The sequence below is a fragment of the Labeo rohita genome, chromosome 17 (genome assembly GCF_022985175.1).
Source record: "Labeo rohita strain BAU-BD-2019 chromosome 17, IGBB_LRoh.1.0, whole genome shotgun sequence".
In the NCBI taxonomy this organism is placed as follows: domain Eukaryota; kingdom Metazoa; phylum Chordata; class Actinopteri; order Cypriniformes; family Cyprinidae; genus Labeo; species Labeo rohita.
Window position 1 is genome coordinate 24,546,568 of NC_066885.1, and position 144,179 is coordinate 24,690,746.

Below are 144,179 nucleotides of genomic sequence, written 5' to 3' on the forward strand. Positions count from 1 at the left end.
GCTGTTTTCTGATCTTGGCTGGTTTCATTTGGTCTCCTCACCTGCAACTCAAGTTTAAAAAAATGCCCCAACTCTAAAACTAACCAGCGGATTGGCCTAAAACCAAACTGTTGGTCTTAAGCTTGACAAGCCTAAGCTTGTTTAAGATGGTTTTGTTCAGCAGGGTGTAAGGCTCATTAATTTGGTGTAAGTCCATGAGATGTACCGCTAATAAAAGGATTATATCTGAAACAGCAGAAATGAAATATATTCTGAGGCTAATGGCAGGAATCTAGTCACATAAGTGTAACCAGTCGTGTAGCTATTATAGCATAGAGTATGCAAATGTGAATGAGGATCCGGATGTACTGAAGCAGAACTTGTCTATTATTGTATTAAAGTGGTTCTGGATATTATTAACTGGGAGAGACTGAAGGAGAGCCTTTGATATCAGACCTCTTAAGGGTGTCTGCAGTTAAACACAGCAGTCTGGAAAACAACAGCAGGTGTCTGTGGTAACCGATAAGACAGACAAGGCACAGACTCCATATTATCTCTAATTAGTCTCTAAGTAACTCAAGTAAACTTTACTATCAGACATTCACAGGTCAGAAGCAGGAGCTGGAGAAGAACTCAGAGTGACCTTAACATGGTACAATTACATAAATAGCATCACTACACCCTTTGTCATACTTGACGTTTCTGAAAATGGATGCGGAGGAATGTCAGAAATCATCCCTTGGTATTTGTCTTGATTCTCTGCCTAAGATAACAGTGAATGACCTCGTCCTCCACTCTCAGCACACACTCTGAGATTACAGTGATGGGAAGATGTACTCAGTTTTCCAGCGGTCCTCCTCTGGGAGTTTCCTCCTCTCTGGAGTATCTTTGTTTTATCTAATCAGAGCTACTTTATTTAGCTGGTTTGGTTACACATTGTTTGTGTATTTGTCGAATCACTGTTTGTTTAAGTTCAAGTGGAAAACGAATGCTTTTGGTCACTTGAACGGGTGACGTAACCACAAGAAGTCACAGGAGAAGACTGAGGCAAATATCATGTGGATTTAAAGCTTATTTACTTTCTAGCATCTGACGGGAAAATACAAGTCATTAATAAGCTGATTACATAAGGAGGGAATTTTTAGAGAATGTTTTGGTTACAATGGTTTGGTTTGAATGTGTGTTGTGGATATTAGTTGCAATAGGCAGTTCTTGTTCGTCTGTTTGTAATTCACCTGCTTAATTAGTGTTCCTTCTATTCAATGGATTAGTAGCTAGTAGTTTTTCAGGGCCGATACCGATACTGATTATTGCAGATCGATCAGACTGATAACCGATATTCTGAACTGAAGTATGTGAACCTGAACCACAAAACCAGTCATAAGGGTCAATTTTTTGAAATTGAGATTTATACATCGGATAGGACAATATTTGGCCGAGATACAACTATTTGAAAATCTGAACTTTGAGGGTGCAAAAAAATATAAATATCGAAAAAAATTGCCTTTAAAGTTGTCCAAATGAAGGCATATTACTGATCAAAAGTTAAGTTTTGATATATTTACAGTAGGAAATTTACCAAATATCTTCATGGAACATGATCTTTAATTAATATCCTAAGGATTTTTGGCATAAAAGAAAAATTGATAATTTTGACCCATGCAATGTATTTTTCAGTATTGCTACAAATATACCCGTGCTACTCATGACTGCATGGTTTTGTGGTCCAGCCAAGGTCAAATATATGTCTGGTAAAAAAATGAAAATTAATGTCATAATTAAGAATAACAAGGGGTCTGACAAAAACGTACTTTAAATGCTTTTAAATTACTTTTAAATTGGTTTTAAAAATAACTTTAAAAATTACCATAAAATGCTTAATATTGATTATATGTCATTAAACGGTCGACTGATACTACTGTGTGCTTATTCCTTAAGTTATTTTTAAACTGTATATATAAATTACCTTTTGAATATGAACTCCCAGTGAAAAAACAAATAAAATGTAAAAATGTTTTAAAAAAAAAGTTTTAAAAATGAAATAGAACAGCATTTTTATCTATGGTTGATCTGCCACTATGGTGCTGAATTTAAAAGCTGTTGTAAACCATTTCACTTCTGTAATGTAAAGTATTTTAATAAAATAAAATAAAATAAAAATGTTGGGCCACTAATGTATGACAAGAAAGTATGCTTGTGCTATCTTTTTATTTTATTTTTAACAATGAAATCTGCTCAATTTGAAGGGTTAAAAATACTTTTTGGACCCAGTGCATTAATGCTTAAATGCATGAATATTTCACCAATCATTATTACATATTTGGGTCTTTAACATCCCAGATGGATGTCTAACTGCTGTGGTAGTGTAAAGCTCTCCTTATATTTTAATAACAACAATAAAAGAATAAAATTCACCACATCCACCATCAAATGACTGCAGTAAAGTCATTCAAGCCAGTTAAATTTGGGCTGATCTTACTCTTTTGTTTTACAAACAATTGCACTTATTGAGTCATCAGATATTTCATTATTTTTGCACTGGAAAACTTAAAGGAATACTTACACTGTTACATAACTCAGGTCGCTAGTGACGCTATACAGGCTTTTTTTTTTTACGAGAAATTAATTTAAAAAACAGACATTCTCTCTTTTTTTGTTATATTGTTTATAATGAATAGACTGAGGATTACTAAGAAGTTTGATGTTTAACTTTAAAAAATGAAGAACGGAGAGGGTAGTCAATGATGCCCTGGATCGCTAAAGACCTGAGGTATGCATAGTTTAAGGCAGGGGTGCCCAAACTTGGTCCTGGAGGGCTGGTGTCCATTAGAGTTTAGCTCCAACCTGAATTAGACACACCTTTAACACACACGCTTACTAGGCATACTAGAAACTTCCTGGCAGGTGTGTTGAGGCAAGTTGGAACTAAACTCTGCAGGACACTGGCCCTCCAGGTCTGAGTTTGGGCACCCCAGGTTTAAGGGTTAAAGAGGTCATCAGATGCCCATTTTCCACAAGCTGATATGATTCTTTAGGGTCTTAATTAAAAGTCTAAGATGCTTTGGTTAAAATTCCTCAATAGTAGTGTAAATAACACCTTTTTTTTACCTTGCCAAAATCAGCTCTGCAAAAATCATCCTGTTCTGGTGGAGGTTGCTTTAAATATTAATGAGCTCTGCTCACCCCGTCCCTCTCTTCTCTCTGTGGAGTGACAAGCCTGTTTACTTTAGCCACATTTAGCCGCATTTAGTGCCAAACTCATAAAAAAAAGAGTCACAAAAAACCCTTATACTCACAATATAAGCTGGATCACAAATGATTCGTGCGAACATAGACAGATATATGTAGATCGGGAGGCGCATTCCCTTCACAAACAAACGTAATCCACTGCATCTTCAGCGGCTCAGATGTCGGGAGTCGACCACTATGTTCATTATTACATCCAACAACACAACACCTCAATCGCTCAATCAGAGATATTCTTGTCTAATTTACATCCCTGCTCTGGCATCGAAACAACGGAGGTTGGACTGTTACAGCTGATTCAAGGCGGGGCTGAGGTAAGACGCTCATGTCAATCAACGATCGTGGGAGCGGCCTCTGTCGGTGTGACGGTCGATTTGAAAAAGGTGATATTATTTTTACAGATTAATTAAAAACCACTGCATGGATTTTTATCATTATAGGGTGGATGTGTACATAAACTGCCAACACACATTAATGTTCAAAACAACATGTAAAAGTGAACTTTGCATCCGATGACCCCTTTAAATGGTATCCCTATGAAAACTGCATAGGTTTTTTCCCACACATTTTATTCAAAGTAAAATGTCTAAAATGACGATCTTGGGAAACTCATTCTAGCAACTACTAGTTCTCATTTTGCCCTTTTCCACGTCAGACTTCGTCTAAAAGCTCCCTTCAGTGATAACTAAGAATAATATTGCTTTTTACAGTTGATGCAACTTTTCTTTCTTCTTTTTTCTCATATGGGATATGAGATCACTTCCACAATGTTTCAAAATGAACCTGCCCAGAGACGCATTTCGTCAAAACAGCATGTGAACACCCACACAAGAATCCTGAAACTTGACATATTTAAACCAAAGAGAGCAATAACAGACCCATTCCTCAAACACACAGCCTCCAGAGGCACATTTGTCTCCCTGGCAAAGGACAAACACTTAGTGTACAGTCTTTAGGTTTGGGTCAGAAGAAAATCACAGATCATATCTGTAATTTTACCTTTAAAGTATATAACCCAGTAGAAAAAAAAAAAAAAAAAAAAAAAAAAAGTTTTACCCAAAACAGATTCACTCTCTGTGTGAAAGCAATTTCATGCTCTGAAAATACATTAAATAAAAATTTAAATTAAAGTATTAAAAAAAAGGATCATTTTGAGAGTTTATAAGTTGCAATATGTGAGATATAAACTCACAAGAGAAATTTACATTTTTATACACACACATACATATTTATAGTGAAATATAAATGATAAATCGTTTTTTATTAGTCACATTTTTATTTAAATTTATTTGTTTGTTTTACTCTTGACATGGAAACCATCTTTCATAGGACATACACATTGGGATATATAAAAATATTTCTTTCAAACTGTAAAATCTCCGTGAACTAAATAAAGCAAGTGATTTTCCCTGCAATATAATTTGTGTGCTCAAAATGAAGGTTACGACTTACACGCTTATAATTTTGCCTGGCGTAGAATGAAGGGTTTTGCAGTATTCAAGGAATGGTTTCAGTTTTAAGAAGGAAGCAGTGATTGATTTAAAGGTCATGTCAGCAAGTACGCTGTCATTTACATCATTATATAACAAACCACAACCACAGCGATCGTAAATGACAAGATTAACAATTTGTACATGCGTATATATGCACATACATGTGAGTTCATGCATGTACCGTATAAAAAATGATGCATAAAACTGTCCAGCCCTGTTAAACTGACAGTCATGCCTAGGGAAATGCATCACTCATTGCCCTTTACTGCCCTACTTTTAGCCAAATATTGCTATCATGCAGTGCAGGGGGAAATGCATTCACACATGTGCATTTGCTCAAAAAAAGATCAATTGATGTAGATATTACACTTTTGCACGCAATACAATACATTTGCACGTGGAACCAGTAACCCAGCCCTGCGGTCTCTGGGGTCAGCTGCTGCTTTTTTCCCCAAAATTTTTGGCATACGGATGACTCCACTGTTCTCTTGCCAACTGTCCGTGGCCTGTAGAACAGATAGCAGGCTAAAACACGGACAGCTGGCCTCTTGTAGAACCTCGCACCCTTGATGCCTGGCGCTCTGTGGTTTTGGTCAAAGAGGCTGGTGTAATTCTCCAGCAGGGCAGGGCAGATGGAGACAGCGTTCATGCCAATCCACAGCAGCTGAGAGTCTGAAAATCCTGTCGCCTTTGGCCAGAGAAGAGTGTAGTCTTTTTTTTTTTCTTTCTCTCATTCACTTTATTGCTTTTTCTTTTTGCGTTTCTGCTCCCACATAAACCTTCTAGTCCCCATGAAATCAAAATTGAAGTTTTATGGCATTTGGTATGAATATGTTAGCCTTAAGGTTATCTATAAGATAGTGTGCTTCAAAACAATGGCAAAATCCGCATTTACAGGATATAAGCATTCAAAACTTACAGTCTCTAACTTCAATCCAGACACACAATAGCAGGTCCTTTAAACTTGATTGGTTGCTTTGAAACTAAACCCACCCCTAAACCAGACAGCTATTGGGCCACTGAGCACAGACTTTCCGCATAAGTAATTTCATTTGTAAATTTGTGATTTATCCAACCCAAAACTTTTACAGAAAAGTAACTTTATTGGTTACATTTAGAATATATATTTGACGTCAAAAGTTAACATACACCATGCAGAATCTGCAAAATGTAAATTTTTTTTTTACCAAAATGGATTTTGAGATCCATCTTTTCACAAACGAGGACAACTAAGAGACTCATATGCAACTATTACAGAAGGTTCAAATGCTCACTGATGCTCCAGAAGGAAACACAATGCATTAAGGCGGTGAAAACTTTTTGAATTTGAAGATCAGGGCAAATGTAACTTTTTTGGTCTTCTGGGAAACATGCAAGTATATTCTGTAGCTTCTGAAGGGCTGTACTAAATGAAAAAAAAAAAAAGATATTTAGACAAAAAAAGAAAAAATGTACACATTGTCATCCTGTTCAAAAGTTTTCACCCTCAGCTCTTAATGCATTGTGTTTCCTTCTGGAGCATCAGTGAGCGTTTGAACCTTATGTAATAGTTGCATATGAGTCCCTGAGTTGTCCTCAATGTGTTCAAATACACAAAAATGCCAAAAAACAAAAAAAAAAAAAACAAAGAATTTGTGGGACCTGAAGGATTTTTTGAAGAACAGCAGCCAGTTTGACTGTTCAGGACAAACAAGGGACTCATAAACAACTATCACTAAACAAAAAAACACAGCTGTGGATCATTCAGATAACAACAAAGTATTACAAATCAAGAGTATGTAAACTTTTGAACGGGGTCATTTCTATAAATTCAACTATTATTTTCTCTTATGTAAACATCTTTTATGTTAAATATCTTATACTGGTCAGTATTAAACAAAAAATAACATGCATTTTGTATGATCCCTCGTATTTTGGTCAAATAATTAACATTTTGCAGATTCTGTAAGGTGTATGTAAACTTTTGACCTCAACTGTATTCCTCTCAAAAACCTTACAGGCAAATAATGTGATAGGTTGCAGACCAGGTGGGCAGATAGAAAAATATAGTTTAACCAACAACTGATTGTTAGTCTTTATTATGGGAAAATAGTAAATAGTATCCAAAACACAAAAACACTCAGAAAACTATTTCAACAGAACACAACATCACATATCTTCCACATCTTACATCAAGCTCCACCATTTCCGTCCTCCACAATGTTCTTTCTGTGTTTGTCCCTGTTAACCAGCAACTGGAAAACAACAGTAATGTTGACAATAATCACGACAGGCTAATAGCCTATGTAGTTAGATCATGTCAATTTCTAAACTTACTGTTGTCCCTCTTTGGATTTTTTTGCCACAACCGTGATTGAGTGTTTCAGCCGGGCCTTTCTGGAATGAAATTGTTTATATGTTGTTTATAATTATAATAATATATACACTCTTTGCTAGCCTTGACTCAGCATAGCTATTGAACAGTTCCACTCTTATTGCCTAGGAAAAGATACACATCATACCTCATAACACCCACACTGACCTTTTTTTTTTTAATCACTATTGGTAGAGATACTACTAGAGAAACCACTTGTCCCCATATAACAGCAAAGGACCAGGTGTTAATTTCTGTGAAATAATATGGAAGAATAAAACTGGGGAGAGAGAAAGCCTTGAAATTATAAAACATACATAGATATGTTCTCTAATAGCTCTGTCAAAAATCATAAGGCCTGCTATATTTGAGTTCAGTAATATTAAAGAAGACCTACTATGCCCCTTTTATAATATGTGATATAAGTCTCAGTCGTCCCCAGAATTTGTCTGTGAAGTTCTAGCTCAAAATACCCCACAGATCATTTATTATATCATTTTGAAAATGCCTATTTTGAGTGGAAGCAGAAACACGCTGTTTCTGTGCATGTCTCTTTAAATGCAAATGAGCTGCTGCTCCCCACCCCCTTTTCCAAAACAGGGCTGTGCCTGTACAGCTCATACCTCGGATACTCTGCCAAAAAAAATCTGTTTGGTTTTGATTATCATGTATATCGTGCTGAAATTATGTGTTTTAAAGTCATATCTCTTTAAACGTCTGATATAAGGTTTTCTGAGAGCACACATCCGAATTGAACGCACAGAAAGCGGCTCTCACACAGCATGTGAGTACTAAACTAAGTTCTCTTATATGTCTTATTGCGCTAAAACTGTCAGATACACACAAGTTTATGTTAAAAAAACACAGGAGTTATAAAAACGGTCGGTTGTGTTTTTGAAGGTAAACAGCTGGGAAAGAAATAGCATGTTTATATTAGATCTGTGTGACAGCAGCGTAATATACAGTAAATAAATCAATAAATCCACTGCTCTCGTCTCCTCTAAGGCTGTGACTCTAAATAGTGTTCTGTGCTCATCTGTGCAGTCAACGACAGAATATTTAGCATGCTTTGCTCGAACTTTTGCCATGGTGTTTTTACTGATATTCTTATACTAAGTATTAGAGCTTCGTTGCCATAATGAGCGTTGCATCTTTCCCCATTAAAAACTAGACGAGTCTTGGGTATTCTATAGTCTGTGGTGGAAATGTGCAGATTAACCCCTAAATGCATGACTGTTTCACCAATCATTATTACATATTCGGGTCTTTAGTGACCCGGACCTAGTGTAGTTGACCTACACTACCCTCCAAAAGTTTGGAAACGCCCTAGAAAAGTGGGGTTTTGGACAATATTGGCATGAATTCTTTTTAATTTGTGATAATTCTGCACTGATAAGGGACAACACAAACTATGAAAACATATTTTATTATATAAACAGTTTATACATAGAAAAAACACATTTTCGATTCATCAGAATATCCACTATTAGCAACTATTACAGGTCTGCATATTCTGGGCCTAAATTCATTGTATTCTAAACTTAATTGGCGATCGATTGTTGAAGCTATTAAGGTGTGCTGACCCAAAAATCTTTTAAAAACCTGGGCCAAGTTTAAACCAGTAACCAGGCATCAAAGGGGCATGTCTGACTTTGACATGTATATATTACCATTATTATGTAATCACAATGAAAATTATTATTGCTGGTCTTCAGTGATAATGTCAAGTTACTTAATGTATTTGCACCAAAAAAAGATAAGGATTTATGCTGATCGACCAAAACCACACTTTGCCAGGGGTGTTTCCAAACTTTTGGAGGGCAGTGTATATATCCAGCATGGATGGATCTCTAACTTTTTCAATTTAAGAACAATTACAGAAGAATCAAATAAATAAAAAATAAAAATTTTAGCATTTTTCTCCATATAATGGACTGATATGGTGCCCCAATTTTGAACTTTCAAAATGCAGTTTAAATGCGGCTTTAAACGATCCTAAATGCAGTTGTAAATGATCCCAGCCAAGAAAGAAGGGTCTTATCTAGCGTAAAGATCAGTTATTTTAATAAAAATAATACAATTTATATGCTTTTTAATGCCATACGCTCGTCTTGTCTTACTCTGGCTGGACTGTTTTTGTTCCGGTTCATGACACTTAAGGTATGTCGAAAAACTCCCATCTCATGTTCTCCCTCAGCAAGAGAACATGAAAACATGATAGAAAGGCAAGACGAGCATTTGAGATTAAAAAAGTATTTAAATTGTATGTTTTTAATGAAAATAACCGATCGTTTCGCTAGATAAGAACCTGCTTCCTTGGCTGGGATCGTTTACAACCGCATTTGGGATCGTTTGAAGCCGCATTTAAATTGCATTTTGGAAGTTCAAAATCAGGGGACCATATCAGTCCATTATGTGGAGAAAAATCCTGAAATGTTTTCCTCAAAAATCATAATTTCTTTACGACTGAAGAAAGAAAGACATGAACATCTTGGATGAGTGAGTACATTATCTGTGAATCTTTTCGTTTGTTTTGGAAGTGGACTTATAGGTTGTCCTTTCTCACATTTTCTGGGTTGATAGATGCACCGGAGATCCACTTATGGCACTTACACACGGAAAAAGTCCGGTTTTCATGATATGCCACCTTTAAAATTACAGCTTTATTACAGTTTTGGTGTAATTTCCATGTGCTTGAAATATGAGACATGACAAGAAAATAAGGAAGGAAAATCGAAACAAATATCACTTGTGTTGTCATTTCTAATCAAGCTGGAAGTTTGTCAAATTATGCAAGAAATGTGAAATGCGTTAGCAAATATTGATAATGTAATTTCCACCACAAAAAGCTGTTATTTAAAATGTGTTTGGAATTTTAATGACTTTAAAAAAAGATGACAGAATACTTCCTTTACCCAAAAGGAATTCCCACTAAAATTACAATGACAAATGTGTTTTGTAAAAGACAGTAAAGCGTAAATTTCTTTTTGCTCTTTTTATGATGCTATTCATAAAGCAGAAATGAAATACCGTATTTCTTTTCTTTCTTTGCCTTTATCTAATTCCACTAATAGGGACTTTAAGAGATTTCAAAATGAAACAGTGGAGGAGGAATAGGATTGAGAAATGCTGCGACCCGGATTCAAACTCATATCCCCTAACTCGATGTCAAAGCACTAGGCCATGGCTTCTACAGCACACGCTGTTTCTAAACCTGATGAATGTGCTCACAGACACACATGGAAACCACAAACACATACACACTTATCACATCTCCACCACACAATTTTCTCTTCTAATCTCATATGCCACAACACAGAGAACAGGAAGAGGAAAACGATAGTTTTGGAAAGAAAAGCTTTGCACCACACAATGCATGAGATGAGGTCAGCGCCGGGGTTGCTGTGACAAAATATCTGTCATCAGGACCAAATCTAATCTCCTGATGTGTTGTGAAAGAGGAGAGATGAGCCAATTAATTGAATGCCATTTCCTCTGTCAGCAGCATCAGTGCTGCTGGGTTTTGAGGACTGGCTTTGTACACTTTGTTCTAGCAAGCACGTGAGGACAAAGACATGTGATTAAAGATGGGTCCCTAGCGCCCCCTGCTGATCAGCAGCAACATATGCATATAAATACAGCAGAGCTCACAATCCTTTTTGTGATATAAGAAAGCTGAAATCATATCTTAGATGCAAATTGCATCATTCCTGCTCTGTCGTTTAAGACTTTTTCATTTATTTTCCTGTGTAGGCCTAATGCAATATATAAAGCATTTTGCTGCTATCTGGTGACAGTCAGAATAACACCTATTTATTTTGAAGCCTTTTTCAGATGCATCATGATAGGAGCATTTTTGTACAGCTTGCAGATGTTGTTAATAGCCTTATATCATCTATAAGGTTTTTTTAGTCTTGATTACACAGTGGTGGCCAAAAGTATTTGAACACTAGTATTTTCACCAGCTAAAAAATGGTTTTATGTCAGTTATATCTATCTTTTGCTGTAGTGTGTCAGTAGGAAATATCGGTTTACATTTCCAAACATTCATTTTGTCATTAGTTGTAGTAATCCAGTGAGATTTTTGTTTGATTTATGAGTCTGACAACAGTCAGTGCTCCACACAGAGATCTGATCTCATAACCATCCAGTCTGTCTGGATTGACATGAAGAAACAAAACAAACTGAGACAGACTAAATCCACAAGAACTGTGGCAACGTCTTCAAGATGCTTCAGGAAACCTACTGTTAAACGTTTTAGGCACTTGTGTAAAAATGCTGTAAAATGAGGATGCAGTCAAAAATAATGTCCTAAATAGATTTTCTTTATAAATTAACTTATATTCACTTAATTAAATCAATATTTGGTGTGACTATCCTTTGCATTTAAAGCAGCTTTTGCCCTAGGTACACATGCGCATAGTTTTATAGTTTTAGGTAGCTTTGCAGGCAGGTTTCTTGAAGCATCTTGGAGACGTTGCCACAGTTCTTCTGGATTTAGTCTCAGTTTGTTCTGTTTCTTCATGTCACTCCAAACAGACTGGATGATGATGAGATTAGATCAGTGTGGAGCACTGGCTGTTCTCAGACTCATTGTGCAAACATAAACCTCACTCGGTTATTACAATTAATGGCAAAATGAATGTTTGGAAATGTAGAATGATACTTCCTACTGACACACTACAGCAAAAGGTGGAAATAACTGACCTAACTAACCACCACTGTAAGAACTTTTGTGCACAAATGCTGTCTACTAAGCTTAGAAATGCCACTGAAAATGAGAAAAATCTGGATAAGATGCCTTCACGGTAAATTCCATTGTTTTATATGTCATCTAAAATTTGGTATAGTTTGTAATAATATTCCATTCTAGGCCAATTTATTATTTAATTTAATTTAATTTAATTTTTTATATTTTTTAGTTTTTAAGTTTTTTATATTTTCTATGCAAATTAGTGCATATAAATGTTATGCATAAATTATGTTAATGTGTAGTTCTAAAAACATATGCTCTCATAATCAAATTATGCCACTGAAAATCAATTCCAATGGGCAAATATTGCAAAAATTAATTTCTGACACTGCCTTTTACAGTTAGGTAACCTTTTTATTGATGCACCCTAATCACATTTTAAATACAACTGTTTAAAAAATAAATTACTATCAGTTACCATTAGTTATATTTTATATTATATATTTGTGACCCTGGACCACAAAACCAGTCGTAAGTCGCACGGGTATATTCGTAGCAATAGCCAAAAATTTGGCTATTAGGATATTAAGTAAAGATCATGTTCCATGAAAATATTTGGTCAACTTCTTACCTTAAATATATCAAAACTTAATTTTTGATTAGTAATATGCATTGCTAAAAACTTCATTTGGACAACTTTAAAGGTGATTTTCTCAAATTTTGTTTTTTGCATCCTCAGATTCCAGATATTCAAATAGTTGTACTTTGGACAAATATTGACGTATCCTAACAAACCATACATCAATGAAAGGCGTATTTGTTATTTATTATAAATCTTAATTAAAAAAAAAAAGACTCTCATGACTGTTTTTGTGGTCTAGGGTCACATTTGTCAATACTCGTTTGATAAGACACAAATCAGCACAAAATCTTTCAGCACACATAATTTAATATTTGAGATTTAATTAAACAGCATCACAAAACTGTTAAAATTTCACTACAGCCTAAAGCTATATACGATATAATTTGCATAAAGATACCAAATAACACTAAATAAGCAGATTTAAGGGTCAGCAACAAGCCACAGACAGATTAGTGGACAATGTTACTTCTGCATTAAGTGGCTTTCAGACGAACAGACAATAATGTGACTGTCATTTCCCATTTTATAAGACGATCAGATGTCTTCTCATTTGATCTGCACAAGTGTTTGTCTGTTTTGATGTTCTGTACCAATAAATCTTAGTGTCCATTATTCAAGCACTTCTGTTTCTGGATTTCTGCCTGTTTCTTTCACTAGCATTTCTAGTGGAAAGTCATATTACACCTGATCCATGCAGAGATTTAATTTGTGTACTTGAGTGCGTGTGCCTCTACACAGCAAATTGAATGAAAGTGGACCCAGGTTTACAGTCACGTCCGTGGAGTGAAGACAATGGCTATATTATTTGTGGACCGTGTTTGGCTGTAATTAAGTCGGTAATAAAAAGAACACAAGAAAAGACGGCGCTTGATCGGGCCACACGCCTTAATTGATTTCTTCTGTTTCTCTAGCAGTTGCCTGCTGTGCTAGAGCAAGGACCCTGGGAGAAGGCCAGCTGGGGCTCTGCCGAGAGCAGAGCTAGCGAGAGCGAGGAAGATCGAGAGACAGAGTACAAGAATCCCGAAACCTTCTACTGCTTGTTAGAGGCTTTAAGTCCTGGGTATAGACAGACTGCAGCAAATTAACATTAGGCTACAACTTCACATCATGACATGATAACTGCCTCAGCATACTGACATTGCTACAGTCGAAGTCAGGACCCCGAAAACACACATATTTACGAGTAAATACGTAGGCACACACACAAATCAGCAGTACGGAGTTGCTTTGTTGTGAGTCTCCACAGAGGGTAAGTCGAAGGCTGCCATTGGCTGAGGCCGGTCATGTGATTGCAGATTACAGCTCGAGGCAGAGCTCAGTTTGTAAGGTTTTCATATGGTGTAAATCAGCTGCTCACCACAGCATTCCACTCTGCCTTCACTAACAACAACCACCAAACATGATGAGGTGCCGTACCGTGCCGTGCCAAAACCAGCGCTCATGAAATCCCACTCACCTCCCCCAAAATCTTCTCCACCAAAATGACATTATTAACGCCTTGTCACGTGTCAAGCCTCATCTAAGTAGTCAGGAGGGTATGTAGTCACATATTTATTTGCTTAGATTCATAGGTCTCCCTCTTTTGGGCCTAATGAGTGGGTTATACGATATATCACGGTTGTCTCCCTAAAGACGATCTTGTTTATTCATGACCTGTTTCTGTATTTCACATCTATTTACCAGTGTGAGTTTATATTTTTTGAACAGAGAATTGAATGGAGGAACTTGAGATCTGATTGGATTGTTGGTTGAATTTTGTTATAGCAAAATGTATGCATTTTAAATTTAATACACCAGACATGGACAAATGGCAGTAATAATAGAGAAATAACAGTTTCATTTTGTGGTATTACGAAACATTTATGTCAGTGAGGTAGCTTTCAGTGTTTTTAAAAAAATATTTAAATACAGAAAGTGTATGCAGAATATACAGAAAATATTTAAATAATTTTGACAAAAATAATGATGAATTTGGAAAAAAAATTAAATGTGTAATGTATGTAATATCAAGTCTTTTGCTGTTTAAAATGTTTTCATACACTGAAAATATTTTAATAAATTTGTAAAATGTTTAATAAAAAAAAAAAATATATATATACACACACTAAAAATATTCTAATAAATTTGACAAAAAATAATGATGAATAATACAAATTGAATGTGCAATGTATGTAATATCAAGTCCATTTTTTTATACACTGAAAATATTTTAATAAATTTGTAAAATGTTAAATTAATAATAAAAAAATACACACACACACACTGAAAATATTTTAATAAATTTGACAAAAAATAATGATGAATAATAGAAATGGAATAATATCAAGTCCTTTGCTGTTTAAAATGTTTTTATACACTGAAAATAATTTAATAAATTTGTAAAATGTTAAATTAAGAATAATAATTATATATATAAACACACATATACACAGAAAATATTTTAATAAATTTGATAAAAAATAATGATGAATAATAGAAATGGAATGTCTTTTGCTGTTTAGAATGTTTTTAAATTAATTTTAATTATAATTTAAATATAATTTTATATAATATATAATATAAAATATTATATATTATATATATTTATTTAAATATTTTCATTACACATCCCATTTCTATCATTCATCACTATTTTTATATTTGTAAATATTTTCTGCATGTGTGTGATGTAATGTCAAGTCCTTTGCCGTTTAAAATGTTTTTTAATTAAAAAAAGGCACAGGACTTGATATTACATCACACACACACACACACACACACACACACACAGAAAATATTTACAAATATAAAAATAGTGATGAATGATAGAAATGGAATGTGTAATGTACGTAATATCAAGTCATTTGCCATTTTAAATGGTTTTTTTTTTTAATTGATAAAAAAATACACACACACACACACACACACACACACACACAGAGACACACACAAACACAAACTCAATATTTAAATAAATATGACACAAATAATGATGAATAATAGAAATAAATGGATGTCAAATATGAATAAATGCTCTTATTTTGCCTGAGATTAATTAATGGCCAGTTTATTTACATGTGATATTTTTGCTCGAGGTTTCATAATTTTAGTGTCTTTTGCTGGTCTAAGTGTCTATTGCTCATGTTTTTCGCATGTTGACTCATTCAATGCGTAAAAATGCTGGAACATGTGCCACCCACAACGACTTCTGAAAAGCAGTGTTTCACGTTTCCCTCAGCCCAAACTTAGAAGAGGCTAAATCTTTGTAGTTGTGTATGCAGGGAAAGTATAATTATAAACTGGCTTTCGAGACTTTGAGCTTATTCCAAGGCTAGAGAACAAATAAATAAAACAGGATTTGGACTTCAGTTTATAAAAATCTGGTTTAGTGACTGTCAACCAGTGTTTAGACTACTGGCTCAGAACTTAAACAGACTTAGAAACTACCACATTTCTTTATTATGTATCAGAAGACGCTTCAGGCTGAAAGACAGCTTTTGTATAAGCTTTTGGTAGTCATTAAAAATGTCTTCACTAGCTTCACAAAATGACCTCTCCATTAGGCTTTTCACACTTATTAACCCAGAGTCACTTTTAAGCCTTGGCTAATGTAATCCTACAGGGTTTCTTGTTCCTTGTATCACATTTGACACCTTGAAAGTGGTTAAAAAAAGTGCTACAAATGTTAATGAAACAAGGTTAACAGTGGCCTCAACCTGGGATTAATAAAATATGTTAACTCACAGTTAAGATGAATGTGAAAAACCTAGTTAATAATGACAGTGTTGGACAATAAATATTCTTCGTGAAGTGATTTATTCAGGTGGAACAAGGTCAGCATAAATTTCCACTCTCATCCAAGTTAGTTGATTCTGGATATTGCTGGCTTGTTGACCAGCTAAACTTATCTGATAAAGCTGACTGACCAAGAAAGTCTTGCTAGTTAAGATGTTGTAGTTAAGGGACCTACTGGAGAGACTAGCATTCAAAACATAATCTATAACTATATTAATTTTTTCAACATTGACTGCGTCCAAAACTGTCTGAACAGGCACTGTTTCTTTGCAACAGTTAATAAAATATGTGCTATAAAGTATGTATGTATGAAATATGAATGAAATCCATGAATTCTGGCCTCATACTAAAGAATCCATCAGATACACACTTTCTGACGTAAGTAGTAGTCATCCAGTTACTTTTTTTTAATGATTACTTTAAATTCGGACATACTCTTTTCATATACTTTCTTTGCCTATTATATTGTACAGACGATATACGTTTCTAACTATTGCCTGACAAGTAAGAGATTTTTCAGTATTCTCCCTGCTGAAAAAACAGCTAAAACCAACCTAAGCTGGTTGGCTGGTTTTAGCTGGTCATCCAGCCTGTTCTTAGCTGGTCAGCAGGCTGGTTTTAGACAGGTTTTGGCCACTTTCTTAGCTGGTCAGGCTGTGAGACCAGCTAAAACCAACTACTTCCATCTTAAACCAGCTAAGACCAGCCAACCAGCTGATTTTAGCTGATTTTTTCAGCAGGCTACATTTACACTACTGCGTTTTTGTTTTAAAATGCATAACTTTTAGTACGAAAAAGTCCTCAGGCCCATGTTTTAAAATTAAAATGATCCTCGTCTACACTGCTTTTCAGAAACAATCTCCATCCATACTACACAACCGAAAATGCAAGTCACATAACCATTAATAATGAGCATGCTGTTATTGTTCACACAGTTGTCAAGGATAAACACACAGCGAAAGTGGGCTGCCACACCATCGTTTTCAAAAGTCTCCATTTTGGTCCGTTTACACTGACACGCAACTCCAGAGTTTGCAAACTAAGGCTACGTTTACACCAGTGTGTTTTTGTTTTAAAACACATAACTTTTACTACAGTTATGCCTGTCTTTTACTCTACTCCAGCGTTTTTGACCGTCCAAAACCAAGTATTCAGTTTTGGTCAGTTTACACTGAAATGCAACCCTTACATTGCGGTACGAATATTTGCCAAAGTTCAGATTTTTCAACTTGCACGAATTGCACGTCAAACGCCCGAAACACTTAATTCGTCTATGTCTGTCGCACCTTTGCATTGACTTAACATGTAAATCACTTGTGCTTAACGCTTCATTCGCGTCTGGTGTGAACGCACCATTAGAGTTTTCAAATTTAAAAACCTATATTTATACTAGTGGGTTTTTGCTTTAAAATTCATCAATTTTGCTATGGTTACACCTGTTGTTTACACTACTCTGGCATTTTCAACCCTTGAAAATAGAGACTTTCGTAAACACCGCAGCCCCTGTTTTAGAACCTGTTTACATTAGTGCGTTTTCGTTTTAAAACGACATTTTAAAATGAAAGCGATCCTTGTCTACACTGGTGTTTTCACTGCATTTCAGAAACGATTTTCCAGCCACAACTGTAAATGCAAGTCACATGACCATTCATAATGAGCATGATGTTATTGTTTACACGGTCCTCAATGATATGCAGAGCAAATGCGGGCAGCCAAGCCATCGTTTTCGAAAGTCTTTGTTTTGGTCAGTTTACACTGAAACGCAACCCTTAGAGTTTTCAAACTAAAGCCAGGTTTATACTAGCGCATTTTCGCTTTAAAACGCATAACTTTTGCTATGGTTACACCTGTTGTTTACACTACTTTGGCGTTTTCAACCCTCGAAAACAGAGACTTTAGAAAACACTGCAGACCCTGTTTTAGGACCTGTTTACGCCAGTGCATTTTTGTTTTAAAAAAACATTTTAAAATGAAAATGATCCTCGTCTACACTGGCGTTTTCACTGCTTTTCAGAAACGATCTCCGTTCACACTAGACAACCAAAAACGCACATAACCATTAATTAAATCAGCATGTTGTTATTGTTTACACGGTCATCATGGATAAACACACAGCGAAAGTGGGCAGCCACGCCATCGTTTTCAAAAATCTCAGTTTTGGTCCGTTTACACTGACACGCAACTCCGGAGTTTGCAAACGAAGGCTACGTTTACACTAGTGTGTTTTCATTTTAAAAAGCATAACTTTTGCTACAGTTACGCCTGTCTTTTACAATACTCCAGTGTTTTCGACCCTCGAAAACAGAGACTTTAAAAAAACGCTGTAGACCCCATTTTAATTTGAAAACACTGGGGTTGTGTTTCAGGCCCTGTTTACACTAGTGCATTTTCATTTTAAAACAGCATTTAAAATAAAAACGACGTCTCCACTGACGTTTTCAGAAACATTTCAGAAACAATAGACTAGACACTAGACAACCGAAAACGCATGTCACATGACCATTTATAATGAGCATGATGTCATTGTTTACACCAGTAGTGCTCAGCCCTGTTCCTGAAGATCTACCTTCCTGCAGAGTTCAGCTCCATCCCTGATCAAACACCCCTGAACCAACTAATTAGGATCTGAAGTAGCATTTGAAAATTACAGACAGGTGTGTTTGATCAGGGTTGGAACTAAACTCTGCAGGAAGGCAGATCTCCAGGAACAGGGTTGGGCACCCCTAGTATACACGGTTGTCAAGCATACGCAAAGCGCATGTGGGGGACCACACCATCGTCTTTAAAAGTCTTCATTTTGTTTCAGTTTACACTGAAACGCAACCCTTAGAGTTTTCAAATTAAAGCTACGTTTACACTAGTGTGTTTTCGCTTTAAAACGCATCACTTTTGCTACAGTTACGCCTGTTGTTTACACTACTCCGGCGGTTTCAACCCTTAAAAACAGAGACTTTTGTAAACGCTGCAAACCCTGTTTTAGGACCTGTTCACACTAGTACATTTTCGTTTTAAAACGACATTTTAAAATTAAAGTGATCCTTGCCTACACTGGTGTTTTCGGTTGTGTAGTGTGGACGGAGATAGTTTCTGAAACACAGTGAAAACGGCAGTGTAGACGAGGATCACTTTTATTTTAAAATGCGCTAGTGTAAACCGGTTCTTGTCTGCAGCGTTATCGAAAGTCTCCATTTTCCAAGCAGTGTAAACGAAAGACGTAACCGTAGCAAAAGTTACGGGTTTTAAAACAAAAACGCACTAGTGTAAACATAGCCTACATCTAATGTTCTCTGTGTATTGAGAAATAACTATGTTTGCCTAGTTGAAAAACAAAACAAAGCAATGCAAAACAACATTAAAATGAACTTGGTCTAACCTGAGGAAAAGCTGGTCTTTGATTAGAAGACAATTTACACAAGTTCATGAAAATGCTGTTTCTTCAGACAAAACACCTACTGAGGAAAGACTATGTTGAAAAAACAAAGCAAAGCAACACAAAACTAAACAAAAAACAACTTAAGCTAAACAAAAAAAACAAAACACAGGTTTAATTTTGAAAAAGAACCATATCAGACTCTTTAAGTTTGCTTTTCTAACACCAAAACATCTTCCTACCCACACCCTAGCAACACGGCCCAGCCAAATCTCACCACCAGCAAAAAAAAAAAAAGACTGGGCTCTTTGGACTCCAATATTGTGCTAGAACCTTTTCACATTTTCTTCTAGTTAATCTATTCTAGAGAGGAATGTTCTGTAATGCTTGTTTACATCTTCGTTTCAAACTCAGACTGAGAGCAACAGTTGTTTATTTGTTTCACTTCGCCTCTAGTGGGTCCAAAGTAGTACAGCAATGGTTCGGTCATTTGAAGTAGGCGGGGAAACGCGAGTGATGCTGCCCATACAGACCCCCTTCCCCTCCCTCTCTCTCTCTTTCTCTCTCTCTCTCTCTCTCCAGCCCCTTGGCCCGAGTCTCCGCTCCAGAGTAAGGATCCCGCTTTGTTGGGAAGGTGTTCCTAAACACGCGGGTGAATCTGAACGCGATCACTCACACCGCCCCGTGGAACGCGGCTGCATAAAAATATGTGCACTGTCTCTTTAAGATCCCTTCGCTGGTCCGCTTCGTATTGATCAATCCACCATTTTCCAGCGCACAGCACTCAGCGGCGGCGGCGGCGGAGAGAGAAAGCCCTACCTGGAGACGCCAGGCAGGACCGGGGGCAGTCATGGCAGCCAACATGTACCGGGTCGGAGGTAAGAGATCACGTTCGGTAAAAAAATGTCGTGCCCTTTTTTTGTGTGTCGCTCTCGCTCATGCTTTTTCGCAACAAGGCTTAGCAGTTTTAGGTTTGTCCTTCCTCTTTTATTTTTTAAAGTACTGTAGGACTAGAGTGAGAGGATGAGGATGGTGATAGCGAACAGCGAGATGAAGAGCAACACTCTCGTTTCGGGACCCCGAGAATGTTTTTACTACAAACTGGCGCAACATTTATTGCCGTTAGCATGATGTAGCGCGTGCGAGTGTCATTGAGTGTTAGTAACAAGCGGGCAACTCTGAAATTTACACAGGAGAGACGCGTTTCAGCTTTTAAAGTTAAAGTTTGAGCAGCACGCCTCACTTAAGACGCTCTGACGGATCGGAAACACTCTGTGTTGATGGGAGAGGATGGGACGGTGTCAAATCTTTGTTTTGCATTTGACTTTTTATAGATATTGGATGCAATAGATGGAGGGAGAAAGTTTTGGCACATAGACGTAAAGCCAGTAGATTGAGTCCAGTGCTCATGGAGAAGCTTTAGTGCATGAAAGGATGACAAATAGACCGCGTTGTGTCAAAGAATGAACTTAACTGAGATTATATTCTCAAATTGGTCTATTTTCATAAAGAAGGAAGATGCCAATAATGCACTGCTGTTATTATAAATATGGGTCACATTTAAAAGGGGTTCACAATTATCTGTAATTACATGAATTATCTATTATGACTGAAGCTAAGGTACCCAGGCTATTTAAAGGAACAGTTTGCTTTCACATAAAAACCGTGCCATTTACTCACCTTCGTGATGTTTTAAACCTTTATGTGACTTACTTTCTTTCCACAGAACACAAAAGGAGACGTTAAGCTGAATGACAGCCTCAGTCTCCATTCACCTTCATTGTTTTTTTTCCATACAGTGAAAGTACGTGGTGACTGAGGCGGTCATTCTGCCTCCTTTTGTGTTCTACGGAAGAAAAAAAGTCGTAGTTTCATTTTTGGGATATCTATCCCTTCCATTGATTGCGTTTGGCTCAGGAACTGATTCCCTGTTGGTATCAATTATCCATTAGGAGCCCGGCTATGCTGATTTAGGGAGAACGAATGTGTGCTTACAGTGTCCAATGTGTAATTATTGGTATAATGAGAGTATTTGGCTTCGGAAGTTAACTCTCGAGACAGGGGAGCTGATGAACTTGGTCTAACCTGAAGAAAAGCAGAGCTTTTATTAAGAGCGATACGAGTGAATTTACACTCATTCTGCTTCACGAATCCGTTCAGCAGTCCCTCAGATTTATGTTTTCTGTGTGGATGTTTCTGTTTACACATTTTCCTGATGCATGACGTATACTGTATACAGTATTCAAACGTTTATATAGAATATGTGACCCTGGAGCACAAAACCAGTCATAAGTGTAAATTTTTCGAAATTGAGATTTATACATAATCTTAAAGCTGAATAAATAAGCTTTGCGTTAATGTATGGCTTGTTAGGATATGATAATATTTGGCCCAGATACAACTATTTGAAAATCTGGAATCTGAGGGTGCAAAAAAATCAAAATATTGAGAAAATCGTGTTTGAAGTTGTCCAAATGAAGTTGTTAGCAATGCATACTACTAATCAAAAATTACGTTTTAATATACTTACCGTAGGAAATTTACAAAATATCTAGATAGAACATGATCTTTACTTAATATCCTGATGATTTTTGGCATAAAAGAAAAATCGATAAATTTGACCCATCCAATGTATTTTTGGCTATTGCTACAAATATACCCGTGCAACATAAGACTGGTTTTGTGGTCCAGGGTCACATATAGAACGTGAACATGTAGTATACAAGGTACTTTTCATTTGCAGTTTTTGCAACTGAAGTAATATCTAAAGGTTTACCATCTCTTAAAGGAATAGTTCACCCAGAAACAAAAATTCTGTCATTATCTGCTCACCCTCATGTTGTTCCAAACCTAAAAGACTTTTGTTGGAGATGATTTGTAATATTCTCTCATCATTTCTGTCCATCCATTGAAAGTCCATGCAACCAAAATTTTGATGCTTCAAAAAGTTCATAAAGGCATTGTAAAAGTAATCCAAATGAATCAAGCGGTTTAATCAAAGCCTTCTGAAGAGACACAATTGCTTTATATAATGAACAAATGTAATAAAAACATTTTATATAGAAACATTGATTAGTGCATGTACACACATCACATAACACTGCTTGTCAAACAAGAACTGACCTCATTTGGATGACATGGGGTGAGTAAATGATGATGTAATTTTCCTTTTCCCATAAACTGTTCCATTAGAATGTTCTTATTGTTCAAAATTTAAATGTTTACATAATTAAACTAGATCGTGTGACAACAATACCTCGGTTTCAAATTAAATAGTGCATTAAAAAATACAGTACTGGGTCTGTACTGCTCAGTATGCAGTGCACTGTATTCTAAACGGTCTGCCGTTCTCACTGGATATCCTGTACAGAGATGAATCACAGATTTGTGAATGCGTTCGTTCGGGACTTTAAGATCGTTGCGTAAATATCTGTTACTCTGTTACACGCTCCTCCCCGTGTTTGCAACATCTTTGGCTGCTGAGGCTGAAAATGGCCCTAGGCGCTCCATCCAGCAGAAAGTCTCCAAGGGCCTCCATACCTCTGGCTACTGCATCACCTGATACATATCGACATCTCCTGCGCTCTCTCTCCATTTCTCTTTTTCTCTCGTTGCTCCAGCGTGGACCGAAAGAAGCACATTGACCAACCTCGGATTGGAACGAAGCCCGTTTTGCACTATTTTACACCTCCGTTTTCAGACCTCTGCTGTGCACCCCACGCTTAGCGCAGCCGTACTAATAGCTGATTGCTGAAATGCGCCATAACTATCATTTGGATCTCGTTAAAGCAGCCCAGACACCTTCCCGCGTCGAAGCGTTCAGAACTCTCCCGATACCTGCAATACAATCATCGTTTTCCTTTGAGTGGATTTTAGGGTATTGAATTTGGAAGCAAAGCCATAATGGTTAAAACAATGCCCTGTGAGGGAGAAACAAAGCCTTAGCATTGCTTTCCTCCTTTGTCCTCCCTCACACTTGATGGAGAAGGTAGTCGGCCTGAATTCTCTCTCATTGAGCTAACGGCTTTTCTCTGGCTCTCTTTTCTTCTCCCAGAAGGGAGGCTTCTCCTAGACTCCAGCGTAGAATAAATGTGCCAAGAAAATCAGAGGGAAAAAAAAAAATTCAAAACAGACCACCATGAACAGCCACAGAAATGATGGAAATGGGCTGAATCGCATTGCGATTGGTGGCATTGAACTCGGCCGGGCCCGGGTTGAGCGTGGAGCCATGAATGAGAAATGTGAGCCAATGGGCAGGACACAGTGAGCAGAGATAGACGGTTGTTTGGGAAGCTTTGCCAGGTGTTCGCTATCTCTAATATGTGTCCGATCCGTGCGGGTGTTCGCCTGTGGTTGGTCATGGGAGTACTTGATGTATGATGCCACAAAGCGAGTGGATTTCAGATTTCTCTGTTTGGTGCAGTAGCCGTAGCCTATTATGTAGTACAGTTTGAAAATGCATTTTGTTCCCCATCCACCTTAGGGAAAGTGTGGTTGCTTTAAAGTTTAGTTTTGTGCAAAAGTGAGTCTAGTGGAATCTTCTGTAAACCACTGGCCAGGAATCTGTGCCTGCAGAATTTCACATTAACGATCAATGATGTGAAAAACACTTGAGAAAATGCAATTCATAAAGCAGTGATTTGCTGTTTTATGATGAGCCTTTTTTTTTTTTTTTGAATTTTTAAATTTAAAGTTATTTGTTATTTTTGGAGTGCAGAATGTTGGGGTGATGCAACTGTTCTGATATGATAATGAGGATAAAAGTGTAATTAAAACAATGAAATTTAAATTCATGGGGCCCAACCAACAAGAATATGTTATTTTAGACAGGCACTTAAAGGATTAGTTCTCTCCTGATTTAAAATTTCCTGATAATTTACTCACCACCATGTCATCCTAAATGTTCATGTCTGTCTTTTTTTTCAGTTGAAAAGCAATTAAGGGTTTTTCTCCATATAGTGGATGTCAGTTGGAATCAGTGGGTTAAAGGTCCAAATTTCTCAGTTTCAATGCAGATTTAAAAGGCTCTACATGATCCCAGTTAAGTAATAAGGCTCTTATCTAGCAAAACATAAAGTGTGTCTTTTTTAACCACAAATGCTCATCTTGCACTTGCACATCTACAACTTCACGTGTTAAGTAATCACGCTGCAAAGGTCTCGTGTGGTTAGTTCTTCATCTGTGCACATTTGGTTCCAAAAGGTAGGGTAGGGTGAGAAATTTAACTATTACTGAAAGTTCAAATGCTCACTGATGCTTCAGAAGGAAAAATTATGAATTGAGAGCCAGGGGTGAAAACTTTTGAACAGAATAAAGATGATACATTTTTCTTATTTTGCCTAAATGTCATATTTATTTTATTTAGTGCTGCCCTTCAGAAGCTACAGAAGATACTTACATGTTTCCCAGAAGACAAAATAAGTTAAATTTACCCTGATCTTCAAATTCAAAACGTTTTCACCCCCCGGCTCTTAACGCATTATTTTTTCTTCTGAAGCATCAGTGAGTGTTTGAACCTTCTGTAATAGTTGCATATGAGTCCCTCAGTTGTCCTCAGTGTGAAAAGATGAATCTCAAAATCATACAGTCAATGTTAGAAAGGGTTCAAATGCACAAAAATGCTGGAAAACCAAAGAATTTGTAGGACCTGAAGGAATTTTATGAAGATCGGTGGGCAGTTTAACTGTTCAGGACAAACAAGGGACTCATGAACAACTATCACTACACCAAAAACCCCCCCCCAAAAAAACAAAGTTGTGGATCTTTCGGTTAACAACACAGGATTAAGAATCAGGAGTGTAAACTTTTAAACCGGTCTTTTTTTTTTTTTTTTTTTTTTTTTTTTTTTTTTTTTTTTTTTTTATTCAACTTTTTTTATTCTTGTTAAATATCTTATTCAGGTCAGTACTGAATAAAAACATGCATTTTGTATGATTCCGCTTATTTTTGTAAATTCCTCTTATATTGGTAAAATAATTAACGTTTTGCAGAGGTGTATGTAAACTTTTGACCTCAGCTGTGCATTGATAATCGGTTCCATAAAAGTCCACAGTGCAGGATACAAGAAAAAAGTTTCTAGATTCTTCCTGGGCCTGGTCATTCGCTGTTCTGAGTATACAAAACACAACAACAGGGATTGTAGATCTGTAATAGTTAAATACAGGTAATGATGGCATTACAGAAACTGCAAGTTGCCTTTGCCGAGCAAAGCATCAGTCCAGGCTGCTCTGAGCGCTACTGAGTCCTGAAGCACCTCCCCAGGAGCGGTTATCTCTCTAGTACAGTTGTGTGATTGACAGTTAAAACAGCAACATTATCATTTATTCAATAGTTCCTCAGCTGGCAGAGACTCTTTAATGAGATGAGTGGAATGGTGTTGTTTCTGAGAAAATGCTCAGAGGATTAGCTAACTAACCAGTTTCTGCCATTACTTTTGCGGTAGTCTTATTTTATGATAAAGTGTTTAAATCGTATTGATTTTTCAAAATTGATTTGACCCTTGATCCATTAGCACTAAAAAATGCCTGCAAGCATTTGCGTTCTTGGCAAATTAATTCTAGAGTTTTCATTCATTGCTCATTATGCTTTTTTTTTTTTGCTTTGACAGTGTTTGCACCTGTGTCGTACTCCATGACCTTACTAAGCTCAATACCATGTAATTTCTGTCCTAATGACTGAGGCGACCAGTGATACATTTTAGGTTTCTATTTTTGTAATGTTCCGCTAGGATGTTCCACTAACAGTGAAATGTAATTGGTCCAAATCACGCCAGTCAAAATTGATCCCATTTACTTTCTACTGCACATTCCTGGTCATGCTATTTCAAAGAAATACAGTGTTGCTGTGGTTTTGAAATAACTTTGATCCTTGGCTGTCATCAGCTTTTTGGGTTATTGGTTGTTGTTAACCAAATAATACAAATCTTGCCAGAAGTTAATGTGGTCATTTAATCCCTGTTAATATAATAAAGATGATATCAGTATTGGCCGATCAATTTGATAAATAGGCTCTGAGACTCCATACTTCTTGAAATGCTGTCACATGTGAACTTGACCTTCAGCTTGTTCCAGTGAAGGGGAAAAAACAAAAAAAAACAAAAGTTGGTGCCAGCTGTATTTCACGCTTATTCAAGTCTGGCTTCATTGTGGAATGGAGGACCAGTTTTTACAGTCCGGTCAATTACCCATGAATAAAATAAAGTATCAAAAACAAGTATTTTATTACTGAATATCCCTTTTAAATGAAAGTAAATGGTTTGATGCTGGTTTTAATCATCAAATATGCTGTGATTTTTGTCGCTTCATTCTGCTTTTTTGCTTTTGGCGTGGACGGAAAAATGACTTGCTACTGAATACTTGTCACATTGTGGATGTTGTGTCAGGATCTTTGTGTACAGTATATGTAGGTGGGACAATTACAGACCCTGCAATTTAATGCACAAAGCCTTGTTCTCTTTTCTTTAGAGTAGTTTGGTCTAAACAACCATAGAGACATAAACACAAACATCACTGCAGAAATCCATAGCTTTTATAGTCTGGTGACTAGTTAAGTGCTTTTGGGGGAAAAAAAAAAAATTCTGAAATCCCTTTTATACTAAAGTTGCTGGTGCTGGTCCTGGAGCCAGTACTCAGCCAGGGAATCTTTGATTATTGGTCTAACTGGTCCAAAAACTTTAAAATCAACAAGTTGCTGGGTTGCTTGAAAAACTAGTCCACTAAATGATGCCATCGTCCATTGCTGATAGCTGACAAACATCATGATGTTGATCCGGCATCGTGATTCCTCCTCCACCACCCCTCCATCAACCCACTGAATCCAAATACCATGTTTGAAAAGGAAATGATGTGTACTACCGAACCCCTAAAGAAAATAAATTTGAGATGGGAGGAAAAAAAAAAATTATATAGTTGGGTAATTATACTGTATAAATTGTGGGCATCAGTAAACCCCTATTAATATGCATTGAAATCGCTTTTTACTTTCACTTTCGAGATTAGTTATTAGCGATCACACATACTCTGTTTATACTACGGAGCGCAGCCATCTCTCTTTACTTTATGTGGTAAGTGAAACTTTATGTAGTGTAATGTAACAGGCTACCACTAACAAGCGGTTAACCGTGTCCATTTTAGTGGCTCCATAGAACACGTTTTTAATTTTCTGTGCCTTTCCGAATATGGAATCACGCTTCGAGCACATCCCTAACCCCCCCCGATGTCCTTGTTCATCACAATGTTTCACTGTACACGTTGTCTGACGTCATTTTGGTAGACGTCGCCCAACCCTAGTAGGATATATTTTTTTTTACTTGTATATCACTTGTGATGGGATGTTTAAAAAAACAGGCCAAAATTGGCAGAAATGTCTGCCTAAATGAGTATGGCGTATCCTAGTTTCCAGTGTAGCTTTACAGGATGCTTCTTAGAAACTTCTTAAGTTATGCTGAATGACACAGTCACCATGTTTTAGACAAAATTGGTGCTTTTATGCAACTTCAGGTCTGAAATGGTTTAATCTTGTCATTTCTAGGTAAAATGGAAAATGTCTACATTTTATATACCGGTCAAACGTTTTGGGTCAGTAAGACGCTGGGAATTAAATTAATATTTTATTTAGCAAGGACACAAGTGCAGGGATTAAAGGAGAAGTCTACTTCCAGAACAAAAATGCGGAGATAATTTACTCACCCCCTTGTCATCCAAGATGTTCATGTCTTTCTTTCTTCAGTCGTAAAGAAATTGTTTCTTGTGGAAAACATTTCAAGATTTTCTCCATATGGTGGACTTCTATGATGCCCATGAGTTTTAACTTCTAAAATGCAGCTTCAAAGGGCTCTAAATGTACGGTTTATATACTTTTTAACCTCAAATGCTGGTCTTGTCTAGCTTTGCGATGCGCATATGTAATCTGTGTAGTCCGGGTCAATACGATTAGAGTATGACGACAAACTCCCATCTCATGTTGTCCTCCAACTTCAAAGTCGTCGTACATCGCTGTTTTGCCTTTTTTTTTTGTTTTTTTTTGTTTTTTTTTGTAAAGGTTGTTTGACCCTCCTTTGCACGTTCACTGGGTCAGTATTTCTGCAGTGATGTAGGATGAATCTGTCAGCTAGATTGCATAGAGACCATGCATGAGATCAGTGCAGGTCAGGGTCAAAAAATGAACAGGGTGTTGAATATCAAAGGCAAAAATATCACCAAAATGAACATAAATACCCCCCAAAATAAAGATACGGGGCACAAACACTTCTTGCACAATTAAACTTTGGATCTGACTGTCATGATAAAAGAAAGAGGAATTTGAAAATGAATGAAATTGCAGCATTACAGTTAGATCTGCTCACAATATGGGAATAGGAAAGCTGTTATTAAAACATTAGAAAAAAAAATCTTAAAGGGATAGTTCACTCAAAAATGAAAATTCTGTCATTAATTACTCACCCTCATGTGGTTCCAAACCCGTAAGACCTTTGTTAATTTTTGGAACACAAATTAAGTTATTTTTGATGAAATCCGAGAGCTTTCTGACCCTGTATAGACAGCAACTACCACATTCAAGGCCCAGAAGTCAGTAAGGACATTGTTCAAATAGTACATGTGACATCAGTGGTTCAACCGCAGTTTTATGAAGCTTTGACAATACTTTTTGTGCACAAAGAAAACAAAAATAGCGACTTTTTAACAATTTCTTCTCTTCCATGTCAGTCTTTGACACGCGTTCACAGGAGTACCACGTGCTGTGTCTTGTTTGCAAGCAAATGAATACTGTTGTGATCACATGTCTGACACGGAAGAGAAGAAATTGTGAATAAAATTGTTATATTGTTTTCTGTGCACACAAAAAGTATTCGTGTAGCTTCATAACATTACGGTTGAACCACTGATGTCACATGGACTATTTTATGTCAACTTCACTAATATCAGACCAATCCCTACTCTACACTGCAAATTATTTAGAGTATAATATGATCTTTGTCTTTCAGTTCCTGGTTTAAAACCAGCAGATTTAGGTGTCCGTTCCGGCCCACCACTGTTTGTTCCTAGGTGGAAAGACAAGCAGTGGTTCCGTGTTGTTGGAGAAGGTGTTGTATAACCCGAATCCCTGAGCCGGAGGCAGAGAGCAAGAATAACCTAAGAGCTGCACTAATGCTGTGTATGTGTTTGGCGCATAAGCTTGAATTAACTGCTATTGCCATAGTAACGGATGTCTCGTGGGTCCCGGTCTGATTGTCCTAAGACAGGGATTGAATGGCCTCTGTGCACTCTGAGGACCTGTGCAGGCTGGGGCTGGGCCACAGAGATCTCTGAGTCCAACTCAGGGCAGCCCACACTTCCTGAAGTCCGGCCTGATTGCATATGTGCTTGCGTGCTTTTAGGTCTTTGATTTAATTCATTTATACAAGTATATTACATTTTTCATGTTCATGGTCATCCCTGGTTCTGAGACTTTTTTTTCTTAAATGACTGTTGGCTTGTTTGTTGTATCTCTCGCTCTTTGTCTGTCTCTCTTCACTCAACTTCCTCTGGCCTGGTTCGACTCCCTGCACTTAACTCTCTCTCTCTCAGTCTCTTTCTGTCTGTCTTTCTTTCACCCTCAGTCTCAGTAAGGCTCGGCAACATGCACGGATTGGATCACAGGAAATTTGACTGCACTGTGATGTCACAGGCTGTGTGGCGTGCTGATTGGTGGGGGGATGGGGGCACAGCAATCGCTGTGGGCACAGGCAGCCGGAGATGGCAGGAGGGTTGGCAAAAGCTGTGAGAGACAGTGGTGATGCCTCCAGGTCTTCTGCAAGCTCCTCTCCGTTCTCTTCCAGGTTCCATGTCTGAGGTTCTGACTCCATGTCGGGTTTTGCTCCGGACCGGGAGGCCTCTGGTAGAACTTGTACTCATTAAATAAGCAGCAGAGAGGTGTGGTCCTAGTCTTACGCATACACACTGTTACATACAGTCAGACGCACATGGCTGAATGAATCTCAGATGGAGGGGAAGATTCAGGACTGTGAATGTCTGGGGTTTGCAACCTTTTTTTGGTCACAGACCAATTTTTTTTAGGTCCCAAAGTTCTCGAGATCCCAAAGCCTTAGTTATGTCACCGAATTCAGCTGTACATTGGATCTCACAGGCACCAAATGACAATCGCAAGAAAAACAGTGCATTTTACTATGAAGTTAAATTCATCACTTATAACTTGCAATTTTGTAGCATCTTGATTAAAAAAACAAGACTTGTTCATTTTCTTTATTGCTTGTTGGAAGTTGAAGATGTGAATGTCATCTAAACTGTTGCTGGGGAAATATGATGATCCCTTTTCAATAGACGTCCTTTTTAAATATATGGGCAGTTTATATGTAATATCTGCAAAGTAGAATAAAATAGTTAGAATCCAGAGTGAAACAGGGAACAAAATATTCTCCTAAATTTTCCACAGAACCCATAGCACTCCAGTTTGAAAACCTGTTACAGGAAATTTGGTCGTAAGATCACAGAGTCTTACTTTGCTCAAGTTGCTGTGTTTTTAGGTCACTTGGTTTGTGACGCTATGTGTTTACCGGTTTGATTTTGCGTCCATGAATGCCTATATGTCACATAACATTTTAAGTGCAGGAGAAGCTACAAATCAGATTTATGCTATTTAATATATGCACTACAGTTCAAGTGCTGAGTTAAGATTTTTTTTTAAAGAATTCTCTTATACTCACCAAGGCTGCATTTATTTAATGTTTAGTATTATTGTAAAATATTTAGAGAAAAAATTGGATGAACAGAAGGTTCAGAATAACTTCACTTATTTAAAAAGAAAATCTTTTATAACATTTGAAATATCTTTGCTGTCACTTTTGATCAGTTGAATGCAATGTTGATGAATAAAACAGTTACTCTCTTTCAACCATTTGAACGATAGTTTAATATCGAGAGTCTAGTCTTAACAATAAAAAATATGCATTAAAGAGAGAGTTCACCTAAAAAATGAAAATTACCCCATGGTTTACTCAACCTCCTGCCATCCTAGATGTATATGACTTTCTTCTTTCAGAAGAATAGACCAATTTGGAGTAGACGTCACAGTCTTGTTACATGCAGCTATGTGCATTTTGGTGGCAGAAAAACACTGGTAACAAGTGGAGGGAAATGGGAAAAATCCACAAAATAAGAGATAGAATGTAATGTTGTGCCTTTGGATGTCAAAATCAGACGCTGTTTGATGCTAAATGCAGACGGTTAAACATGCAGACTAATTAATGAAACCTGCTATGATTACTCTACTTTTAAAGCATAAATTTGATTTAAACAATTTGTCTAAATACTATTCACATATGCAGTTCATAGGGAACACATTATATTAGCTCTACAGTTACAGCATGAAATGCTATTTAAACCTATAACATTTTACATTTACCTATTTTATCTCAATTCTGACTTTTAGTTTTTTTGCAAATGCAAGTTGATATCTCATATTTCAGACTTTATAACTCCATTTAACTCAACAATAGTGAGTTTGTTCTTTCCAAGGGGGGAAAAAAAGCCTGAAATGTGGGATATAAACTCAAAAGAAAAATTTTTTCTTGTCAGAATTGTGAGATATAATGTTGGAATTGTGAGAATAAATTCAGAATTTTACAATATAAACTGTACCGATTTCTTTTTTTTTTTTTTTTTTTTTTTTTTTTTTTTTTTAAGCTTATGTCCCTTTCTTGTGAACAAACATACGACAGTTAGCAGAAACTGGAGATTGCAGTTTATGAAGTTTTAAATATGCATATTTTTCTTACACAACCTTTATTAACGCCCAGAACCGTATGAAATACTTTTTATGATGGATGGATGTACTTTATTGGGCTTCAAAATCTCAACAGCCATTCACTGCTATTATAAAGCTCGGAAGAGCCAGGACATTTTTTTTTAAATATAAATTGTTTTTGTCTGAAAGAAGAAAGTCATATACACTTAGGATCTCCTGATGGTGAGTAAATCATGGGGTAATTTTAATTTTTGGGTGAACTTTTCCTTTAAAAATCTCAAGCAAAAAAATTAAAATAAAGTATCACATCATCTCTCTTCATCATCTTTGTATTCACTTATTGTCTGTTGAAGTAGACCTGCTGTGTATTCTATGATATTAAATAAATCTGCCTGAAAGTCTGAGCAACGTGCTACAGACCACATGTTTGCAGAACAGCCAGCATGCACTTTTTGGTAGAAGGAAAAAAAAACAAACAGGAACATACTGCCTCCCAGACTTTCCAAGACAGCATTAGATCATCTAGACTGTGTAGAGAATGTACCAAAGCCACTTCCTGTCCCTTTACAGCCAGTGGTGCCTTTGGACTGAGCTTATTTGAACTGGACATGTTCATGGCCAGCACTGCGTCTGCTTCAGGCCTGCCGGTATAAAGTGACAGGTGATAAAGGCTATCAGTTACATGTAAATCTAAGTTTCATCTTAATCAGCTATGGCTACGTGGAGTAGTTGCATGTCGATTGTTTGGTTTCTTTTTCTGTGGTATTAAGTCACGAACCCAGCATGAAATGTCATTGGTCTAAAAATCCTACTAACATTAATTGTCAGATATATTCAAATTGGATTATATTAATTGACTGATTATATTACCTTGAATTTTAATTAAAGGAGACCTACTATATTTCTTTTTACAATATGATATATATGTCTCAGATGTACCAAGAATGTGTCTGTTAAGTTTCAGCTCAAAATACCCCACAGATAATTTATTATATCATTTCGAAAATGCGTATATTGAGTGGAAGCAGAAACGTTTTCGTGCATGTCTCTTTAAATGCAAATGAGCTGCTGCTCCCCACCCCCTTTTCAAGAATAGAGCTGTGCCTTTGCAGCTCATACCTCAGATCTGTTTGGCTTTGGTTTAGAGATTGACAGATATATCGATTTACCAATATTTTCCCGATATTTACCATAATCTGTTATCGGTTTGGTAATATCGGATTCACCGCTAAAAGCTGTTTTGAGATTTACTGGCAGGATTAATAATTTATTGATGAGCGATCGCAGTTTGAGTATAGTTCTGTGTAAACAGCGCTGTCAGAATTTAGAACGACAAAATATTCTGATATAACATACCAGTTTAGAAATGCAATAAAATACGTTTTGTTTGGTATATTCCAATATTTCAGAGAATATTATTCAGTGAATTAACATTATCCATTGAGCTATTCTTCACTCTTTATATTCAATTCAATTAAAATTTATTTGTATAGCGCTTTTCACGATACATATGGTTTTAACGTTTACAATATATGTAGTAGTAGTTTTACTAGTGTTTACTATGTCAAATATATATATATATATATATATATATATATATATACATATACATATACATATACATATATATATATATATATATATATATATATATATATATATATGTATGTGTATATATGTGTATATATGTGTATATATGTGTATATATATGTATATATATGTATATATGTATGTGTGTATATATGTATGTGTGTGTGTATATGTATGTATGTAATATAAATATAAATATAATTTTTTTTTATTGTAAAATCAAAGTGAAGTGTGGACTTACTTTGCTAAGTCATTTGTTTACTTATATATAACAGTAAATAAATATTGGTTATCGGGCACATAAACATGCAAATAATCGCTATCAGTTATAAAAAAATCAATATCAATCACTACTTTGGTTATCATGTCCATCGAGCTGAAATCATGCAATTTAGAGCCTTATCAGTTTAAACTTCTCATATAGGATTTTCTGAGCGCATGCATCCAAATCACGCACACAGCATGTGAGTATTAAAATAAGATCTCTTTCATGTCTTATTCCGCTTAAACGGTTAAATACACACAAGTTTATGTTAAACACAGGAGTTACACAAACGGTTTTGTCTGTGAAGACAAATTTCTGGGAAAGAAATTGCATGTTTATATTAGATCTATGTGTCAGCAGCATAATATACAGTAAATAAATCAATAAAAATTAAAAACAAAATGACGGCGCGGAAATCTAACTGGATCACTTTTTTTCACAAGCTTGGAGAGAAAGGCTTACAAAAAATGTACTGGGTTGTTTTCACATTTTCTGCATTGGTAGATGCACTGGGGACCCGATTATAGCACTTAAACATGGAAAAAGTCAGATTTTCATGATATATCACTTTTATTGTTGTGGTTTTAATGCAGTATTTTTGTCTCTTTTTTTATATAGAGCATATCACATTTGTAAAACTTGATATTTTGTGACACAACATCTGTTTAAAGGGATAGTTCTCCCAAAAATAGCAGTTCTGTCATCATTTACTCATCCTAATGTTGTTCCAAACCTGTATGCAGTTCTTTATTCTTCTAAACACTTGTTATATTGAAAAATGATGGCAGTTAAACTCTTTCAGTTCCCATTGACTTCCATTGTATAGACAAGAGATATAATGGAAGTCAATGGGAACCGAAACCGTTTGGTTGTCAACATTCTTCATAATATCTTGTTTTGTGTTAAGCAAAACCGTACAGAGTGAGTAAATGATGACAGAATTTTCATTTTTGAGTGGACTGTCTGTTTAAGATGCTGTTTTCAAGCTGTGGCAAAGTAGTTCACTTGTGTGATCTGATTTATTAAGCTGCTGATATGGGCATTACATATTCAAATCTGACTCTGATGGTCATCTCATCTCTTTATTCTCCTTAAAAGTGGCAAAAATTCAAAAAAGGGCTGTAGGACGGTGCTGTATTTCAAAACCAAAGTATATAATTCCCGAAGTATAGTTCTGTCTTGTTTTTTTGCCCTTTAAAATCTCAGAAAAATCATCCATTTTGATGTATTAGTAAACAGACTTCTCTCTGAAACAGGAACTGTAGGCTCACATGGCCGTGTTACCAAACACTGAGTTTGCAAACGTGTTTTTGCCAGACTTGATGTTCTGGTCCCCCTGCCCCCACCCCACCAAACCATGGGATTACTGTGGTAGCGTGTGTGTATGTGTATGCCGTCTGCTGTACGTGGGGTGTAATCTGCCAGAGGTCCTGGCGCGCACAGGGTTAAGACCAGGCACCCCACCAAGCCTGAGGCCTGCGGGGGACGTCCCACAGAGCCGTAAGCCTGCACAGAGCCCACACGCCCTGGAGCAAGGCCAACAGCACACGCACAGAACACAAACACACACAAATACATCGGGAAAGGAGGGCTGACACAAGAAAGAAAGAACTGAGAGAATTGGTAGGAGGGTCAATGGCAGAAGTGGGGCTGTGATAAAAGAATCTTTTGAAAATATAGTTTAAAACACACATGATATGTGCTTTAGTCATTTCAAATGTGCATTTGAAATGCATTCTTTATTTATTTATTTATTTTTGAATACATTTTTTATCATAGTGTTCAATGGTGTGTTTTACCCAAGATAGTCCCTGATACTGGCATGCCGTTTGGTGCCAGTCAAAAGTGGACGCTGAAGGTTATGTATGAGGTTGAGTTACAAACGCCATAGCTTTTCACAGTGTCGACGCATTTGTTTTGAAGTGTTGTTGTTGGGGAACTCGCCAAAAGGCAGCGGCGCTCCTGTCATGTATCCCGGCGGAGAATGCTCTGTTTAGTCTCTGAAACAGTCCGGTAAGCCTCAGCAGGTGTGGGAGCGTGACAGGAGATGCTGCCTGTCGCTGACAGACTGTAGGTGTGCGAACACTAACTCTTGTTTCATTCTCTCCTCACAGATTATGTTTATTTCGAAAACTCCTCCAGTAATCCACTGCTGATCAGGCGAATAGAGGAACTTAACAAGGTGAGTGACAAACAAGTGTGTGTTTTGCTAAAAGCCAATCAAACACTACAAGACTGAAGCAGGTCACCCTTATGTCTTTGACAAAAAGCCCGGTTTGTATCCAAGTCACAGCATTCTTGTAGTATACACGCTTGTGAGCAAATATGAGCAAATAGCAATGCAATTTCAAGAGTGGAAAAATCCATGTTTTTGTTAAAATGCTCCTATTATACTATTTCGAATTTTGCTTTTCATGCAATGTGTAATGTAGCTGTATGTGAATGCAAACGATCTGCAACGTTGTAAAGCCCAAAATGCACAATAAATAAAGTTATCGTCTCCCAAAAGAAAGAATCATCACTCGAGTCGAGCATAAGCAAGTCGTTAGTAATTTGGAGCCCACTTCTGTGACGGTTACACATAACGGTGTAACACATTTGCATCATGCTTTGCTATACATTGGCTGGCTGGGAACAACTTGACGCGCCCTCAAACATGTCATTTTATGACGACTGCTTCTCTAATCTCGGGGAGTTCAATGCGGGATTCACAAAACACTTGCTCTTGAAAGATGACTCCGTACCCATTTTATTTGAATCAGCTGGCTCCATTGAATCACAACCTGTAAGTATGATAAATAATAGATGTTTATATTTTCTATCAAGCGTTTAAAATACAAAACTATGTCAGTGGGCGTATCGTTTCTGATATGCGCTGTATGTGGTAGACCAATCACAACAGACTGGGCCATCTGACCAATCAGAGCAGGGTAGGCTCATGGAAAGGAGGGGTTTAGAGACTGAATCTTTAAAATGCTTCGAACAAATCGTTTGAGAATTGCTGAGAATGAGGTAATGTAAATTCATATTTTGAGAAAACTAAAGCATTGATTGACCTTGCGTGCATGTAAACTTGTTGTAGGAGACTCGCAAAACAATATTAGAAACCTTAACAGCATAATAAGGGCACTTTAAATATAAATATTAGATGATTATAACTATAGCTTGAACTTAAATTTCAAAAACTTCGAAATTAAAGCCAAATAGAAATATTTCAAATAAAAATGACAAAAACTAATATTAGAAATGTTGTTTTGATAAATAATTGTTAAAATACTGGAAGAAAACCCTGAAATTAAAGTTAAATAGAAACATTTCATATAGAAATGGCAAAAAAGGACAATTAAAAAAGTGTCGTTTTGATAAATAATGGTTAAAATACTGAAAAAAAACTGAAATTAAAGCCAAATAAAAATATTTCAAATAAAAATGAACCCAAAAAAGAAAATTTGAAATGTTGTTTTGTTGAATAATTGTTGAAATACAGAAAAAAAAATGAAATTGAAGCTAAATAGAGAAAGAAAAAAAATGAAATTTAAAAATGTTGTTTTGATAGATAAATGTTCTTGAAATGCTGAAAAAAAAAAAAAGCTTGTAAAAATTTCAAAAAATGAAAATTTGAAATGTTTTGATAAATAAATGTTCTTGAAATACTGAAAAAAAAAAAAAAAAAAAAAAAAAAAAGCTTGTAAAAATTTCAAAAAATGAAAATTAGAAATGTTTTGATAAATAAATGTTGTTAAAATTCTGGAAAAAAAAAAACCCTGGGAAAAAAAAGACCGAAAATGAAAATTAGAAATGTTGATTTGATAAATAATTTTTTAAATAAATAAAAATGACAAACAAAATGAAGTTGAGAAATGTTGTTTTGATAAATAAATGTTCTTGAAATACTGAAAAAAAAAAAAAATGAAGGGACAAAATGAAAATCAAAATTAGTTGATTTGATAAATTTTGAAATACTGGGAAAAAAGTGAAATTAAAGCTAAATTGAAATCTTTTAAATAAATGACAAAATTCAAAATTGCTGAAAATAAAAAAAAAAGTATGTAAAAATAAAATGTAATTATAAATGCTAATAAATACTGAAAAAGTATATAAATAATTGTTAAATAACACTGTCACTGACAAGTCATTTGGTAGATTTATGCCCCCCCCCCCTTTTTTCTTTCTACTAATTCAGCTGATTCAGTTTGCAACTTCAACTCACTTATTTTTATCACTCTTTCATGGTGCTTTTTGACTTTTTTGAAACTTTACAGCCTTAGTCCTTATTCACTTTTATTATATTGAGAAATAGTGGCCAGAATGTTCACCTTTTGTGTTCCAAGGAATAAAATCATACTGGTTTGGAATTACATGAGTGTGAGTTGTAAGGTCCACCCAATTGGCCCAAAGAAGGAATCCAGTGGTGGTTAAAGGTTTCCTACACGTTCAGTCTTTTCAGTGCACAGAGTAATTTAGTTTCAATTAAATTCTAATCAGACTTAATTTTATGATGACCTCAAATTTAGGTTAGAATGTCAACTAAGAAGATCAAAGTGTCGGAGGTTCTTCAAATCTTACAGAGTAAATGAAACATTTTTTTTTTCATTTTTGAACAAACGATCCCTTTAAATATGCACAGGGTGATAAGCTTCAGTTTTGTAGTGAGTGCTTGGCAAAAACCCACACCTATATGACTGACAAATCTTTTTTTTTTGTACTGTTCACACTTGTAAGCCTTTAACATCCTCTAGCATCACACTGCACCCCCCCCCCGCCTGCCCTCCTCATCTTCTCTCCATGACGAGACCCTCTCAAATCACCCAGGAAGTGCAGAGGTGTTTAGGTCATGGTTAAGATTTGATCCTCGATTTGCATATTGAGGCTTCCCCAAGAGCTGATTGGTCTAGAAGCTGTTGCTGTGACAACTCTGTTTCCGCTTACAGACGGCGAATGGGAACGTGGAAGCCAAAGTGGTGTGTTTCTACCGACGCAGAGACATCTCTACAACGCTCATCGCCCTCGCTGATAAACATGCACGTGAGTTGCTGTCAGAGACTACTTTACCCACAATGCTCTGAGCTGACTTTGAGCTGAAATGGAGGGCGAGATGGGACTACAAATGACATCATATTGAGATCAATGGAATTTATGTTGATAACAATGATAAACTCGATGTGGATTAATCTAACAGCACACTGTCAGTGCATGTCGTCTAACATGAAGTCTGAGCCTGTGTGTCTCTGAAAATTAGTGGTGTGGTTTTGTATACTACACGAACTCAAATACACAGCGCTTACGGTGTTTTCGGCATCTGCCGTCTCAATATAGGAGTTTACGTGATCTTCATCTCCAGAGCTGTTCTTAGAGTCACTTCACAAGCTTTTCACCGTTTCATTTGAGAAAAACCACCGTAAAACACACACTGAAACTGAAACTGAAAGATCTTCGGGACAAACTAAATGATCGGTTTTACGTGAAGAAAGCATGACAGAAATATATGTGAGCCTGGACCACAAATCCAGTCCTAAGTGGCATGAATATATTAGTAGCAATAGCCAAAAATACATTGTATGGGTCAAAATTATAGATTTTTCTTTTATGCCAAAAATCATTAGGATATTATGTAAAGATCTTGTTCCATGAAGATTTTTTTGTAAATTTCCTACTGTAAATATATGAAAGCTTAATTTTTGATTAGTAATATGCATTGCTAAGAACCTCATTTGGACAACTTTAAAGGTGATTTTCTCTATTTTTAAATGGTTGTATCTTAGCCAAATATCGTCCTATCCTAACAAACCATAAATCAATGGAAAGCTTATTTATTCAGCTTTCATAAATCTCAATTTTAAAAAAATTGACTCTTAATGACTGGTTTTGTGGTACAGGGTCACATATTACCGTATACTAGATCTATTTCTCAAAGTAATAATCTTTTTTTTATTATTATTTAATTATTTTTTTAGGAATATCATATAACCAAGCATGTCATTTTGACAAAAATGCAATATTTTGTTGTAAATTAATTGTTTGATTTTCATTTGATTTATTTTTTTTAAAACATTATTTAAATTACCTCATTTCATTATTAGATTTTTGATTCTAAATTTGCATTAAATTGTAACAGAATTCAGAAAAAATTAAAGCGAGAAATCTTTTTCATGGATGAATTGTTAACAATACAAGCTATAAAATGCATATACAAAATAGATGAATTTTCTTATGCTGACTTGAACATTTATCTAAAATTCACTCAAAAATAGAAAGTGTTGTTTGTGGCTTGCTGTTCTGCTACCTGCATAAACGGCTACCTTCTACAGATGCATCCTAACTGAAATGGAACCTCATAACATCAAATGTGATTTTGGACAAAATAGGGTATTACAGCACCTTATTAGGCAGCATAATTTTGCTGCTTACTTTTTGGAGCCTTTTGTGTTGGGAGTGTTCCTAGGCAGCTGTCTTCCAGTTTGTTTGCAGTCCACAATGGCCACCCACAATCGGCTCACCAAACCTGAAATTTGTTTCCGGAGACATCCGCCCGGTGTCTGTTATCACACAGAGCTAGAATGAAGTTCCTTTTCAATATTAGAGGGATAGTCCACCCAAAAATGAAAATTATCCCATGATTACTCACCCTGATGCCATCCTAGGTGTGTATGACTTTTTCTTTATTAAGGTTTATAATGGCAGTGAATGATTTTGAAGCCTAAAAAACTGCATTAATCCATCATAAAAAAGTACTGCACATGGTTCCGGGGGGTTAATAAAGGCCTTCTGAAGTGAATCGATTTGTTTGTGTAAGAAAAATATCCATAAATGACATAGGTGTAGCATAAGCTCTGGTGAGATAACTAGTCTTCACTTGGATTATTTTGAAAACTTCTGTCATTTTTCTTATTTTGTACTTGACTGGTGTGGTGTTTTTTCTCTCTTACCTGCGCTTCTGCATGTCACTGTGATCACCTACGTCATCCGCTGGAACGCCACTCTCTCGTGAACACGCATACGACAGTTAGCAAAAGCTAGAGATTACTGTTTTTAAAGTTTTAAATGTGGATATTTTTCTTACACAAACAAATCGGCATTTATTAACCCTCAGAGCTGTGTGCACTACTTTTTATGATGGATGGATGCAGATTTTTTTTTTTTTTTTTTTTATTAACACCCATTCAGTGCCATTATAAAGCTTGGAAGAGCCAGGGCATTTTTAAATATAACTCCGATTGTATTTGTCTGAAAAAAGAAAGTCATGTACAGTTGAGGTTAGAAGTTTACATAAACCTTGCAGAATCTGTAAAATCTTAACTATTTTACCAAAATATGAGGGATCACATCATGTTTTTATTTAGTACTGACCTGAATGAGATATTTAACATTAAAGATGTTTACATCTAGAGACAAGAGAAGAAAATAGTTAAATTTATACAAATTACATGGTTCAAAAGTTTACATCCCCTTGATTCTTAATACTGTGTTGTTACCTGAATGATCCACAGGTTTTTTTGTTTTTTGTTTAGTAACTATGATTTTGAGATCCATCTTTTTACACTGAGGACAACTGAGGGACTCATATGCAACTATTACAGAAGGTTCAAATGTTTACTGATGCTTCAGAAGGAAAGACGATGCATTAAGAGCCGGGGGGTGAAAACTTTTTGAATTTGAAGATCAGGGTAAATATAACTTATTTTGTCTTCTGGGAAACATGATAGTATCTTCTGTAGATTCTGAAGGGCAGAACTAAATAAAGAAAAGAAAAGAAAAAAAAAAAAAATATTTGGGCAAAATAAGAAAAAGGTACCAAACATCATTGTTCAAAAGTTTACACCCCCCGGCTCTAATGCATTGTTCCTTCTGGAGCATCAGTGAGCATTTGAACCTTATGTAATAGTTGCATATGAGTCCCTCAGTTGTCCTCAGTGTGAAAAGATTGATCTCAAAATCATACAGTCATTGTTGTAAAGGGTTCAAATACACAAAAATGCTGGAAAACCAAAGAATTTGTGGGATCTGAAGGATTTTTCTGAGGAACAGCAGGCAGTTTGACTGTTCAGGACAAACAAGGGACTCATGAACAACTAAACTAATCACTAAACAAAAAAACACAGCTGTGGATCATTCAGTTAACAACACAGTATTAAGAATCAAGAGGATGTAAACTTTTGAACAGAGTCATTTTTATAAATTCAACTATTATTTTCTCTTTAGGAATATATGTAAACATCTTTTATGTGAAATATCTCATTCAGGTCAGTACTAAATAAACAACAGCATGTGTTTTGTATGATCTTTCTTATTTTGGTAAAATAATTAACATTTTGTAGACTCCGTAAGGTGTATGTAATCTTTTGACCTCAACTGTACACCTAGGCTGGCTTGAGGGTGAGTATTTCATGGGGTAATTATCATTTTTGGGTGGACTATTCCTTTAAGTTTCAGGCACCTTGTAGTGAAGGATACATTTGCTTCTTTAAAAACATGATTGACCATTCACACACATTTGAATTTTGTGTTACATATTTCTGAGTGAAACAACATTCATTACAAAGTAATTAAAGTGGTTAGAATTTGATCTGGTAAATAAAACCAGTGATGTTTATTAAATAGGGACAGTTTTATCTTTTTTTTTTTTTTTTTTAAAGACTTTAAAATCCAACAAATATTGTTAATTAACAGCATATGATTTTCACAATGACATCAAACAGATGACCGCACAAAATAGTCTTTATAGAGTCTTCATTTAAGTCTTTATAGGCATATTACCACGCACAATTTGGAAGGTCTGTGTGTGTGTGGATGTCGTTGTATGCTAAGTTATTTTGATAGCAAGCTGGTTTTGATCACAATCTTATGTTTGCTTCTCTACATCAGCTCATTATCAGAACACCACCGCTGTGCTGACTGTGCACATTTCTTCGATTCAGTCTAGAGAGTCTTTTTTTAATCTTAATTTTTAAACACATTTGTTGACATTTTCCCATTCGGATTCATTGTGCAGAACAAATTTCATGCTTTCGTTTTTGGCTCTTTGGTTTAATGGAATAATGCACCTAAAAATTCTAATTTTGTGATTTGCCCGCCTTCATATCGTTCTAGACTTGTATGCTCCGTCTTTCTTGCGTAAAACAGATATTCAGATATTTAGCAGAATGTTCTTGCTGCTCAATGCAAAAAAGCATATATGTGATCCTGGACCACAAAACCAGTCATAAGGGTCAATTTTTTTTTTTTTTTACATTGAGATTCATACATCATCTAATATCTGAATAGGCTTTGCTTCAATGTGTTTGTTAGGACAGGACAATATTGGGCCAAGATACAACTCTTTGAAAATCTGGAATCTGAGGGTGCAAAAAAATCAAAATATTGAGAAAATCGCTTTTAAAGTTGTCCAAATGAAGTTCTTAGCAATGCATTACTAATCAAAAATTAAGTTTTGATATATTTATGGTAGGAAATTTACAAAATATCTTCATGGAACATGATCTTTATTTAATATCCTAACAATTTGAAAGAAAATTTGATAATTTTGACCCATACAATGTATTTTTGGCTATTGCTACAAATATACCCGTGCTACTTGTGACTGATTTTGTGGTCCAGGGTCACATATATGAAACTGAATGATGCAGCTCTACATCCCTGGCTCCCATTCGCTTTCTTTATAAGAAAAAGAGCAGCTTAGTCGTTTTTCAAAATACATGAGGGTGAGTAAATGATCGAGAATTTCCATTTTGCAGTGAACTAATCCTTTAAATCTTGTTAGAGGTTCAGGCAAAAAGCTGCAAGATATTTGTGCCATCCATTATGTAATGTTCAAATGAGTGACAGCCCTTAAAACGCCCTCCTCTCTTGAATGAACTGTAGTTGTGAGTCTTTTAGAAGAGAATCTGTTCCTGCTGTGAGCAGAACCTTCCTCCAAAATGGCTGCTGTAGAGATTTATCAGCAGAGGGCTATCTGAGAGGTTTGTAAGTACGGGGTTAGACACGGTGCTTGTGCGTATAAAAGAGATTTCGGCTTCGGTCCGCAACACACAAGTCTGATTCGGAGACCGTGAAGCCTATTTGTTCATGTGGACCACACAGATGCAGTCAAGAGGAACTCTCTCTCTCTGTGTGTGTGTGTGTGTGTGTGTGTGTGTGTGTGCGCGCATTATGGACCTCTCCTCTATGCCAGCAGCCTCTCCGTGGACCTTCAGACATTTGCAATATGTGAAAAATTCATGGCAGGAATGGTTGTTCACCACATGGGTGTGGGCTACATCCTGTCTCTGCCTTTGGAAAAGGGTAAGGGAGTTGAAGAATGAGTGGAAGAGCGTCAGGAAAAAGAAAAGTCACCAAGTGGAAGGAGAATGAGGGAGAGGCATAGCCAATGAGAAGGAAGACACTAGTTCAGTGTTGGCTGGAGGTGGCCTTATGTGCCTTCATGAACGAGCTAGAGGCAGCGCCTCGGCCCATTGTGCATTATTAGTGCTGCTTGCAAGCATCACTTTTGCTGTTGCACATATTTAGGGTTGAGGTTTTGTTTAAATACCCAATTATGTGCTTTAAAGAAATATTTAACCCCAAATTAAAAAGGGTATAATTTCCCTTTAGTAAGATTCATTCATTTTTTGTGATTCATGGATTAATTTTATTCATGAATGGATTAATTTAGTCCACATTTTCTTTTTTATACGTTTTGCTTATTTTTATTCTCTATTTTCTTTTTTCCTTTCTTCCTTCCCTCATATATTTATTATTTTTCTTTTTTAATATATTTTTATGTTTCTTTCTTTCTTTCTCTATTTTTCTTTTTGGTAAATTATTTATTCTCTTTATTATGTATTTATATTTTAGTTATTTGTAATTTATGTAATTTCCTTTTTATTTTTATTTTCTATTTTTATACATTTATTGTATTTTCTTTTTTGTAATTTCTTTTTTTCTTCCTTTCTTCCTTCCTTCCTTCCTTCCTTCCTTCCTTCCTTCCTTCCTTCCTTTCTTTCTTTCTTTCTTTCTTTCTTTCTTTCTTTCTTTCTTTCTTTCCTACTTTTTTTTTTTGGCAATTTATTTATTGTTATCTATCTATCTGTTTATCTATCTGTCTATCTTCCTTTTTATCTAATTTTTTTGGTAAATTTATTGTTATTTTTCTTCTTTATCTTTTTGATTTTTTTTTTTTTTTTTTTTTTTTTTTTTTGTAATTTATTTATTCTGTTCTTTTTCCTTTTCCTTTTCTTTTTATGTTCTTTTTTTCTTTTTTCTTTCTTTCTTTCTTTCTTTTCTTTCTCTTTCTTTCTTTCTTCCTTTTTATCTATTTAAAAAATATTGGTAATTTATTTTTAAATTAAAAATTATTATGGTAATTCTTTTTTTTTTCTTTTATTTCTTTTTCTTTCTTTACCTTCCTTTTCATCTACTTTTTTGTAATTTATTCTGTTATTTTTCTTTCTTTCTTTTAATGTTTTTTTGTAATTTATTTATGTTCTTTTTCTTTTGCTTTTAATTCTTTTGTTTGTTTGTTTGTTTGTTTCTTTATTTCTTTCCTTTTTATCTATTCCTTTTTTCATTTTCTTCATTTATTTTTCTTCCTTTTTATCCCCATTGATTTTTCTTTTCCTTATGGTTTTTTTTTTTGGCAATTTATTTATTTTTCTTTTGATGTATTTTTCTGATAATTATGTATTATCTTTTTTATATATTATTTTTATTTTAGTTCATTTTAATTTCTTATCTTTTTTTCTTAATTTTCCCTCCTTTTTATCTTTTTTCATTTTCTTCTTTTTCTTACCTTTTTCTTTTTTTGTAATTTATTTTTTCTCTTTTTATTATTGTTTATTCTCTTTATTATATATTATTTATATTTTAGTTCTTTGTAATTTCTTATTAAGTTCATTTTTCTTTTTTCTTTATTTCTTTTACAAGTTCTGCATGGACAAGTAAAACTCCAGAAATTGTAGAAGTCTACTTTCCGGGTGCTCTTTGACCCTTGCTATAACCCAGCAGAGCTTGTGGTGTGTAAACTTGACTTGAGCGTTGGAGGAGTCAGCAGCGTGCGGGTGCTGTGACTCACAGATGAAATATTTTGCTCTCTGTGATGCTGGCTCCGCCTCGCTGGGCCCTGAGAGCATGAGGCAGCGAGGCGCCATGTGTGCCGAGAGAGAGACCTGGCCCTGCTGTGAACTACTCACTGGAATCACCTCACTCGTCGGCCTCAGCCGCTCCACTTGTTTGTGCTTTCTGCTCGACCTCTCGGTGCTGAGCGCAACAGCTTTGAGTCACGGCTGTCAGAGTGAGCTGTGTTTGTGTGTTTTTACATTTCTTCCTGAATTGGAAGGGCAACATAAACAAACAGCGATCGGAAAAAGGCACCGGAATTCGTCTCCGTATCTTCTCATGTCCTTATCAACAGAAAGGTTGCGCGTGGTGTGGGTTTATATGAACGCAAGGGTCGTACAAAGCGAAAGTGTGTGTATTTGTGGCCAAAGCTTTTTGGATGGAGGCTTTAGAGTGTGGTTATGGAGGCGGTACCTGTTGTATTTAGTGTGTGTGTGTGCATGTGAGAGATGAATGAATGAAAAATAGTCTCTGACCTCCAGATATGAGACAGGTCAGTATGGGCTTTTGTATAGATCTTTGTTAAAAATAAAGTTCATCCACTCTTTCCTAATATTAGAATCAGAAGGAAAGCAATGCAAGGACAGTGTTTTTCCACAACTTGGCACTGCACAGCATCTTGTTGTCTATCGTTTGGTTTCTGCACAGACCTGTGTTCACCTCTCGTTATTTACATTACATGTGTGAATCGGTGGGCGGGGCTAAACAGGCAGTGATGTAGAGGCAGCGTTGATCATCTGGCGGTGTTTAGCCACACTATTACATCATAAAGTAGCACAATCAACAGCCGGTCGTTTTGGCAGATTGGCTTCAATATAAGCTGTTTTTACACTAATGAGAGAGTTTTAAATTTTGAAACATTTCTATAGTACAATGACTTCATGTATGTCAAAAGATCAAGGGAATTTTGATTTTCTGTTTGAATAACTGTTTTCTGTTTTAATATAGTTTTAATAAGTTTTTATTGCTGTGATGGGAAAGCTTTAGTGTCACATGATCCTTCAGAAATAATTTTAATAGGGTAATTTGCTTCTCAAGAAACATTTACTATTATTATCAATGTTAAAACCAGTTGTGCAGCTTAAAATATTTATTTATTTATTTATTTATTTATTTGGGATGGAATAGAAAGCTAAAAACAACAGCGTTTATTTTAACGAAAAAAAGTAAAATTATAAATTGTATACTCTGTGTGTTTGTGTAAACAATATTACTTTATACTAAACAATATTACATTAACTACTTATTGCAACACATTCTCACTCCTAACTTGTCACATTGATGCTTGGCCAGGACCCTTTGGCGTCACTTTTTGACACACAGGGTACCCCTTTAGCGTAAATTTTTGCTGACGCAAAAGGTATTGGGAATTTTATCGTCATGATTAAAGTGTGTATCAGGTAATAATATTGCCATTATTGCATATATGTTGGGGTGTGATTTTTTTTTTTTTTTTTTTTCTCCCCCAAATGTAAACAGTCACAACAATTTAATTTACGTCACACTGTTTACACCTTTATAAGTACGTAACCCAGCCCCTGCCCCTAAACCTAACCATTTGTCAATATAAAACGATTAATTTGTAAGAGAAATACCATCAATCACCATCTCCATCCACCATAAAGCTCAGATCCTGTGTGCAATCTCTGCACTTTTTATATTTGAACGAGATGATGGCGCGGGATCATTTTCAGCTATTAAAACCTTGTTTTACTCTCTTCTTTGCATAAATGTATCGTATGGCTTCAGAAGTCTTTGAAATGCAACATGACTTGTTTGTAATACTTTTATACTGCTTTGTATGGTCAGTTTGTGCAATAAATACCTATGACTGTACTTTTATTTGCCCGTTAAATGTTTAATATTGTTTAGAAGTGGGAAGATTTAGGGTAGGGGAGGGTTTAGGTGTTCCAATAAAAGTATAAATTTATATTAAATCATTTATATTTTTACAAATGCATGTAAATCATTAAATTAAGGCAAACAACTGAAATCAGTGGAGGACCCTGCACATAGAAAAGTGATGCTAAAAGGAGACCCTGTGCATTAAAAAAATTACGCTAAAAGGGGTACCTTGAGCATCAAAAAGTGATTAACTGTCAATATGAGAGTGAGAACATGTTGCATGTTGTGGTCTGCACAGCCATTTAGTAATAATACTGATTAATGTCTCACATGCAATCTCAATTTGGACATTGCGAAAAAGTACTGCAAAAGTACTGACTTGCAATTTAGTGAATGTGGGTTTTAGGTTCAAATTGTAACTTGTTGGTCTTTTTGGCTAATACTGTATATAAAAGAATCAGAAGAATCATTATTTGTTGGACAGTTATCTAAAAATAAATTCAGGTGACTTGTTGTTACAACTTAAATGCATGGCCGCAAGTTAAAAATTCAAATTGGTCAATGTAATTAAACCTTGCTAACATTATTTTAATATGCTATGTTGACATAATATTGTTGATTGTTTAGCTCAATGCTGTGTGTAATTTAAACTTGTGGAAGAAAATTTTAAATGTAAAAGAACGTTATGGTTTTTCTGTAATTGATGTAAGTTGCAGTAACTTTGTTTTTGTTTTGACAACTTTGATTTGGCAGTGGATTTCTACATCCCACATGCTTTTCATAGGACTGTATAGTGAGTAAATGTTGACATTAGATATTATTTATCTGTTTTTAGTAAAGGGAAAGACATTTTAGTGTTTAATGTTATATTTAACAGCTTGTGGTTAAGTTGTGGGCGGTATGAGAGTATACACTACACTGACCATATGAGCAATGACTGTGCTCATGCCAATGCCAACTAATATTTTACTTGTTCATTAAATGTACATGCTAAATAAGTTCCACTGACCATGTGCTATGCTAACCATTCATTTTAGTTTAAACAGATAAGATTAATTGGTTCAAGGAGTTTTTGGAATAATCAGATTGTTTGTTTCTATGCTACAAATTATATTTCTCTAACTCAATTTTATGGTTAAACACAATTTACTTACAGGGGTCATTGGATGCTCATTTTACACAAGTTGATATGATTCTTTGGGGTCTTAATGAGAAGTCTATAATATACTTTGGTTAAAAATTCTGCTAAAATCATCCCATTCTGAGGGAGTGTTCCTTTAAATGCAAATGAGCTCTGCTCGCCCCGCCCCTCTCTTCTCTCTGTGGAGTGACGAGCTTGTTTACTTTAGCCGCATTTAGCCCGTTTAACCGCAAAACTTGCTAACTAGCATGTTATTAGGAAAGGTGATTGCAGAGATTCATAAAAAAAAAACCCCTTATACTCACTTCTGCTGTAAGTGAAGCTGGATCACGAATGATTAGCGCGAACATAGACGCATTTATGTTGATCGGGAGGCGCATTCTCTTCACAAACAAACGTAATCTACTGCATCTTCAGCAGCTCAGATGTCGGGAGTAAATGACGACCACTGTTCATTATTACATCCAGCAACACAACACCTCAATCGCTCAATCGGAGATATTCTTGTCTAACTTGCATCTCTGCTCCGGCATTAAAACGGAGGTCGGACTGTTACAACTGATCTGAGGTAAGACGCTCATGTCAATCAACTATCATGGGAGCGGCCTCTGTCAGTGTGACGGCACACCGACAGGCATCTGAGAATGGCTCGAATTTGAAAAAGGGGATATTATTTTTACAGATTATTTAAAAACCACTGCATGGATTTTTATCATTATAGGGTAGATTTGTACATACACTGCCAACACACATTAATGTTCAAACAACATGTAAAAGTGAACTTTGCATCCGATGAACCCTTTAAACGTTGTCATAACAAAGATTGCAAAAGAGATCCAACCCTTGTGTGAATAATTTTTTCAGAGAGTAACTTATTACTCTCTGAAAAAGTTCACTTATTTTGTGTGTTACTGTACCCTCAGCGGCGATAACGCATTTGAAATATGTGACCCTGGACCACAAAACCAAACATAAGAGCCAATTTTTTAAATTTCAGTTGATGTATGGTATGTTAGGATAGGACATTATTTGGCCGAGATACAACTATTTGAAAAATCTAGATCTGAGGGTGCAAAAATCTCAAAATATTGAGAAAATCACCTTTAAAAGGTGTCCGAATTAAGTTCTTAGCAATGCATATAACTAATTGAAAAGTATGTTTTGATATATTTACTGTAGGAAATGTACAAAATATCTTCATGGAACATGATCTTTACTTAATATCCTAATGATTTTTGGCATAAAAGAGAAAAAAATCATTTTGACCCATACAATGTATTTTTGCCTATTGCTACAAATATACCCGTGCTACCTAAGACTGCTTTTGTGATCCAGGGTCGCATATGTTACAGTAGAATCTCATCTTTCTCTTACATCAGATTCACTTCAGACTGCAGCTTCACATCTCTTGTTAAAATTTCTTTTGCTATGCTGGTAGATTGAGAGTGCTGCAGTGCCACGGCTGAATAGTGGTGCAGAAAACACTGTCAGAGAGTTTTAATACAGCGTTCTCTCTACATTAGTGCAAGGATCCAAACGTTGAAGAACAATTAACACAATCTAAAGTTCAGAGCATCAAGTATTTTTTGTAAACGAAGCAGAATGGGATAAGAACACTTTCTAGATTCCCAACCCAACTCTCGGTTTTATTTGTGCTTAGATTCTTTTCTCCCCACGGTTTGTGCTGTGAACATGAAAACGTGAATCGTTTGGTTTGTTGAGGAGAGATGTGATATTACTTTTTGGATGTACAACAACAACAACAAAAAAGAGTCTGGCACATGATAAAACCATTAAAAAATCTCACAGAGTCATAACTAGAGACCAGAATATCATTTCGACTTGGACCAAAAATCAACCACCCACAACACCCTACCCTCATACTGAATTTTGCATGGGCAAGCATTACCATTTTGCACAGAAAATGTGTAAATCTAGTTTTTACTGCTCTTTAACCTCTAATAAGAACTTACAAATCTTCTCATTTAAACTTCAGTAGGCGAATGCAGACATTCAAGAACCGCTAACTGAACCAAACACCTTAAATCGTTCGAAAACGAAGGCGTTGTGAATAAAAACGATTGTGGATTCTCAGCCCAACCTCCTCTTCTTTTCTTCCCCTCCACCTGGTAAGGCGATTCATTCATCAATAATTGATAATTGGTTAAGACAGGTGAAATGGAGAGGTAATTTGTTGAGTATAGGCAGGGTGCAGAGCCAGATGATTGGCTTTTTTTTTCCTCTCTCTTTCTCAGAACTATAACTGGAGTTTACTGAGTTCAGCTCCTCCGTTCTCGACGGCTCTCAAGGACGCGGCAGGCTGCTCGTAGCCACAGGGCTGTTCCTCTCTCTCTTGTTCTCTATTTTTCGCGTCATCTTATCCCATTCACTCTCTTTGTTTCAGGCTCTGTCTCTATCCCTCGCTCGGCGTGTATCTCAGCAGGGGTTGTCGATACTCCACGCGCAGCTGTAATAGAACGGTTACTGATGTGCAGCGCTTGTAAAGTGACCACCGTAGTTTCAGATTTCTTCATAGCAAGATAAAAGCGGATAGCTTGTGACAGGTAGAAAGCAGCGGTGTACATGTGTGCTGAATGTCGGTGAGGAAGAGGAGGGAACGCTTATTGATTTCAGACAAACGTCTTTATTTTTTTTGCAATTGAAAATCCCTTGATTCTTTTTGTTCTGCTGCCTTTCCTTCCATCTCCATGTTTCTCCATCTGTCTCTCTCTCTTTCGCTAATGAAACTCCAAATGAATTGAAGCACGCTCGCTGGTTTCTCTCCCTCCCTCCCGACTCTCTCCCACTTATCATTCTCCGCCGCACTCTGCCTCCATACAGCACATATATGTGGGGTTTGTCAAGAGAGACGTCTTCTTTCTCTGTACATCCCCGGTAATCTTTTGAAGAGAGGGGTGATAATGTGTTTGCGTAAACCCAATTAAGAGAAGGCGTCTGTGTCGTCTTGCTCTCTTTTGGTTGTTGCAGTCATTTTCACGTTTGCACACATTGCGTTTGATTAGTCTCTGTTTGAAGATGCGGGTTTAGGTTGGATGGAGGGCTGTCACAAACTCATCGACTAGTACAAACTCAACCTCGCTTTGAACTTTTTAAGGCCTGTGGAGATGGTGTAATTCCCTGATTAGTATCTTTTTAGCACTTGTAGAAATGTTGAAGATTTAACCCTGTGAAGCCGAACGTGAAATAAAGTAGTCCGAATAACACACACGCACGTTATTTATTATTGCTAATTTATATGCAAATTATATCTCAAGGATTGTGTTTAAGGGATAGTTCAGCCAAATATGAAAGTTCTGTCATTAATTACTCACCCTCATGTCGTTCCAAAGACCTTCGTTCATCTTCGTAACACAAATTAGGATATTTTTGACAAAATCTCAGGGCTTTCTGATCCCACACGCATATGTCGTGGTACTCTTGTGAAAGCGCATCGAAGACAGGCATGGAAGAGGAAAAATGGTTGAATAAATGTGTTATTTTAGTTTTATTTGCATACAAAATGTGTTCAGGTAACTTCATAAAATTAGGGTTAAACCACTGATGTCACATGGATTATTTTAATGATGTCCTTACTACCTTTCTAGGCCTTGAACGTGTCAGTTGCATTGCTGTCTATGCAGGGTCAGAAAGCTCTTAGATTTCATCAAATAATCTTAATTTGTGTTCTGAAGATGAACAAAGGTGAAGTATCCCTTTAAAGTGAAGTATCCCTTTAAAGGAGAAGTCCACTTCCAGAACAACAATTTACATATAATGTACTCGCCCTCTTGTCATCCAAAATGTTCATGTCTTTCTTTCTTCAGTCATAAAGAAATTGTTTTTTAGGAAAACATTTCAGGATTTTTCTCCATTATAATGGACTGATATGGTGCCCCGAATTTGAACTTGGAATATGCAGTTTAAATGCGGCTTCAAACGATCCCAAATGCAGTTGTAAACTATCCCAGCTGAGGAAGAAGGGTCTTATCTAGCGAAACGGTTGGTTATTTTAATAAAAATAATACAATTTATATACTTTTTAATGTCAAACGCTCGTCTCGTCTCTGAACTCTGTGTATTCTAGCTTGAAAAACTCAGACCGTATTTTCTCCCTCTCCCTAACCCTAACTTCAAAAACCATTTGACATTAAAAAGTATATAAATTGTATTATCTTTATTAAAATATCCAATCGTTTTGCTAGATAAGACCCTTCTTTCTTGGCTGGGATCATTTACAACCTGCATTTGGGATCGTTTGAAGCCAAATTTAAACTGCATTTTGGAAGTTCAAAAGCAGGGCAACATATCAGTCCATTATATGGAGAAAAATCCTGAAATGTTTTCCTCAAAAAAAGTTTCTTTGCGACTGAAGAAAGAAAGACATGAACATCTTGGATGCCAAGGGGGTGAGTACATTATATGTGAATCTTTGTTTTGGAAGTGGACTTCTCATTTAAGAAAAATATGAACTATCAAACAGATGATAAAAAAAGCATGTAGTGTATTACATGATTCTCAACTCATGGGTCAGGGTCCACTAGGGGGCCTCAGCTAACATATAAGTGGACTCAAAATGATTTAATACGACAAAACAAGCATTAAAAAAGGCATAACCACAAAAAAAAGAGATTTCATGTTTTCATTTTCCTTTCCTTTCCCAAGGATCCCACTGTCTTAATGTGATTTGTAGACCTCAAAGTCATGTAAATTAGTCAATATTAGGCATTTTGATAAACAATTTTATGGTAATGCCAAGCTCTAACGTGTTATCAGTAAAATCTCTGTCCATTAAATCATGAAGTCATTGGTTAACAAGAGTGAGAACGCTAAAGAACGTTCAGCTCTTGCAGTGTCTTTCCTTCGAATTTAAAAAGTCAAAAAAACTTGTGAACCACTGTTCTAGATTACATAATTTTCAAAACTCATAACTTTAGTATACAAGAACTCCATTAAACACTTTGCTTTTCATTTCTTTTTGGAAAAAGCTTGCTGTGATTACTAAGTGGATTTTAGTGTGTTGCTAACTTGCTATGCAGTGTTTTGACGTTCTATGGCTGTATTTAGATAGGACCGTGTAGATCGACAGGAAGTGAAGTGGGTGAGACAGAGGGGAATGGGATTGGAAAAGGACCACAAGCCGGGATTCAAACTCGGGACGCCCGAAGTGCAGTGCCGCTGCATGTCGGCGCACTGCCCACGAGGCCATCAGCTCCAACTGCTTTGTGGTTTTTAGGTTTATCTTTGATAACCTGCATTTAATGTGATCAAGTGAGATCTGAGCGTGATCCAATCACATAAAGCACAACTTCATGCCAGGTGTGAAGTTGCCTAAGATATGGGTCATTCTATAAATAGGGGTACATTTTGAATTTGACAATGTGAAGAAAAAGGTTTTCCTGTTTCCCAAAAACCCAAACATGACCTTACATAGCTGCTTTGAAACAGTCTGTATTGTATAAAGTGCTATATAAATAAAGGTTATCTATAGGAATATATGCATAAAATAACATCTATGTTTTAGTGTTTTGGGCCTATATATGAAGAGTTCAGATGCAAAAGCCCCTAAATCCATCTGACGTTTTTCTTTAAAATTAGCATTTCTTTCTGGCTGCTTTGTGTAGGTTTCTATGTAAGTACTGGTACCTCTGATTAAGCTGAGGCTGGAATTTAGCAAGTTTGAAGTAAAAGTATTTGATGGACGTATACTATGTGTCAGGAGAATTCACTCAGTATCATCTCATTTTTGACCGAGATGGCTTTTAGCTGGTTTTGCATCTGAACTCTTCATATATACACTATAGGGAAGCCTAGAACTACTGAGCATATGGTATGTTTACAAATATATTTTCATAAACAAAACATAAGTTTTAGTTAAATTGTCTTAATTGTCAGCAATAATACTTGTGTAACACTTGACAGTCAATTAATCCACTCTTGACACAGGTTTGCTAGTTTAACCAATATTAGGGCAAAGAGAGAGGACATAACTTCTAGTGTTTCATCCATGTGCTTCTAGAGGAAATGTTGTCATACTGTGCAAATTATGCGAGAATGGAACAAACCATTCCTTTTTGGGGGTGGGGGTGTTCTAGTGGGTAACTTAGTTGACAATGGTTTTTCGGGTACAAATAAAAGAAGTTATATCACAATAAACACATTATTTTTGAAGCGCACACCCAAACGTGGCTTTTTCCACATATAGTAGTGTGATTGGGAAAATATAATTGTGAACTAGAAGCTAGAAATTATAGAATGACCCATACCTTGATCTCGCGATATGACTGATATGGTTCCACCTTGTTTACATAGGTTTTTCTCCTCAACAAGTCTTGTGGTTTGGGGCGTCGTTCATGAGACAAACGGTGCGGTGTAAGTTACACACTGAAGTGCAAAACTTTTAGTTAGATTCTAATCTGTGACCTTTAGTATGATCAACAGTAATTCTGATAGACTTATGGCTTATTCACATGGAAGGCATTGTTGTGTTTAAAATTGCAAGGTGTAGGGCAAAGAAATGGAAAATTAAAAACATTAAAGCACATTTTTTAACAGTTGAACTTTTAACTGTGTCCTGCACAAGACACTGCAAAAGACACAAGTGCAATTGTACTACTGGTTTTTCAAATTTCATTTGAAATTTTAATTGGAATATGTTCTGACTGGATGCATGATTATGTATATATACACTATTGCATTACATCATGACATACAGTCAGTTCCATATATATATTTGGACAATGACACAATTTTCATAATTTCGGCTCTGTATGCCACTAGAATAGATTTAAAACGAAACAATCAAGATGAAGTTGCTTTAAGCTTTAATTGAAGTTGTTCAAAAATATATCATTAAAATAAGGAATTACAACCATTTTTATACACAGACCCCCCATTTTTTCAGGGGCTCAAAAGTAATTGGACAAATATTTGTAGTCATAAATAAAATGTTCATATTTAATGTTTTGTTGAATCCTTTGCAGGCAATGGCTGCCTTAAGTCTGGAACTCATGGACATCACCAGAGACTGGGTTTCCTAATTTGTGTTGCTTTACTGCAGCTGACTTCAATTGTTGTTTGTTTGTGGGTCTATCTGGCTTTAGTTTTGTCTTCAGCAAGTGAAATGCATGCTTAATCAAGTTGAAATCAGAAGATTGACTTGGCCATTGCAAAATATTCCACTGTTTTACCTTCAAAAACTCCTGGATTGCTTTTCCTGTATTTTTTGGATCATTGTCCACTTGTACTGTGAAGCACCACCCAAAAAACTTCGCTCCATTTAACTGAATCTGGGCAGACAGTATATCCCTGTACACTTCAGAATTCATCCGGCTGCTTCTGTCTTCTGTCACGTCATCAATAAACACCAGTGCCACTGGAAGTGCCACTGGAAGCCATGCATGCTCATGCCATCACACTGCTCCACCATCTATCACAGATGATGTTGTATGCTTTGGATCATGAGCTGTTCCAAGCCGCCTTCATACTTTTTTCTTGCCGTCATTCTGGTACAGGTTGATCTTAATTTCAGTCATCCAAAGAATGCTTTTCCAGAAGTGGTCTAGCTTTTTTAGATGTTTTATGGCAAAGTCTAATCTGGCTTTGTTTGCACCTTGTGGTGAACCCTCTTTATTTGCTCTTAGTTCGTCTCGTCTTGATTGTAGACTTTGACAGTGACACACCTACCTCCGGGAATTGGTGGATTGATTTTTCTTCACCATGGAGAGGATCATCCAATCATCCACCACTGTTTATGTTGCTGAGCTCAACAATGTGAATTTTTTTTTTTTTTTTTTTTTTTTTTTCTTTCTTTCTTTCTCTGAATGTATCAAAAAATGAAGGAATAGCCCACAACTGTCCATGAAAAAGCTTTTGGGTTCCTTGAATTACTTATGGTCCCTTGAAAAGAGGGGGAGGTACATATTAAAGAGATGTTATTCCTTAACCTTTTCTCCAATTTAGATGATAATGCCCTTAAAGGAGGAGTTCACTTCCAGAACAACAATTCACATATAATGTACTCATCCAAGATGTTCATGTCTTTCTTTTTTTTAGTCATAAAGAAATTGTTTTTTGAGGAAAACATTTCAGGATTTTTCTCCATATAATGGACTGATATGGTGCCCTGAGTTTGAACTTCCAAAATGGAACCCAAATGTGGTTGTAAACGATCCCAGCCGAGGAAGAAGGGTCTTATCTAGCGATACAATCTTTTTTTTTTTTTTTTTTTTTTTTTTTTTTTCCCACAAAAATAATACAATTTATATACTTTTTAATGTCAAACGCTAGTCTTGTCTTGCTCTTCCCGACTTGTTTTTTTTTTTTATCCGGGCCATGATAGTTAGGGTTTGTTGAAAAACTCCCATCTTTTGTTCACCCTCAACTTCAAAATCATCCTATATCGCTGTTTTACCTTTTTTGTCAAGGGTGTTTGATCTTCTTTGCATGTTCACTTTGCAAAGACTGGGTTGGAACTTCTGCAGTGATGTAGGATGATTTTGAAATGATTTTTGAAGTTGAGGGAGCAAATGTGATTGGAGTTTTTCTACATACCCTAACTGTCTTGAGCCAGAATACACAGAGTTCAGGCAGAGCAAGACAAGACGAGCATTTGAGATTAAAAAGTATTTAACTTGTATTTTTTTAATGAAAATAACCAATCGTTTTGCTAGATAAGACACTTTTTCCTTGGCTGGGATCATTTACAACCACATTCAGGATAGTTTGAAGCTGCGTTTAAACTGCATTTTGGAAGTTCAAACTCGGGGCACCATATCAGTCCATTATATGGAGAAAAATCCTGAAATGTTTTCCTCAAAAAAAAAAAAAAGTATTTACGACTGAAGACAGACATGAACATCTTGGGTGACAGGAGGGTGAGTACATTATCTGTAAATTGTTGTTTTGGAAGTGGACTTCTCCTTTAAATTAAAGCTCAGATTGTGCACTTTAAGCCCAAGAGCTAAAATAATACAAATTGTGTCAGTGCTTAAATATATATGGACCTGACTGTATGATATGAAATGACAAAAAAATTGTTATTGTAACAATTAAAATGTTATTGTAAGTTTGCAGTTTGCATGCATACTTTGTTTCTTAGAAAAATAATCCAACAGCCACTTATTCTACTTTGAAATGTGAGTTCCGTGTTAGAATGTCTGTTTTTGTTTAAGTCTGCGTGACTCCACCCACTGCTAATATACCTAATAGTATTTTGACACCTCGGGTTGCCAGTTGTTGAAAAACACAGCGTATTTCAGCCATAAAAGCAAACAAATGCACTGAGTATGAAATCACAGATTTTACCCGACCTTAAAAAACCTTGGCATCTATCTGAAAAGCTCTATGACCAGAAGCATATTAAAACGTGGATAAATCAACTCATCAACTTGCAGTGTAAGGCAACCCACTGAGTGTGGAGTCTGTGGAGGAGGGGGTGGGAGAAACAGCTCTCTCCAGTTTTTTGGATGTGAATCATAGTATAATTTCAGTGACTAGCTGTTAATATTACATACTGCACCTTTATAGGGATAGTTCACCCAAAAATTAAAATTGTCTCCCTAATGACTCACCCTCATGTTGTTCTAAACCTGTAAGACCTTTGTTCATCTTCAGAACACAAATTAAGATTTTTTTTTGATAAAATTCAAAAGCTTTCTGACCCTGCATAGACAGCAATGCAACTGACAAGTTTAAGGCCCAGAAAGGTAGTAAGAACATCCTTAAAATAGTTCAAAGCTCTCGGATTTCATCAGAAATATCTTAATTTGTGTTTTGAAGATGAACGAAGGTCTTACGGGTTTGAAACAACATGAGGGTAATTAATTAATGATAGAATTTATGTTTTTGGGTGAACTATCCCTTTAAATTGCATGAAGGGTAAATATTGAAAGGTTATTCAAAAATATCAGTGGAACTGACATTTTGATGCCTATATAATGATCAAGATCAGCCAATTAGCATCAGCATACAGCATCGCAATTGTAATAATATTAAGAAGGGTATAAGGAGGCCGAATGACATGTTTATCTTTTCTGACTTTTAGGAGAAATGGAAGAGGAGATGGAGAACCCCGAAATGGTGGATCTCCCAGAGAAACAGAAGCATCAGCTGAGACACAGAGAGCTCTTCCTCTCCAGACAGCTGGAGTCTCTGCCCGCGACACACATCAGGTAACCTACAAAAAGCTTTGTCGATATTGAGGATACGCTTCATTCTGCGGCACTCTCTCTAGCAGCCGACCGGACTCGCTCTCATTAGCGTCTGCGCGTGACTCACACATCTCACGCACATACCGGCTGCCTTCAGTCTTTTTCATGTTCTGGCCTAATGGAATCCCTAGCACAGGAGAGTATTAACCTCTCGTTCATTCACGCCGCTCTCATCGCTACAAATTCAGCGGAGAGCAATTGAAGATTGAGTCAATCTCGGTTTTGCTCAAGGGCTTGTATTTTTCCGTCAAGTCATCTATATATTTGAATAGAATCATTTAATGGAGATCATGCCCAGTTTTATTTTGGAAGTCGCTATGAAATCGATGTTCTCAAGAAAGCGGCTATTCAGCATAAGGCTGCCCTTTTAAACCACCGCGCCACATCCGCTCGTGTCCTACTTACAGACCTGAGGTGCTGGCTAGGTCACGTCTGACTCACGAACATGTAAATCTTCTTTTGAGTTTGCGGAGAAAGTCAGACCCAAGGGTGGAGTGAGCTCGACCTTAAACCTTTCTGGGTGAACAGGTTCTTCGCTGTTGTTCGGTGATGGAAGGTGAACGACCAGCATCATCTCTACCGGGGTTTGAACTGTTCACCAAGTGACTCAGTTTTAAAATATTGTCGATTTTCCTCCTGTTGTACTCATTTGCAGTGACCTAAAAACATGGAACACCAAAAAAGGTTGTGTTTGGAAACCTCTTCATTTAAAAATGGAGATAATTGTCTTTAAATGTTATTTAAATGCAACTGACATTAAGCACAAGAGAATGATTAATAAGTTAGATTTCCAGATTTATTCAAATCTCATATGAGGGTTTTGGCTAAACTGCCAAAAAAATTCCTTATTCAGCTTTTTTCATTGAAAATATCTAATTATCCTTAAAACAAGATACATTTAATTTGGAAAAGTCAAACGATGTTAAGCCTGGTTGTTAGAGAAATAAACTTAATTCAAAGGGAAAACAAGTTAATTTCAGAAAATTTTTCTCTCCGTTCCCTTAGAGAAAATACTTACCAGCTTCTTAATTTTGTCCATTTTGCCACAATTTATATTAAGATACTGGAAAGTGGCCAGGATGTGCAAGTTATGTTTACTATTTTTTTTAAGGTTTGATGTTTTCTAGGTCTGTTTTAGCTCTGGGATCTGTCAGGAGTACTAATTCATGCAAACTTAATCAAATAAAGTACAAATAACATTTTAAATGATTCACTTCTGAGAAATTCTAAGTATCTGTTCTTATATCTTGATATCTTGAGGACCAGGTTTGTTTTTTATTTTATTTTATTTATACACTCCCAGTCAAAAGTTTTTGGATCGTAAGGTTTTGAATGTGTTTTTTTTTTTTTTTTTTAAAGAAGACTTTTCTGCTCACCAAGCCTGCATTTATTTGATCCAAAATACAGCAAAAGCAGTAAAATTGTGAAATATTTTTACTATTTAAAATAACTGCTTTATATTTGTATATATTTTAAGTTGTAATTTATCCTTGTGATTGAAAAAAAAAAAAAAAAAAAAAAAAAAAAAAATATATATATATATATATATATATATATATATATATATATATATTTTTTTTTTTTTTTTTTTTTTTTTTTTTTTTCAATAATTAAAACAGTTGAGTATTTATTTATTTTTTCAAGATTCGTTGATGAATAGATATTATATTATAATAGTCAAAGATCAGCATTTATCTGAAATAAAAAGCTTTTGTAACATCATACACTATACCATTCAAAAGCTTGGAGTAAGTATAATTTTTATTTTTATTTTTTTGGGAAATATATTTTTAGAAATTAATACTTTTATTTAGCAAGGATGTTTTAAATTGATCAAAAGTGAGGATAAAGACATTTATAATGTTACAAAAGATTTCTATTCCAGATAAATGCTGTTCTTCTGAACGTTCTATTCATCAAACAAACCTGAAAAAACTGTTTTCAACATAATAATAAATGTTTTTTGAGCAGCAAATCAAAATATTAGAAAGATTTCTGAAGGATCATGTGACGGGAGTAATGATGCTAAAAATTCAGCTTTGAAATCACAGGAATAAATTAAAGTATTATAAATAAAATTATTATAAATATATTAAAACAGTTATTTTAAATAGTGTAAAATGTTTTCAAATTGTACTGTTTTTGCTGTATTTTGGATCAAACTTTTTATGATCAAAAAATTATTATCTCTGAGAGGTGTAATTTCAGAAAAGAAAACACCATTGTTTTGATTGAACACAAAACCTTGTTTATGAGTTTTTTAATCTCAGATTACTTGTTTAAAAAAAAAAAAAAAATCAAAATCATTATTACCTGTACAACTAAGCTTAGCTGGCGACAGTTAGACAAGCTGTGAATGAATACACCTGCTTAACTACAACCAGCTAGGAAGAATTTTCTGTTTCTGATACTTTTGGCTCCAAATATTGAATGAGAGTCCATGAAACATTCTAACATTCTAAACTGTGTGATACCTTTTTAAATGTAACAGAATAACAAATGACAGACTGTACACAGGATTATATCACTATAATAGAGTAATTTCTGAACCACAGCCAAATACAAAATTCTGTCCATCAGTACTGAGATCTGAGATCTTAATGGCAAATAGGCCTGTGTGTTTCAATCCACCGCTAAAACTGTATGTCATGTGTTGTTTTTCAGGGGCAAATGCTGCGTTACGCTTCTGAATGAGACGGAAGCCCTCAAGTCCTATTTAGACAGAGAGGTGAGTGTCGCGGCACTATGCCGAGGTGTTTGTACGCATTTGCAAATGCTTTTGTTTGCATGAATTTGCTTTTCACTCTCCGAATCTCCGTTCACAGTATGTCTGCAAGAGGGAAATGTTTATCTGGTGTGTATGTGAGTGCGTGTGTGTATGAGAGCTAGTTTTGAGTCCCGATCCAAATGAATAATTCAGTGTGTTGACCCAGTATGTTCCTCCTCATATTTAGTAATGAGGAGACTGGAGACTCTACAAAGAGTCAAGCCAAGCCTCTAATATCTCAAACACTGGCCTTCACTGGTTCATTTGTCTGTGTTTATATTAAAGGCCAGGAACATACTTTACCTATGCATAAACTTGGTCAATGCATCTTGTCTTTGACACAACACTGCACAAAATTAAGCTTTGGGTTTGTGTACTGTAATGCGGTACGTTTTTGCCCTTAATCAAGGCGTCTCTTGGTTTGGCAGGATGCTTTTTTCTACTCGCTGGTATATGACCCTCAGCAGAAGACTCTGCTGGCTGATAAGGGAGAGATCAGAGTGGGAAATAAGTACCAGGCTGACATCACTGACCTCCTCAAAGAGGGTAAGACGTCTCTTCGCCTTATTGAGTTAGACATGGTCAAAGCTCTGAGCTCTTCAGATGAGACCATTAACCCACCACATATTCAACAGCTGCTTTCATCTTGTGTTTCTTTTAGTCTCACCTCACATTAACATTTAACAAAGGTATTAAGCAGCACAAGTGTTTTCAACATTTGTAATAATACATAATGGTTCCTGAGTAGCAAATCGGCATATTAGAATGATTTCTGAAGACTAGATTAATGCCATCACAGAAATAAATTACGTTGTAAAATATATTAAAATATAGATTATATATAAGTAGAAAACGGTTATTTCTTATTACAATATTTATTTTAGTCAAATAAAGGTAGCCTTGTTGAGCATGAGAGACTTTTAAAAACATTAAAATTCAGTACTTTTGATCGGTAATGTATATTTTATAGCAAACATTATTGAAATTGGTGGGTTTTTTTTTTTTTTTAAGGGATAGTTAGCGCAAAAATGAAAAGTACCTCAAGCCATCCTAGGTGTATATGACTTTCCCTTTCTTTTTTTTTTTTTTTAGATTAATACAATTAGAGTTATGTCAAAAAATTTCCTGGGTCTTCCAAAATTTATAATGGCAGTGAATGGGTGTTGATTTTTTTAAAGCCCAATAAAGTGTATCCATACATCATAAAATACTCCACACGGCTCTGGGGAGTTAATTAGGGCTAGGGATAGGCAATATGGGCTTAAAAATGTATCACAATAATTTCTGGTATTTATTGCGATAACGATATCAATGATGATAATTCAGGGAAATCCTGTTCCTTTAGAGAAAAGTATTATCTTTCCTATTTTTACCCAAAATACAGTGTTGTGAGCATTACTGAGTACACTGTTTAATTCACTGGAATGTGAATTAAATTGTTTGTACTTTCTGTACTGGAAGCTCCTAAATTCGACAAATTCCTTGTGTGTGAAACACACTTGGCAATAAAGCTCTTTCTGATTCGGAAGCCGGAGGGCGCCCTTGCGCAGAAACTCCACATATGCTTTATAGCACAAGTAATGGTATTGATGACACTTCAGGAATCTCTAACAGTTATCGCTGTAGCTGAATAAAAAGCAGATAGAGGAATTTTAGCTTAGGAATCTTGAAGACAAACATCCGATTGATTCAATATGTGGTTTGTGTTTTTATTTTTTATTTTTATAAGGATAAAGTATATTTATAATGCAATGCTAATCGACATAATATAATACTATAAAACAGTATGATTTCTGCCTCATTCTGTGATGTGAAGCCACGTTATGAAGTTAATTTGGAGAAAAAGCATGTCAATAAATGATATGTTTGTTGGACAGCAGGTTTGTTAACAGGCTTAAACACACGCAAAACTGCATCGCACACTTGCTACTAGTACAGTTAACATTATTCAAGGCTCAGATCGATTTTTGTCGCACTGCACAGTTTTGACCAGACCAGTTCCCATAGATTGTAGATTGGAGCTCCTCATTTAGCGATATACTAGTTTCACGTCCACCTTTAGCATGTCACTCCGCACTGTCGCATACAGAAATACGTCAACTAGACTTTATCGTTATCGCAGAGAAAATTTTGACCGGTATATCGCGAACGATAAGATGTCAACAGGGCCTTCTGAAGTGAATCAATATGTGTTTGTGTAAGCAGTGTCCATATTTAAAACTTTATAAACTGTAATCTCTAGCTTCCGCTAACTGTTGTGTTAACATGTGTTCACGAGAGAGTGGTGTTTCAACGGATAACGTAGGGCTTAGACGTAGCATACAAAGCTCCGGTGAAAAGTGACGAGTGCAGAAGAGAGAGGAAAATAAAACACTGGTTTATAAAAGTTTTAAATATGGATGTTTTTCTTACACAAATGCATTGAATCACTTCAAAAAGCCTTTATTAACCCTCCAGAGGCATGTGGAGCACATAAATCATGGGTTAATTTTCATCTTTGGATAAACTATCTCTTTAAGGGTTTTTTTTTTTAAAGGGCACCTATTATGCAAAATCCACTTTTAAAAGGTGTTTGGACAGAAACAGTGTTGATATTGTGTGTATACAGCCATCTTGGAATGATGAAAATACAATATATATTTTTTTTAATCTTGATCAAATCAAACCAGGCTCAAAAAAACAAGCACTTTGGAGCCTGTCCGCAAAATGACGTCGTGTTTTGGTAGAGCAAATTCATCGATATTGACTGACAGACACGTATTACCTTATCCTCAGCCATTTTGTAGCCGTGCAATTGGCTGTGTCGAAAACAGTGTCCCGTCAGAAACACCTTTGCTCTGTTTCATGATCATAAAACATTCAAGGATGTTAGCGTTTCTGCTGTAAATTTCTATTGAGGTCTATGCACAACTGTGATTTGGTTTTACAAATGTTTCTAAGAGTTTCTAAGAGAAGTTCATTGAGATTTTTCTATACCTGTGTATATAATGGAAAGTAATTACATTATGCAAGTTTTTATCGATTACTTGTCGAATATAATAAAAACCGTAAGGTACAGAGTTAATCTTGTTCATGACTATTATACATTTATTGAATTTAACTAGGAAAACGGAAGCTAAAATTTTGTAAGATCATCTAACAGGCTACTGCAGTTATATTCTATTCATTGGCACTCACTAGGTGCGATTACATGGAGCTTTGTAATCGATTTGAAAGTCCAATCCGAAAGAAAATGCTCTATATAAACACCTCAATCTGAATAAAAATACTAATGAAACTGTAATCGGTTTGAGAGGGGTGGGATAAACCTTTCTATAAACTGAACAAAATTCAAAATCTGCCATGTAAACTCGTTAAACAGATTACTTTGCATCTACATCAAGCAGGACAGGGGTTGCGCCAAAGTGGGGGGGCAATCGCGGGCCGTAGCCCGCTGTCCATCCTCTCCCCTCCTTGCTAAATGTGATAGATTTCGAAAGCGAAAGTAAAACTGGTAAAACACCGCACATAAGAAAGCAACTGCACGCTTTCATGATTGTCAGCAACTGCACGCAATCACCAATTGTACGCTTTGATTCATTGTTCAGCAGCTCTTGGTATGAAATCGTGTGTTTGTTCTGAAGGATTACAAATTTAAGAAACTTTAAAATATGCTGATCCTATGTTCTGACATAGCATCACATGAAAACCTAAGGTGCAGTACATTGTATTTAGCATTTAAGGTAAATATGATGACATCAGACAAATGATTCTCTCAAGCAAAGTTTGTAGCAAAAGGTTCCTGCCAGTTCCTGTTCTCTTATTGTAAGTCAAATGAGCCAGATTACTGAGATGTTCACCTTTTGTTTGTAATGGCTCTTGGTACCTCTGCCCAGTCTTTGAGTAGTTATGATGATTGGATTAGGACTGGTGTAAATGGTGCAGGCTGCTATACCTGAATACTTCATTTGCATGCTTTGTTTGGGCTTGTCACCCAGGTGCTTTGTCTCCAGATCTAAGCACTGCCCCCTAAATGTATATAAACTACAATGTATCACTGCCTTAGTTAGCCTTTTTGATGACTGCAGTGCCAAGCAGCGAGTATCTGAATAAAGAGAAACTTCTGCTTCAAGATATCCAAAACGTCTCCTGGTCTCTAAGAAAAAAATTCACAACAGTTCTATTTAAGTACAGTAAAAATGCTGGTGTTATGCCGAATTCTGACCCCGCCACCAGATTACTACCCCTCTAGTATTGGTAGGTTTAGGGTTAGGTGTGGGGGAGGGGTTAGGATTAGGGGTGGGGTTAGGATTAGGCAAATCAGGGAGCGATTTCAACGAGAGGGGGTAATAATTTGTCAGGGCACAACACCGGCCTTCTTATGCTGATGTTGCTTCTCCTATGTTTATTGCCATAAGCAAAACACAGATGTGTAAGCCCTGCCCCCTTCTGGAGTTGGGCGGGAAGTTGCAGCTCATTTTCGTGTAAAGGAACACACCCCTGAAACGGCACTTTTTAGACCCACCCCAAAAATGATACTTTTCAACACGTTATAATAAACGATCTCTATTGCATTTGGATCTGGAACTTCACAGGCACATTCAGGAGAGCCATAACATTAATATTACATCTTGCAAAAAGGGCCATAATAGGTGCCCTTTAAATATCCATGGAACACAAACAAATATAAACCAACAAAAATTGATTACTGTTCAGTTACAGTAAATAGGATCTAGAGCTTTCAGGCTTTACAAATGATTCAGACCATTGAGGAATCAAGCTTGCTTTTCCCAAAAACATTGTAAGCATAAGTAGATCATACAAACCATCCATTGCTTTTTAGAAAACCATGCTCAGATTGGTTTAATTTGCGAGCAAGTCATTTAGAGCGGTTTGTGTCAACTGAATCAACTGATGCATTGAAAAAATCCAAGCCAAAGGAACAGTTTGTTCATGAATCACACCAATCAATTACAGATAGATGAATATTGTTTGACATGTAAGTGTATCACATTGTGGAAGTAAAAAGTCTTTTTAGGATGACTTTACAAGGTTTGACACAATATTTACGTAGAATACGTACGTCTCAAATAAATAGGGGAGGAGGATAATACGTGTAATACGGGCTCAGCATGTCACGGTTAAAGGAATAGTTCACCAAAAAAAGAAAATTCTGTCATTATTCATGTCGTTCCAAACCAGTAAGACCTTCGTTCATCTTCAGAACACAAATTAAATATTTTTGATGAGCTTTAACACTCTGCATAGACAGTAATGCAACTGATGCATTCAAGGCCCAGAAAGGTAGTAAGGACATCGTTAAAATGGTCCATGTGACAACAGTGGTTCAACCGTAATGTTATAAAGCTACAAGAATACTTTTCGTGCACAAAGAAAGCAAAAATAACAACTTTATTCAACAATTTCTTCTCTTCCGTGTCAGTTGGGCTGAGCGATATGGCAAAAAATAAAAATCTTGATTTTATTCTTTATTTTTTCCAGAACATTTGACCGATTCCCTTTTTTTGTTTTTACGATTTTTAGCTAGTCAGCTTAAAAATGTAACTACAACATGATCAAGTAACTATTTCTTTATTAACCCTCTAGTTAAGGAAAATAATATTCCAAGTGCACCACACATGAATTTGTCAACATGATGTAAATGTTAAACAAATCACTTGTTAAATATTTTTTGCAGAAAAGATGCATGAACTACAACATCTTTTAATAGTTCTTAACCTATATGTATAAGACAATTTGTTTGTATGAGTAAAATGCTTTAAATAAATCTGAAAAGTCAAGGTAAGTCAAATTCAAAATGACTCAAGGTATAACACAAGTAGACTATTTTTAACTATAAATGTTCTGTAAAAACACTGAACAGCAGCTTTCAGCCTGTCATCATGATGCAAACATGAAATATCAGACATAAAGTAGTTCTTCACAGGTTTTTATTAGATTGTGCTGGCTTTCCATTGTTTAGTTTTTTTTTCTGTGTAAACATGGACGCGTTTGACTGTTGGACTCGCGTCTCTTGCAGCGTCTCATGCATAAAACGGCATTATAAAAACGCTATGCACAAGTTAAAAGAAGTTCACTCCCATCTTCTTTGCATGTTTTTCTTATTCCACTGCCTGCGTCACATCTTTAACAAAAGCTCATTCTGTGTGAATGGAACTTAGTGATATGAGGATGTCCACGACTTTCCAAACCATGCTGACATGCGTTTGGATCGTTCCTCTCTCTTTACTGTTATCATTGGCATATTGTCAAAGTGTCTAACTCTAACGTTTGGTAATATTTCTGTTAAAAATTGCAATTCCTTGATTTCTAAAATAAAATCGTGGCAAAACATTAAAAACGATAATCGAGAATTGCCCAGCCCTTCATGTTTTCGACGTGTACCACGACTCACTTTAATGCCCAATGGGGATAAATTTTAAAAATGCCAGATAGCACCTAGTTAAACATCCTGGTCATTATATTGTTCACCCACTAATGTTTCTTACATTGATTTTAAGAACTAAATTAAGTTCATTAGATGAAAGCTTCAGGAAGAAAAGTCTCATTTTAAAGCATTTATCCTGTAGTGAATGTGATCTGTGGGTGTTGGTTTGTCAGGAGAGGATGATGGTCGGGAGCTGGAAAAACTGGAGGAGAAAGTATGGGATCCCAGCAACCCCCTCACCGAGAAACAGATCGACCAGTTCCTCGTCGTGGCTCGGTAAGATTCTGCAGTGTTAACAAATTTGCTCTGTTTTTCATGTGCCAGTCTGTTGCGAACAGAACATTGTGTTTAAAAGACACGAAAAGCCTCAACTCTGAAATTCTAAAGATGCCGCCCAAATAATATCTCTCTATCTTTTTTTTTTGTACCACTCTATACCCTGTTATTTCAAACTGCATATTTTGCTCGCTCTCACTCACTCATTCTCTTTCACATATTTTTTTTTTTCCCTCTCTTTCTCAAACTTCCCCAACCCCCCTCCCCTGCAGGTCTGTGGGTACGTTTGCGCGGGCTCTAGACTGCAGCAGTTCAGTTCGGCAGCCCAGTCTGCACATGAGCGCTGCAGCAGCCTCCAGAGACATCACACTGGTACGGCACATCTCACATTCTCACACTCTCGCACACTCCACACGCTGCTGGAAGACTTCACACTTTAGTTAAGCTCAGCAGGTTCATACTAATTAATGGCAGACATTTACAGAAAAAAACTCAACTCAAACCGTTTCGGATCATTGATTCCATTTTCAAACTGGTTGTAAATGCTAATGTTGAAGAATATATATATTTTTTGTATTTATGGTAAATTAAACATCAAACTATTATATTATATTATATTATATTATATTATATTATATTATATTATATTATATTATATTATATTATATTATAAACAAGAATTGTTTTTCTCATCTTATTCTGAAATGTTGTATGTAACCTAGCTAATACAGTACATAATCCTGAAAGTCCCAATGATGCTTTTTCATCATATTTTCATCTTCTTTTTTTTTTTTTTTTTGTATGCTTTCAAATCTCATCTCGTTATCTTTGTCGTTGCATGTTATTTAGCTTTTATATGATAACCTGTGCAGCAGGTAACCTAGAATATCAGACACTGTAAACTTATGTTTGTTTTTTGTGTAAAAGAAAAATAGGCTGCAAGTTTCAACAGAAATTGATGTCTGATAACAGAATCATAGATTGGGAGATGCAATGTGTGGATAAGATCCAGTTTTAGTTAGATTTAACCCTTAACTCCCATTTTTGAACAGACATAAAAATGCACTATCCAGACTTAAATTTTTATAATTCATGAATGAAAACATTTTGTAATATGATTTTGATGTACATTTTCCATGGTGATGCAATGTCTGATTTTAAAATGCCTTTTAAAGGATGATTTTTGAGATTTGAGCTGATATATAATTTCTTATGATATCTAAAACGTGATGGGGAAAAAGGCAATGAAGAAAGTCTTTTGTGTCAAAGGTCAGAACTCATGTTATGATGTAGATTTTTTTTTTTTTTTTTAAGTGGCACTCTTGACATATATTAATCTATTACTTTTTCTACATAATTTCTAACACAAAAACATGGTTAAAATATCTATTTAGGAGTTTATTTGTAATATGGAAAACCTGGAAGGGAATTGCCTGAAATATTGGAGTCAAAATGCAAATGCAGTTGCACCCTTCACAAAAACCCACCTTCCTTAGTTACTGTTGCTATGTCCAACAAACAATGCCTCTTTCACACAATCATGTTCTCACAAAGAGGAAACTGACAACACGCCGACAGACAAGACAGTGCAGGTTACTTCTGGTATGAAACAAGGTCTCAGTGTTAAAATGTTGTCATTTTTAAAAAAAATTCCAACAATAAATACTGTTTTGTGCCTCTTTTAATGTGTTGACAGATCACTGTATCGTCTTTTCTTCTTACTTAAAGCACGAAAAAAACATGAATGAACATCAGTATTTTATTTCAACCATGGAAAGACGTCAGTACACACAATTTTTCAAGTTTATGTAGAAGTTAATCTACTCTCCTGTCTGATTTGTTTGTCGGATAGAATGGCAGATTCACCATTATGATTGGTCAGATCGCCTGTCAATCAAGCTTTTTGCAACGTGTCACATTCAGTGACATATTCAGTTTGTATCCATGAACTAAAGAGTTACAGGCCATTCAAACCAAGATCTTGTATGATACATAAAAAAGCAACCAGCTCTCATGTTGCTTTCCTTTAGAAATGGAAAATAAATCTTTGTCCTTTGGAAGTACAGATGTGTTTATTTCAACCAAAAATCAATTTAAGATTTAGGGATTGTTGTTAGTATTCTGCCATAACAGTTGTTGGAGTCTAAATATTACTTCATTGACACTAATTTAAGGAAAAATGTGTGAAGAATTATACAAAATATGTTGTTTTAGACATATTTTATTCATTAAAGGGACGGTTCAACCAAAAATGAAAGTTCTGTCATTTATTACTCACCCTCATGTCATTCCAAACCTTAAGACCTTTGTTCGTCTTCGGAACACAAATTAAGATATTTTTGATGAAATCCGAAAGCTTTCTGACCGTGCATAGACGGCAACACAACTGACACGTCCAAGGCCCAGAAAGGTAGTAAGGACATAGAAAAAATAGTCCATGTGACATCAGTGGTTCAAGAAAACAAAAATGATAACTTTATTCAACAATTTCTTCTCTTCTGTCAGTCTTTGCCACACGCACACATGGTATAACAAGGTAGTCATGTTGATGTCTGTGTAGGGACAAAAAGTTATTGGATTTGATCAAAAATGTCTTAATTTGTGTTCTGAAGATGAACAAAGGTCTTAACGTTTGGAACGTCATGAGGGTGAGTAATTAATGACAGAATTTTCACTTTTGGGTGAATTAACCCTTTAAAGGTGAAGTGTGCCAAAGTTCACCAAACAGAATTGCAAAAATAATGACTGTTACAAAGCTTTCATAAAAAACATTGACTTGTCAAACTCGCACCATTGGTTTGAGACGGTGTCTCTGTCAGGATATTCCAACTCATAATTTGAGTGACAAAATGTAATTATTTTTTTAGATGATCGTGATCACTGTGCACTTTAAATTCTAATCACAATTAGATCAAGTAATCTCCACCAGGCGATTATGTAATAATCCAGCTCTATATTCAGTCTCAGCCTATAGGCTGTACAAGAAGAACATCAGAGCAGGGTTTTCAGTCTCCAGCCACCCAACTCTGCCCGTTGTGTACTAAACATGAAGGAAAGACGCCAGAGGGCAACATCCCCATGCATAAACATACACACTCTCATGCTGCCCACACAATTCCTCTTCATCTAGTGTCAGCGTCGTGTTGTTCCCGGGATTGAGCAATTCTGATTTTTTTGCTGCAAACAATGCCAGTTCGGTATATTGAATTTGAATATTGAATTTGAGCTGTTGTTTATGATGTTTTCGTATATTAAATTTTTTATAGTTTCACGCCATGGACACGTTGCATAAGAACGGCTACGACATGACGCGGGCCATCGCGGCGCTGGTACCCCAGGGTGGGCCGGTGCTCTGCCGGGATGAAATGGAGGAATGGAGCGCATCCGAAGCCAACCTGTTTGAGGAAGCACTTGAGAAATACGGCAAAGACTTCACTGACATCCAGCAAGACTTTGTAAGTTCATCCCAAGTGGCATTTACACAAGCAGACTGCTGATCAGACTGAATTTCCTCAATTTGTACTACAGCATAGCGTAGCTTTGAAATTTGAACAGCATATGCTAAGGTAATTGTGGCAGTAATGACTGATAAACTGCCTTTGTTCAGGGGACAGCGAGTGTGCCAAGTGTGTGTTTCACTCTGCCATCTGGTGGTTGATAGGTGTATGCGCAGCTTTGAGGGTTTCAGGTCCGGGTTTCCATCAGAAATCTCTACTTAGAGAAACAGGGAGGAGCCAGGCATGGAAAATGGGCACACCCTAAAGAAATGAACCAGCTTATTCAGGGACACAAAGGAGGGGAAATGGAGCTGGGTTTCTGTTTGCCGTCACAAACAGATTTGCTCTTAAAAAGATTCCTTTCACCCCAAAATGAAAACTCTGTCATCGTTTACTCATTTGATGTAGCTTTTTAAATCCAGGAGATTTTCTACTAATGATACGTTTAAGAATTTTCATGCATCAACACTTAAAAAAAAGTTACATAAAAGACTCTATATGGCTAACTATGTATGGAACAGGCCAGGATTTTAATTATTCTTTAATCTTTGTTGTTTAATCTACATCAGAAGTGAGCTGCAATTCAAGAGCTGCTGCAGCTGCATGAACAACTTTAATGTGTGAGACTCGTTCACTGATTCGTTTAAGTTCAACTTAAGTGATTTAGTCATAGTGGTTTCGAGTTGAAAGGTTTTAAAATGTCATTCCAGATATAGGCGTTTGTTTAAATTCAGAACTGAAGAGACTTTTTAATATTCTTTCATCTTTTTTTGTCCATTTAATGAAAGTCCATGTAGCCAGAACTTTCAGATGTTAAAAAGACATTTTACATGTGTGTGTATCTCACATAGCCTACATATATTGTTGATTTTCCGTTTACCATATTTGATGTTCCCTAGTAGTGATCAGTGTTTATATGTGGGGAAAAGACTAAATTAAATCTATTCATTATATAAATCGATCTTTTCTCTTCTGGAGACTTTAATTCAGCTGCTCAATTTACAGTTGAGGTCAAAAGTTTGCATTCCCCTTTCAGAATCATTAAAAATGTAAATTATTTTACCAAAATAAGAGGGATCATACAAAATGCATGTTATTGTTTATTTAGTACTGACCTGAATAAGATATTTCACATAAAAGATGTTTATGTCTTGACCCTGTTCAGCAGTTTACAGATGCTTGATTCTTAATAATGTGTTGTTACTTGAATGATCTACAGCTGTGTTTCTTTGTTTAGTGATTCATAGTTTAGTTGTTCATGAGTCCCTTGTTTGTCCTGAACAGTTAAACTGCCCGCTGTCCTTCAGGTCCCACAAATTCTTTGGTTTTCCAGCATTTTTGTGTATTTGAATGATGCTGAGATTGGTCTTTTTACACTGGGGACAACTGAGGGACTCATATGCAACTATTACAGAAGTAAAAATGATGCCTTAAGAGCCGGGGATGAAAACTTTTGAACAGAATGGAGATGTGTTCATTTTTCTGTTTTACCTAAATATCATATTTTTCCATTTAGTACTTCCCTTCAGAGGCTACAGAAGATACTTACATGTTTCCCAGAAGACAAAAGTTAAATTTACCCTGATCTTTAAATTCCAGAAGTTTTCACCCCCTGGCTCTTAATGCATCATGTTTCCTGCTGGAGCATCCTTGAGCATTTGAACCTTCTGTAATAGTTGCATATGAGTCCCTCAGTTGTCCTCAGTGTAAAAAGATGGATCTCAAATCATACAGTCATTGTTGGAAAGGATTCAAATACACAAAAATGCTGAAAAACCAAAGAATTTGTGCGACCTGAAGGATTTTTCTGAAGAACAGCAAGCAGTTTGACTGTTCGGGACAAACAAGGGACTCATGAACAACTATCACTAAACAAAAAAACAGCTGTGGATCATTCAGGTAACAACACAGTATTAAGAATCAAGAGGATGGAAACTTTTGAACCGGTTCATTTTTATAAATTCAACTATTATTTTCTCTTGTGAACTATGTGTAAACTATACCTAACTATATCTAAATATGGGGTTAAATATAATAAACAGCCACTTGTTTTTAATTTTAGTGAAGTATTCATTCTAAATGATCTTTTATTTTCCTATTCCAGCTTCCTTGGAAGTCTCTGACCAGCATCATTGAGTATTACTACATGTGGAAGACCACAGACAGATACGTTCAGCAGGTAATCCAACACTGCTGTCTCAAGTAAACCTGGATGGTTTTCACACTGAGACTAACTGGCTCTTGTTTCATACAGAAACGATTAAAAGCAGCTGAGGCGGAGAGCAAGTTAAAGCAGGTTTACATCCCAAACTAGTGAGTATTTCAACAAGTCGAAGTTCAACCCTGGATTGTGCATTTCACCATAAGCTTTGAGTGATTGGACTTTGACCAGATGAAAACCAGTAACCGTCATGGCTTTCTTTTTCCAACAGTAACAAGCCCAACCCTAACCAGTTGAGCGTGAACAGTGTGAAGCCAGGGCTTGTGAATGGAGCAGGGGCTCTTCCAGGAGCACCAGGCCAGCCCGTTGGATTGGGGAGAGCATGCGAGAGCTGTTACAGTGAGTGTTTGACTTGCTCTCAAGTGCTTAAAATGTTAAAGGTGACATTAAACTGAAATAGGACAAAGTATTTGTACAGATCCAAAAAAAAAAGTGTTTTTACTTTGAAAAGTGCACATTCTGCAGCTTTAAGTAATTTTAGACAAGATTTCTCCCATTAAAAAAAAAAAGAGTCATCATGTAGTTTTTCCTGACACAGAAATAAACATTCATTTTTATACTGCCATTCACCTTATTCTTCAATGCGGAAGTAAGCCTATGAGCGAGAGACTTCTGGTTCATTAGCAGCAATAGGGAAATAAGAATAACTATGTGCAGTAGATAATACATTAAAATAACATGGCAAAACACACCAATTTGCAATATCAAGCAGCAAAATGAGCTGTTTTATACAGTTAAAAACAGCTGGACTTGAAGTCAGTCCCATAGCATTTACAAATGGCTGCACCTGCTCTTACAAGAAAAATAAGGTAGATACCTTGATGATTTGTGCATCAGTGTTGTTATTGTTAACTAAGGGTACATTTACAACAAAAAAGTTTTTTTTTTTTTTTATGTACAGATGCAACATGCGCTTTATACGTACTAATAAACAGCTAATATATTATGAATAGGCATGCTGATAAGCAACTACTTAATAATAGTGGGAATTGTTCTCTATACTAAAGTTTTACCGTTTTTGTTTACATAATATATGCGTGTATTATGTATTTATGTATATATAAATACACACACATGCATGGATATATTTAAGAAAAATGTTATGTTTATATATTAAATATATTTATATATAATATTAATTATATGAATAAAATATATGCATGTAAATACATTTAAATATTTTCAAACTATATGTTGTTTGTGTGTATATTTATAGGTACATAAACACTTTTATTTAGGATGCGATTAATCGTTTTTTAATCGTTTGACAGCACTAAATAAAACACTTTTATGCATGCCAGGCCAGTATTTGGTGGTCACTTTGTAAAGAAATATTGTACAAGTATGTAACACACACACAATGTCACTATTTTCACAAATTCATGTTTTTGTAGTTAGAGCAGGATTGTTTTCAAAAACTTGCACTTTGACACCCGTTTTTGAAAAGTTCACATTTTCAGACCTGAAAAAAATAAGTAAATGGCCAAACTGCATAAAAGGTTTTCTATTTTTAGTTGAAAACTGTGTTGTGTAAACATCCCTTAAAACTAAAACTGTTACAATGTGAAAAATGAAAAAATAAATAAATAAATAAATAAATAAATAGATAAATATAAATATAAATAAAAATAAATAGAAAATAAAGTTAGAAATGATGCCTTGACAACTAAAAATTACATAATTAAGTTGAAGTTCTAAAATGATTAAAGCTAAAACTGAAATAAAAATAGTAGTGCTGTCAATTGAATAAAAAAATAATCGCGATTAATCCCACCTAACATTAAGGTTTTTAAATATATTTTTATATTACAACATAATTTCACATTCAATCATCAAATTAATGTTAAAACAACGTAAAGACAGTATAATTTTAACATTTGTTTGATGGCATCTTTTTTTTATGACTGAAGGTGTGAGTATCACTGATGCCAATTCTACTGATGTCTCCAGAAAATTATTCTTTTTCTCCCTAATATTTAACCATTGACTATAGCCATTTAACATGACAGTATAAGTAATAGCTATTAATTTTAACATTTATTAGACTTTATAAAAAATAAAATAACAAATGAATGTGAATGTAAAACAATCTTCATATAAACCCATTATTTACCTGTGTAAGTTTTAAATTAAATACAGATGAATCCTAAAAGCTGCTAAAATGATTGATTTTCCTCTTGATTCTTTTGTTCTTTGATTAAAGGAGAAGTCCACTTCCAGAACAACAATTTACAAATAATTTACTCACCCCCTTGTCATCCAAGATGTTCATGTCTTTCTGTCTTCAGTCGTAAAGAAATTATGGTTTTTGAGGAAAACATTTCAGGATTTTTATGCATATAATGGACTTCATTGGTGCCCCGAATTTGAACTTTTGCAGTTTAAATGCAGCTTCAAAGGGCTCTAAATGATCCCAGCCGAGGAAGAAGGGTCTTATCTAGTGTAATGATCGGTCATACTTTAGCACAAAAGCTCGTTTAGCACAGGCTCTGGGATGTGCGTCCACGGGTCGTTCGAACAATTTGTTCATTTGACTTAGGGCTGCATGATTAATCGAATGCATTTATGAGGCGCGCTTAGTCAGTAAAGCCGGTACTTTGATTAGTAGTAAAGCTCCATCAGGTGCGTTCAGCTGGAGCGGCAATTAATACACAGAGCCGTAAATCACTGACAAGCTACGCCAAATCGCGCTCATAATCGCAGATGAATCGCATTCGAGTATGAGCGCGATTTGACGTAGCTTGTCAGTGATTTACGGCTCTGTGTATTAATTGCCGCTCCAGCTGAACGCACTGACTAAGCGCGCCTCATAAACGCATTCGATTAATCGTGCAGCCCTAATGTGACTCGGGAAGAACGAATCGTTTCAGGCTGTGATTCGTTCAGTCGCGCATGTGCAACATCCTATTAGCTTCTGTACTGGAATTAGTTCACCTGTTTCGAGTCGTTTGATGCTGATTTTGCTAAAATGTAAGAAATGACTCCCAAAAAGATTCATTTTGCTGAACGAGACCCAAAGGTCTGAGTCAGTAAAATGATCCGAACTTCCCATCACCACTACGAATCACGCCTTTGAATCACTAAAAGTTCATCGTCTGTGTACTCCGGCTCAAACAGGTAGAGTATGTCGAAAAACTCCATGTTATTTTCTCCTACAACTTCAGAATCGTCCGACATCGTTGTACCTTTTTGTTTGTAAACAGCGTTTGACAACTTTTTTAGTATTTGCGCGTTTGCTTTGTAAACACTGGGTCTGTGGTTCGGCCTACGTTCGGCGTGACCTTTCGACATGAATTAATAGTATGTCATGAATGTGAATCCCAGAGCCTGTGCTACACGAGCTTTTGTGCTTAAAAAGTATAGAAATGTTTATTTTCTGAAAAAAATGACCGATCGCTTCGCTAGATAAGGCTGGAATCGTTTAGAGCCCTTTGAAGCTGCATTTAAACTACATTTTGGAAGTTCAAATTTGGGGCACCAATGAAGTCTATTATATGGAGAAAAATCCTGAAATGTTTTCCTCAAAAACCATAATTTCTTCACGACTGAAGACAGAAAGACATGAACATCTTGGATGACAAAAGGGTGAGTAAATTATTTGTGAATTTTTTTTGTTCTGGAAGTGGACTTCTCCTTTAACAGACATCACAGCTGAGTTATTAGCTTATTTGCCTGCTATTACTTTAAGAGCTGCCGCTGCTAAATGTGACGCGGATCTGACACGCTCTGTCCTGCTGTTGGTTTATTTGCACTTTAATATGACATAATACAGGCTACAGTGTGTGTTGCTGTTTTTGTACATGCAATTGAAGAGCATGTGCTACGTTAAATATTTTTTACGCTGTTAAATTCGAAAAATTAATCGTCTGTGTTAATGCACTAATTAACATACTTTTTATTTAAAAAGAGAGGATAAATTCTGTTTTCCATTATATGTCTGCTTTTAATCAGGTCAGGTGAAAGGCTAATCTACAGTGAGTAGAGCAGAGTGGTGTTGAAAGGAGTGTTATGTGTTTTGTTTGTGTGTAGCCACTAACTCGTACCAGTGGTACTCATGGGGGCCGCCCAACATGCAGTGCCGACTGTGTGCCTCCTGCTGGACTTACTGGAAAAAGTACGGAGGTCTGAAGATGCCAACCAGACTGGATGGAGAGAGACCTGGACCCAACCGCAACAACATGGTGGGTGTAAAGTGGATTCTCTCCAAAACATGCTCCACACGGCTCCGAGTCAAATCTTGACATGAAATTCTTTCTCTCTCCCCCAAGTCATTTTATTTAGTCTGTTTTTTCTTATACTGTGCAATTCTGTTTTATTATGCCTCTTTGTGACTGTTAAATGAATGCCCTGAATGAGCTCAACTTTGTCTTTCATTTATGTTTTAAAGATGTTTAAAAGTGAAACTCGTTGGCTTTAACAAAATTCTAATGCAATATTTAGATTTCTCTGTCACCCAGGACTTGACTTTGATCTCACTGTCTGTGTTCAGAGTCCTCACGGCCTGCCCGTGAGACACAGCGGGAGCCCAAAGTTTGCTGTTAAGACCAGACAGGCTTTCTACCTGCACACGTCTCAGATGACGAAAGCCGCTCGACGCGTCTGCCAGGACCTGTTGAGATCCAGATATTTGGCCAGACACCCGTACACACCTGTCAACACTGCCGCTATCAAAGCAGAGTGTGAGTATTGGCTGTGAGACACAAACGTGGAATTCAAGTTTCAATTGCTCTGATGGTATTTTTTTATTATGGAGTTTATATATTAAGTTTTGTGAGATATAAGTTCGCAATTTTAGACTTTTTTTTTTTTTCCCATAATTGCAAGAACTGCGTTTATAATTGCATCTGCGTTATATAAACTTTCAGTTTTGACTTTTTTCTTAGAATTGTGAGATATAAATTTTCAATTGCGAGTTATGAAGTCCATTTCCAAGGGGAAAAAACTTTTTTCTTAGAATTTTGAGTTTATATCTCACAATTCTGACTTAATAATTTGCAATTTGTGTTATAAAGTCAGAATTGTGAGAAAAACATCTTAAATTCTGATCTTTCTTTTCAGAATTGGGTTTAAATAAAGCAGTTCTGAAGAAAAGAAGTCAGAATCGCAAGTTAATATCATAATTCTGACTTTATAACTCACAATTTCGAGTTCATATTTCACAATTCTGAGGAAAAAAGTCTGAAGAGTGAGTTTGTATCAAGCAAGAATTGTGAGATAAAAAGCAATTACCTTTTTATATTTTTTTTATTCAGTGGTGGAAGTGGGCTTCTGTAAGTATCTAAATGATTGGGAAAAAAGTTTTTAAAAATTTGTTTAAAAAATGAACCATTTTGTTTGTTTCATATGGTTTTAAAACACTTTAATGCATTGTTAATGGCTCAAAAATTTTACGTTGTGTAACCATCCTTAATATTTGATATTTTAAGAGACTTATTGACCTTGTCACAGCCTTGAGTCATTTTTCTGTTTATTTTTTGTTTTGTTTTTTGTTTTATTGATTTTTTTTTTTTTTTTTTTTTTTTTTTTTATTAATATTAATTTTACAGTATTAACAATATATTTTAACAAAACCTTCCTTAACTGTTTATTTTTTTAATGAAATTCTAATAAAAGTAAATTAAAATAAATGTTAAAAATATGTAAACTGCCATAGCTGCATTCTTTTAAAAAAGGCTTTTTGCCTTCATTATTAAATCTGTTGTGCCACCCTTATTTATTTTTTTATTATATTATATTATATTATATTATATTATAGGTCAATGATAAATATGGGTATCTGAATGATTGGGAAAAAATATTTTAAAAATGTTTAAAACATAAAATACAAAAAGTACATTTCTAAGAACTTCGTATGGTTTTAAAAAAAAAAACCTTAATACCAATTTTTTTAAGTTTATTTTTATTGGCTTATAATATTATGTTGTGTAACCATAATTATTAATATTTTATATTTTAAGAGACTTATTGACTTATTGACCTTGTCACAGCCCTGATAATCATTTTTCTGTTTATTTTTTGTTTTATTTTTTTGATTGTTTTGATTATTTTTATTAATATTAATTTTACATTATTAGTAATACATTTTAACAAAACTCCTTCACTGTGTTTTTTTTATTTATTTATTTTATTAAAAAATAAATAAAATTAAAATAAATGTTTCACATATGTAAACTGTCATTACTGCATTTTGTTTAAAGAGGCTTTTTGTCTTCATTGTTAAATTAGTTGTGCCACCCTTATTTAATTTTTATTTTAGATTATATTATATTGTGGGTGAATGATAAATACGAGTATCTAAATTATTGGAAAAAATATAAGAAAACTATTTAAAACATTAACAGTTTTTTTTTGTATTTTTGTTTGTTTAATATGGTTTAAAAAAAAAAACAACTTAATACAATTTTTAAGTTTATATGTAATGGCTCAAATATGTTATGTTGTGTAACCATAATTATTAAAATATGATATTTAAGAGACTTATTGACCTGATGATCTCCACACCCCCCCTTTTTCTGTATATTGGTTGAACTAATTTAGTAGACAAATGTTTTTATAAATGTTTTATTAATATTAATTTGACAGTATTAACAATACATTTTAACAAAACTCCCTCACTGTTTATTTTTTTAAAGAAATTCTAATAAAAATTACATTATGTATAGATGAATAAAAATAACAAATATGTAAACTACCATTACTGAATTATTTTAAAGAAGCTTTTTTCTTTTTTCTAATTATTTAATCAGATGTGTCACCCTGTTTTTTTTCTTTGCTTTTTTACCTCCAAAAATATCAAAATATGATGAAAAGCATGTTTATTGTGTAATGAGTATTCAAGAAAATAAATGGATAAACTGCATTTTATTTATTTTTTTGGTACGTGTTTGTATTTCTGAATTTAAAAAGTGTCATTGACCCTCTACTGAATTACCATGTTAATTTGAACCTAATCATTTTAATGACATTTCTTATTTCAGGTGCCATTAGGTTGCCAGATTTGTCCAAAAAGCCTCCATCTCTAAAGCAGACAGTAAGGAAGCCTTTAGAGTCAGTGGTTAGATATCTGGGTGAGTGAACCTGCCTTTCCTTCGCAATCTTTTTCAATCTTCCAATCAAACCCATTTTAATGATTCCTTTTCAACCCATGTTCCAGAGGCCCACCCCTGCCCACCCAAATCAGATCCTCCACGAGCAGCCACCATTTCCACAGGCAGCCTGACGCCCATCAAATCCACGCCCATCCTCAACAACGGCTCCCCGACCATCCTGGGCAAACGCACCTACGAGCAGCACAACGGTTTGGATGGTAAGCCGTCGGGTTGTGTGTGTGCAAGATGCTGTTTCTATGCTGCCCACACAACACACACTCTTCCTACTCTTCTTGCGATGTCTCATTCACTTGTCTTAAACTCTCCCACTCGTATCTTCACCAACCCCCATACAGGAAAACACACACACACACACACACGCTACTTTAATCTCTGAATGGCTTTCAGGGTTGTCATGGTAACGGATCAGCAGTGACTCACATGGATCATTAGTCCTGCGGGAGATCAGACCCCAAAAACACAGACTAAAGGCACCGTAACCGTCGATTCAAAAGGAGGGCTTCCCGAACACGTGGCGTGGATGTTAGGAACACTTATGTATGCTCTCTTGTCACATTGTGCTTCATTACCCTCTTGTCTCTATGAAGGCTTTGGAGAGAAACCAATGTTCAGCGGTTATATAAATTCCTGATGAGCTTGGCACCATTCTGTCCAAAGCAGCAAAGCCTTTTTCTTCACCCCCATACTGATTTTTCAGATTGCTTTTCCATTTGGGGTCTTAATGCACTTATTGTTATTGTTGGTGTTATGAGGTTGTGATAAATGGCACATGCTCATTTCAAACCTGGTCCTTTGTGGTGTCAACCACATGTATTATGTAAAGGATGGAGTTAGCAGACGAGTGCATGTAGTACCTCTTTGAACCAGTAGGGTGATGTAACTCTTCAGGGTGAACGGCTCATGAAACTACAGAATGCAGCAGTGTCTGGAGTCTTAATGATGGTGGCTTTTTTTCAAAACCTGGTAAGCATAGGCAGCTGTCTTCTAAGGGAGCATCTTAACTAGAATGGAATCTCATAAGTGAGTGTTTTTGACTGCTCTACGTAGGCAGCAGCTCATAAAAAGTGCTCTTATTGTAAACTACCAGTCAGAAGTTTTTGAACGGTAAGATTTTGAATGTTTTTTTTTAAAGAAGTCTCTTCTGCTTAAGCCTGCACTTATTTGATGCAAAGTACAGCAAAAACAGTACAAATTTTAAATATTTTTTACTGTTTAAAATAACTGCTTTCTATTTGAATATACTGTAAAATGTAATTTATTTTCAGCTTCATTACTCTAGTCTTCATTGTCACATGATCCTTCAGAAATCATTCTAATATACTGATTTGCTGTTCAAGAATTTTTTTTATCAATATTTAAAAGTACTTTCATCATTATTATTATTATTATTTAGGATTTGATGAATAGAAAGATCTAAAGATCAGCATTTGTCTGAAATAAAAAGCTTTTGTAACATTATATACTATACCATTCAAATGCTTGGAGTCAGTATAATTTTTTTTAAAGAAATTATAGAAATTAATACTTTTATTTAGAAAGGATTCTTTAAATTGATCAAATGTGATGATTTATAATGTTACAAATGATTTCTATTTGAGATAAATACAGAAACCTGAAAAAATCTACTTCAACATAATGATAATAATAATAATAAATGATTTTTGAGCAGCAAATCAGAATATGAGAATGATTTCCGAAGGATCATGTGACGAGTAATGATGCTAAAAATTCAGCATTGAAATATTCAAATAGAAAACAGTTATTTTTAAATAGGGAAAAATATTTCTGAATTTTTAGTTTTGCTGTACTTTGGATCAAATAAATGCTGGCTTTGTGAGCAAAAGAGACTTCTTTAAAATAACATTAAAAATCTTAATATTCAAAAACTTTTGACTGGTATATTATATTACAAATGTACAGAGACAGTGGCTGTACACAAAGCAGCGCTGAGCTTATGAACGCTGCTTTATCAGATAAAAAAACAATGACATTAAACTTTTCTGAAGACAGTCAGTTTCCTGCAAAGATGCATTTATATAAAACACCCATGCTGCATTTTGATTTTGAAACATGCCGTGCTCATGTTTATTTAACAAAGTTGTGGTGGGCCGCCACAAATAAATCGGTGTATGGGAAACACTATCGAAAAATCAGAAATGTGTTTAAAAATTATATTGCCATTATTGGAAAAAAAATATGTTGCGATTATTTCTTTATATATTTATATATATATATATATATATATATATATATATATATATATATATATATATATATATATATATATATATATATATATATATATATATATATATATATATATATGTGTGTGTGTGTATATATATATATATATATATATGTATATATGTATAATATGAGTTATTGTCCAGCCCTAGGTTAGACTTAAATGTTTTTTTACCAATATGTATAGATGGATTTATCTCGTCCCTTTTACTTTTTGTGTGTCAGGGTCCAAACCCAAAGTTCTGGCTCCTCAGTGGGAAATAATGGCCAAGAGGGTGTCTGAACCAGCCCGAACTCCGTCTGGCCTGCAGGATGAGGTTCACGAGCTGGACTGACCTCTGCTTTGACAGCTGACTGCTAAGCTCTGACCAGATGAGCAGGTACACCTCTCCTGACCATTTCAAATGCATAGATTTCTCACCAGCTAAAGTTTGTAGAGATGTTAACAAATTTGAGCTTCCATCAGAAACAAATGTAAAGTTTGTATATACACTAACGTTTAAAAGTTTTATTTTTATTAAATTGATTTAAATTAATTGATTTAATTAATTTAAATAAAAAAAATTGAATATTAAAATAATTTGTTACATGAATATTTGTATTTCACCAGATGCATTAAAGAAGTCCACTTCCAAAACAAAGATTCACATATAATTTACTCACCCCCTTGTCATCTAAGATGTTCATGTCTTTCTTTCTTCAGTCATAAAGAAATTGTTTTCAGTTTTCTCCGTATAATGGACTGATATGGTGCCCCGATTTTGAACTTCCAAAATGCAGTATAAATGCGGCTTCAGACGATCCCAAATGTGGTTGTAAATGACCCCAGCCGACGAAGAAGGGTCTTATCTAGCGAAAAAATACAATTTAAATACTTTTTATTCTCAAATGCTCATCTTGCCTTGCTCTCCCTGAACTCTGTGTATTCTGGCTCAAGACAGTTAGGATATGTTGAAAAACGTATTTTCTCCCTCAACTTCAAAAATAATTTCAAAATCATCCTACATCGTTTCAGAAGTACCGACCCAGTGTTTGCAAAGTGTACATGCAAAGAAGATCAAACACCCTTAACAAAAAAGGTAAAACGGCGATATAGGACAATTTTGAAGTTGAGGGAGAACATGAGATGGGAGTTTTTCGACATACCCTAACTGTCATGAACCGGGAAAAAAACAGTCCAGGCAGAGTGAGACAAGACGAGCGTTTGACATTAAAAAGTATATAAATTGTATTATTTTTATGAAAATAACCGATCGTTTCGCTAGATAAGACCCTTTTTTCTCGGCTGGTTTAGAGCCCTTTGAAGCTGCATTTAAACTGCATTTTGGAAGTTCAAAATCAGGGCACCATATCAGTCCGTTATGTGGAGATAAATGCTGAAATGTTTTCCTCAAAAAAACAATTTCTTTACGACTGAAGAAAGACATAAACATTTTGGATGACAAGGGGGTGAGTACATTATATGTGAATCTTTGTTTTGGAAGTGGACTTCTCCTTTAAACTAATCAAAAGTGACAGTAAAGGCATTTATAAAGTTGCATAAGGTTTCTGTTTCAAATAAATGCTATTCTTTTGAACTTTCTTTTCATCAGAGAATCCAAAAAAAATGATGGTTTCCACAAACATATTAAGCAGCACAACTGTTTTCATTAGTTACCACTACTATATAACATTAAAAAATAAATACATTTTAACCCTTCAGGCCCATGTAATTTTTTTTAAACCATGTAACCCTTCCACTTGTTCATTAATTTTAATTTTAATAATATTATTTTCAATACTGTATTTTTATTTTTTATATTAAAGCAAAAGTGGATGTCTTGAGCTACAAACTCTGACAGCATCTCTTTAATGCTTCATTTTCAGGTGACTCGAGAGATTTTTTTCAGCTCTCGGTGACGGATGGACCTGAGAAAGGATCTGCGGTCAGAAGGTCCTGTCCAAGCGGCCCATTTTTTTTTACAGCTGAAGCCATTGAAATGACTGCAAAGCCCTGACGTCTCCATGGGCTTAAACAGCCTGTGGCCAATCGCAGGACTGACCTGATTGTACAGGACTGATGATTATTATTATTTACCATCGGCTGTTACTTCTGTCATTGTAATTATAATTATTATTATTATAATTATTACAATTATTATTCCTGTTCTTTTTTTATCAAGTATAACCATTTTCTTTTTAATGACTTGAGGAAATGTATGAATCTTGAACGTTTCTTGAAACGACTTGCTCCCAAACCATAATGTAAAGGTGGGACGAACTGTCACTTTTGTCTCTTGCGTTGTTTTGTAACATGTCAGCTCTTCGCCGACGTGAAGGACTCTATATGACTTCAGTTTCTCTTCGTTTGGATGCTTGTATTCTCCGGTTCTGTTAGCCCGTCCTGCCACAGTGGTTTAAATTATTCAGAAAGACAAAGGAACGTTCTTTTTCTACCTTTTTCACAAGTATTGCGACTGCTCCTATATGTAATTTCTCTTTTGTGAATATGTAAATGAAAACAGGAGGGAGGTGTTATTGTACAGTGGTGCATTTTGGGCTTTTGGCGGTTATCGAAACTCGTTGTAATGGATTTGCCATGCACAGCGTATTCTTTGAATTGTCTTTTTGTAAGGAAACCTCCCTAGCTCTCTCTCGCGTATACGGAGAGGTGATGGGAACTCTGAAAAGGTACTACCCCGTTAATACAATGATGCACCTTCTTAAGAATATGAGCTTGGTGTTTAAGTCATTCCTCACGTATGCACGCGGATCGCTTCAGGCCAAGGATATGTGATACAACCCAGTTTACTCTGCAGTTGGCTTATCAAATATTGATATCTTTAGACCAACGCAGAGCTTCGCTCACTCGTCACATTTTTCTGTTTTTAAAAAAATATTAAAATGACAGATGTGTACACATACAACAGACTGAACTATAAGCAACTTTTTTTTTGGAAAATCTAAAAAAAGTAATGTATAATTTGACACTTGCAGCCAAAGATACTGAGCCTAGCGGTTTAAAGGGTGTATTTTTAGACAAAAATGGGGAATGATATTTTTTATAGACATGTTTTCATTAACTGCCATCATATCTAAAGCAGAGAAGGTAGAATATAATTTAATTCCTTACAAAACAGATGTTAATTTGGAGTCCCTTGTGGTGGAACATAAAAACACAGAAGATATCAGGTAAATAATATTTGTTAATGATTTTAATTTGTTACTAAAGGGATATTTAATCCAAAAATAAAAAAGCTGCTATTTATTCAGCCTCATGATGTTTTGAACCTGTATGACCTGTATTTTTTTTCTGTGGAGTATTAAAGATATTTTAAGAAATGTTTGGTTTAGTTACCAACATTCTTCAAAATATCATCTTTTGTGTTTTACAGAAAAAAGAAAGTCATACATTGTACGACATGAGTAAATAATGAGAGAATTTTCATTTTTGGATTAACTGTCCTGTTACATAGAAAAGCTAGATTATTGTCCTGCAGCCACAGGGTTTTGTTTATAGCTGTAAGTAAAGTACAGGATTTTAACATGAGACACCTCATCACTTAATGTGTTAATTAAACTTAATTGTGATATTGATATGCACCTGTGATTTTTAATTAATAGTTTTTGTTTTATTATATTACTGCCATGTAATCTAGCACTGTCTGTGAGTTTAAATTTGCAGTGCCTTGTGTCCGGTTGCATGGGATCTTTAGCTCGAAGCCCTGGAGCTAGAGTCGGGGAATTTGGACTCGAATCTGACATGGAGTCTGACATTTTGGATTCTGAATTGTGACCCTGGACCACAAAACCAGTCTTAAGTAGGACTGGCATATTTGCAGCAATAGGCAACAATACACTGTATGGGTAAAAATTATTATTTTTTCTTTTATGCCAAAAAACATTAGGATATTAAGTAAAGATCATGTTCCATGAAGATATTTTATAAATTTTCTACCGTCAATATATCAAAACTTCATTTTTTAATAGTAATATGCATTGCTAAAAATTTCATTTGGACAACTTTAAAGGTGATTTTTTTTTTTTTTTTTTTTTGGCACCCTCAGACCGCAGATTTTCAAACCACATTAACATACAGTATAAAGCAATGTCATCAATATGTCATGGGGCTCATGACACAAGTGTGATGCTGAAGTTGAAAACAGCAGTGAAACCGTTAACAGTGGACACTTCATGTGAGTTTTGGGCTTAAAGTGATGTTCACAAAATTCATGTCATTAATTACTCACCCTTATTTCGTTCCAAACCCGTAAGACCTATGTTCATCTTCAGTACACAAATTAAGATATTATTGATAAAATCCGAGAGCTTTCTGACCCTGAATAGACAGCAACACAACTGATACGTTCAAGACACAGAAAAGTAGTAAGGACATTGTTAAAATAGTCCATGTGACATTAGTGGTTCAACCTTAGTTTTATAAAGCTACGAGACTACTATTTGTGTGCAAAGAAAACAAAAATAATGAAAAACTGTCCTGTGTACAGCTTGTGTCTTCCTCTGCTTGTAAACAAGGCACAGCACATACAGGTTCTAAGTCAGAACACCGGTTCCCAGTGTTGCCAACTTAGCAACTTTTTTCCAAAAAAGCATCTAGCGACTTCTTCACTGTAAAAAATAAAAAACACAATTTGAGTCAGCTTAAAATAATTTGTTACCCTGCTGCCTTAAAATGTTAAGTTCAGTCAACTAAAATAAGTTTATTCAACTTGAAATGTTAAGTTGTACTAAGTAACAACTTAGATATTTGTGTTTGCTAAACTTAATAGATGGGTAAGTAACCCAGCTGCCTTAAAATTTAAAGTTGATTCAACTCAAATATCTAAGTTGTAACTTATTGTAATTTAACATTTCACGTTAAATAAACTTTTTTTTGAGTTGACTGAACATAAAATTTTAAGGCAGCCAGGTTACAAATTATTTTAAGTTGACTCAACAAATTGTTTTTTACAGTGTTGTGCAAACCTTTAGTTTCTGAGACTCATCATTACTGCCACACAAGCAGGAGGTCTTGCTTTCCTGGCGCGCACACACTTTTCTCTCTGCATCTGCTCTGTTCAGAGAGCGGCTGAGAGGAGCAGTGCTTTTAGTTAAAATAGATATTCTGTTGTATCTAATTTTAGATTAAATATAGTCTAACTCACAGCACGGCCATTGTCTTTGTCTAATGTGTATTTGATTTCATGGGACAACGACTCAATTATAAATCACGATTTTTGTGCAAAATTAACATCTTGGAATGGAGCGCTATCTTAATGGGCCATATTTCAGTCACTTTTTCATATTGATCCCATTTTCTGACAACAGAAATGGTAAAATATATCAATAAAAACAGTTTTATTGAGAATTTGGCTGCATTAAAATACAGTAGGTGAACACAGAAAGGCAAACAAATGTAAAAGGCAATAGGACACAATGACGTTGTGAATATTCTAATTAGTATGTGGCATCATCTAGCGACATTTAGCTACTTTCCATTGACAGAAGTTGTCAACACTGGCGTGTTCTTTGTCAGAAGCACCACACGCATGAGTTGTGGTACTCTCATGAGCGCGGGACGGAGACTAACACAAAGAAATCATTGAATAAAGTTGTTATTTTTGTTTTCTTTGTGCACAAAAAGTATTCCTTTAGCTTCATAACATTACGGTTGAACCACTGACGTCACACGGACTATTTTAACAATGTCCTTACTACTTTTCTGAATCTTGAACATGTCAGTTGCGTTGCTGACTATGCAGGGTCAGAAAGCTCTCAGATTTAATCAAAAATATCTTAATTTGTGTTCCAAAGAAGAACAAAGGTCTTATTGGTTTGGAACGACATGAAGGTGAGTAATTAATGACAGAATTTTCATTTTTGGGTGAACTGTCCCTTTAATAGACACGTTCTGTTCTATTTTTTCCACAGCTTTTTGAAAACAAACTAGTTCACTTAGTAATATCATACCACTCCTATAGCTATCAGGAGTAATATAGTAAGTGTGTTTTCCTAATTTCCCTTAATGTTTTTACAGTTTAATATACAGAAATTGGTCACTTAAAAAAACGTAAAAAGTCAAATTTAGACTTTTTTTTCCATTTTGTGTTCTAGTTCAGTTAATAATATTCAGCTCATAAAAAAAACTAAATATATTTTACATTTTTACAATGTACGTTATGTTTATGTGCAAATTAAAACGATACTAAAATTCCTTGACATAATTGGCTGAAAAGATTCTGCACGTTTTAAAAAATTTAAATTAGAATTTAATAAAATGTTTCAAACGTTTTTTGATACTGCCATACAGTAACGTCCGTGAATCACTTCGTTCTCGGCTCATTGCGAATCAAATCAAACATGCTCGAAAGAGACGACTCGTGATTCAGTTGAGCCAGTTAACGAGAGCAGCTGATTCGTAAGCGAAGTGAACCGATTCAACCAATTCACCACAAAGATCCGACTCGTTAGAACGATTCGATATCGACTCGGACGTCGCTACTAGGTAGGCAGCTCGCAGTGTTTTGAAACGCAGCCGGTGTTTGAGCATGTGCCGTTGCTGCTGCAGTGGAGTAAAATATGTCAGTTATCACCGGACAGCAGCGAGAGGACAGAGAGAGCCGGCTACAGATGCACTCTGAGAGTCAACCGGTACAATTTTCTGTTTAATTCTCATGTTTAACATCAAAAATGAGGCCCGGCTCTTCTACATCTACAGCGGCGGAAGAATAATAAGGTAAGTCTCACCAGGTTTTAGGATGTTTCAGTAAACCCATTCGGGTTTTCTGCAAGGGTAATCCCATAATTTAGACTAACGTTAGCTCGCGTCAGAGTGAACCGGTATCATTCACTACACCCCTCTGAACGTTTACTCGACAACAAACTCGCTGTTTTACGGACTGTTATCATCTAAATAGCCAAACGAGGAAGTCGACACTGCCATCTCCATCGCGCTCTTCATCCTAAACGCGTTTATAATCTTTCATTACAAACGAACTTGTTTTAAGTTTGATCATTTGCGATGTTGCGTCTGTCTATATCGTTTCTTTGTAGTCCGATACAAAACGACAGGGAACTTTTTTAAACGTTTTACCACGAAACGAAGTGCTCAAAGTCCGCACAGTTATAAATCACACTGTTATGTTGTGCTGTACCGTGTGACAGCGTTCACTTGTGTCTGCGCAGCCGACGCAGCGCTGCAGTGGTCGGTTGTCATGGAGGCCTGCGCTGCGCATCCGACCGGCGCTGCTGTCACGACTGCGGTATATTCAGTCTCGTCCGAAAACCCCTCAAATTGACATATCCCAAACTAGTCATTTGAACGCAAACATATCAGATGTTAAATCAAATCGTCTCATTCGCATCTTATGTTTGAGGACACTTCAGAAACAGACAGTGTTTTGACTCAACAGACCAAAAGAGTTGAAATTCTTCACACGTATTGGGGTCACCGGCTATAAACAGACTTTTGGCAGTGGCTTTTCACTTTTTCCATCTCAGTCACCCAATATACACTAAGGTTAGGCGTATATAAATACGATACGTGCCCTTTAAGAGGTCGTTCCGGGATAGTTTGGATGGGTCAATATTTACTACGCTGACTCTGTCCTCATATTTCATACTGCTAAGCTGAAGCCCCACTTGCATCAGCAGCGTGAGATCAAAGACACTCAAAGCTTACTTGATTAAAACTGGGGATTTGGTGTTTAGTGTGGCAGATCAGTCCCTCTGCACTCCGTGCAGTTTAACTTGCATCTCAATCTTGCTTCTTTAAAATAAGACGCGTAATTATGGTAAATGTCGGTTTGTCATTCTTTTATTCTTTATGGCCAAATCAGAGATGTCTTGCCGTGTCAGTCTTTTTTAACATTGCTGTGGCTTGGTGCTGTCATCTGACCAACCCTGTCTATTAAGGCTCAGAAGCTGTTAATCTCTTGGCGCTGACCCATGTGCTAGGCAGTCTGGAGGGTCTGGGACATACTTGTGGTCTTTTCGGGGGAAGAAACTGAAAGGATAAGCTCTTGGGCTCGTTTATAATCACTTGAAGTAAAAAGTATATAACGGGCCTGATCGCAGAGCGGGACTGGGTGGTCCTGATCAACCTAATCATGAGATTGGCCCACCCTGAGAGTTCTACACCCCATCTTATATTCAAAGCTGAAGCTTTCAGTTTTAACTGTAGTTTTAGTAGTTTTGTTTTTATTTTTATTTTTTTTGTTTCTTACTTTTATTTTTATTTAGATTTTTAGTAATTTATTACTAAAACAGCGTATGCATTTTATTTGATTTTAGTTAGTTGACGAGGCAGCATTTTTTTTTAATTGTAATTTAATTTTTCCTTTTAATTTAATTTAATTTATTGTATTTTATATTTTATTTTATTTTATTTCATTTCAAATAACGAGAAATATTTTTAGTTGTTTTAGTTCACAATATCAGTTCTAGTAGACAGTACTTTTTCATCTTAAATTATTTAAGACAAAAGTTATTAATTTAATTATTGTATGTGTCAAGTTTTTTTTTTTTTTCAAAAGTTTTTTTTAGAAAAAGTCACAGACTGTGTATTTTTACACAAGATGGATATTTACAATAGCATTTCTAATTTTTTTTTTAATTTGATTTTTTATTTAATTTTAAATAACAAGAACTATTTATAATAGTTTTAGTTCACAATAACAATACTAGTAGAACGACAGTACTTTTTTGTCTTAATTAAGACAAAAAATTATTTATTTATTTTTTAAATTTGGTGTATATCTAAAACACAAGTTTATTTTAATTAGTTGCCAAGGCAGCATTTCTAATTTTTGTTTACATTTGTTCAATTTATTTTATTTGAAATAACAAGAACCAAATATATACACACACACACACACAATTTTTTCCCATTTTTTCCCCCCAGATTGTGGAAAGTATTTTTATAATACTATTTATTATTTGAATTATTTAATATAAATAATGCTGGGGAAGATCTTATTGTTGTGATAGACAACATATTAGTCAAAATTAGGCCTTGTTATTTTAATTAGTTACCAAGGCAGTATTTCTATTTTTTATTTTATTTTATTTTATTTTAAATAACAATTTAATAATTTAATTTAATTTTAATAATTATAGTTTAAAAATAATAAATAATTGTTTTAATTCACGATAACAATACTGGTAGCGCTACAGTACTTTTCATCTTATGTTATTTGGGAAAAATGTTTTAATTATTGTATACATTTAAAATGCAGGTTTTTTAATCCTTTTTTTCAAGGGTCACAGATTGTGAAAAGTAATTTTAATCATACTTTTTTTATTATTTTATTCATTTAATAAAAATAATGCTGGGCTGGGGAAGATTTGATTATGAGTAATGATAAACCTATATATTGGGCAAAATTAGGCCATTTTAAGATGAATGAAAGTGGCTGTTTAAAACAAATATAAGCTTTTAATAAAAATAATGCTGGGCTGGGGAAGATTTTATGAGTAATGATAAACCTATATATTGGGCAAAATTAGGCCATTTAATAAATATAAGCTTTTAATGCTGACAGTTTTGCTTATGTCTCTTTCTCTCTCTCTATCAGATTTGGCATCTGCCATTGAAAAACACATATTAATCAACCAATAATTATTCAATGGTAATTATTTAACCACTCCTTATTACTAACAGCTTTCAACTACTGTTTTACATTTCGTTTCATTTGTGCCTCATTAACACTGATGAGTGAAACTCGGGATGAATTGCTGAAGAATGCAGAGGAATTTAATAAAACTGGTTCTACCTCCATCTGAAACATGATCATCCTTTAACAGCCCTTACGAGGCTTCTCAGCACTGCTCGTAACTTATGAGAAGAATGAAGGCTGTGTGCGGGCTGGAGCCAAGGTGATGTCTAGAGTAACTGAGCTGTGTGCGCTATTGATCCATTGCCATTTATATTTGTGCAGAGTGGAGTGAACTCATGGCAAGAGACCAGAGCTCTCATCAGTCACCTCTAGAAATAGCGGCAATAAGAATGCATCAGAGCCGGTCATTCCAGTGCGTCAAAGGAGGAAGTTATAGTATATTATCCCTGCCATTGACATGCCATTGTTTCCTTGGTAGGTGTGTGCATGATAGTAACAAAAGAGAGATAAAGTGGAAAAAAAACAACAACTTGGATAGTGTAGCCTTTGTTATGTCTGAAATTCCCATAGTACTTGAAGGGATGAGTCTAAATGACTGTTTGTGGTAATCCTAAGCATCATTTGCTGAAACATTACACTTACGTAAGTTTGGCACACATTTATAAACTTTCATATCATCATTGCCCTTAATAAAAGACAAATTCTTCCTCTTTTTATTTGCACATAATTTTTTTACGGCTAGACAGAAATAATTCTTATCATCCAATGTCACTTAAACCAGGTCGTTCTGCTTAGATGCGGATCTGTGCAGCTGAGCTTGCGTGTCTGTGATGGCCAGACTGTCAGCAGTGACTGGTCTGTTCACGTTGCTGAGAAGGTCGATGGAGGTTTGACAGGAGGCGATCAATAGCAGTGCTGACTGCGAGGCCTGTAAACGGGTAACATGTAAATACCGTAACATGTGTTGGGCTCTGTATCAGGCAGTTCTTAGGTTGTCTGGATGACTGAGCACTATTGTCTTCTATTGTGCCACAAGAGCTGTGTCTTATCTCAATGCATGGATTAATATTTCATAATGGTCTTTCCATTAGAGTGCAGAATATCACCCTTTTAGCAGTGTGTCTGCACTCTCATGGAGTTACGCTGCTGATAAAACCTTTGGGGTTTCCGAGTATGAAATGCAAAGTTTTTTTTTATAACACCTACTATCTCCTTTTTTAGTTTTATATTAACAGTAGATAAAACAGAAAATAATAAAAAATAATAATGTGATCAGAAATTGAAAATAAAAATAAAATATGCATGTAAAATAATATTAAACATTAAGATGATTGATTCATCAGAAGTGACACTAAATACTTTTACATTAATACAAAAACATCTACGTAAAGGGGTCATCGGATGCTAAGTTTTACATGTTGTTTGAGCATTAATGTGTGTTGGCAGTGTATGTACAAATCTAACCTGTAATGGTAAAAATCCATGCAGTGGTTTTTAATTAATCTGTAAAAATAATATCCCCTTTTTCAAATCGAGACATTTTCCGATGCCTGTCGTTGTGGCGTCACATCAACAGATGCCACTCCCACGATAGTTGATTGACATGAGCGTCTTACCTCAGATCAGTTAAAACAGTCCAACCTCCATGTTTTGATGCAGGAGGAGGGATGTAAGTTAGACAAGAATTGAACGATTGAGGTGTTGTGTTGCTGGATGTAGTCATGAACGTAGTGGTCGTCATTTACTCATTTACTCGTCATTTACCGACATCTGAGCTGCTGAAGATGCAGTAGATTACGTTTGTTTGTGAAGGGAATGCGCCTCCCGATCTACATATATCCGTCTATGTTCGTGCGAATCATTCGTGATCCAGCTTCACTTACAGCAGAAGTGAGTATAAGGTTTTTTTTTTAATGAATCTTCGCCATCGCATTTCCTAATAATGTGCTAGTTAGCAAGTTTAGCGGCTAAATGCGGCTAAAGTAAACAAGCTCGTCACTCCACAGAGGGAAGAGAGGGGCGGGGCGAGCAGAGCTCATTTGCATTTAAAGCAGCCTCGACCTGAATGGGATGATTTTTGCAGAGCTGATTCTGGCAAGGTAAAAAGGGTGTTGTTTTACCCTAACATTGAGAATTTTTAACCAAAGTACATTATAGACTTTTCATTAAGACCCTAAAGAATCATATCAACTTGTGGAAAATGGGTATCCGATGACCTCTTAAAAAATGCTGTTCTTTTGAACCTTCTATTAATCAGAGAAACCTGAAAAAATGATCACACTTTCTACAAAAAACATTAATTAGCACAAATGTTTTCAACATCATAATAATAGTAAAAAGAAATGTTTTTGGAGCACCAAATCAGCATATTAGTAACAGCTGATGAAAAAACAGCTTTGCCATCATGGGAATAAACTACATTTTAAAATATGTGTCATGTGTTGGTGATACAAAATGCGTGATGATGATGGAGATCAGAAAAACAGTTTTTAAAATGATAAATCCAGCTAATAAAGTGAGGAAACCAACCTAATACAGAAAGAGAATGGACAAAGACTAAGGGAGAACTCAGGGCTTATAAGCATGAATCAAACAAAGGGAACTAATGAGATAATTAACAGACAACAGCTGAACTGAATAACATAATCAGGCAACACAGGATAACTAGGTCACAATGGAGAGAACATAAAACAAGGCATACATGTAACAATATGAAAACATTTAATAGTTCTTTTAAATTATAATATTTCACAACATTACCTTGCTGAAACCGAACTTAAATTAACGGTAGTCTATGTGTAATTATTAAAATCTATAATAATGAATTATAAAATAAAATTGACTTCATAGACTACAATCAGATTCCCTCAAGTTTTCACTTAACAACATATATGAACTTTTATTGCCAATTATTGAGACATGTCCTCTACCCTTTAAGGGCCCTGTGAATTGCGTTTTATTTTTTATTTTTTTCCATTTTAATTTTTCTGGATTCTGTTAGCTTTTTCTTTGTAATTTTTCTAGACTCTGTTTTAATGGTTAAATTAAATTATATTATGAAAATATCATGTCTAATTAATTGTAATCATGAAACTTATGCAATTTATCACAATTTATCAGATGCACATATTAATTTAAAGATGAACAAAAATGTAATTTCTTAGGCCCTATGAAATATGTTTTATTTATTTATTTATTTATTATTATTGATTTGATTAAAAATGTGTTTATTATCATAACATTCTTTTATTATTATTATTTTTTATATATTGTGTTGTGTATTTACATTATTTTGCTAAATAAATTCTGGTACATATTCTTAAAAAAATAATGTTTTAATAATAATTGTATTATTAGTAGCAGTACCATCATTACATTAAACAATATATTTCTGTTACAGTTTCTTCAAGTTAAACCAAACTTTTATTTTGATGGGTTGCTGTGAAAACCTTTACGTTTCTGTTTGTATTTGATATGATGGTAGTTTTTCTCCAAAAAATAAAACGTTTTTTTCCAAAAAACGTTCTCCAAGTAAAATCAGTAAAATGCTCATGAAGTGACTTTCAGAGCAGTTCAGCGATTTTGTTTATGTGATGAGATTATGTAATGTAAGATATGTTTATGATTATACTCATATTTTGAGGTGGCAGAGGCTGAAAACACCACAATCGTCACACGCGTTTCAGTATGTGTGTAGTAAATGAAACTTTACGTCCGCATCATTCATTCACACAGAGACATGCAGACCATGCAGGATTCACATTTAAATAGTATTTTGCAGCTTAATATTCACAGTCACATTTTGATTTAAGTGTGCTGACCTACTTTTGATTTATCCATCCAATATTTGGTAAATTCTGTGACATTCTCTGTTATACAGTAATTCTGTTTTTTTTATGACTGGATTCTGCACCAGACAAACTTCCTTTTGCTGAAGATATTTCAGATGAGCTGGTTTTAGTTTTAGATTCTAGGAACAATGGCTGCATTTGTCTCAGTAGCACAGTGTGGGGCATATGCAAGGATTTTGTGAGATTAAAATTAAAACTTTTCTTTTAAAGTATATTATACAATAGTATTGTATAATGTTGTAACCTGAATTTCACCTGTCTAGAACAGTACCATTAAAAAAGATGTACATTACTTCATAGCTCAAATAACACACTTTTTTGGAAGAATATACTGTAAGTGCAAAAATATGATGGAATAATATTAAAGGAGAAGTTCACTAACAAAAATTTACAGATAATTTACTCACCCCCTTGCCATCCAAGATGTTCATGTCTTTCTTTCTTCAGTCGTAAAGAAATTTTTTTTTTTTTGAGGAAAACATTTCAGGATGTCTCTCCATACAGTGGACTTCTGTGGTGCTCACGAATTTGAACTACATTGTATTGTATAACAGTATTATTCAGTGCAAGTTAAGTTCTGTTGATATAAACTGTGACATGCTTTCAGTTACAACAAAAACGTCCCTTAGTTTATGAGAACAATCAAAAATGTAGTCATTCAGAAATGTTGTTTACAGTAAGCAAATACAGTGGAAGTCTATGGGGCAAGACATTGCAATAAAACCAGTAACTCATACATGTGAGTTTACCAACATTTATACTGTGGCGCTGCTGAATGCTTGAATCTGACTGGCTGACAATCATTCTAAAGTGTGCAGTCTTAATGGGTATATTTGTAGCAATAGCCAAAAATACATTGTATGGGTCAAAATGATCAATTTTTCTTTTATGCCAAAAATCATTAGGATATTAAGTAAAGATCATGTTCCATGAAGATATTTTGTAATTTTTCTACCACAAATATATCAAAACTTATTTTTTGATTAGTAATATGCATTGCTAAGAACTTCATTTGGACAACTTTAAAAGCGATTTTTTTGCACCCTCAGACCAAATATCGTCCTATCCTAACAAACCATACATCAGTGGAAAGCTTATTTATTCAGCTTTCAGATGATGCATAAATCTCAATTTAAAAAAACTGACACTTATGGCCCTGGGTCACATATACTAAACAACAAGATAAAATGACAAATTATTTCCATGTTTTTACCACAAAATTATGTTTTGTTATGTACGGAAAGCACATACTTTCTTTCTCTCTCTCCCCCATACAAATGTACAAACATACAGTACAGACACATGCTAGCAACAGAAACGTGTTGTCAGCACTGCTCTGATGATTTTATCAATATTTCTCAGAAACGAGGTAATAACAGCACTGTTCTTAAAGAAGATGAACTTACAGTTTCGCTATTAGTAGAGACGCTGCTGTGGAAAACTGTTGAGAGATGGACAGACTCGTGTAATTCAAATACTCCAGTTTATTTCTCTCTCTCTTTCTAATAATTTCATAAATAACTGCATTAGTCTGCTATCAATGGCTCAAGCCTCTGTTAATAGGTTTAAAATGACGTTTTGGAATTACTGTAGCAACAGATTTATGTTTGTATGAGGTGCGTAAGAAATTAAGCGTACTCAAAAGAGTGTTGAAATACAACGTCTGAACAATATTTGAGGTGTGGTAAACGTATTATAAGAGGAATAATTGACTCCGGTCCGTTGAATTATTGGAAAATAATGCACACCCGAGGTGTAACGGACACGACACGAGCAGCCCGTTGTCAGTTATTCTTTACATAACCTGAATGTCACCTGTCTAGAATAGTACCACTAAAAAAAAGATTTACATAACTTCATAGACTTCATGAACTTCAACTGGAAGAACATACTGTAAGCACAAAAATATGATGGAATAATATTAGGAGAAGTTCACTTCCAGGACAAAAATTTACAGATCATTTACTCACCCTCTTGTCATCCAAGATGTTCATGTCTTTCTTTCTTCAGAAAATTATGAATTATTTCAGAAATCCTGAAATGTTTTCCTCAAAAAACAATTTCTTTACGACTAAAGAAAGAAGACATGAACATCTTGGATGACAAGGGGGTGAATTATCTGTAAATTTTTGTTGTGAAAGTGAACTTCTCCTTTAAGCACACACACACATACACATTTAAATTTTTCATTTGGGGCAAGTTTAAATGAATGTCTGTGAAGATAGACAGCATGTCATAGAAGCTTAACTTGTTTTGCATCTGTAACATTCCCTTAAAACAAAGCTATTACTCTGCTCAATTTAACAGAACTCTATGTTGATATTTTGCTTTTTTTTCATTTTAGTACATGAGTACCTCATCAGCACTGGCATTGGCAGCAAAGCTCAGAAGTACCGCTCTTCTTGGACTCTGACAGACGGTGTGGAGTGTGGACCGTAAGACTGCCAGACAGCAGGTTGGGAAAAATCTGCAATTATTACATTTTTCCCCCCCCCCACAATATCCCTTTCTTGTTTGTTTCCCTTTCCATCCAGTGAATCCTCAGTCTAGTTTAATCACAGTACAGGCTATATTATTGTTTTTCAAATAGGCTTAGCAGATCTATTTTAAATGTGATACATAGGTTTGTATTCGATCTCAGGAGGTGTGAATTATAGAGTCACTTGAGTTCCCATGATGCCCTTGGAGCAAGACATTTAACCTCCATGTGCTCCCGGATGACTGTCCCTACAATTAGCCTACAGTAAGCAGCTTTGGCTGAGGGAAACATCTGCTAAATGGCAAGGAACCAAAGTGTAATTGATAGGCCGTAATAAGATCACATTCACCTCTAATTCAGTTTCACACACATCTTCAGCAGCAGTTGAATATCAAAACAGTCATAATTGCCTTAGAATTGACCAGCCATCTCTGCAGGTTCACTCTGATGCTAGTTGTACACAGATGAGCTGTTTTAGGACTTTAAGCTCTTCAGAGGCCCTCTGACATTTGATACTGTATTTTAAGCTGTATACAGTATGTGTATGTACACGGATGTACTGCAAACAGAGTTGAAAGTGTTTGTTGACTCATGCAACTAGGATCAGTTATTTTTTCTCTCATGTCTGCAAGTGACCCCTGTTCATGAATTCAGCTGATATGCTCCTTGAAATTATATATTGACATTTATTAATAGTACATAGTAGGTGCTACCACTGTTTGTTGTCATGCAACATTTCTATTTTGTTGGCTGTTTGGAGTAGCATACTACTCTACTCTATTAATTTCTGCAAAATATATATACTGTCGTCAAAAAGTCTGGGGTTGATATGATTTTTAATGTTTTTATAGTCTCTTATGGGTCATTCCCGGGTGGGATACGATAATATTTCAGTTTCCAAAGTGGTGGTTTACCAAAAGTAATTGTTCAAAGCTTTTCACAATACTTTGGTATGCCCATTATAATGAATTAAAATGATCACTGCATTAGCGTAATAATGTAAATAATGTCTTATTTCTATCTTAAACCAATCATTTTGTCATGTCCCTGAGGCACTGAGTTTGTACTTAGAAAATTATTAACAAAATGTGCTTAGTGTCTGTGATTTTTGGCAATAATACTAGCATTTATTTGTGTTCCTTTCTTGTGAAAAATATTTTTCCAAAAAACTGCAAGATATTTTAGAAAATACAGACTTTCCCTCAATCTGAACTCAACCCCGTCACACTAACCATTCTACGCCCATAATAATTTAGACTCATAATTTGTTCATATGTGACATTATTAACCAGATATGACATCATTCAGGTCTCTTTACTTGTTGTACAGAAAATGGTTAGTAGTATCATACTTTTTAATTAATATTTTTGAGGCATATTATAGTCAGGGAGGGTACTGTCAAGCTTAACAACTCAACCCTGTCACATAAAATTAAGATGGAAAATTATTAGTTTTCAACATTTTATTTTAATCCATAAGTATATACATTGTACTTGTTTTATTGCTGCCATATATGGTCTACTCTCCTAATTACAAAAGACGCAGTGTCCATTTCTAGTGAAGAACCTCAACCCTGTTACAAATATATGTATTCTCATTGTTACGGGGTTGAGTTATTTGCTTCATTTTTTAATAATTTAAAAGTAAAACATTTAAAATAGTCATGGTTTCAGCAAATATATACTTACCAAAATCACAACAACTCATATTTTTGTTATAAACAGATTTTTTGATGTAGTATGTCCACTTAAACTTTGACAAGCATCCTACATCAGAAACTGAACCCACATTTACAGCGGAAAGACAGTGTATAGGGGACAATATGAGAGAGAAACAAAACCAAAAATTAAAATTGAAGGCAGTGTATGTTGAACTTCTAAATTAAAAATATTTTTACATAAATAGACCATAGACACAGTTTTTGTATTTTTAGCTTCAGTAAAAGTGTGAAAAATATGATAAATGTTACATTCGTTATCATTAAATTGTTATCAGGAACACATGTAGGTAGATGTTTGTTTTATAACAAGTTCTGTGTAAAATCCTTTTTAAACCAATCCCATTTTGTCCGTTATGACATTGAGAAAAAAGGTGTCTCAATCTGAATAATAATAATAATAATAATAATAATAATAAAGGTTGTTAATGGGAATTTTTTTTTTTTTGGGAGGTTTGACTTGTGCCTAATTATGTGGGGCATTTAGAAAATTAATCATGTTATAAAAAAAATAAAAAGTATATTCCAAGTTGAAATGTTACCAAATCCCAGGAAAGACACTTATGCTCAGCAAACTGTATATTTGATCAAAAAAATACTATAAAAACAGTAATATTATAAAAAAAAAACAGTTACTATTTTAATGTATTTTAAAATATTTTAAAAAGTAATTACTGTAATGACAAAGCCGAATTTTCAGCACATGATCCTTTAGAAATCATTTTAATGATCTGCTGATTTGCTGCTCAAGAAACATTTCTTATTATCATCAATATTTTAAAAAGTAGTGTTGTTTATTATTTTTGTAGAAACAGTGCTGCTGTTTTTTGTACATGGAAATCTTTTTTAACATTATAAATGTCTTTACTGACTCTTCTGAACAATTTAATGCATGCTTGCTGAATAAAAGTATCAATTTCAAACAAACAAAACTTACTAACCCCAAACTTTTGAATGGTAGTGTAAATTGATCCACATATGCTGTTTTTCTGTATGCATAAATTACCCAAATGGCCTACTATTTGGCCCAGATTTGTCAACAAAGCATCCTATTTAATATACTGTATCCCAACATGTAGTGCATTTATATAAATATATATTTATATATTATTAAATGGACAAAGTTACAGTATCTAGCAGCAAGGGCTAACAGGGTCATGCTGAGTCAAATAAAACAAAAAACCCCCGAATATATCCACTTTACTCTTTAAAGGAGAAGTTCACTTCCAGAACAAAATTTTACAGATAATGTACTCACCCCGTTGTCATCTAAGATGTTTATGTTTGTCTTTCTTCAGTCGTAAAGAAATTATGTTTCTTGAGGAAAACATTTCAGGACTTTTCTTCATATAGTGGACTTCAGTGGTGCCCATGAATTTGAACTTCCAAAATGCAGTTTAAACGCAGTTTCAAAGGGCTCTAAACGATCCCAGCCAGAGAAGAGAGGTCTTATCTAGCAAAATGATTGATTATTTTCTTTAAAAAAAAAGTGTACAGTTAATATACTTTTTTACCTCAAATGTTCGTCTTGTTTAGTTGTGCGTGTCTCATTTTCTCCTCCAACTTCAAAATCGCCCTACAGCGATGTATAGGACAATTTTAAAGTTGGAGGAGAAAATTAGATGGGAGGTTTTCGACATACCCTAACTGTATTGACCCAGAATACACAGAGTTCACACAGAGCTAGACAAGACGAGCATTTTAGGTTAAAAAGTATATACATTGTACTTTTTTTTTTTTTTTTTTATTGAAAATAAACCAATCGTTTTGCTAGAAAAGACCCTTCTTTCTCGGCTGGGATCATTTAGAGCCCTTTGAAGCTGCATTTAAACTACATTTTGGTAGTTTAAACTCATGGGCACCATTGAAGTCCACTATATGGAGAAAAATTCTGGAATGTTTTCCTCAAGGAACAATTTCTTTACGACTGAAGTAAAAAAAGACAAACATCTTGGATGACAAGGGGGTGAGTAAATTATCTGAAAAGTTTTGTTCTGAAAGCGAACTTCTACTTAAACACGGAAGTAAGCCTATTGGTGAGAGTTCTGGTTTATTAGACTCAATAGGGAACTAACGAGAGGAATAACAACATGCAGTAAACAGTAAAACTATTTGCACTACAAACCGTTGTGTTCATAATTAAGATAATACATTGAATTAATATGGTAAGACAGGTCAACCTGCAATATTAAGCAGCAACACCTGGATGCGGCTGAGACCAGAAGCCAGACCCATAATATTTACAAATGGGCTGCGCCCACTCTTAGGGGAAGAAAAGGTGGATATATTTACATTTTGTACACTGTCCACTGCATAGAATGCAGTATGCAAGTACTCAATTCAGAACAGCCTCTGTTGCAGTGAATGTGGATTTGTAACACACTCTTTTTTTTAACTTCCTGAAGCCTGTTAACTCCACACACCAAGCTAAAAGGAAGATGGTCATCATGGCAACCACAGTGACCCCTGAGCCCCTTACAGCCCTCTCTCGGTGGTACCTGTACGCCATCCACGGTTACTTCTGTGAAGTCATGTTCACGGCCGCCTGGGAGTTTGTGGTGAACTGCAACTGGAAGTTTCCCGGCGTGACGAGTGTATGGGCGCTCTTCATCTACGGAACTTGCATCTTGATCGTAGAGCGCATGTACCTGTGTCTGCGAGACCGCTGCAATGTTCTGCTCCGCTGCATCATTTACACATTATGGACATACCTGTGGGAGTTTGGCACGGGGTTGCTGCTACGGCAGTTCAACGCCTGTCCGTGGGACTACTCCGAGTTTAAATATAACTTCATGGGCCTGATCACAGCAGAGTACGCTGTGCCTTGGTTCTGCGCCTCCTTTATCGTAGAGCGCCTAGTGATTCGCAACACGCTCCGGTTGCGATTCGACGAGGCTGCAGATCCAGGCCAGGCTGAAGAACGGTCGGACAGAGGCGGTGGAGGACGAGGAGGCGGAGGGCGAAGAGCACGAGGGGCCAGAGCAGGGCCCTCTAGCGCAAACGGCTACGTGAAGGTGGATTGAAGATGCTGTCAACACCTTTCCCCATCTCAAAGCTCCCGTCACCCATGACTCTATCCGCACATCTCTCAGTCTCTCTCCCAACGGCTTCCAGGGAAAGAGTCGCTCGGACACAGCTGGTGCAGCTCCAGCTGTGTGGAAATTTATGATTTATCGTCCAGCTTGCGTTCTTCGCTCATGTGGAGGGACGTTCATTTGCCACCTCAGCGCTCAACGATTACTGCCCTCGCTTGGGGCGAGTAGCCGTTAAGTTCAAGGTTTGTCAGTAGGAGTGGTGCCTGATGGCAAAATGAGAATTAACCCTCCACCTCTACCACCACACTGTACCTCCCAAACCAGTCCATCCACTCCAACACTCTGGGAGGGGACAAGTTGACTTGTGTTCCCTCGTCCAAAAGAAACAGGAACGCAAACACATCATGAAAAGATATATATCAAATGCTTTTCAAAAAGCAATTCCTTTTAGAATATAAACAGTGTCCATGATGTATATGTAGTAGCAAAGCAAATAACTGTTAGGATAGCTTACATTTTGAATGTTAGTTTGTCTTATTTATTAATATCTAAAATGTAGTATGGAAATGTCATGATAATATATTAAAAATGTATTATGTATATATTCTGTATAACCTAAAGCAATGCCTTGTACTTGAATTTGGTGTTTTTTTACAATCTTCAGAAAAAAAAATCAGTGCTTGAACATGCATGAAAGTTGTCTTCCAGGAGATTTTTTTTCTTTTTTTTTTTCAGATTTGGATGTTGTACAATTTATTTCTTCCATTTGTTTTTGTTTTTGTTTTTGTTTTTGTTTTTTGTTTGTTTTTCTCATGAAGGATGAAGATTTAAAGGAGTACTGTATTGTTTTTACATAATAGAGTCCTGGTGCTCAGTACTGAAAGTTTAAAACATCACAGTTTGTTGTGGAGAGAATGAGTTATTGTGGTAAATGTGTTGATGAACTGGTGCTAGATTCTCATTGAGTCGTTTTAAGGGATCCAACGATGGCTACAATAAAGGCATCTAGTATGTAGGTTTACTGACCTCAGGTATGTCAATGTTAATTATTTCACCTCCGTCTCATATGCCATGAAATAACAGATGAAGATTAAGAGAAATGTTGTGGCAAGTGATTTAAAATGCCAACATTACTTTGGAATTACCCGCATGGCTACAATTTCAGCATATGGATTTGTCAGAACGTTTTGTTGTATTGGTTATGTTGTTTCTGACCAAACAAAAAAATGTATTAAAAACATCACATTTTTGAATGAAAGTCATGTCCAATTTCCCCTTAATATGATTGGTTATGCATTTTTAAGTGAAAAGGTCTATATTAAGTCTTCATCTCTCCCTTAAAGTCTGTTCACACCAAGGAAAGATAACAATAAAGATATACACTACCAGTCAAAAGTTTTTGAACCGTAAGATTTTTAATGTATTTTAAAGAATTTACTGCTCACCAAGCCTGCATTTATTTGATCCAAAATACAGCAAGAGCAGCAATATTGTAATATATTTTTACTATTTAAAATAACTGTGTTCTATTTGAATATATTTTAAATCGAAATATATTCCAGTGATCAAAGCTAAATTTTCAGCATCATTACTCCAGTCTGTCACATGATCCTTCAGAAATCATTCTTATATGCTGATTTGTAGATGATGAGTAGATTTTTTTCTGTTTTTTCATTCTTTGATGAATAGAAAGATCCAGAAATCAGCATTTATCTGAAATAAAAAGCTTGTGTAACATACACTATACTGTTCCAAAGCTTGGAGTCAGTATAGTTTATTTATTTATTTATTTATTTTTTTGAAAATAAATTATAGAAATGAATACTTTTATTTAGCAAGGATGCTTTAAATTGATCAAAAGTGATGATAAAGACATTTATAATGTTACAAAAGATTTCTATTTCAGATAAATGCTGTACTTCTTAACTTTCTATTCATGAAATAAACCTGAAAAAATTCTCCTCGGCTGTTTTCAACATAATAATAATAAATGTATTTTGAGCAGCAAAATAGAATATTAGAATGATTTCTGAAGGATCATGTGACTGAAGTAATGATGCTAAAAATTCAGCTTTGAAATCACAGCAATAAAATACTTTTTAAAATATATTCAAATAGAAAACAATTATTTTAAATTTTAAAAGTATTTCAAAATTTTACTGTTTTTGCTGTACTTTGCATCAAATAAATGCTGGATTGGTAAGCAGAAGAGATTTCTTAAAAAAAAAAAAAAAATAATAATAAAAAATCTTACTGTTCAAAAACTTTTGATTGGTAGTGTAATTCTAAAAATCGTTCTTAACTTTAAAGAATAGCAGAGTCCACACAATAGCTGTAACGATAATGCAAAGAGAAACAATATGATTGGAATCACTTTCAGAATGATTTTTCAAGCTGATGAATGATAAAAACATTGACACCCAATCACAATGAATCCTGCTATTCACCTTATTCTTTAACGCGGAAGTAAGCCTATGGGCAAGACTTCCAGTTGAAATAATGAGAAGAATAACAACATGCAGTAAACTGTTTGCACTACAAACCAGTCTGCTCATAATTAAGGAAATACATTAAAATAATATGGTAAGACACACCAATTTGCAATATCAAGCAGCAAAACAAGCTGTTTTGTACAGCTAAAAATAGCTGGACACAGATGTGCTTCGAATAAACACAGGATCCGCTGGTGTGGACTCTAATGTAGTTATCTTTATAGATATCATTCTTGGTGTAAACTGGTCTTTATACAAAAGATACAATCTAAATATTAAATGTTACTTTTATAGCTTTGATAGTGTAGCTGTGCAGCTATTGTTCTGCAGTTCGTTGTAATGCCACAGCATTTTGCACACCTGTGTGCTAGATGATTGTCAAAGTTATAAATTTTAAATGATTATCAAGTGCTGTTGGACAGCACTTTTTTCTGTTCCCTTGAAATGTTGCGTTCCTATTTGTAAGCGGTGCATTGCCATTGTGTTGTTGCATTGTAGTCACTCTTTATAACGTCATAATACAGATCAGGCTATATTAACAGATGTACAGCGGTGCTGGAGATGGTCTTCAATGCCATGTCTGTTCATCTGTTTATATAGCGTGCATTCAGGCAATGATAATGTGATATGCGGAAGGAATGCAATAAGTGTTGTCATTTGAATTTTAAATGTGTGATTTAAGCACATAACACTCTGCGACTCACACTTTCATGCATTTGACAGTTTTTTTTTTCCAGTTCATTAAAACAGTGATGGTTTCACATAGAGCTTCTCTGTGTTAAAAGGCTTGACAGTGATCCTCTCATGCAAGTAGAATCACAATGACTAAGAGACTTGGAGAAAATGGCCTGGCAGATGACCAATATGAGGCAGTGTTCTTAGTATTTACTTGGAAATTTATGGAAGCCTGTTTCTGCCACTGAATAAAGTAGTTATTGCGACTTTTTATCACACAATTCTGACTTTTTTTTCCTCACAATTGCGTGATACAAACTTGCAGTTCTGAGAAAAAGTCACAATCGCAAGATATAAACCTGCAATTTTGACTTTTTCTAAGAATTGTGAGATATAAACTTGCGAGTTATAATGTTCAATGTTCAATGTTGTGGGGGGAAAAAAAAGAATTGTGAGTTTATATTTTGCAATTCTGACTTTATTTCTTAGAATAACAACTTTATTTCTCAGATTTGCGAGTTTATTTCTCAGAATTGTGAATTTGTCTTGCAATTCTGACTTTTTAACTTGCAATTGCAAGTTCGTATCATGCGATTCTGACAAAAAAGTTAAGAGTTTTAACTTTTATCTTAACTTTTTTTTTTATCTTAAGTTTTTATCTCACAATTCTGACTTTATAACTCAAAATTGCAAACTCAGTTGTATCTCACAGTTCTGAGAAAGAAGTCAGAATTGCAAGATGTAGACTCGCAATTGTTAGAAAAAAAGTCAGAATTTTGAGATAAAAAGTCGCAATTACCATTTAAAATTTTTATTCAGTGGTGGAAATGGGCTTGCATAGTATATCAGCATATCATTCAGAAAAAAAAAAATAACTTGACTGTCAATAATTTGTTTTTCTACAAAAATCGATATAGAAGCTCAGAGCCCATAAAATCAAATGTGGATAAATGGAAAGATTTTGAATAATCTCAGAGATTTTAATCTTTTCAATCGATTGTCCAGTCAGACTCAGATTCAATCACTGATTCAGGTTTGTTCACTTGTATTATTGTGTTAGTAGGAGGCAATATGTGTTTTTGTGTCTGAAATTGCCACCTACATCCTTTTATTTGAGGCTTAGGTGTCTGGAGGTGATGTCCAAAACCATAAAAGACATTGTGTGCATTGTAATTTCCATTTGTCATCACATTATCTTGGGCTACGGAAACTTGGGTTGATTTTAACTTTGCATACAAAGTTAAAGTAACAGTAACAGCAATAGAAATATAAATTAAAAAGGTTAAGAGGTAGTGTAATTAGATTGTACCTCTATTTGGTCATACACTGTCAGCGCTTCACCAGAAGATGGCGTCTGCAGTACATCCGGTAAGCACAATAATGATGGAATGTAGAGAATAGTGAATGAGGGTATGGGGCTCTATGGCAGTGTCTGAAATTGCCCCATATACCCTTAGAGCATTATTTAAGGGTATTTGTAGTGGTGTCCGAAACCAAATTAGATGTTATTGAGTGAACTATTTCAATCCCATAGTGCACCACAATAATGAGTATACAACCAATGTACAGTCAACGGCTAGACAATACCCATAACGTACTGTAAGGGTCAAGTCATTTTCAACCATTTTCCAAACAACTAGTCACACATGGGTGCAGCGTTATATCATACAGGTATAAGTTAAGTTTAAATCAATTATTAAATAGTTTAATTGAAGTTTGTACGTGCTAGTTTAGAGCTGGAGCTGCCAAGTTTCAAATGAGCATTAAACATCAAACACAATCTATGGAAAAGTGGCAGCCCTTCCAGTGCACTCAGTGTCCGAATTCATTCACTCCTTCAATTAACTGACTGTCAATAATTTGTTTTTCTACAAAAATCGATATAGAAGCTCAGAGCCCATAAAATCAAATGTGGATAAATGGAAGGATTTTGAATAATCTCAGAGATTTTAATCTTTTAAATCGATTATCCAAATAATTATCCTCAGATTCAATCACTGATTCATGTTTGTTCACTTGCATTATTGTGTAAGTAGGAGGCAATATGTGTTTTTGTATCTGAAATTGCCACCTATATCATTTTATTTCAGGGTTAGGTGTCTGGAGGTGATGTCTAAAACCATTAGACTCCTTCAATTGCACTATTAGTGGACTAAGGAATAGTGATTTTGAACTCAGGATCTATTATGCTGCTGTGAATAATCCAGTCAACTAATTCACTTTACTTTTACAACCGAAAGGAACTAACTTGAGTGGTTTCAAATAGGTCACTTGCCTTTAATTGTGTATCGTCATCAGCTCTTGTGACAAATTCATAATTCTTTTGCTTGCTTTCTCACCTTGTTGTGATAAACACTTACTGGACAAAACGACCGACATGCCACCCCTATTTCAGCAGATCTTTATTCATAAATGAGATGCTACTTCAGAATTTAGCAGATTGTTGTTCTGCTGCACGAATCCGAATTCAAAACCTAAAACCTTTGCAAAAAGTATTGCAAAATCTTTGTCATTAGTTCTCAGAGTTGTCCATACAGTTCTCTGAGCTGTATCTGTTTATGAAATGAAAAGTGAACGTGTGAAACATTTATCATACAACTTCTCAAGTCTGAAAAAAAAACCACACACAAAAACAAGCACTATTCGTTTAATATGTGGTTGAACCATTATCTAACCTGTTGTTTCACACTTATACACTTACACTAAATACAGGTAAATATATAAATGTGATGCTGTCACGTGACCACTAGATGGCGTCGTGTCACCACAACAAAACCGGGATCTTGAGCCTTTATTGAAGGTAAGTTGAAGGTAACTTGATTTGCTAACAAACCGCAGTTACTACAGCTATTGTTATGAATGTAAAATCATTATGGGATTATGTAAAATTATTACGGGATCTCCTTTAAGCACTGTAAAGCACTGTTTTTCATTTTCTAGCACTTGCTAATACTAAGCCACATAAATGTAGTACATTTCTATTGTCCTAGACTTAAACAGTTTTAACAATCTCAAATTTCATGAAGTGTGTATTTTTTTAGTGTATTTTGTTATCTTTCAGATAATATGATGTCTCTGGGCTATGTGAACTCTTGTGTCAGACTGGTCCACACCTCATATCCTCATCAGCTTGTGTACTACAGTGGTTGGAATCTGGATTTTATTCTATAAACATTATATATATATATATATATTTTTGTCCATTTAGCTGTTTTTGCTTTTTATCAACAGGCCAGAACCTTTAGCCAGATTATACATATTATGATAGGTATTTTTTAAATATTGATTTCAGAACTCTAACCAGCTCATTTAGCTTCAGACATACATTGTGTTTGTCACTTAATCCTAGCTATGCATTTTAATCCTTGTGTCACCATATATCATTGAAAAGCTTTTCAACCTATGTGCTGTCTTTCTTGTCTCCAGTTTCCTGTCCTTTTTGTAGACTCTTTCAAAAAAACCCTTGAGGCTATCTAGGGCAATTATGCGTCACCTCAAATCCTTCAATTGCGATTTGGCAACTCTTCTCTCATCACCTTCGATTGCAATGTCAACATGCCTATTACTCACCTGACCATGATGGGTGTGGTTTGCTATGATGCCACTGCACCTATAAAAAACACCTAGACTCCGCCCCCAGCAGCAACGCAACCAATCATCTGTCAACACTCCAAATATGGAAAGGTCCTAACCCTTTAAAGAGCAGGTGAAGCATAAATAGCCTTTATTTCCTCCTGATGTGTGTGTGTTGAGTCTCTCTGTCTGATTTCTGTGCTGTTTCTCTGAATTGATTCCAGCTTAATGAAGCAGCAAAGCGGTTCACAATCGGAGACTCCAGCTCAAACAGCTCCAGGACTAACAGCCCAGGAGGGGTTTGGCTAAATGAAGTGTCTTGCATGGGAACTGAGTCAGTGGGGAGGGGTATCACTACAGTATGCTTTGAGCATGTCAGTCATCAAAGCTGTCAGAGAGCAGTAGAGCAGTGGAGCAGATGATGGCTTCATGCTGCATTTGAGGGGTGTGTCAAAAGTAGCCCATGTTGAATAGATCGGAGTGTCAGGGCTCGGATCCATTCATAAAGCAGGTTAGAAATGGAAAAAGAGTCCATATAAATCATACAAACCTGCTTTGCAACTGTGCTTATGTTATGTGGGGTATTCGAAGACAGAATGGCAGTGGCTGTAGAAAAACTGGCTTTGTTTAATCCATTTATTCCCTGTATTTAAAGCTTTTTAACTGCAGGCTAGTAGAGCAACTAGATGTTCTTATATTAGCCTTACAGAATGGAACAGCTTTTTAAACCTCCACTTTTTTAGTCTAGACACGTGCTACACAGTGATAATAATGACACAAGGTTATAAACTGGGTGGTAAACTGGTTATTATAATGGTATAATACGTGAGCTCATAAATCAAGTTAATTTGTCATCTCTGCAAACATGTTTCTTGAATATTAACCAAAGTATATTAGATATAATTTTTGGTTTTAGTTAAAAGGGGTAGGTAGTATACCTAATAATGATAATTCTGTCGTGATTTACTCATTATCAAGTCATTCCACAACCTGTATGACTTACTTTTTTCTCTGAAATACCACAGAAAATATTTTGAAAAAATGTCCAGTGTTGGTTTTTTGTATCTATCCTCTCTAATAGGTTTGGGGGCCTGGTGGAAACGTGATGCTGGTTTGCAAGATGGAAAATGTTCAATGCTAGGGTTTTCTTTTGTAAAAATTTTAATTTTTAATCCTGGGATACTCTGTTCCATGTTTTATACGCTGTTCAGTAACTTGGTGGTCATTTTGTATGAACTCCTACAATTTGATCTGTCTGAAAATGCATGATTTTTTTTCCCCCAAAAATAAAGTAAGGATGAAGTTCCACCCCAAACCTAACCATCAGTGGGGTGTAAGCAGATACAAAAACATTTGAATCAGATTATATGAATTCAAATTCGCCAGCAGTTCGCCAAAACATGGTTAGTAATTCATATTGTATTGTATAGCCTTACCAATTCAGTTTTCTTGAGTTGGGTTTAATAACCTAGGGTTAAATCTTACTTAACCCAGAATATAAATGTGACCCTGGACCACAAATCCAGTCTTAAGTAGCATGGGTATATTTGTAGCAGTAGCCAACAATACATTGTATGGGTCAAAATAATCATTTTTTTTTCTTTTATGCCAAATATCATTAGAATATTAAGTAAAGATCATGTTTCATTAAGATATTGTGTAAATTTCCTACCGTAAATATATAAAAACTTAATTTTTGATTAGTAATATGCATTGCTAAGAACTTCATTTGGACAACTTTAAAGGTGATTTTTCTCAATATTTGATTTTTTTTTTTTTTTTTTTTTTGCACCCCCAGATTCCAGATTTTCAAATAGTTGTATCTCGGCCAAATACATCAACCATACATCAGTGGAAAGCTTATTTATTCAGCTTTCAGATGATGTATAAATCTCAATTTCAGAAAAATTGACCCTTGTGACGGTTCTGTGGTTTTTGCGGTCCAGGGTCATAAATACGGCAAAAAAGACAGTATCTAAGGTTTGAATGTAGTGTAAAATATAAATTATCTTACTGGCTCCTTCAGTTTTTTTTCTCCTTCACATGAGGCCTACCTAATCTAATTTTCGAAAGCCAAAACAAACAGCCACCTGTAAGACTGTACTTTGTGGCTGCTTATGACAGTTTTTTAAAACGGTGGACAGCTGGATGTCTTACTTTGGCTGCTTGTTGCCGTTATGTAAACGGCCATTGCTTATCTCCCACTCAGCTTTGCATAACGTTACACAGAGGTTTCCCACACTGCTTTGCATTTTTACCAGGGTATTTGAGCAGCAGGCTATTCTGTTTTCTTTCTCTTTTTGGAGATAAGAGCAATAACTCTTGCCTCTATATTCTTTCTGCTTTATGTATCTTCTGTTAAATTTAGTGCTTTGCTGCTTGAGGGTGAGGCTTCAGTGTAAACACGAAAGCAGATGCCAAGTGGCTGTCAACCGCTGTCACATCTCAGAGTGACAGTTATAGAGATGTAGCTCCACTGCTTCTGTGTGTGACAGAATAGATGAGGATGGGGAAGAGGAATTTGCACAAGCATGGATGGAAACCTTGTTTTATCTCTTCACGGTGTGATTTAAAGGAGGTAGACTCCATGCGCTATCCTGCAGATAGTATTGTCAAAGCTGTTGCCTTGTGAAAACATCCCCAGTGTATGACCGTTTACCTGTCATGCCAAAGTCGTTTCTTCATCTGTGGAAATTTTGAGTAATCTGCTATTAACCATAGCAACCACTTCAAGTCGGTAGGCCTTATTTATAAAACTTGTGTAAACATAAGTAAATTTGGAGTAATTTTCCTGTAAAACAGACCTCCCTCAAAACTCTTCTCCAGATTCACAAGGCTTCCCAAACATCAAATTTGATAGTTAAACATGTTACATACAATGAATTCTAATCATTTGTAAATGGGGGGCATGTGCATGCTCATTCACAATTAGAGTAATCCCCGCATATGAATTATAACTATGTAAATGACGTGTCCAGTAACGCAGTGAGATATTCAGGAGGTTTGGCTCCAGCATATTGCATAAATGCATAAAAGACTATAGGTCATGTGTCCACCAAAGCGTTTTTAGCCCGCTGAAAAAATGTCAGGCGCTCTTTTGAAAACGGCCGGCTGGTGGCATTTAAGAATGCTTTGGTGGCACATCAGTAACGTATTTAACAGCATTATTAACTTCTCCTTTGTTGTTCAGTCATTGTCAGGGTTGCCAGGTCTTCACAACAAAACCCTTCCAATTGCTACTCAAAACTAGTCCAATCGTGTTTCACGGGGGTTCCTCTGGTAAAATTCATATTCCAGGGGCTAAATATCCTGTTATTGGGGGCACTTCAACCCGCAGGAAAACAGTGGACTTGGCAACATTGAATGTTGTACAAGTAGGTTGCTTGGTGTAGTATTTGTCCCGCCCCTCCTTCATTTATCGGACAGCTTGGTAAAAAGTGAGACTAACGAGCACTGCGTTTTACCCAAAGTTGTACAGTTACCAAAAAAAAAAAAAAAAAAAAGGGCAAGTGAACTTGTGAAAAATTATTTTGGTAGTGCACATTTTTTTAATGAATGAAAGTTGATGGTTTGTAATGTTTGTAATGGTGTTTGTGACACTGGACCACAAAACCAGTCTTAAGTAGCATGGGTATATTTGTAGCAATAGCCATAAATACACTGTGTGAGTCAAAATTATTAATTTTCTTTTATCCCAAAAATCATTAGAATAGTAAGATCATGTTCCATTAAAATATTTTGTAAATTTCCTATCATGAATATATCTCAACTTCATTTTTGATTATTAACATGCATTGCTAAGAACTTCATTTGAACAACTTTAAAGGTGATTTTCTCAATATTTTGATTTTTTTTTTTTTTTTTTTTGCACAGATTCCAGATTTTCAGTTGTATCTCGGCCAAATATTGTCCCATCCTAACAAACTATACACCACTGGAAAGATTTATTCAGCTTTCAGATTATGTATAAATCTCAATTTCAAAAAAAATTACACTTATGACTGGTTTCGTGGTCAAGGGTCACATTTGTAGTGGAAACAATTAGAATTTCTGTAATAGCTTCTATTGTTTTTTTTCAATAGGGATTTTAAACATTTTCATGAATTCAAAAGTTTGTATCAGAAAGGCTTTATGAATGATTTACACAAAAATTTGTTCTACCTGTGTTTCAGGAACTTGAAAACTAGACTGGTCTGATTTGTGAGCAAATCCAGTTTTGTAAACTTGATCGACTGATTTATCAAAAATCTGACTCTTAATTAATTTACAGTTTAACAAATGCTAATGCATTTGCATAAACATGCCAATGAGAGTTTAATGTCAAACAAAAAAGCAAAAAATAATTTTTAGCTGTGTACAAACATCTGACAGATGTCAGTTTTACATACATCTTAAACATCTTAAAGACATCTAATAGACGTCTATTTGACATCTGATAGGAAACGTCCTGTAGACGTATTACAGATGAGCAAACACTGTAAAAAAAGTATTTTCCAGATGTAAATGCTAACATCAAATAGATGTTTCCATGAAGTATGTGTGCTATCAGGGAAGGTCATAAGTCATTGATATTTGGTTCAATTTCAGTTGCGACGTCAGGTGACCAAAAGTCAATGTAAATTCATGTCTAATGTCAACGTTAAAATGATGTCCAATACCAATGTCAGCTGACATTGATATTTAGTTGTTTTTGGGTTGTGTAACCAAAATTCAGCGTTAAGTCAACGTCAAATTGACGTCAAATACTGACGTCAACGTGATTTTCGTTCTCAACCAAAAATGCAACGTCTGTCCAACGTTGGGTTCCAACGTCAACATGATGTTATATTGACTTCTGGTACCTGCTGGGTGTAGTTTGAAAGTGCATGTTCATTCTAAAAGCTTGGAAAACAGTGTCATGTACATCTAAATCCATCCATCTAAGAAAGACAGGGAATCATACAGATTTGGAGCGACTTGAGAGTAAATTATGGGTGAATTGTATTTTTTGGTTGAACTAAAAGCTGCCTCTGTCTGTTTGGTGTGTGGCTGCTCTAAATAGGCAATTCTCTCTTCCTAGCTCTGTTTCAGAATCCGAAGACTTTTCCAGAGTTTTAAATCCAAAACTTGTAAACCACACTAAAGCTCTCCAGGTACTGTGCAGAAAGTGTGAATTATGGTAATGGCTCCTGGCAGGGAAGAAAATAAGTGCAGTTATTAAAATGAATAGCTGCCGCTCATCCTGCGGTCCAGACCCCAGGCAGGGGTGGAGAGCCAGGCCTCTCAACTTTCTTCCGTCTCGTACCTACACCTTCATCACTGTTGTGTGTGTCTTCCCATTACATGTCAAAGTCCCCTCTCTCCCCTGACTTTTCCGTAGTTGGTTTGGCTCGGCGCGATGGCATGGTTAGGCGGCTTGCCAGGCACTTGATGGCCGCAGAGTCCTTGGCCCCATTCTGCCTAACGTCCTTAACAAGCTCCGTAAAGCTGCCAGCGGACCCAGTTTGTTCCTGAAGAACAAATCCACCCCCAGCTTTGGCCTTTGAAGTGGGAATATGAGTATTTGGTACAACTTGACGTCATAGAACCCAAAAGTAAATCTTGCCTCAATAGGCTTAATCTTTGTTTTTGTCTCCATTTTCCGAAACATTTCTCCAAGACTCTCAAAGTTCCAGTCACACACCATTTTTTTGTCCTAATGACAGATTCAAGCCATAATACATTAATCCTAAACCTTTAAGTTGAGCAACCGTGCATGTAAGAGCAGGTAACAGATTTGCTTGTTCCGCTCTAGGCTATCCAAACGGTTGGTACCAAACAGCTGTACCGGTATTTTTTCTTTGATAGTCAAAAGGTCATGTAGAAAAGATTAGTTTACGGCGTACTTTTCCCACATAGCATTTATCGAAGGAACTGCAGGAAGTCGTTAGCTTTCGTTCGGTTCAGTGGAACTAGATTAGCGTAAATATATTACTATAATAAAGATAAAGGTATCGGTTATGTTCCTAATGAGCTACGGATGGGCGTCTCCCTCAAAGCAGCTGCTGGCTGTACAAACTTTATGATTAGTAACTAAGTTTTAAGTGTAATGGATGTGTGTGGTTTTAATAAGGTATTGAGGCGAACAGCTGGCAGTGAGATCTATGAGTTTGTTTCCACAAAGAGCATCCAAACCAGTCCTTGACAAGAAATGATTTTCAAGCACTAACTAGCATTAGCTGAAGTGATTGTTTATTAAAATGTGTGACTGTGTATCATCTGTCGCTCTTCTTTTCTGTATGATTTCATTACAGTGTTCTGAGCCTGATTTAATCCAGATTTTAGCTGCGTCCAGGAATGCAGAGCGAGCGACGATGAGGCCTGGGGACAGAGTTACGATATAGCGGTCTTGGCTGGGGTGTTTGGTGTAAGAGCACACCGCTGGGGTGTACGTGTTTTTGCAGGTGTGTGTGCATATTACATCTGATTATGAAATATGTGAGACGTTTCACTACCTCTGTTTTTTCATCTGCTCGGTCGGTGTTAAAGTGGCCATTTGAGGCTTTAAAAAAAGCAGTGAAATTTCCGCTCCTCGCACGAGAGACGCAGAGAGAGAGAGAGAGAGAAAATGTATCAGGGTACGTCTAGCTGAGAAAAAAGATGAGGTTTATTTTGAGAACTGTTTGCTGGATGACGACTGCCTGCAGAGGTGCATTATGGACTCTAAAGGTGGGGTCACCTATGATCTAATCTCCAAGTCATGTGTGTTTGTATATAAACACGGTCTTTGTCCTTAATGGGTGTTAATAAAAGTTCATATACCTCTTGAACTAACCGAGCACAGTATACTAGGGATGGGTCACAGTGGTTGACTAACTGTTCAGCTAGTTCTAGATTGTATTTATTTTAATTCTTTTGAAGCAATGCTTCAATGACGTTCTTTTAAAGCTCTATTGTTGAAGGACACAGAAAACTTAACAGGTATTCATTTTACTGCCCAAGTTGTCACCATTTTGGCTGTTTAAATGTGACATCACTGCGGTCAGAACTCTCCGAAAATTTTGTTTCCAACCTTTAATTACGAGGTTGCGGCAGGCGTAAATGGGTTTTTACAAGTCCGAAACTTTTAATTACAGTAATTCCGACATGATGTGAACGCATCATTACTGCTGATGACTCCGCCAGTCATTCAGGCGAACCACTAACTAGCTGATTTCAAAAATCTGTAGTTTGTATATAATACAACATAAAGCTATTATTTGCAAATCGCCTCTACTCATAGAGGGGGTTGGTGCTCATATGCTACCTTACAACTTGCTGAATATCTTGCGGTCTAGGTGGTTTTCCTCTCTGAATGTAGTAGTCCCAATGGGCTCATTGACTCTCCGTGGACCTGTAAAACGCACTGGAGCCACAGGAGCTCGAGCGAGAGGCTCATTTGGGTTTCTATAAAAAGTTTCAGATTGTAAAAAGCATGATTTAGTTTGGTAAAAAAAAAGACTGTGCTTGCATTTGGCATGTTGTTTTTGGACCAGAAGCAAGTTTGGGTTTGGTTCAGTGCTGGCTGTTTTCCCTCAGGACAGGGTCTTTCTTGCTGTCACTCTGTTTTCTCTCAGCAACTTGTTGGGCATTGTCTCTTTCATCTGTTGCATTTTAACTGCAGTACAAACTATAGTTTTCGACATACCTTTTGTCTTTTTTTGGTGTCAGTACATATTCGAAGGAACCAACCAAACAAATACATTGTAAAAAAATAAAGTAGAAGTTCACTTCCAGAACAAAAAATGTACAGATAATTTACTAATTTACTCACCCCCTTGTCATCCAAGACGTTCATGTCTTTCTTTCTTCAGTCGATAAGAAATTATGTTTTTTGAGGAAAACATTTCAGGAATTATCTTTAGTGGACTTCTATGGTGCTCCCAAGTTTGAACGTCCAAAATGCAGTTTAAATGCAGCTTCAAAGGGCTCTAAACGATCCCAGCCAAGGAAGAAGGGTCTTGTCTAGCAAAACGATCTGTCATTTTCTAAACAAATTGACAGTTTATATACTTTTTAACCTCAAACGCTCGTCTTGTCTATTCTCTGCGATGCGCATGAGAACTCTGTGTAATCCGGGTCGACAGATGACACAGAGTATGCAGAGAATAGACAAGACGAGCATTCAAGGTTAAAAAGTATATAAACTGTCAATTTGTTTAGAAAATTACATTGTTTCACTAGATAGACCCTTCTTCCTCAGCTGGGATTGTTTAGAGCCATTTGAAGCTGCATTTAAACTGAATTTTGGAAGTTCAAACTTGGGGGCACCATTGAAGTCCACTATATGGAGATAATTCCTGAAACGTTTTCCTCAAGAAACATAATTTCTTTTCAACTGAAGACAGAAAGACATAAACATCTTGGGTGACAAGGAGGTGAGTAAATTATCTGTAAATTTTTGTTCTGGAAGTAAACGTCTCCTTTAATAAGACGTTATGACTTAAAGGTACGAAAAACTGAAATGTTTCAAAAATACTGCTTCTACACCAATGTTTAGGTGTAAAAACATAGGCCTTTTTTGTACGCCTTTGTGTGTTTGTGCTTACATGTGACTGGGGAGGTTGTGATTTCTTACACGTGAATGAACCACAGCTGTCAATAGGTTCTGAACAGTTTTATTGAAATGACACAATTAACCCAAGTATAATCGCCTCATCTGTTTATCATTAGGATGGATTGACAGCATTCACTATGCGTAAGCCAACTGATCGCAGATCATTATGACTATACCAGAAATCTTGTTTTGTTTCGGTAACTAAGGCTCTGAAACAGGCTTCTATGTTTGCCTGCCAATAGTTGTGAGGCTTACCAGCCAATGAGGTGCTTTGCAGCAGGATTTGATTGGCTGACAGCTCGTCACCAGACAAAGAGAGCAAAGCTTAACTACATTATGATGTAACAGTGGGAAAAGTCTTTTCAGATGGCTCATGCTTGTTCTGTTTTGGCCTTTTATTTGTCATTGATAAATTGACTTGTGAACATGCGCGTGCACACACATACACACCAACTGACATCTTATTATTAAGCTTGCTACACCTTCTTGTTCATGTTTGTTCTTGCTTTTCTGAGATGTCAATCATTATTTCTAACCGCAAATGAAAGGAAACTAGGCTGAGTTGAAAGGCAGGGCAAAGAGCTATGAACAATCATTTTCTTGTGTCATGTATTCCATGTTAAACATTCATAAAAAAGATAAAATGTAAGATCATTAAAAAATATATTTTCTAATATTTCTTCTTGTAAACAATTTAGTGGTTTATACTCAAAACAAAAAGAAAAAAGGTAAAAAAAAAAGAAAAAAAAAAAGACAAAGGTCTTATCTACACATTCAATTTATCTTGATTTAAGGCTGTTTTTACTGAAAACAAGACAAAATACGGATAAATGAAAATATTTGTACTGTTCTTAATACTGCCTGACCTTGTTTTTAGTGTGATCACAGAAGATGGGGAAAAGAGTACATCTGAAAGGAGTTAGAAATAAATGTCAATCAATGAGCCATAGGCAAAACAAAACAATAGGTGGTTCAATAATATGGTTTTATGACAGGAGTAAAAGACAAAAGGATCTTAGACGAACTGTAGCTACATGCTAAACCAGACAGAATTAGGCCTGACTCTATGCTAGTATTTTAACAGGAACACTTACAGTTCATGCAAAAGGGGATAGTTCCCCAAAAATGAAAATGACCTCATGATTTACTCACCCTCAAGCCATCCTAGGTGTATATGACTTTATTCTTTCAGGCTAATACAATTGGAGTTAAACTTAAAAATGTCCTGGCTCTTTCAAGTTTTGTAATGGGGGTTGAGATTTTGAAGGCCAAAAAAGTGTATCCATCCATCATAAAACATACTCCACATGGCTCCGGGGGGTTAATAAAGGCATTCTGAAGTGAATATTTAGAGAAATATATATAAAAATATTTTATAGGTTTTCTGTAGAAAAGCTTTTCCACGCTCGTGTATTTGGTTGATTGATAGTTCTGTGACTCAAGCATGTGGGTCATATTAGGGTCAAATATTGGTGGTCATATGTTTGTACTTACGAAGGTAGTGGGCTGATGCTCTTGACAGTGGCACTGTGGGTGGGTGGCTCTTTCTTCCCGTGGGACCCTGTAACAGATCTGAGAATGGCTGCTGTGATCCAACCAACAGCAGCTTGAGCAGCGTGCGACCGACATATTCTCGGTGATACACACAGACGTGCACACGCTGTATCGGGTCACCTCTACATTCGGCCCGCCTGGTCATCACGTTTGATGTGGCTCCTCAGTTTTCCTGAGCGTCTGTTCTTCCTGCGATCCTCACATTCCTTAGCCACATAACAGACCACCCGGTTTTCAGATTGCTCAGGTCTGCGTATCTCTACCGTGTCTTTCCCTCGACCCCTCGCCCCCAACCCTCAGGCCCATCTGGATTCACGGTAACCTGCCCGCTCGCACAGTCTGCGTCGTGTTCAAAGTATACGTGACCGGTCTAACACTAGACACTGAATCTGTCCTATCTAGTATCTATGGTCTGGACAGCAAGGGTCTGTCGTCTCCATTAAAAGGGATCAAGACCTTTTCAGTCCTGTTTGGGGTTTTTAAGGTCAGACTTGAGATGTTTGTACATTTGGTCAGTGTAGCAAATGTTGCTGCAATGACGAATCTAGATTTTTTTTTTGATATGGTTTGTAGGAAAGATAAAGATGCACACATCAGTTTGTAACATGCAAATCCAAACAATGTCATTCTCAAGTCCAAAACTTTTCGGTCAGCAGTTTTGGTGCTTGAGATGTTTTTGTGATCTCACCTTTGACTCAAGCCAGAGTTTATTTTCTCATATTGTGGACCTGCAATCTCTATTCACATCCAGATGGATGGAAAAAGATCTATTTCTATCTCAAAAGTCACATGTACACACAACATGACTCCTAAACTCTTAACATTTTCTGTATTTAGAGTCCATTGCTACATTCACACTACATACAAATGTCAAGTGTTGCCACAGTTTTCCTGCAGAATCACGGCTACTTTTTCACTGTTGCGGCAGTTTTCTTTTTCTACTCCGTGGGTTGAAGCGATCTCACTAACACAATATTTTCTCACCCGGAATGATAGATTTGGACTAGTTTTGAGAAGCAATTGAGTGGATTTTGTTGTGAATACCTGGCAACCCTGTTCATATTGTTCTTTTGTGTACATGGGTCAGTTCAGAACCATGATCTGTTCACACTGGAAATCTGATATTGGCCACATTTAAAACAACAATGTGAACAGCTATACAAAAAATCTGAGCAGAAATTTAGCTTGTAAGCTCATAATGTGAACCTAGTTAGTGTGAACAGCTCAACCCACATGGAATCTTATCTTTTCAATTCCGATTGAAAAGATAACACACTTACATATGTGGTACTAACTTCGATACAGGTCAGATGTTGTGCAACGCAACTGCGGTGTGAACGGTCATAATGGAATTAGTGCAACTTTTACGTCATTCTAGATCAACATTCGTCATAATTCTGTTCTCATAGGAGTCACTACATTTAATATACCCAAAGTTATCACGACAGTTGATAACTGTCAAGTTATCAACTGTTAAGTTATCAGGACAGTTGATAAGGTAGATATGAGCAGCAATTGGGTGGATTTTATTGTGAAAACTTGGCAGCCTTGTTCATATTGCTGTTTTGCGCACGTGGGTCAGTTCAGAACCATGATCTGTTCACACTGGAAATCTGATGTTGGCCATACTTAAAACAAGAATGTGAACAGCTATACAAAAAAAATCTGATCTGAGCAAAAATCAGAATTGAGCACTAAAGCTCATAGTGTGAACATAGCCAGTGTGAACAGCTTCTTTTCAGTTCTGATTTGTGCCAAGTCCACAGTTGTCCCGCAGAATTGGGCTATTTTTTCACTGTTGCCATGGATTTCTTTTTCAACTCCATGGGTTGAAGCAACCCCACAAAATTTACTCACCTGTAACACAACTGGGCTACTTTTGGACTAGTTTTGAGAAGCAATCAAATGGTTTTTGTTGCAAAAACATGGCAACCCTGTTCGTATTGTTCTTTTGGGCATGCGGGTCAGTACAAAACCATGACCTGTTTACACTGAAAATCTGATATTGGCCACATTTAAACTATGTGAACAGCTATACAACAACAAAAAAAAAAAAAACAAGCAGAAAATTGAGCACTAAGGCTTGCAGTGTGAACCTAGCCCAAGAGATTTGTGTCATTTCCATATACAGGTCCGATACAGGTCAGGTGTTTTGAAATGCGACTGCAGTGTGAACAGTCGTATTGGAATTCATGTGACTTTTACATCATTCTAGATCAACATTCGTCATGACTCTGCGCTCATGGGAGTCACTTTAAAGATTTTACTTACCCAAAGTGATCAAGACAGTTGTGAAAGGTAGTCAGTGAAATTACAGTGATGTTGCAGAACTCATAAATTCTACAGTGACCACTTTATATGAGGGCTTGAGTCGTATCATAAAAGTTTCAAAACTCTGCTTTCTTCCGTCACATCCTTGTCTTTATTTTTCATATTGCCTGCGCATAATTTCGCTGGCCTCTGTGGCAAGTAAACACGATAAATAAACGCATAATTGCTTACTGTATGTCTTTCATGTTTACATACGTGTGACAGCGCTCAAGTGCTGCCAAGTCCACATTTTTCCTGCGGAATTGGCCTACTTTTTTAATGTTTCTATGGGTTGTTTTTTAACTCTGTGGGTTGAAGCAACCCCACAAATGTGATATTACTCACCTGGAATGCAATTGGGCTAGTTTTTGACTAGTTTTGAGAAGCAGTTGGGTGGATTTTGTTGTGAAAACCTGGCAACCCTGTTCATATTGTTCTTTTGTGCACACAGGTCAGCTCAGAACCATGATCTGTTCACACTGGAAATTTGATATTGACCATATTTAAAACAACAATGTGAACAGCTGAAAAAAAAAAAACAAACAAACAAAAAAATTGGATCTGAGCAGAAATCAGAATTGAGCACTAAGGCTCGCAGTGTGAACGTAGCCCGTGTGAACAGCACAAACCACATGGAATCTGATCTTTTCAATTCTGATTTGTGGCAAGTTTACAGTTTTCCTGCAGAATTTTGCTACTTTTTTACTGTTGCCGCAGGTTTCTTTATCAACTTTGTGGGTTGAAGTGACCCCACTAATGTGATATTTACCCCCTGGGCTAGTTTTGGACTAGTTTTGAGAAGCAATTGTGTGGATTTTGATGTGAAAACCTGGCAATCCTGTTTGTATTGTTTTTTTGTTTTTTTTGCACACACGAATCAGTTCAGAACCATGAGCAAAAAAAACAAAACAAAACAAAACAAAACAAAACAATCAGAACTGAACACTAAGGCTCACAGTGTGAACATGGCCGTAAACAAGTTTTTTGCTCAGATCTGATTTCTTTGTATAGCTATTTACATTTTTGTTTTAAAGGGGTCATCGGATGCTAAGTTCACTTTTACATGTTGTTTGAACATTAATGTGTGTTGGCAGTGTATGTACACATCTACGCTATAATGATAAAAATCCATGCAGTCCAACCTGTATTATTTCGATGCTGGAGCAGGGATGTAAGTTAGACAAGAATCTCTCTGATTGAGTGATTGAGGTGTTGTATTGCTGGATCTAATTATGAACATAGTGGTTTTGTCATTTATTCCCAACATCTGAGCTGCTGAAGATGCAGTAGATTACGTTCGTTTGTGAAGGGAATGCGCCTCCCAATCTACATAAATGTGTCTATGTTCGCGCAAATCATTCGTGATCCAGCTTCACTTACAGCAGAAGTGAGTATAAGGTTTTTTTTATGAATCTCTGCAATCTCTGCAAAGTTTCGCGGTTAAACGGGCTAAATGCGGCTGAAGTAAACAGGCTTGTCACTCCACAGAGAGAGAAAAGGGGGGCGGGGTGAGCAGAGCTCATTTACATTTAAAGGAACAATCCACCAGAATGGGATGATTTTTGCAGAGCTCATTTTGACAAGGTAAAAAGTATGTTGTTTTATACTACCATTGAGAATTTTTAACCAAAGTATATTATAAACTTTTCATTAAGACCCTAAAGAATCATATCAACTTGTGGAACATGGGCATCCGATGACCCCTTTAAATGTGGCCAATATCAGATTTCTTGTCTGAACAGATCATGATTCTGAACTGACCTGTGTGCGCAAAAGAACAATACGAACACGGTTGCCAGGTTTTCACAACAAAATCCACCCAATTGCTACTCAAAACTACCTTATCAACTGTCTTGATAACTTCACAGTTGATAAACTTTGGGTATATAAAAAAAAGTGACTCCCATGAGCATAGAATCGTGACAAATGTTAATCTAGACTGACGTAAAAGTCGCAACAATTCTGATATGGCTGTTCACAGTGCAGTCACGTTACAAAACATCTGAGCTGTATCAGATTTAGTACTACATATGGAAGTGGCACAAATCGAAATTAAAAAGATCAGATTCCATGTTGTTTGTGCTGTTCACACTGTGATGAGAAAAACAGATCTGAGTCACATGTGAGAAAAAAAAATAATCATTGCATCGCATTTGCCTGCAGTGTGAATGCAGCCCAAGAGATTCCAGGAGGCCTGTGTTTTGTTACTTAAAGCATTACACAAAGCGAAATAGCTGAGTTGTATATGGGAGAATTTATGGATGTCTGGAGCAGGTGTGAGATCAGAGGACTTGTAATGAGGGTGGTATAACCATTCCTGTGTTTGGCCAGATAAGACTGTGGCCATTATCTCATCGGTGCGTCCTTTCAACATGACCGAAGTGTAGCCCGCTTGTGCGTAGGTTTTGTGATTACATAGTATAGTAAACTGCAAGTTTAGATCTTCAGTGGTTAAGTAGGATTTGCGGTAAGTGACTCGAAAGTTTCAGACTGTACGTCAGCCCGGTGTACACTCTGGATCGTTTGTTTGAAGATGCACAGTGTTTGTCCCTGTCGCTTTCTTTCGCCAGCCCTGTGTGTTTTGTTGTGGCTGTTTGCCTGACACAAACTTTGCCTTAGTTCTGAGCACTTGATGAGTCACCATACCTGAATGGGACGCACTCCAAGCATGCTGGGAAAAACAAATCACAGCGGTGCCTCTCACTTCCTTATCAGGTAGTGTTCTCTTCTACCTATTGTTCTCTTGGCAATCAGGCCATCAAACCAGTAAGCACAAGCCTTCTTAAAACCACTGGGGAATCTCCAGTCAATTCATTGCGGCTCATCCATTATTTCGTCACTCGCTGATTGACAAGTGAACAATCCAGAATGTTTGCTTGCAACAAAGGCTTTTTTCCAGCATGCTTGCCAGTGATAATGTTTCTTTATAAAAGATTTGGAACAGACTGAGCATCTGTATAAGTTCCAAGGTCTTTACTCAATAGTTTCATACTGAAGTGCATGTAAAACTTGGTGTGAGATCTGCTTTTAACTGAACGTAATTTGGGACTTTAAAATATTTTACAATAAGATTACCTTCAGCGGCTGCACAGAACTGGCTGTAGAGATTTACGAGCTCAAATGAGAGCCAGGGCCTGGATTCAGTCCATACTGCCTACTAGTCTTAAATGCGATGCAGTATTGCACTCAATGCATTTTTGTCGAACACAAACAAAATGTTTTCAACTACTTACAGGTTTATTCAAATTCACACTGGTATGCAGCTCCCACAACGATTATCATCTCATGATAATACAGTCCTGGGGAATCCCCGCCATCAGACAACTCGTGAAATCAATGAACTGAGTTTCGAAACGTAAAGTCCACATGCTGTTGAAAAACAAACTGACCAGATATTCCCGTACGCCTTCTGTTTTTAAAATGCTGAAGCAGAAGTTTGGAGATACACTGCGAGGAATCCTGCTCTTCACAAATATTTTTGCCATCTTTTCCAGTTAATGTATCAGAAAATCCTAGATCACAATGCACAGCACAAATGCATAAGAGTTATTTTCAGAGAATGCATCTTTAGTATATAAAAAAATAGTTTAATGTCAGATTGAACTTGTTATATTTCATAGAAACATAGACACTATTACATGTTTTACATGTTTTGTTGGTTACTTTGAAGTGTGTATATGTGTATATAAAAGTTTAAAGCTTTACAGCTTGGAGGCAGTTCTAAGTTTTGCACTGATGCCTATTAAGGGCAAAATACAGCAGCGTATTACCTTTGCCCATATCTTTACAACGATTCTGATAAAGCTGAGATTATTGCCCCCTTTATGCTCAGCAAAGCTAAATTAAGGTTGTGTGGAGTTAAACAGGGTGTGGTGCACGTTTGAGGTGTCAGATTCTCTAAGATTCCCCCATTCACCTTCAGGGAAAAAGAGAGATGGCAAGATGCTTTGCGAAAAGCAGTGCAAATGACAAAACCATGTTCCAAGCGCAATTCATTTCTCATCTAACGTTCCGGACACTCCATGTGTCCTCTACCTGTCTCATTGAGATATTTCATGGCCTGTGTGAGGAGCTGTAAAATGTGGAAAAAGTCATACGTCTTGTTTTTGAGAGCGCTTTGTTTCATAACTGACAAATTATTGTCATGGGCTGTATTCACGATTGAGGCCGTTTACTGAATCATGTGATGGAACTCTTTGTAGGACAAAGGTTGTGGGCTCAGCCAGGGTGAGAGATATAAAGTGTTTTTAATTATGTCTGAGAGACTGACAGGAGTTTACCTGTAGAAAAGAGAGCTTGAAAACAAAGCTAGGAGCGGTTTATCCAGCAGGGGGCGATGTAACAGTTCCCAGAGGAGATGAAAGAGGGGATGTCTCACTTTGTAGACCATCAAGTGAGGTATATAAAGCTTTTGGCTTTCCATATAAATGACAAGTCTGACATTTTCATGTCCGTGATCTTAAATCTTGTAGATTTTATGTTTTTTATGCTAAACTTTCCACATGCATACTCAAGACATAAAAATCCCGACTCTTACAGCTGACAACATGCTTTTTACATATGCAGCATCATAATTTCCAGTCTAGTCTACGGTTCACACAATCTTCACACAATCACATTCTGGGCTCACAATTGCAATCTGGCTTGTGCATTCGCTTTGTTCACCTTTTTCTCTGTATCATAAAATCACAGTTTGTAATTTCAGATGAGTTGCTCATATTACAAAATGTGTGTGCCTGCAAAATCTGGTTGTTGTCTTAAAGAAATAGTTCACTAAATCAAATAATGAACCTCAAATCATTGCATCTGATTTCTTTGGTGGAGCACAAAAGGAGATATTTTGAATAATGTTTTGGTTGCTCTTTCCCATGTAGTTACAGTAATGGTGTTCTTTTTAAAGTTTTAAAAACTTTTTGAAAACTTTGATCCCTATTTAAAGTATCTTAAACATGATCCACACAACTTAATTTTGTGTGAAAAATGATGATGTAAAAATCTTATTCTCCAGTGAGTTGTTATCCACTATAACCTTATCATTGAGTAAGTCTGTCACATTGGTATGATTCGTGAACAAAGCAGTCAGAACCAGATCAGTATGATCCCTAAACGAATCAATCAGGCTGTTTTAGTGAACTACACTCTTAAAAATAAAGGTGCTTTAAAAGGTTCTTCACAGCGATGCCATAGAAGAACCATTTTTTTGGCTCCACAAAGAACTATTCAGTCAAAGGTTCTTTGAAGAACCATCTCTTTCTTACCTTTTTATAATCTGAAGAACCTTGTCACAAAGAACCTTCTGTGAAACAGAAAGGTTCTTCAGATCTTAAAGGTTCCTTATGAAACCATTTAGTTCTTCTATGGCATCGTGAAGCACCTTTTTTTTTATTATTTAGGTATGTTTTGAAGCATGGCAGCTGGTTTAAGCTGGTCCTGAGTTGGTTATAAGATGGTTATGAATGGGTCCTGAGTAGGAGTTATGTACACAATATGTACGTTTTTTGATTAAAATATCCAAAAACTACTAGAACAGTGTTAAATATTTTCAGAATCCTGCTCTTCACAAATATTTTTGTCATCTTTTCCAGTTAAAATATCAGAAAATCCTAATGTCAGACTGAACGTTATATTTCATAGATACATAGACATACATTATTACATGTTTGGATGGTTGCTTTGAAGTGTGTATATGTATATATGTGTGTGTGTATATATATATATATATATATTTTGTATATAGTTTGAAGCTTTACAGCTTTAAGGAAGTTAAACTTAATACAGCATCGTATTACCTTTGCCCATATCTTTACAATGATTCTGATATAGCTGAGATTATTGCCCCCTTTATGTTCAGGAAAGCTCTGTATGCTCTGTATTTTGCTGACTTGTACTTACATTATCCCAAATGTTTCCAAAAATGTCTAAATCCAGAAAAAAAAACAATTATAATTAGTGTAACGGACCATGTTATTGCATCGCCTGCCAATGACACCCTTGATTTTACCGTTTTATTTTGTAAAAACATTGAAACCCCAAAGACACTTTAATATGTTATGCATTTTATTACACAGGTGACAAAAGCACAGAGTAGCATTATAACAGAACTTCCAACACACTCAAATATGTCTAGTATGATAAAACAGCGCTGCTTTTGCCTACATACGCATGACCGGAGGAAGTAGAAGCGGTCGACTGTGGCATAATAAAAGCTCTACTGCTTTTGAGCCGTGTATTGCGCTCGTCCTTCATTAGTAAACGCTCAGCATCCTCGTTTCACTTCCTTCATGCTACAGTGACCTTAATAAGTCTTCAATACATTAACTCATCCATGAACATGATTTCTGCCCAAGCCCCATCAGCTGTGAGGATGAAGACAATGCCCATGATTCCACACTTAAATACTGCGGCATCAAACTACGCATTTGTTTCTTTCTTTGTTTTGAATATGTGCCCTCTAGCAGCGAATACTTACATATTGTGCCTTTAAACCAGCTTATAACCAGCTCAGGACCAGCTCAAACCAGCTGCCATGCTTCAAAACATACCATACCACGGAAAGATCAGATTTCAAAGGACGATAAGTAATTCTCAAGTTCATCAATGTTAAAGCTTCATGTTGGTATTGAATTGTTATGGTGTAATTAGTGTGTGTTTGTATAAATATGTCTGTGTGTTTCGTATAGCAAAACCGACACTGATTTCTTGAAATGTTAGAACACCATAATTTGAGGAAGTGAAACCTGAACTCCAAAAAACTCATTTTCTGCATGCGAATCATATGTCGTGAGCACGCATTCAATCCGCTGAGGTTCGTCCAGTATCAGAGACGGTGTTTGTGTGTGTGGTGAGTGGGTGGTTTGGTTGTCTGGCTGAACATGGAAGTTGATCGCTCTGGTGGGGACCTCCAATCATTCCCCTGATATGGTGAAAAGTGCAGTGCTGCAGAAATGCATTCCAGCCCGGAGCGAGAGCAGCGCGGGTTCCACGACTATCAGATTCTCCTGCACGCCTGTGGCTTTGGCCCAGCGCAGCCGCAGAGCGGTAAAGAGTATACATCAGTCGTTCTGAAGTGGCCAGACCAGACACAAATGTGGCCTCTCGTTGAAAATGAACAGTTGTGCCAATGCCAAGATGAAAGCGGGTGATGAGCGAGAAGTCCAGTTCTAGCACTTCACTATGCTGGCGGGCTATGTGTGTGTGTGTCATGTGGCGTGGGTGTTTTGGGCCCTGTCTGCATGTCCGTTCTCTAGATGCCGTCCAAACAGATGGATCAGCTTAAGTTAACCTCTGTTCTGTATGTGTGTAGAGAAAGAAGAGCTGTGTTCCAAAACCTGAAAAATCTTGATCTTTGGTTTACGTAATAACGAAAGGAATAGATAAAAATAGTGGTAATGTCATTTATACGATTTTTTTAATCCAATGTTTGTGTACATCGCCTGTTTTTAGTCTTATTAGGCCATCTGTTTACTCTCACAGTTTGTTCATGAAGTGGCCTTTTCTGTAATGGAGCGTGAAAGCAAGACCATTTACGTTCCACTTATTGACCATTGTGGGATGCATGAATAATGAATGAACAGATATCCATCTGGGACAATTAGCTGCCAGTATTTCTGGAGGGATATTCTGGAGGACTATTGTTTACTCTCGCTAGATGAAAAATCTAAACACAGAATTCAGCCCCTCTGTTAGAAATTAATAACTTTTTGTTTGTTGCAAACCGTGAGAAAGTGTTGGGTTTGTTAGCTTAGCAACACGCTAACATCATTTCCATTTAATTTGCTGCCTGAGGCAGCTGCAGGCCGTAGACAACAAGGCACAGCTCGCTAGGTTTTGGAACGGAGCGAAAGAGATCGCGTATGTGGGACAACAAAGCAGCGAAGGAGGCCGAGCGCATCTTTGGACTACTAATAAGGAGATACACATGGTAAAAAGGCCCCTTGTAGCATCGCAGCTATGCTAAGTCCCATTTAACGTGCTAATTCGAACTAATCAAATATCATCACTACTTTGTCAAAGTATTTTCTACAACAAATCCCAGCCACAGCACAGGTTGAATCTATCAGGCTCATGTTTCCAGGAGCAAATGTCTATCAGACTGGGAGGCGGAGCTTCACTGGGTTTTTTACCTTTGGCTGAACGCTGGAATTCTTTGTGTAGGACTTTGAGTTGCCAAGAGAAAGGGAGGGCGAACTAAGCAGGGGAGATGTATGTGGGTTTCTCTCCCTCGCTTCCTTTCTTGACGTGGGCCCTCGTTGCTTCTTGCCTTCTCCCTTGCAAATGAAAAGATAACATTGATTTTTGTCACTCCCCTTTGTTATTCTCAGCGAGACCGGCTCCGTCCATGCCAAATCAGATATGGAGCGCTGCCTGTTTACTTATTAACTCAGCTTTCTATGCGTCCGCATGTCCGCGAGTGCCTTTGTTGGTGTTTGTATATTTTGGCCGTTTGTGACCCGTAGACAAACAGAGCGGCTCGCCGAGCGACGGGCCACAGGAGGAGCAGATGTTGCACTAAAACACTCTCACTTCCTTTTATCAAGTGCACTGCCCTCTAGCCACTTCTTCTTTCCCTTCTTCTTTTTATACTCTTCCATACTGATGAATATGTGTTTTGAATGCTGCGAGGGTGATGTTTTATAGTGCTAAAGTTAAATTTAGCTTATTAGTCAAATCGTGGTTAAAAGAGTTGCTTAATATGTTGCTCCGCTGTTCTGTTTTCGACAACTTTAAATCATTTTCAGATGAGACGTACTTACTGTAAAAACACCTACAGTACATGTATAATTCAAAACCCACACCTGATTCACGTGACCATTAGGGGATTTTGATATGAGTCCTATATTGAGTGATGTAAGGTCCTACGCATTGACGGTGGCCTGGCTCTCTTTTGATACGTGTGGGTGTTTGAGTGTTGCAGAGGAGGAAGTGATTCTTTTTATGTCTGAATACAGATATGAGTAGTTTCACGTGCGGACGAGCATGAATTTTGCTCTTGTTTGTTTTGCGTTTCAGCTGAACTGAAACTCGGATGAAAGCGTATTTATTTCGCTCTAATTCAAAAAGTGTTCAGTACATGCAAATATGTGAAAATGTAGTCCAGAACATCCAGCGTGTTGAATGTTCGCACGTGTCCGTGTGTGCATATGCACGCAGCGTATATAATTGAATCTCTCCACAATATGATCTAACACACCTGTTCGTGTGTGTGTTCTATGAAATCCAAGACTTTGGAGCTGTCATGTAAAAACAGTGTTTTTCTCTTTTCCCATCTGGCTTCGCATATTGGGAAAGAGACATGTCCTGATGTCCTGTATCCGATCCAGTACTCTCATTTTACTGTAATTAGATGATTTGATTAATAAATGCTTTATTAGAAGGCCCATATGGAATCTGAAGGGAAGCCTTGAACTCCACAGAAAGCTGCCAATCAAAATAACCATAGTTTTTGTGATCTGATCTGTAATCTGGAGCTTCGTAAAATTAAGGTTGAACCACTGATGTCACATGGACTATTTCATTTTGTCCTTACTACCTTTCTGGGCCTTGAACGTGTTAGTTGCTGTCTGCTGGGTCAGAAAGCTCTTGGATTTCTTCAAAAAGGATTTCTTTGTTATGCATTTGGAACAACATGAGGGTGAGTAATTAATGAAAGAATTTTCATTTTTGGGTGAACTTTCCATTTAACAGCTTACTTGAAGTTAAACTTCAAGTTAATTATTGGTATCGTTTAGAATTTTCCTATGTCTATATTTTATTTACTGTGTTTAAATGCGTTTTTACAGAATTCTGCCATTTCACTCCTCAAAATTGCTGTTCCAGCCCATCCAGCTTGGCTGGTTAAAGCTTCATCCATCTATGCCATTCCACATGGTACCTGAGACAACACAAGGGAATTGGAGGACCACATGTGACGGACAGAAACAAGACGTTTTTAATATTCTGCTCCACTCAGACAGAGCGAATGATCCTAGAAGTCCCATAACCCAACTGATTTGTCAAATCTTCTGGGTGTGAGATCAAACACATGGAAAATGAAGTGTCTGGTAAGTCCAGCAGTAGAGAGACGCATGTGCTAAGATGAATTAGGATGAAAATGATTTCACAGATCTATAGCACCTTGTTGCTGTTTTTATTTCAGTTCTTTTGAACATGTGTGAGACACATGCGTAATCATTTCTACGTTCTCAACAGGTTCGACCTTTCCATGTCCAGACTGCCAAAATCAGTGCATGATGAGCGGTAACATAAACCTCATGTACTTGAGCCTTTACAGTTTAAATTATACTTTGTAGGGTAAATCAATCGTAGGTACAATAAAACTGCCAAACACAGATTGGTCTCATACCAAACCACAACAATGGCAACATATGGCTAGCAAACGTGTTTGTTACTCACTCACCATCGTTTCAAGTTTGCAGAAGACGAGACCGTTAAGAGCATGTCACGTAACTTCCTGTCCCTCAGTGTCCTCCCATGCTGCTGGACAGGAAGTGACTGGTATCTTCTTTCGATCCTCATTCATCTCCTCATTTATTTTCTTTTCCTCCTGCTCTGAAGCTTCAACAGGAGCTTTGCAGTGACCTACTTTCATGAAAACTCAATAGCAAGGCCCGTGCCAAGCGCTCTCATGTGCCAGCAGTTTCGCCTAGAAAGACAGGTCTGAGGTCTAGCCGTGCCAAGGTGTATGAGAATGGGGGAGATCTCTCGTAAACCCATGCGCCAGGGAACATGTCGCAGTCTGCCTGCCGTCACCGAAGCCAGAGCCCCTTGTAGAGGTAGCCATGTCGGTGCTGAGCCTTGTGGTCGTTAAACAGATTTATAGCACCCGGTGAAGTTAATATGTATGAACGAGTGGGAAAATCAGTCGTGTAAATTACAGGATGTCTTATATTGGGCTCTTAACGCAGTTTTTAATGTGCCCAGTTCCCCAGTACCCCCCTAAGCCACCTCTCCCTTTTCTCCATTTATCATTTTCTCTGTAGTCTGGTTCACCAGCTTCCCTTGCGCACAAACCTGCATAATGGAAAACCTACATCATTACCGCGCTCGCTCGCTCGCCATCTAGAGTGCTTTACTGCTACCTTAGATCCACAAGCTCAAACACAGTCATCATATTTTTTGGGCTCCGTGGGACCTGTACAGTTCCCAACTCTCGCAGCTGTGCTTCCTGAAGCCGTGACGTTGGCGTGTTTGGTTGGCTTGGTGGAACATGGAAGAGTTTGGACAGGTTGCAATGTTTTTTGGTGGGTCACCCTAATGAGCAGCTCTTCCACTGAACCAGGTTTATGGGGCGGCTGCCAGCGTCATTAAGAGTGCCTCATAATTGCCCTTTCCAGCCAAAACCCAAAGCTGAAACATCTGCTGGCCCCCATCCTCCTCTCCCGATTTCCTCTCCTATTCTTCAGTTCCTGCCCTGCACCATGTACAATTAGAACCCACGCCAGCCTGTCCTACCAGCAGCCCAGCCAGTACAGGACAGTTATGTTCCCACACTCACTTTGAAGAGGTTTCGCTGAATAATCAATGTTAGTCTTTATTTACTAAGTGTGATATATTTTCTATCGGTTTAACCTACTGAGAAACAACCTTGACCATCTAAACTCATGACTAGCTTACTTCACTCAGATTGATAGGATACAGTTCACCCAAAAATGATAATTCTGTCATCATTTAATCAATGTCATGTCATTTCAAACCAGTATAGCCCAACATGAATGCTTTGTGTACAGTCCCAAAATATGATCTTGTGGATCTACTTCTGATCTTGTGTCCACGTATCCGTTAAGTCCACAAGAGGGGACCAAAGCGTAGGGCAGGGGTGTTCAACTCTGGCCCTCAAGGTCCACTTTCCTGCAGAGTTTACCTTTAACCTTTATTAAACTCGCCTGCTAGTAATTTTCTAGTAATCCTGAAGACCTTGATTAGATTGTTCAAGTGTATTTGATTAGTTGAGAACCCCTGACATAGAGTGTCCCATTTTTTTATTGTAAATTTCAGAAGAGTGCTTGCGCATCCTTGATGTACACCTCTGCTTGCACAAAGGTGAGCTCCACAGCAAACTTCTGCATGATAGTCAAAGTGGCATGACTTAGGATGCCTTTTGGGACAAGGCCAAACACATACTCTTTTAAAGTATCCTCCATTTGATAGAATGCATGTACATAGGCCCATTATGCAACCTGGTCTCATGACAAAAACATACCAATAAGTACATATCACTGCAGTTTTCAAAAGGAATGAACACTAGAGGCTGTAAAACAGCAAGCACTTTTAATCATTTTCGTACACAGATTACAGCTCCATATGTTTTGCTTTCTGGTGTTCTGACAAATAGTGCTACCTATCAGATTATGCTACAAACACCTAGGATGCGTAATCCTTGAAAATGAATCCCGTGAAAAACGTGACTCATGATAAAAAAAGAGCTATAGGAGGAGAGATCGAAAAACAAGCTAAAATGGCATGATTGCGTTTTTACGTCACATTCGTTTTTGTTCATATACTATTGGGTAGGTTTAGGTGTAGTGCAGATGGTAAGTTATTTTAAAACGTCAAATACATTATATTTTCTACGTATTAGATTGTGTTTTCTTAACGTCTACACCTACACCAACCCTAAACCTACCCTTTACAATAATACAAAAACAGTAATTATTGTACAGTACATCTGTATACCATCTATAAGATTTACCATAAAAAGGTACCATATGTACGCCACTCAGTGGACATTTCTGTTGGAGACTGCAGTGATATGTACTTATTGGTACGTATTTTGCATCTCGCAAAAAAGTTCCCCCAGGTACATTGTCGCCATGAGACCAGATTGATTTTATGCATTCTGACTGGATTTTCATGGTAAACATGGCCAAACAAGTTTTTCTGTTCCAAATACACTCCTTCAGGGTTTGTATAAGTTTTGGAAAGTTTTTTTTTTCCCAGTACGGCCCTGTATAACATCATGAAGTGCGGAATTCCTTGTATGGGCACTTCTCAGTATGGCACATAAAATTGGAAACACTTCAGGAGTTTCAAAGTCGTCATCTAATTGGTTGAACTCTACAGAATTTCTGGGAGACGTTTGTGTCGCGTTCTTTAGCGTTCCACCTGGAAACAAAGATGCCGTGACACCAAACCCCCTCATGGAAGAAGAAAACCCTCATGTTTACAACAGTGACAATGAGTGCTTATCAGGATCAACCAAACGCTAGATTGTGAAATATGTAACGTTTGGAGCACTCTTTAAAATGGCTTTACACGCCAGTCTGTTATTGTGGGAACATTTCTACGTCCCTAAACATGACGTGGCACAAAACAAATCGTGATTGGTTGCTTTACCTGTCAGTCATATATGACCTCTTGGGCGGTCCTTGGCTATTCAAAGCGACCAAGTTTCCCAGACCTTCTGCCGTCAGTCTGAAGATCTGGCTACACAAGACTAGAGCAAGAGCACGTGCTTAATTCGTGTTACGGAAGTCTTGGATTTGATTCTATGAATGAAACGCTCCCCAGAGCGAGAGCAAGAGCAGTTTTAGCCTTAGACGTCACACTCACGGAGCGTAGGCTGAACGGCTGAAGCATATGCCACACAAAATTGGAAACACTTTAGGAGTTTTGAAGTCGTCGTCTGATTGGTTGAATTCTACAGATTTCCAGGAGATGTGTTTGTTGAGTTCTTTAACGTTCCACCTGGAAACAAAGATGCTGTAATCTCGATTAATTGAATATTTTACCTCGACTATGATTAATCGAGGTAAACAATTATTTACAGTGAGACAGAATGGTCCAGATTAGTTTAAAATGGTTTAGAATACCTACTCCGCCATGTTGCTATGCCTACCTGCTACTGTAAACAAAAGCTTGCAACACTTGCCCCGCCTCCGGGATCTTCTGATTGGTCCAGTGTTTTGGAACCTACATTGATGAGCAGTGCTTTGTGTAAAAGTGTAAATTCTTTTAACTTGTCATGGCATCTTAAAAGCACCACTCACTTGCAAGATGCTGCAAAACGAGGCAAAGAATTAACAGGATTAAAAAAACAAAATAACAACATGGGAAAATTACATCAATTAGAGGTTCTGAATCTCAGTTTTGATTACTTTCCGATTAATCATCCAACCCTACTCTATGGGTACTCAAGATTAACACAGGATTGAATCAATTCAGTTCAATTCAAGTTTATTTGTATAGTGCTTTTTATAAATCATGCAAAGCAGCTTTACAGAATTTTTTTTACAATAATATATTTAGTAGTAGCTTATCAGTGGTGACTATGTAGTGATGTACATATGGCAGAAATATGAAGTTGGTAAGTTTTAAATTTGGAAGTTCTGTATGTTGGGTTATGTCTACTTTAATCTTCATTCAATGTCTGTGCTATTTCTCTCCAGAGGCCATAAGTGATAAATGGCCTTTACTGCTCATTTATACTAGAGTTGTGATTATCTTGTAAACCCCTCATAGAAATGATAGTCAATTTGACATCTATTGTTGTTGCTGTCTCTAGTGGTGTGTTGTTGGTTTTCCATCTCATTCTTTTTCTTTTTAACTATGAAACAATGGTCCGGACTAGTGATTATTAATGAAACTTATAATTCAAGGCTTTTGGGTGAACTAGAACACAAAAGAAGATATTTTGACAAATGTTATCACTATTTTTGTCCATGTAATGATTTGAACTTTCAAAATGTCAAAATGTAATGATATAATGAAAGACATTTCATTGAGTCAGATTACCAGGTAAGATTTCTCTGCCTCTCTGACCATTCCCGCTGTCCTTCTGTTTTGGCCTTTCTGCCTTCCAGTGGAGATGTGAACGATTATGAACTTAAGGAGGACAATCCCTCATTGTCCCACCCGAGGTCCCTAATTCACTATGTGTGACAGAGGGAAGGGCGCTGTTGCTGTCCAGTCATTAGCCTGATAATGCAGCTACTGTCTGCTTTACTCTGCCTCAAGTCCTTTGTGAGGAAAAGAGGCGAGTACTAAAGCTAAAGAAAGCAAGAGAAAACCTGTATTTATGACAAAGAAAGGGAGGAAAACTTCTGCACATGCTGTTTAATTTAACATCCTACCATTCATTCCTACACAACGGCAAAAGAATAGAAATAGACAATGCGAAATGAGCGCTATAATTAGCAAAACTTTAATAATTGAGATTGATATCAGTTGTATGGTAACCATATTGGAACAATTGTCTGATAGCACATTTACCACAGCACATATATGCAGCGCTGCACAAGAGAGGAAACGGATGCTGAAGCACAGATGTGCATACAAAACTTGTCATGACAGCCCCAGCAGATGACAAACAGTCAGTAGTGTTTGGCTAAATTTGTTCTACTCTCATTCTAAGGCTGTTTTCGTACTCGGTTGGATTTCTTGGTCCGTAGCCGAGGTCGAAGGCAATTTATTTGTTGCAGAATGCATCATGCTATAATGCAGTCATTCCCGAACACGTTTCTGGAGCTCCACCAACACAGCACATCTTGCATGTCTCCGTCTGACTGTTCTTAATAAATGCAAGTTTATTTTGTCTTCCGTCCTCTGAGTACGTGCAGGATCATGTTTGTCATCGGTTGTCATTGTCTGCCATCTGAGCTGGCATGTTATGATGGTGTAATAATACCAGTGTGACTATTGACTTCAGATGTGAGTCAGTCAAAACAAGAATCTCTGACTCAAATGCTGTACAAATCTTGTGCATCTGCAAACCTACAGACAGGTTTAACTTGACCTCTGACTCTTTTTTTTTTTTTTTTTTTTTTTTTTTTTGCTAGTTGAACTGAAATGTCTTCAGTGCCATAATGGATCACAGGTCAACGTCAACTTGTTCCACAGTGGTAAGCACATAAGTCATAAGTCTTGAGCTAAGAATTAACCAGCTTTCTATGAGACATGAAAGCATAGTGATAATAGCCAAAGGTTGTTCATTATTGTTTCACTTTAATTATCTGTATTTAATACCGGTGCAGAATTAGAGTGGATTTTACAAAGCCAAGAGGAAATCATTAATCAAATGATGTTAGAGTGCATAAGCATTACTTCAAAGTAAACCCTGGGTATTAAGACTTGTATGGCTTAATATAATGTAAATGATGTCTCTTACAAAAATATGTAATAGACCTATGAAAGATTTATGTTATTCACATTGTTTATTACATATTTTGGACTATGGGGGCACCATTATTTACGATGACGTGAAATGGTTGCATTCAGTGAGCTACTAGCACTACCTGTTGCTATTTTTACCGCAACTTGGAAAATAAAATATTGATACGATGCCACATTGTGCGGCTTTTGGTTGGAATTGTCAGTCGAAGGGCGACAAGAGAAGCAGTGTAAGCAGGGCCTAAAATTAACACTCACCAAGCGCCAAATGCGAGTAAAAATTGATTAGCTGTTTTGTCATAAGCGACAAGAGCAAATCAATAATGGAATCCAAATGGCTGATAAAGTCAGAGCAGTGTGATGGCCAGCTAGTCCCTAGACACGGTCCTAATAACTTTTACCTGTGAAAATGTTGCTGCTTCATTTCGGAAGAATAACTTTTCCATTCTTTATTCTTCGTAACCAAAAAAATGTGGCAACACATACCTGGGTTTACGCTGCTTAAACGGTGCAGTAAAGTATAGTTTGAAAGGTTGCATGTTCGGCTGTACGCATACTCTGAGCCGCTTCAGACAGCTCACCAGTAGTGCTTCAACAGACAAAAACACACAATTCTGTCAAATTGCACAGTTTTGGCGAGTTACCTCGTAAACATTTTCTTAAATGAGTTATAAAGTATTAAATGACCGTAAAGAGTTTGGAGAAAATCAGATATTTCCCAGGTCTGCGTCATCTGCATCAGGTTTTAAAGAGGCTGCTTTTAAAGTGAAACCTGCTGAAGTCTGAACAAAAGGAAAAGAGAAATCATCACTTGACTAGTCGCTGATTAACTTTTGTAGCTTGAGTAAAGATTAATCTGTATAGTTTATGCATATACAATTTATAGTTCATGAGAAGATTATTTTAAAATCACTTAAATTAAAAGTTATATATTTCCTAAAAACGTAAAAATAAGAAATAGTAGCTTTCGATTATACTGTAATGTTGAATGTCTATAATTAATGCATATAAAATGCATTTAATAGAGACACCAGTAGCAGGACAAATTAAAAACATTGTAAAAATGTTTAGTCAGTGTGGTAGCAATAACTGCCTGTTTTTGCAAAAAGCGTTTCATGGCCGGTAAAAAAACTTTTGGCTGGTAAATTTTATCACATCACCAGCTATTGGCAGGTGTGGCAAAAAGTTAGTTTTAGGCCCTGGATGTAAGTATTCACTGCTTTCCTAGCGATAAGAAGAGGAGAAAATAATGGGAAGATGCCTGAGGATGAATAAAACTTCCTAAAGACCTGCGTCTTTGTTCAGCATCTCCACTTCAGCCCTGATGCCTTTGAGGCTTTTAGTAGACCACAGCTACTGAAAGAGCTTACACATGACAGAAACAAGAAACAAGATGTAAACATGCCGACACTTGTCATGACGCCACAGGCGCCAAATTAATTTCTCAGTGCGGATTTTACTCGATATCCGGGAAAAATCAATGGTACGGCATTTGGTTTAAGCCTGCGCTTATATACATCGCCAGTTGTAAGCTCTTTCAGTAGCTTACGTATCAGTGATTTATTTTGTGTTGTGTTGCGGTAAAAATAGCAACAATTAGCACTAGTAGCTCACAGACTGCAACCATTTGACATTGTCGAAATAATGGCACCCCCCATATTTAAAAATATATATCAAACCATGTGGATTTTTCAATTAACATAAATCTTTCAGTGGTTTTCTACTACATATTTCAGTAAGATACATCATTTATGTTCTATTAAGCCATGCAAGTCTTAATACCCAGAGTTCCCTCGAGGTAACCCAAGTATTTTTTCATTATTCATGGGCAATAAAAGTGATTAGATGAATCCTTTAGACTTGCATTGATGGAGGGTTCAGAACCACATCTAGGATCCAGAATATCATAGGGCTGTGCAAAGTTCAGAAATTATTTTATGAATTTCTTTGACAATCAATTAATGTCAAATGTAATCTGTTTGATACTTCAATTAAAACTTGGAAACTAAATTGGAATTTTAAGGTTACTCTCAATTCACTTTTAAAATGCTTTACTTGCAACCACCCAGAAGATGAATAAGTTAGATAAGAAGTCAAGAAGCAACAGAATCAAACATGGCTGTTTTGCACGATGACAGATTTGTTTAGCGGGGGTAACATGTCTCAACTGTGCTTTTCTAAGGAGTTTAGGGAAAAACAGAGTTCTGGGCAACTGCTCAACTCTCTGGACCATGTTTTGTTTGGGTCTGTTCTCCCAATCGATCACCTGCTTCTGTGGGACAGAGGGGATGAATGGAATAAGAGAGGGGAGGGAACCGTGTGTGGCGGTGGGCGCTGTGGGACGGCAGCCTGCGGACAGCTGGACCGTCGGTTCGAGTTTCCCCGCTTAGCGAGGCTGAAATTTCAACCCGTTTCAAATCGAGGGCAATAAATGATTTGGCTCTTAAAACAACTGTGTAGTGTGAGTTTCCCGCCATTTTCTTGTTGTTTTTTTCAATCAAGCCATTACGCAAGGAAAAACCACAAAGCAGCCTTTATGCAACATGGGATGAATATCTAACAATGTTCAACTTAAAACAGCATATTATGGCATTTTAGCTTCCCAACTGGTCTTCCCACCATATGCCATTCATGTGGATTGGCGTGTCATCAAATTCAGGTATTTTCACCTGATCTGGGGTCAGTCGTTCTAGTATGTTTGTACAAGGAAATGTTTTGGGGAAGTATGGGCTGCTGACATGACATTTAAGTAAGGCCGCACTCGCTTTAGGACGGAACACAACAGGATGGAGTAAAGGCTGTGCACTGGCCTTGGTGATGACTGGGGAAATGTTCAGCGCTTTGGGAAGCACATATAAATGCCAACACCAACTGGACACACTGACTCATTCTTTGCTGCGCGGTATGGACCTAGATTGCCTATTTAGCACTTACAAAAACATATGTATCTGTCAGCACGACCAGAAATAGTGGGCAAAACTCAAATTCATCAGTTAAACAGAGAGCTCTTTCTTAAAAGTGGCTTTGACTGTATCAGGCAAGTGATCAAAGCTAACCAGTACTGTCACTGTATGAGAAAAATTGAACTAACTGTAAAGAGATGTACAAAAGACATGCACGTGTAATAAGTAGACAGAATGCTGAAGATCATATAAAACAAAATCAGGTTAAAAGACAAACTTGTGGGTTTGTATATATATATAATAATGAAATTTTTTTATTTTATATATTTTTTATATGTATTTTTTTATTTTATATATACATTATTAGCTTATAAAGAATAATTGGTGCAAAATAAATAAATAAATAATATAATATAATAATAATGCAAAAATAATAGTGCAAAATCTTATATATGTAGAAATTGTTTATTTTATTTTTTTTTTATTTTCTACATATGATGACATATGTGCACTATTACTGGCATTACAAACCAAAAGTAACATAAATAAATATGTAAATAAAAAAATAAAAATAAAAAAACAATCTTTGGCCTTGCATTATCAGCTTATGAAAAACAATTGGTGAAAAATGCTATTTATGTAGAATTAATAATAAATTTATTTTTTCCTCCACATGATGACATATGTAGAATAATTCTGGCAATAAATAAATAAAGTAGTTTGGTCTTGCTTTATCAGCTTATGACAAACAATTGGTGCGACATCATTATTTTCTACATAAACATGCAATTTTACTGGCATTAAACCACCAAAAGTAAAATAAATAATAAATAAATAAAAATAAAAATAATAGTTTGATCTTGCATTTTCAGCTTATGAAGAACAATTTATTATTATTATTGTTATTATTATTATTTCCTCCATATGCTGACATGTGGAATATTACTGGCATTAAACCACCAAAAGTAAAAATGACTAACTAACTAAATAACTAAAAAAATGTATAGTTTGTTTTGTGTAAATTTGTTTATTTATTAATTTATTCTCCTTATAATGGCATATGTGAATTATTTCTGGCATTAAACTAACAAAAAAAAATAAAATAAAATAAAATAAAATAAAATAAAATAAAATAAAATAAAATAAAATAAAATAAAATAAATAGTAAAGTAAAACTTCATGTTGCATTTTTATGGCCTATTAATATTTACACACCATTGGCAGGTGTATCAAAAAGTTAAAGGTATTAAAATTGTATCATCAATTTCATCATAATTTATCATTATTTACTCAACTTCAACTAGCTGCAAACCTGCATTTTAACTTGAATTTCTTTCTTCTGTCAAACATAACAGAAAGTACTT

At 36.1% G+C, this 144,179-nt stretch overlaps 2 protein-coding genes across 2 annotated transcripts; both read left to right on the forward strand.

Moving 5' to 3' along the window:
- Positions 1-20,106: 20,106 nt before the first annotated feature.
- On the forward strand, positions 20,107-86,686 carry mta1 (metastasis associated 1). Its single transcript, XM_051134028.1, has 18 exons — positions 20,107-20,429; positions 36,262-36,329; positions 39,079-39,172; positions 59,266-59,392; positions 62,096-62,159; positions 62,627-62,744; positions 68,799-68,901; positions 69,174-69,273; positions 72,168-72,356; positions 74,503-74,577; positions 74,653-74,711; positions 74,831-74,958; positions 78,649-78,800; positions 79,109-79,298; positions 81,597-81,686; positions 81,773-81,925; positions 84,198-84,352; positions 85,839-86,686. Exons 1-17 carry the CDS (start codon positions 20,402-20,404, stop codon positions 84,305-84,307), a joined length of 1,848 nt encoding a protein of 615 aa, XP_050989985.1. The 5' UTR covers positions 20,107-20,401; the 3' UTR covers positions 84,308-84,352; positions 85,839-86,686.
- Positions 86,687-90,452: 3,766 nt separating this feature from the next.
- On the forward strand, positions 90,453-105,382 carry tmem229b (transmembrane protein 229B). The gene is made up of 3 exons (XM_051134041.1): positions 90,453-90,687; positions 99,764-99,874; positions 104,021-105,382. The coding sequence occupies exon 3, from the start codon at positions 104,054-104,056 to the stop codon at positions 104,636-104,638; it is 585 nt and encodes a 194-aa protein (XP_050989998.1). The 5' UTR covers positions 90,453-90,687; positions 99,764-99,874; positions 104,021-104,053; the 3' UTR covers positions 104,639-105,382.
- The last annotated feature ends 38,797 nt before the right edge of the window (positions 105,383-144,179 follow it).

Coding starts and splice junctions, on each gene's coding strand:
- mta1 (XM_051134028.1), top strand. CDS start 20,402: ATGGCAGCCAACATGTACCGGGTCGGAG. Junction 69,274..72,167: donor CCTCCAGAGACATCACACTG/GTACGGCACATC, acceptor AATTTTTTATAG/TTTCACGCCATGGACACGTT. Junction 74,959..78,648: donor AGCATGCGAGAGCTGTTACA/GTGAGTGTTTGA, acceptor GTTTGTGTGTAG/CCACTAACTCGTACCAGTGG.
- tmem229b (XM_051134041.1), top strand. CDS start 104,054: ATGGTCATCATGGCAACCACAGTGACCCCTGAGCCCCTTACAGCCCTC.